Source organism: Ixodes scapularis, unplaced genomic scaffold, assembly GCF_016920785.2.
Source record: "Ixodes scapularis isolate PalLabHiFi unplaced genomic scaffold, ASM1692078v2 PGA_scaffold2__306_contigs__length_199485367, whole genome shotgun sequence".
In the NCBI taxonomy this organism is placed as follows: domain Eukaryota; kingdom Metazoa; phylum Arthropoda; class Arachnida; order Ixodida; family Ixodidae; genus Ixodes; species Ixodes scapularis.
The window spans coordinates 57,279,754-57,423,932 of NW_024609857.1; the positions used below are offsets into that span (position 1 = coordinate 57,279,754).

General features: G+C 45.6%; 1 pseudogene; it reads right to left on the reverse strand.

The window, feature by feature from the left end:
- Positions 1-32,416: 32,416 nt before the first annotated feature.
- LOC8034082 lies at positions 32,417-94,650 on the reverse strand (annotated as a pseudogene).
- Positions 94,651-144,179: the final 49,529 nt, after the last annotated feature.

A 144,179-nucleotide genomic window follows, 5' to 3' on the forward strand; every position in this document is an offset into this window, starting at 1 on the left:
GGACCAACTTAAATAAGGGGTTGGTCCTGGTCCAATGCATACCAGCTTGTTCAAGACGGACGAAGCATTACGCATCCGGCAAAGCGCATTAAATCGCTGCCCGCGACGTTTTTTTTTGTTTTTTTTATTTATTTATTTATTTTTTTTTTTTTTTTTGTGCAGCGAGATAATCTTTAGTCAAGCAGCACGCCCCCTCTACGGCGGGTTATGCCGGATTAACGGAGGCGTCTCCTAATCCATTCTCTGTGTTGGCCCCTCGGGGGAAGGCGGTGAAGGGAGGAAAGGAGGGCAGGAGAGGAGGAAACGCAAAAAAAAGTGGAAAGAGCGAACTTTATTTTCGGCTTCAACCTCAAAACCCACCCGCTCCGTGGGAGTACCGGAAAGAGAAATCTTGGTGGAAGGAGAGGAAGCGAAGGAAGTGTACGCGATCCCCCTGTCCTGCGGGACCAGGTACATCGGGCAAACGGGGCGATGCCTCAACGACCGACTCCGAGAACATCAAATGGACGCCGAAAGAGCTGCTTCGGAGTCCAAGCACCCGATCGTCATTCACGGGAGAAAATGTCCCGGTTGCGCTCCTAATTTATGTAATAACAAAAACGACTTGACATAACAAAAATAACAATTTAATTAAATGTTGCGCCTCCAATGCGGGAGGCATCTTCAGTAGAGCACAGAGCGCGTGAGAGTCGCACAAAAAAGTTCGGCTATTTAGGCATAAAGTTTGTGTACACGTCCGGCAGGGGGCCACGGTTCTTGTTTACCAGCGATGAATCACTTCCGCATTTGTCATTCTGGATGAACCAAGATTCCAGCAGCTTCCTCGGTCCCCACCTTATTAGCCCCGAGAGCGAACACAAGCGTCGCTGCGGTCGCCGCGCCCTGATTGGGTGAGGTCTACCGTGACGTCAGGGGGAGTACTCCGCTCCGCGATCTCGCATCGGCTCGCTTCCCAGCACCGGTTTCCTGGTTTGGCGTTGTGTGCCGCAAGCTCTCCGAGGAGCTGGACTTTGTTTACCCGGTGTACAAGGCGTTGAGTTAGGCCGATATTGACGTGTTTCCGTACATTTTATAAGCCTGCTTGTCCCTTTTACCTTTAAAATTGGGTTACAAATCTCGAAAGCTATCGGCGGAGGCAATTCCGCCGATGAACCTCCTCGTCCGTCCAGACACACGGCAATCTTGCGAGGGGTCGGTGAAGCGGTGGCGCAAGTGTTTCAGACGCTAGAATTCTGTTCCTTGCATGTTCATGATTTAGGACGATATTACATCCCGCTTTCAAGGCATTTGAAGTGGCATTTATATCATGGGCCTTTGGGTGGTCGGCCAATTAGCTCTCGACCCCGACTCTGCGCTGCCACTCTGTATGCGCTGGTTCACAGATGTTTTAAAGGCACTGCGTCTGATGATCTTTGAAGTGCTCGTGGAACAGCGTTGTTTTACATAAATGTAGCTTCTTCGTGAATTAATTATATAGTTTATACACTTATGCAGGCATATTTCTTAGAAGATGCACAATTACTGGAAATTAGTTTGTATGGTAGCAGCAAAAACGGCTGAATTGCCCCCAGTTGCCTGTATGATATGTACTGAACTGCCAAAAATATGCACAGCAATAGCGACGTAATTTGGAATGGTTATACTTTTTCCTGACATTCTTTATTCCAGCCTTTGGTATTCGGAAAATACAGCGTTGAGTCTGAATTGTCATTTCCAATTAAAAGAGACACTGCTGCAGGTCCCCAAAAGCTTCCTCAGCCTCCACACTCCTTACAGTTGGACTCTCTGACAGCAGAGGAAATCAGGAGTAAAAGCAAGCATTCGACCGGCTGTCCAGTGGTAGGTGCAGCGCTAGTAGCAGAAAATGTGGAACCTGTGAAGGGCGACAGTCTGCGTGAGAAAAGCTTCTGCTATTTTAGCTTCAGGACAATTCGATTTAAGTAAAATCTCAATTTTAGGGCTTAAGGGACTAATAACAAGCTAGACACCTTCGCTTACGTTTGTTATACATTACTCAAGGGTTGATATAAACAAGTTTACAGATACCACCCATGTAGTCCATTGAAATATTATCCGAATCCAACCAAGGTCAAATGCGAGCAATGTATATTATAAATGATTCTTGTTTATTTACTTTGCCCCGCAATTGGGCTGTCGTACTTGTGATTCTCTCCCCATGGCCCAGACTGTATTTAGCTTGTTGCTCGAACAGCATGCAGCTTTTCTGTTTCGGACATCTTGTTTAAAAACAGAGATACAAAAAAAAATAGTATACATAACCTGCTAATTTATTCAGACCATCATCAGCATGTATTGTGCGAAATGCAAATCTATAGTGATGCTCCTGCAATTGTGGCTATATTTCTTCATTTTCATATACCAGCTGCGATTCATGCGTTGCCTGCCCTGTCAACCATGCTTCAAATGTTGGTTGAAGTTTCGTCTGTAGCTACAGGCCATACCTCATTAAAGGCACATATAAAAATTTACACTTCCTACGAAAAACACGCCAAAAAAAGATTAAATAGAAACGAGCGCGCCGACAGCTAGCGTCGTCACAGCCTCCACAGGGTGACCGGGGCGAGTCGGGGAAAAATTTTCTCCTCGCCGTGACGTCACCCCGGTTCGCCGTAAGGGGGCGCCACGCGAACTTCTCGGGGCTAATATCTCTCGCCAAGGTTGATGCCTTGCCAAAGTCAAATTGGTGTCCTCACGTCCATGCGTGGTCGACGAGTTCGGACTTGAAGCGGGTGGCGTTCGTGGAATGGGCGATATCCCGTGCGTGTTCTTTTAGTCTTGTTATTCTTTTTCGTCCCGTCTCTCCAATGTAGGAAGCGTCACATTCCTTGAAGTGCACCTGGTAGATCACGCCCCTTTCTGCCTCTGGCGGGGTCGGGTCTTTTGGCATGGAGATAACATTGACAATTGTTCTTTCGTACCCCCAACGGCCTAAGGGCGCGTCCCAATGCCTCCGGGATGCACACGACGTCACGTGTTCGTTCGGCTCAATCCGGGCGCCGACGGGACATTTGTTTCTTAACGCGATTGACAAACCAGTCGGGGTAGTTACGTTTCTTCAAAGCCTCCCGCACATGGCTAAGTTCTTGAATGCTAAGTGTTGACTTAGATGGGACAGTTTCTGAACGATGAAGTAACGATCTTACAACTGAGCTTTTGTGTTGAGTAGGGTGATGAGAGTGGTAGTCAAGAAAGTTTTGTCTGTCACATGGTTTACGATATACGGATGTCTCCATCTTAAAAAAAAGGTTCACTAGTTCTATGGACACGTACATCTAAACACGGCAAAGTACTATCGGTTTCATGTTCGCAGGTGAACTGAATTGAGGGGTGGACACTATTCAAATTGCGGTGAAAATCAGTTACGTTCTCTCTGTTAACCATTACAAAAGTGTCATCGACATAACGACGGTAGAACTTCACGGGGAAATCAATGCCAGACATTACCTTTCCTCAACATATTCCATGACGAGATTCGAGACGGTTACGGAAACTGAACTCCCCATAGGGCATCCGCTGACCTGATGATATATGTCCCCATTAAAACTAAGATTACACTGGTTGAGACAAAAACGCAAAAGGAGTACAACGTCTTCAACAAGGAGGGTTGTGCGAGTGGACAACGACTGGTCTGCCAACAACCGGTCACGGGCGACATTAACCGCCAGGGCGTTGGGGACATTCGTAAATAATGAAATCACATCAAAGGATACCATACACACTAAAAATTTCAACACCCATGTTCGTGTTAAAAGGGTGTTTTTCCGAGCTCACACCCTTCCTACACCATTTTTACATGATTTTTGAATATTCAAGGGTGTACGGAAAGGCCTACACCCTTCGTACATCCTTTTTACACCCTACGGCTACCGAAATCGTGTTAAGAGGGTGTTGCGGTGGTACACCCATGATTTCCGAATCGTCGAACTCGGAAACCGCCGAATTGCAGACATACGCGCCGACAGCAGAAGTCAAGAAGCAGCCTGCTCAATTTAGAGGATTTCGTGAAGTTCAAGTAAGCACAATGGGCAGCTGACATCCAAGCCAAGCCAACGCTCAAGTTGTTTTCAAGCCAGATGAATGCCGGCGTTGTGTACAAGTTGTTTACGTGCAAGCGACCACGAAAATAGCATCGGTTACTCACGCACTTCTGCTCAGATTGGTGAGACCACATCGGTTCTATTATGATACATTCCTTCTTATCCTGAGATGTACTAAAGCGAAGGCTAGACGTGCGAGACGGTTCGGGCTCACAGCTTTACTGTGAGCCTGTACCGTAAAGGTCGGTTCCGACACTTGAGTTTGAGTGTGTTTGTCTGCGTTGCGTTTAGAACCGAAAACGAGTCACCGGCACATCTGTGCTTCGTATGAAGCGTGGATTCCAATTCAAAGAATCATCTTGGCACGCGATATAAGCAGCAGGGATGTCCTGGTTTCTCGCAGCCGCAACGCGGTCAAACGCAACTGTTTGAACCAGGCTTTACGCGGTTGTCCTGTGCTTGTCCCTCGCGCTTTATTCTTTCGATTTTAAGTATTCATTTTCAACTCGCTCGCTTTTAACAGTACTAGTAGATACTCAGGCTGCACGAGGGTTCGTGCAGTGCGACCATCTAGCGATGCTATGAGCTTGTGCTCGAACCTTGGCTTTAGTGGGCAATCATCGGGGACATATGACACACGATGATGCCAAGTCTGTCCACGGCGGACTCTCGTGCTGTTCTGATTGGAGGAGAAGGGGCGTGTAAAAAATTGGCAAATGGAACATGGTTAGCGACAGCGCAAATATATTGTCACGGGTGGTGACTAAAATAAAAGGAAATAAACGGGAAGAAATAAACGTTTAATGTGGCGAACTTGTGCCAAAAAAATAAGGGAGAACAAAGATAATAACAGAGCGTCGCGGGCGTCGAAGTCGGCGTAGCAGCACAGTCGAACGCTGGAGCGAAACTGACTCCGGCTTGCCTGCGGAGCCGCTTTTGTACACACGTTGGCTTCTGGAGCATTCGACGTAGAAGGTTCGACGCGTAGAAAATTCTGACCTCGAATCAGCTAGACGGTTCTCGATTTTACCAGAACATCACATTACAGTGTTAACAAAAATGCATAGCCGTGGCCAGGAATCGAACCCTGGCACTTCGCGTGGGAGGCAAGCGCGATAACCGTTAGGCTACGGCCGCGCTGCCTACTTGGCGCGCGGCATTACTCCCCCCTTAAAAAGTGCATCGCCCCGATGCATTTCAAAACAAAACAAAGCACATAAAAAGAACGGTAAACTAAAGAGTCACTTGAAACACATAAGATTCACAGTCCTATCGAGCGTAGTACGGCTTCAGGCGCACGACGTGGACGACTTCAGGTCGTGGTGGGCGGCGTGATGATGTTCTTGTTCCGTCGGGCATCACCTCGTAGTTCAGCTCGCCGAGGCGACGAAGTACCTTGTATGGTCCAAAGTACCGTTTCAGCAGTTTCTCACTGAGGCCGCGGCGACGGATGGGCGTCCACACCCACACCCTGTCTCCGGGCTGGAAGTGAACGTCCCTGCGACGAAGGTTGTAGCGGCCCGCGTCGACGCGTTGCTGGTCTTGAATCATGAGTCGGGCGAGCTGGCGGACTTCTTCGGCCCGTTGAGCAACCGCCTGGGCGTCGTCGCTCTCATTGTCAGATGGCTCATGGGGCAGCATTGCGTCCAGCATGGTCGTTACCTTCCGACCATGTACCAGCTGGAAAGGGGTGAATCCAGTGGTCTCCTGAACCGCCGTATTGTAGGCAAACGTGACGTAAGGCAACACCTCGTCCCACGTCTTGTGCTCTACGTCGACGTACATAGAGATCATATCGGCGATTGTCTTGTTGAGTCGCTCGGTCAGCCCGTTGGTCTGCGGGTGGTATGCAGTGGTTCGACGATGGCCGGTGCCACTGAGACGAAGGATCTCTTGCGTCAGCTGGGCCATGAACGAAGATCCGCGATCTGTAATCAGAACTTCGGGTGCGCCGTGCCGGAGGACGATGGACTCGATGAAAAACTTGGCGACTTCCACAGCAGTCCCTGAAGGAAGAGCTTTCGTTTCGGCGTACCGCGTGAGATAATCTGTAGCGACGATGATCCAGCGGTTCCCCGACGTCGAAGGCGGAAAAGGACCAAGTAGATCCATTCCGATCTGCTGGAAGGGTGTAGTTGGAGGAGAAATGGGCTTTAGAAGTCCGGCCGGCCTCGTCGGCGGTTTCTTGCGTCGCTGGCAGTCGTGGCATGATCGTGTGTATAGGTGGACGGTCTTGGGGAGCTTCGGCCAGTAATACTTTTCACGAATACGGGCCAGTGTCCGGCTGTAACCAAGGTGTCCGGATGTCGGGTCGTCGTGGCAGGCTTGGAAGATCTCCTCTCGAAGGTCACTCGGGATTACCAGCAACCACGGTGTGTTGTTGTCGCCGAAGTTCTCTTTGTAGAGTACACCTTGTCGGATGGCGAAGGTCGGCAGTACTCGTGAGAAGACACGTGGCACGGTACTCCTGCCCCCTTCCAGGTGCTCGATTAATGCGCGCAGCTCAGGATCGTCCCGTTGACGTCGTGCCATATCGTCGGTGTTCATTGCTCCTAGGAAGCACTCGTCGTCATTGTCGTCGCTGCAGCCGGAAGGGGTTTCGACGGGGGCTCTGGACAGGCAGTCGGCGTCGCTGTGCTTGCGGCCTGACTTATAGACCACTGTCATGTTGAACTCTTGTAGTCGAAGACTCCATCGAGCGAGGCGTCCTGACGGGTCCTTCAGGTTCGCAAGCCAGCAGAGCGAGTGGTGGTCCGTGACTACACGGAACGGGCTCCCGTACAAGTACGGACGAAACTTCGTTATTGCCCAGACGACCGCAAGGCATTCTTTCTCAGTCGTGGAGTAATTTTTTTCCGCCTTGGACAATGTCCGACTTGCGTAGGCGATGACTCGCTCGATGCCTTCTTGCACTTGGACTAGTACTGCGCCCAGTCCCGCGTTACTTGCGTCCGTGTGAATTTCTGTTTCCGCATCCTGGTCGAAATGTCCAAGCACAGGAGGAGTCTGGAGTCGTCGTTTCAGTTCGTCGAATGCCTGCTGTTGCTCCTCGGCCCATTCGAACTTCTCGGCGTCCTTCGTGAGATTCGTAAGTGGTGCGGAAATCTTTGCGAAATCCCGAACGAAGCGTCGATAATAGGCACAAAGTCCAAGGAATCTTCGCACGGCCTTCTTATCTGTCGGCGCTGGAAATGCCGCGACGGCGCGAGTCTTCTCGAGGTCTGGGCGGACGCCTTCGTTACTAACCACGTGGCCAAGGAACTTCAGTTCGTCATAGGCGAACCGGCACTTTGACGGCTTGAGTGTGAGTCCGGCGGTCTGAATGGCTTGAAGAAGAAGCTCGGAGTCGTCTCAAGTGCTCGTCGAAGTCAGCTGAAAATACTACGACGTCGTCAAGGTAGACGAGACAACTCTGCCACTTCAGTCCTGCCAGTACGGTGTCCATGACACGCTGGAAAGTTGCTGGCGCCGTGCATAGTCCGAAGGGCATCACCTTGAACTCGTACAGCCCATCCGGCGTGACGAAAGCTGTCTTCTCTCGGTCCCGTTCGTCCACTTCGATCTGCCAGTAGCCGCTCTTCAGGTCCATCGATGAGAAGTATCGAGAGTGGCGCAGCCGGTCTAACGTGTCGTCGATGCGGGGAAGTGGGTAGACGTCTTTCTTCGTCACCGCGTTCAGCTGCCGGTAGTCCACGCAGAACCTAAGCGTTCCGTCCTTCTTCTTAACCAGCACGACTGGAGAGGCCCATGGACTGCTTGAAGCTTGGATGATGTCGTCATTCAGCATCTCTTGAACTTGCTGATGGATCACCTCCCTTTCCTTAGCGGAGACTCTGTACGGCGATCGATGCACAGGGCGCGCGTCGTCCTCGGTAACGATGCGGTGCTTGGCAACCGCGGTCTGGCGCACCTTCGACGACGTCGCAAAGCAGTCGCGGTATTCGGCGAGGAGGTTAACCAGCTGACGCCGTTTAGGGTCCGGAAGCTTAGGGTCAATGTCGAGCTGCGCTGGCGACGTACTGTCTTGCTGGGGCGGCGAGGATTCGTCAGTAATCGCGGTGATTTCGGCGGGGTTTCGGAGTTTCTCGACGTGGCCCACGGCTGCACCTTTCGTGAGGTGTTGCGTTTCGTTTCGGAAGTTCGTCACGAGGGCCACAGTCCACCCATCCTGAAGTTCAGCTACTCCCCTTGCGACGCCTATGCCTCTTCCCAGGAGCAATTGGAGGCTTCCCTCGAGAAGAACTTCGCCAGAGGAAGCTTCATCGATCCCGACAAGTACGAAAACACTCGACCGCGGTGGTAGGTTTACGTGGTTTGCGAGGACTCGGACCGTGGGTGACGTCGCTTGGGGTTCCTCCGCTGGTGGAGCAGGTTTTCGTAGCGTCAGCCGGTTTGTTCCGAGGTCGATGACGGCGCCATACTCGCAGAGAAAGTCCATTCCGAGGATAACGTCCCTCGAACAGTCCTGCAGAACGACGAACTTGACAGGGCACGTTTCACCGTGGATCTCGACGCGAGCAGTGCATCTCCCGACTGGTGTGATGAGATGTCCTCCGGCGGTTCGTATTTGGGGTCCTTCCCACGGCGTCATGACTTTTCGAAGGCGGCGGGAGAGCCTCCCACTCAGGACTGAGTAGTCTGCTCCGGTGTCCACGAGTGCCGATGCGTCGTGGCCGTCGATGACGACGTTTAGGTTGTTGGACACCGTTGCAGGGGCGTCGTAGCGATGCGTGACGTCGGGAGAGTGGGAGCGCTCCGGCGTTCTTGGAGGCTCTTTACTCGGGTCGTCTTCGGCAACGGCACCTCCAGGCGTTGCCGCACTTAGTTTTCCCGACGGGATAGGGGGGACAGGCTGTCACGGCGCGACCGACGGAAAGGCGACGCGGAACGTCGGGGGGATGGAGAACGGGAACCTCGTGGTGCGGTGGGCGCTGGTGACGGAGGGCGACGGAGGTATTCTTCGATGTCCCTTGGTCGTTCTCCAAAACGAGGTCGACGGTCGTTTGGAGCGAATCCTCGCAGGCCGAGCTGGCGGTAGGGGCACCTCCGGTAAACGTGGTCAGCCTCCCCGCAGTGGAAGCACACCGGGCGTCCGTCATCCGTGCGCCACACGTCGGTCTTTCGAAGTCCACGCTGCTCTTGGCGCGGCGCGTACTGCGGCGAAGAGACTTCTCGTTGGGGTGCAGCTGGGTACTGCCGAGCAATAGGAGGCTGCGGACGACGAACAACGGCGGCATAGGTCACAGCTGGTGGTTTCGGTGCGGCGTCGGCGAGAACGTCTGGCTGGAGCGCTTGCTGGACCTCTTCTCGAACAATCTCGGCGATCGAGAGTGAAGCTGGGTGTTCGGCGGCAGGTATCAGCTTCTTCAGTTCTTCACGGACGATGTCCCGGACTATTTCTCGGATCCCCGGAATATTGGTGCTGAAGGCGCAGCTTGACGGCGTGGGTGCAGCGACGGCAGGAGCTCGGTGGAAGTGAGCGGCTCGTGCTTGCAGGGCCCGTTCAATGTTGGTCGCCTCTGCTACAAACGTTTCGACGGTGGTCGGCGGGTTGCGGACGAGGCCTCCGAAAATGTCATCTCGTACGCCTCGCATCAGGATCCGCAACTTCTTTTCGTCTGTGGCTTGAGGGTCGGCGCGAGTGACCAGGCGCAGGACATCCTCGACGAAACTGGTGATGGTCTCGTTTGCGCCCTGGGTTCTCATTCGAAGAAGGTCCTCGGCCCTCTCCCGTCGATACTGGTTTGTGAAAGTTCGCCTCAACTCATTCTTGCAGGCGGTCCACGAGATCAATGATGTCTCCCGATTCTCGAACCAGTGCCTGGCCGTTCCTTCGAGCGCGAAGTAAAGGTTCTGCAGGCGCTGGTCGTCCGTCCATCGGTTGTGCTGGGCCACCCGCTCGTACTGTTGAAGCCAGTCCTCGACGTCTTCGTGGGCGTCCCCGTGGAATGGCGTCGGAGTCCGGGGTGCGACTGGCAGGTAGATGAAGGCAGGAGCGGCCGGGGTCTGTGACTGCTGGCCGTCCATCGTCGGCTTCGTCGGCTGCTTGGTCCTGGGTGGCAGAAGTCCGTATTCCGGGTGCAGACCTTGGGTGCGGCGACTGGTCCGAGTTTCAGGTTCCGCGTCGAGTGGTGTTCTCACCGGGCTCGGAATCGGGCTTGCACTGCGGGCCCTGGGAGGGGAACGCTGCACGGGCATGCGCTACCCCGCACCTCCACCAAAATGTCACGGGTGGTGACCAAAATAAAAGGAAATAAACGGGAAGAAATAAACGTTTAATGTGGCGAACTTGTGCCAAAAAAATAAGGGAGAACAAAGATAATAACAGAGCGTCGCGGGCGTCGAAGTCGGCGTAGCAGCACAGTCGAACGCTGGAGCGAAACTGACTCCGGCTTGCCTGCGGAGCCGCTTTTGTACACACGTTGGCTTCTGGAGCATTCGACGTAGAAGGTTCGACGCGTAGAAAATTCTGACCTCGAATCAGCTAGACGGTTCTCGATTTTACCAGAACATCACATTACAGTGTTAACAAAAATGCATAGCCGTGGCCAGGAATCGAACCCTGGCCCTTCGCGTGGGAGGCAAGCGCGATAACCGTTAGGCTACGGCCGCGCTGCCTACTTGGCGCGCGGCAATATGTTGGAAAAAGTTCAGAACATTGAAGTGCAGCAGCCTGAAACTTTGGAGTTAAGCAATTAGAGAATCATTTGAAGACATCTTTAGAGGTTCAGCCTTCTCTCCCCCCCACACCAATATCGAAGGCTGCTAGGATATTGGTTCAGGCTAAGCCCTCTGTCTTTCAGTCAGCGAACTCGAGCCATTCCACCTGACCTTGTTATTTCATAACAGATATGTTAGAAAATGGAATGCAGATTTTCTTTACACGGCCAAAACATAAAGTGTTATCAAATAATACCTGCCATATTCATATTCTACATTTACAGACCGGGGCTGCCCCGCCTGTGGAGGGTGAAGATGCGAGCAGCCTCGAAGCCCACCAACAGTGGCTGTGTGCTGAGAGCGAAAGCTGGTGCCTGACGAAGGCCAGATTGATCTTCGAAAGGATGCGACTGCCTGCAAATGGCTACATGTGTTGACATTGATGGGCATATAGACAGCACAGAATGCTTATCCCTACCTGATGGATGCTAGGAGGGTATGCGTTCCATATTTTTTTACTGATCTCTACGACAATTGCTAAATTGCGCTTCCCCGTTCCGTGATTGCGGCTGCCGGACGACCATCTTGGGACACGGAAAATTAACCTTTTGGAGCGTTGCAGAGGCTGGCCGGCAGCGTGCTGAAGACATGTTTTTTGCTCGTTTGTCGTCATTGGGAGCGTTAAAGTGGCCCTGCAATAACTTTTTGACTGATTTTTAATTTGGACCGAACCTGAGCGCATTGAACGTAGTAATTTAAAGAAACTTTTCTTTTCTCAAATTTCGCTTTATTTTAAAAGTTATAGGCAAATTAGACTTACAGAAACAAGCAAAAAATAACATCCTTCATGACGTCGTAGGTCCTGGTTTGAGTGGCCGTGAAGTAGTGAGCTCATCGAGCGCTCACGGCTGCCGCACTCAGTGTCAACGGCTCGAGAGGGTGCCGCTAAAGCACGTGTTGACTAGGCTGTATGAAGCGGGCGGCCAGGGCAGCTCGCATTGCATTTGCCGCGCGATTAAAGACTAATTCGGCATAACACTTCATTGGCCACAAACGACGGCAAACACGGGGTAAAGATCAGTTCAGAACGGGAGCCACTTCGCGCTGCCATACCGCCAAAGGGTCAAATCGCCAGCCAAGCCCGCGCCGAAAGCCTTGGGAACGCTCGGAACCGGTCGGATTTTCGAGCCGGTATACGACCGCAGCGCCACCGCGTACATCCGGGACCTTTCTAAGCCCATTGTTCGTCGGAGCCTGATCCCACTACGCCTTTCTAGTATGCGCCGTTTTTTTCACCGCTTGGTGGCGGGTTTGTCGACGGGTCTTTTCTTGTTTCCGTACTTTATAAACTGCATTTGTTTTTTTTCTGATCTAAAATACTGAACAAAAACTACTTTCATACATAATTGAAACGGTTCGCGACACTTATATTTTGTATCGACTAAAAAAAATGCTTTTAGTGGCTCTGACCAGTAGTAAGCCCAGGACCAAAGACGTCACATATTCCGCGCTTTCGGCAACGCGGGTCGCCCTCGTAGGTGGAGGAGGTTTCCGCGTCGTCCGGTTAAAATATGACTCACTGATATTTAGTTATTCTCTCCGTGCCCGCTGGCTTACCCGAACCCAAAGAGACGTGGAAACCGCAAAAGAGGTAGACGCTTAAGTATGATTGCAGCTCCCCTTTAAGTCCACACTCCTTTACTCCTACTCTGACGCTCCGAGTTTCATACTCCAGGCACAGCAACTAAACGGCGCATGGCGTACACACCAAATCTATTGACGAGCCGCACAAGCTCCTTCCCACCGCACGGTTATGACGAACCTGGCATCCCGTGGATACGGGTGGGAGAAGCCAAAATTATTTCGGTGGTAAATTAATTAAAGCCAGTGTAGAGCGGCAGGGTACAAAGTAAAAGAGACGGCGACGTTATGAAGTTTCTACGAACGTTTAAGTATTTCTGAGAGGTTTGGAGACTCGCTTCGAGCACGTGCGGGGAAAGGCACCTTGGCTGATCTATTTATTGACCGTGCAAGCTGTTTATATTTGACCGTGCAAGCTGTTTTCAGGCGAGATGCACGAACAAACCTTTCCCGCAATGCTTACTGATGCTTCGGCTTTCCAATCTAAGTATCTTTATTCGCTGCAGCTGGACTAAGCAGTTTAAAAAGGGCAGCCGTCCCACTGTCTTCTCGGCAACTTTTCTGTCGCCGAGCTATCAGCACGCTCGTTCGATAGATCACTTTGTTCTCAGGCAAGGCACATGAACAAACCTTTTCCGGAATGCTAATTGCTGTCTTGGCTTTCAAATCAAATTGTTTTTGCCTGCTGGATTAACCACTAATGGACTGAAAAGGAGCAGCTGTCCGGCTACGCCTTTTGTTTCAACAATCTCAACAATGGCACAGCCATCTTGTTTGTGGACGTGACATCACGGAGCGCAAAGAAGTCACTTGTGCTCCAAGAAATGCTCGGAGCACGAAGAGCACGCTCGAGTGTCAGTCTCCGGCGGCGCTCCCCTCTGTTTAGTGAAAGGAGCGCCAAACGCTCGCAATGTGTAAACAATAAGAATTTCCTTTGAAAACGCATAAAATATTTTGCAACAGCGCGGCACCGCAGGAAAAAGGCACAACTTGTCGAACGTCGAGTCTTGCCGGTCTTGCGGCGTGATCAAAGCTTCCTTGGCCTGCCAAACTGCTGCGTCTCTGTGCCTTTTCACGCTTGGATACTTATCAAGAATCAATGCCATGGCAGAGCTTTGACGGTATGTCGTACATAGGCGTCTTCTCTATCACCCAGCTGTTCCAGCGAGTTGCTATCAATAGGAAACGAAATCGGTGGTTGCTATTATGTATTAACCATGGCTATGTTCCAAATCTACTCAAATGGATCACATGACAGCACAAATAGAGCAATGCTGTGGAAGAAGGTAGGTTTTCGGAGGCAAAAGTATGAAGCCCGTCCATATAGTTGTGTGCAATCTGTCGCCGTCGCCATAGCCTCCTACCCCTCCTTTTTCGCCACTGGATCATGCCCGCTTCTGGACTGCAAGTGCCGCAAGTTACAAATACAGTCGTAAGAGTAAAGTAAAATGCTGCTCCAGAGGCACATGCATCTTCATGCTCTTTGCACTCACGAAACAAATCCACACGGCGTTAATTCTTGATCGGTATTCAAGCGTGCGAAGGCAAAGATGCAGCACTTTGGCATGCCAAGGAAGCTTTGATCATGCCGCCAGAACGGTAAGATTTGCGTTAGACGAGTTGCCCCTTTTTCTTGCGGTGCTGAGCTTTCGTAAAAATTTCCACGTGTTCTCAAACGCAATTCTCACCGTTCGGGGTTTTAACAAACTTCTTCGGTAAATGACAACGAACGAGCAGAAAACATGTCTTCAGCTTACTGCCGCGCAGCCTCCACGACGCTCCAAAAGGTTGACTGATAATCTTTGTCCCAAGGTGGCCATCCGGTGGCCGCACCTGAGCTGCAACGACCAAGCGGAGACGCGCGATCCAGCAAATTGTCGTGGAGATCAATGGTATTGCTTGCACGGCGTACTATTAGTCTTCAGAGCAAACACAAGTGTCGCTGCGGTCGCCACGTCTTGATTGGGTGAGGTGTACCGTGACGTCTGGTGACGGACTCCGCTTCGCGTTCTGGCATCTAGCTGGCATCTAGCTGGCTTCCCTGCGCCCGTTTCCTCACGATCGGAGGTTTGTGATCATGCTGACCTACTGTTCAGCGCTGCAATGCAATTTCCAAAAAGAAGCTGGTATCATATTCTACCACCCGAAAACTTCGAGATTAAAAAGAGCGTGGACAGTCAGACTAAGGATGGGAAAGGCACCGTCAACATCGGCCGTTGTGAGCTGTAAGCACGTTGAGAAGCGGGGCTTCGTTTACCCAGTGTACAAGGCGCTGGGTGAGACTTATGCCGACAGAATTTTCATAGCGTTTCCAACCGTGTTTGTCACGTTTACCCTTATAATTGGGTTATAAGTATGGAAAGCTATCGGTGGAGGCAACTCCGTCGATGAACCGCCCCCGCCCCCTCCACACGATATAAGGCGGTTGTGCAAGGGGTTGTGGAAGCGGCGGTGTAAGTGTTTCAGACACTGAAATTCTGTTCTTTGCAGATTCATGAGTTAAGCACGAGACACATGCGCGAAAAATCCATCCGATCCGACGTCCGATCCGACAGTACGACTGCCTGATCCGAAAAATTTGGTCGCTTCAGGCGTCAGATCGGCGATCCGACATGCGTCAAACGCGCCAGATAGTTTCGCACGGCGGACGGATTGTCGGATGCGTCCAGCCAATGACAGCACAGCTAGCGCGAACGTCATGATGACATACTTGGTCTGTCGGGACGAATAAGAAGACGGGACGGGCGACGGGAAGCCGGACGCGTAGATCCCGCTGATCCATTCGAGAAAGATGGCCCCGGCAAAGAATGCACGCGCTAACAAGAACGAGCTCCTAGCTTCGCTCGTGCGAGCTAAACCATCAATCTGGGACCAGAGATCTATGAACGCGGACCTCCGCTGGAGTGCTTGGAAGTTGGATCTCCTGGGCGGAGCCGAACGGATTGTTGTGTCGCTTGCAAGGTCGGAAGCGTGTGCGTGTGTCTCAATTCGGAGCGGCGTTCGGACTGTCGGATCGGACGATTCTGCCGTCCATTTGCCTCGCGCTTTAGGAGAACATCAGACCCCGCTTTGCGGGCATAGAAATGGCATCTAAGTCAAAGGCCTTTGGGCCATGGGGAGGCCTTTGGGTCAAAGGCCTCCCCATGGCCCAGAATATATTTAACATGTTGCTCGAGCAGAGTGCAGCTTTTTCGCTGAGACGTTTTTGTTTAGAAACAAAGTTGAAAAAAACCTCTTAATTTATTCAAATCATCAGCAGCGTTGATTGTGCGAGATGTAAATATACTGCAATGCTCCTGCAAGTGTGGTGGCATTTCTTCCTTTTCATATACCATCTGTGATTCATGCACTGTCTGCCCTGGAAACCATGCTCGGAATGTTGGTTGAAGTTTCGCCTGCAGCTACAGGCCATACCTCAATAAGGCCGCATATAATAATTCGCATTTCCTACGTAAAAAAACGAAAGTAATATGCCGACTGCTACGCCGTCTCGGCCTTTGTAGGGCAAGTGAGGGGGTAAATTTTGTCCTCAGCAGGACGTCACCCCGGCTCGCTGTAAAAGGTCACCTCCCAAACTTCTCAGTGCTAATACTCTCACCATACAATGCACCTGTTATTTGTTTGGCCCCTGGTCATGAAATCATTCTCAGTTTGCCATTCCATCTCACCGAGAGCCCGATTTTGGTCATTGAGGTCTCAACCGGCTTGCACTGAAGAAGTATTAGCGAGTTTGTTTCACGGCACCCGCAGCGTGGAGCGGGTTCGTTTCAGCCGGCACTCCACAAGTGGTTGCACTCTCCGAGTTCGTTTCATTGCTGACACCCCACGCGTGCATGCACTCGCTGCACCGAGAAAATCGAGATTGCGCCAAAATGCAATCCCGTCGTGCCTCGCTCCGGCTAGGCCGGCAAGGTGCTGGAGCAGATGACGAAAGTTTGTCTGCTACGATGTGTCGCAGAACTGAAAGGAAAAAAAGTAGATTTCCTGATAGAAATTGCGTCCCGCGGGCAACGGAATCAAACGCGAGCTTGAACTGTGAGCGTCTCCTATTTCATGAAGGAAGCAGTTGACAAACCGTGCTTTATTTGGAGGTTGCCGTAAAAACGCTGAAATATACCAGTGTGTAAAGAAATGCTCAGAACAAATGCATCAGCGGCCCCCGAGATATTTATCACCAACTTGTGCGGGTGAAAAATTGAACATTTGTCGACAAAACTGCCCCAGCAGAAACTTTGACTGCCCAATAAGCATCAGAGAAAGCTAAATTTAGTGATCTTACCCGAGGCTTGGGCAACATCATCATGTTTAACATTTACCTACTTCAGCTAACTTGCCCCGTCATATTTTGTTCGAGAAAACTCTCGTTCTCGACGCCCTCACCAAAGCTAATATCTGATCCACCTGTAATGACGATCGAAATCGAAAAGTTTTGCTGGGTATTCCAGCAGACTAGTTTTAAGGCGTACCCTTTCAGTGGTCCACGCATAATGCCATGCTGAAATGGATCAAGCTTCTGCTCGGACAGCATCATCCATTTTCTTCAGTGTAAACGGTTATGAGAATTGAAGGATCGCAACCAGCTGCTTTGTAGACAGCTGGTTGCGGAAATTTACGCCATCTGTAACTATCCCTATGACAGCCGAGTTGCTTGAAGTCATTGCAACTATAAACTACAGGCTGCAGCGACCAACGTTTGTAGATAAACGTTGGTAGCGACTGTACTCTCGCATTCCCACCCATCACTCCGAACAGCAAGGCGCCAGTTTCGGTTTGAGGTCGGTATTCTTTCTACAACATAGATGGCGGCAGCATCAGTCTTCCGCACTTGGTGCATTTGGCGAATTCGTTTGAGTCCAGTTCTCAGTGCAACACTCTGCGAGTGCGATGCATTCTGGGAGAGAACTCGAACGGTGCCAGTGCGTGTGAAGCGAACTCGCTATAAAATACTGCTACCAGACGCATCGTCTGCTAACATGAGGGAATAATAATGAGTTTGTTTGCTACTAGGTAGGTATCATTCTCTGACAGAAACAAAACGACGAACAGACTGGCAAGTCTGTTCGTCGTTTGACGAACAGACTTGTTCGTCGATTGTCCCTTTTTGGCTCTGCGAACAGAGCCAAAAAGGGACAATCGTCTGCTATGAATTGTGTGCTGCGCAGAGTGAGATCAAAAACTAATTGAAATATGGAACATCGGCTATTTTACGGATGCAATTGTCCTGTGCTTCGTTTGGCTATGCTGATTTGTTTTCTGGCTGTGTGTAACTTGACACCCACTGGTGCTAAAACAAGAGCTTGGGACAAGCACCCACCTTACCACGATACCAATCTCACTATCCGAAAGAGTATTGGATTTAATTACTGAGTGCCTTTTCCATTGACAAGAAGGCCCCAACATTTTCTAAGAACTCCAGTAGGGTTTTGTTGTTGCATCTTTATACTCGCAACGCATTCACTTTGCCAATTTCGTTTTTCTAGCCTGGCTCAGCTGGCAAGCTGAGTGGCGAGTCTGAAACTGTACCAATATTGTTTCCGGTCAGACTGTCCATTATTATTTATTGTTCTTCCCTGCTATTGTGATATGTCTGCACTGTAGTCATGACAGGGGCTTGAATGGTGGCTCCTACTTTCTACACATGGGTCCTAGGAAACATTTTGTAAGTGATGAGGTGCCCACAATCATGGGCGTCAGCAAAGTGGCGGAAAAGGGGGGGGGGGATTATTCTGAAGGGGTGTAGCTTTCAAACCTATAACTTTGAAAGAAAACAAGGTTTGCCCCCCTCCCCCTCCTTTTCCTGCAAAACGTACTGCAGATGCCCATGCCCGCAATCTAGGCCAACGGATCTGGAAAGAGGGTTTGTGGAACCTCTCCGTAAAGGCATTTTAGGAGTCCGCAAAACTCTGCCGGCAATAATTTTTTTTTTTTTTTTATATATGATTTGGGGCATTGAGTTGAGCCCAGTCCGGCCATGGCACATTCACAGCTCCGGGAGAAAGAGGAATCTACAGAAGAATACCTCCTTTCACTCTTCCCCCTTTTTATTACTGGTAAACCCGTTTGCAGTCCACCCCCTTCCCCTTTTTTTACACTGCCTGGCGTCTCCCATCACTTCTGCCAGTCCAAAAAGGGTTTGCCTGCCACGATTGGCAGTTTCCTTCTTTTCTCTATAGCATCCTTTCTGCTAAAGTGGAAAGAGTGTAGACTGAGCTTCTTCCCCTCACCGTACCGTCTTAACCTGCAACATACTATACTCTCGGGAACAAGATAATAGCCTTGTATCTTTTCTGCCGCCACAAACGCTGTGCTTAGCATGTTTTTGGCAGAGCCTTTTGCTGCCACCACATGCCACGCTATGAAGTGGAGTGCCACGGTGTGTGCGTGCCACCTGTCGCATAAAGCAGTGCACTTTCAAACTGCGTGGATGCAATGACGGCAGAAAAAACACCAGCAGAGCGGACAATACAGAGCATGTTATTAACAGCACTGGTTAATTCCCAATAAATCACTATCTGGATCATTACTGTAAAACTATTTATTTTTGCCAATCGGTCACAGAGGACATAATCGCGGCCACTAAATTTTTCGAATTCCAGACGCCTGCATTCAAACTCTTAAAGAGATTATAAAAGCAATTTCGAAATTTTATTTGATGTCTGAAATGGGCGTCGGGCTCATCTCAGACACTGTTGACCAAGTTCCAGCCCGAACAGAAGTTTGTGTGCCGCACCAATCAATTAAACAGTTGTGGTAATATTTGCGCGGGGACAATGCCTGAGACCCCCCCCCAAGACGGCGGCAGAAAGGTGAACTAAAGTGCGCCGTCAAAGCGTGACGACAACGGGCTCCTCGTCAGGCGATTGCTTCAAACGGTTTAAACGAATGATGCGCTCTTGGTTTAGAATTCGGTAGTGAGATGTCATACAAAAAAGTAATTTGAATGTTGGATAATTTTTTTAAAGCTGTAGTTCGGAATTAATAGGTTTCATAGTGTGTATAGGAATAGGTTCCATAGCATGTGTAGCGTGTGGGATGACAAGGAAGATGACTTGTGGAAATAAATGACAGCTGTATGCTGTGCTGGTTTTGAGACGGTGGTGTGTATGTTCCTTTTTGTTTTCCTTGTCTCAAGGAAACAAAATTTTGACAGCAAATTTTGAACCCTGCTAGTGTACACGTTTCTGATCCAAAACTGACTTCGAGACCCAGTAGGTTTCAAAGCCGGTTTCAAATAAGAAAACCAACGCAAAAGTCAACTTCGAAACCTGGGATGTTTTGAAGTGATTTTTGGCATTAGTTCCCGAAAAGATATGTCATCAGTTTGGTGGCCGGGAGCTAGAAGCATTTCATGCTTAAAATCATACTCATCAGTGCGGCCTTTATTATTCTCTGACTGAATCAATTCTGCTTTAATATGCAGGAGGGAACCATTTGGCTTTTCGAAAGCTTTACTGTGGTCATGGCGGCCTACTGGCTTTTCGGCTTCGCCCATGGCCAGAAGACGTACAATAGGAGCTGCCTTCTTGAGAGGCTTTGTCTTATTCTAATCTACTCACAGCTACGGCCAGTTGCAATCAAGGTGATTAATACAATCACGAAAACACCTGTAGCCTGATTGCTGATCACATAGTGCAATCGCCAAAGTCTGCGAAACTCCTGCCAGGATTGTTCCGATTTTCGAAATCATTAAAGGCTTTGTTTGTTTTTCTTGAGATGGCAGCTGCAAGTTGTGTGGCTCACATACCTAAGTATGCTTCAATTCATGACCAGCTTTATTCATTTATATTCATCACATTTTTCTAGTCCTCCGTGTTGTTTCCTAGTCATCAAACTATTAGGCACCTGTATGGAGTAGTTACATTTTGTTTTTACGTTTTTATCAAAACGGTTTGTGTCACCCTGTCTGGAATTCATCACCCTTGCTACGAAATGTCAAATTAATCTCACGTTGAGATACTTTTTAAAAGTGGAGATGACCGGCATTAAATGTTGTGTTTCTTTATCACTCCTGTTCATATTTTGTATATTACTTCAGTCAAAAGACACCACCAGTGTTCAATACGCCCCGTCCGAGCACAAGCTTTTCAGCCTGGATAAGGTGAGCGTGAGTGAGCACGTACTAAGCAGTACCGAAGGTAATGAGCGTGCACTGCTGCATTTTCAAAGTTTCATAAATGCTCTTTTTTAGAAAAAAATAAAAGCCAGGCATTGTTGTGGTATATTCATAACATTGTGGCTTTCTTGAAGAATGCGGACATTCTGAAGGTGTTGCCGAAGGCTTGCCAGGGTGACAGCGCGGTCGAAGGCGACAAGTGCGAGCTAGTACACGCTCTATCGCAAGCTCTTGTTCTGCGAAAGCGCTTCTCAAAGTCGCTCTTGCATGCCTGTAGCCTTTGCTGCCCTACAGTGGTAATGGTAGGCAACTCCGGCTGACACAAGAAATCATCTAATCGCTGCCACACTCCGTTTCCCTTTAAAGGGCTGGTGAACCGAAATTTGGATTTCAGAAAACGATGCAGAAGCCGTAGGCGGGACGCTACAATCCCTAAAACACTACTCGTAGTCACAAGGCGATATCTCGAATGGACGGCCGTATTTTTGGAGAAAGAGGTTGAGATTGAACGAGGCCGATGAGGCGCGTGACGTCAAGATATCTCGTTTTCTCCTCTCTGCTTCGCCCCCTCAAGGCGGCGAGGCGGAGAAGACGCGAGGTCGTTCCCTTTCCTTCTCGGAGAAACAAGACAAACAAATCTGTCAAATGCGCCTCCTATTTTTAAAAGTAAGGTCATCCATTCGAAATATCGCTGTATGAGTGATGTTTTGGTGTTTGTAGCATCTTGTTACACGCTTTTGCCGCCGTGTTTTATGGAATCCAGATTTCGGTTCAACATCCCTTTAAGTGCAAGTGAAACTGAAATGCCAAGAATGAGCACGTTGTCCTGAACGACAGTTGCACTGCACAAGCGCGCATGCTTAGCAACATTCAAAGCATGGAGCTTGCTCTTAAAGCCTCTGCATCAGGCTTCCTGTTGCAGCTCGTGGTACCGAAGCAAGCTTTTGGGCAGACACTTTTTTATAAGCAGAAACTTCACCTGGCACCGCAGAGCTCCGACCGGTACTCGGAGTACTTAGTTGCGGTACTTTAGATAAAACAGAAGGGCAACAGGTGAAGTAGAAACTTCACCTGCACCGCAGTGCTCCGACCAGTACTCGGAGTACTTAGTTGTGGTATTTTAGATAAAACAGAAGGGCATTGAGCAGTGCAAACTACGATTATTGTCAGGTAAGAAGTATTCAGTTGCAGTAATTGTTTTGCTTTACATACAAAAAGGCTGGAGTATGCTTAAATGCTGGGCTAGCAACCGATTGCTACCAGGGGCCCTATGCTACACGACGGGACCAAGCGGAATCAAGGGACCGGGAGCCATCCAGCGACCTGGATGCAAAGATGGGTTCAGCTTTCACGGGATTGGTGCCACCTGGATCTTGTCCCAAAGGGCCAGCAGCAGCTGGATAGCCTCGCATTGCGATGCGGGGATGGGGATGCCGAGCGAGCTCGGGGCATGCCGCCCACTCAGTGTGAGGGCCAGGTGCTCCCACTGACTGGCTAGGTGCATGTTGATGAGTTCCTGGAAGGTGTTGTTTACACTTAGCAGCCGGAGCTTGGCGTTCGACGCGTACGGCGGCACCCCCAGTGCCAGCTAGTACCCCTTGCGAATAATCACATCCATCTTGCCCTTACCTCTCGACAGCAGGTCAGGTTGAGATACGGATTTGCGCAGGCGATGTGGCTCACGACGAGTGGTTGGGTCAGCCGGATCAGGTCCGACTCCTAGAGCCCGTGTCTGTGACTCGTTATCCTTCTCACCATGCGCATGACTTGCGTGGTTGTCTTGACGAGTCGGTCGACCGTGTACTTGGCTCCGCCGTCCCGCTGGAGGTGAAGGCCCCAGTATCCGAACCCGCTTCACCACCGGCACGGGGGTACCATCCTTTAACGTGAGGCGGATGTCCGCCTTCTTCTTCTTCGGGAATTGGCTTGCCCGCGCGGAGGAGCAACAGCTGAGACTTATCGGGGGCGCGCTGGAGGTTGCCGGCCTCGAGGTAGTTCTGCACCGTCTCAATGACTTCTTCGAGGAAGTCTTGCCTCCCGCTGTCCGATCCCGACGTAGCCCAAATCGTCAGGTCGTCCACATAGAGTGGCATAGAGTGTATGCTTCATCCGGGGAATCCGTTCCAGTAGAGGAGGCGGCTTGCACATCGCCAGGTAACAAGGTGGGTGACAGGACCGAGCCTTGCCGGTTGCCCTTGCTCGGTATCGGGATGGTGCTTGTGCGGATGGACTCGATTCCGATGGTGGCCATCCAGTTGCTCAGGAAGTCCCGCACATAATCATACATCCGGGGCCCGCACCCAGTTGAGGCCAAGTTCTCGAACACCAGCGTGTGACTGACGTTGTCAAAGGCGCCCTTTATATCCAGGGCCAGGACCGCCCGCGTTGTCGTACAGGAGATTCTGTCAAGGATATCCTTGATCTGAAGCAGGACATCCTGCGTGGAGGTGTGACCAGAACCCGAAAATGGTGTTCATGGTGGCATTGAGTTCAATACAGGATGGTCCCCTCAAATATCGCTGTAAACAGCTCATCAGGGCATGGGCATTTAAAAAACTGAAATGGAGTGTCCAGGTCTGTGACGCTCGGCGGTATACCTGATAACCTCTATTTCTTTTGGATCCTTTTCAAGGGAGTATATTTTCCACTTCGGGGCACTTTTCTTGTTTCTGGCACTTACTACTGCAGGAACTGTTTCACACTCACTTTCTTCTTTGCTTTCACAGCACTCATTTGATGTTAATGTGGAAGGGAATTGGCCGGATTCCACTCTTCGTTCCTACGTAAAATATGCTGGCGTCCAATACCTGCCACAAAAAGGGTACTTAAGATTCCAAAAACGACTAAGAGTGTGTAAACATATATGATGCCAGCATTTCTTTTTTTTATTTCCAATGAGCAACATTATATTATGCCAAAACTCTCCCTAAATGCACACTGCATTTCACAGCGCGCTAAACTCTGCCGGAAAAATCGGCGCCTGCACGCAAAGGGGCGTCGTTTCCTCAGCAGTGTATTTTACCTTGTGAAATTTTAAGGCGCTCCTTTCTTTTGCAGCTAGAACATTCTTAAAAATACTAAAAATGCGTTCGCCACGGACGACCGAGTCTTCCGCTGGCAAACGCTGTCGTTTGCGTACGATACGCCTTGAAATTTTCACCCCATGGTCGATCAGGCGCCGATTTTTCCGGTTGCTTTCCCATACCTTGAGCCACCCAGAAACACCGCGCGCCCCCGTAAATAAAAAAAATAAAAAAAAAAGAATGGAACGGCATTGAGTGTTTTGTTTACTTACCGACTATGTGCGTGGACCGCGCCACGTTGCGCTGCCTGATGCACCCGCGTTTTGGAACTAATTCAGTTGACAGTTCCCTCCGAAGATGAAGCCACTGAAGCCACGGCGGTAATCGTACTGGTAGGCTGTTCCCTTTCGAACGGGCGGAAGAAGACTACGAAGAATTCGGCAGCGAACGGGCGGAAACTCGATTACGTACAGCTTCATTAGTCGACGCTTTGTTTTCTCGATTGCGTTCGCGGCGTTCACCGTGGACTCGCGCACTCGGCCGTAGCCGAACCAGCCGAACGGCCGAACCAGCTGGACGGCTGCCGGCGCGCGTACCGACAGCGTCGCCATAGCAACCACGCCGCGAGTGTGGTTGCCAGACAGAATTCACACGATTTTTTTTTTCTCGTCACTCACGTTGAGTTACTAGAAGTTAGGCGCGTATCATTATAATACATTATGCTGTAAGAAGTTATTAAGGGATATGTGTACCTACCTAAGACAAGTGCAGAAAAAATATTATTGAAAAATAAAATTGGCGTAATCTTTTCATATCTTGATTAAGACTAGCGTGGTCACTGGGCTAACCGATGCGCGAAATAGGAGGGCATATATACCGCTCGGGGCAGTTGTCAGTTTGTATAAGTAAGTTGTATGTACTATTTGTTGTGTGTGTTATTGATCAGTGCTTGTATGCGCGTGTGTATGTACAGTGTTGTGTGTATGTCGATGTCGTGAGTGAATGTAACCGCGCGGTGGGCAGCAAAAAAACTGCTGTTTTCTTTTTTCAAATGTTTATCACTTTTTGTTTTCGTCGCTAGATGGGGGTTGTCGCCGCCCAATTTGAAAAGTGTGGCGGTTGGTGATCTATAACTATTAGAGGGCTGGATGCCATTAGTCCATCCGTCGTGTTGATCGCTCCGAGTTATTCGGTTCCGCTGGCAGCTGTGTCAGCTGTGTCGCCGTGTTATGCTGCCTGATTGCAACAAAAGGAGGTTAGGCGGCTTCCCCAGCGCGTGTTCTAGGTGCTGAATGCCGCTGTTCACGCACAAACGTTCATGAGTGGATAACGCACGTAACAGAGGTGAGCACAGGCAATAGTTAATCGAGAGCCGCACGGAGCGCGAGTGCGATACCTCCTAGCCGCTGTCGACAGAGGGTGTCGGAGCGATTCGTTGTCAACTTGTCCACGGCAAGTGGGCGTTTTGTTCAATAAAGCCAGCCTGTCAGTGTTTTGTAAAGCTATCCCTTCTTTATAAGCGCTTCTGATGCGATGAAAATGCGACCGGCATTGAGCAGGCCGAGCGAGACTTCGGCGACAGTCTCGGCTGTTCAGTCTCCAGCGGTTTCGGCCTTACTCGTATTATTTGCGGTGTTGGCGCTTGGACATAGAGATGTTTGGAAAGTTTTTTGCGCCTACAGATGACACCAAACGAGCGTGCGAGCCGTATGCTCTTGCTCCGGCGAGAAGCCGCGTACGGCTCGCCAGGCTCGTATCGCCTGTCGCATACTGGCCGCCATGTTGTTTTTAGGGTGTTAGCAGTTAACACGATTTTCACCACCTCCGGCGGCTAACACCCTTACACGAATAAAGGCGTTAGCCAGAGGACGAGCCATTTACACGAATAAGGGTGTAAAAATTTTAAGTGTGTAGCCTCGTGCGGTAGTAGGGTCTGATCGCGTATAAGTTCAACAAAGTCATAGGAATTCCGGACGCTACTCATTTTTTTTTGTAAGAGGGCTCAGAATCATAACCAGATATTTGGAAAGGCTGTAAGTGGATGAACTAATAAAAGATACAATCGGGCGTAGGGGGCAACCCGGTTTGTGAATTTTGGGGAGTCCATACATCTTGGGTGTCGCGGCGTCAAAGGAGAAGAGACGACGGTATAGGTCGTCACTGATGCGTTCTTTCTTTTTCAGCTCTCGAAGGTGGTCAACTAACTCTGTTTCGGACTTAGCAGCGGGATCTCTTGATAGCCTCACGAAATAGTGACTGTCGTTTATAACTTCATACATCTTCTTCATGTAGTCATCCCTATCAAGCACAACGGTTCTTTTTCCTTTGTCGGCCTTTAAAATCATGATGGAGCTGTCTGACTTCAACTCATAAAGAGCAATGCGTTCTTGTTGACCAACAAACAAATGGCCCATCGGCGCCTGGATCGAGCCGAACGAACACGTCACGTTAAGGGTTTCGGAGGCATTGGGACACAGCCTTAGGCCGTTGGGGGTACGAACTGTATACAAACCCTACAGAACAATCGCCAATGTTATCTCCAAGCCAAAAGATCCGACCCCGCCAGAGGCAGAAAGGGTCGTGATTTACCAGGTACAGTGCAAGGAATGTGACGCTTCCTACATTGGAGCGACGGGACGAAAAAGAAAAACAAGACTAAAAGAACACGCACGGGACCGCCACCCGCTTCATGTCCGAACTCGTCGACCACGCATGGACGTCAGGACACCAATTTGTCATTGACAAGGCATCGACCTTGGAGGGGGATAAAAGGTGGGAACCGAGGAAGCTGCTGGAATCTTGGTTCATCCAGAACGACAAACGCGGAAGTGATTCATCGCTGGTAAACAAGAACCGTGGCCCCCTGCCCCGAGGTACACAAACTTTATGCCTAAATAACCGAACTTTTTTGTGCGACTCTCACTCGCTCTGCGCTCTATTGAAGATGCCTCCCGCATGGGAGGCGAAACGTTTAATTAAATTGATTATTTTTGTTATGTCAAGCCGTTTTTGTTATTACATTTATCACGTCTTCGCCCGGCTTGTGGAGTATTTTTGCGCTCCTAATTTCACCGGCACGACAGCCATGGGAGGCCACTGCGAGCAAATGGGGAGAGAAATAATTGAGGCCTATCGGATGGCGACAAGCCCGGAAAACATAACCACCCCGTCCATTTCGCTCTCAAGAAAGGAGATTATCTTTCTGAGGCCCTTAAGGGGCCCATGAAACGATTTTTGGGTTGGGATAAATCATTTTAGATTGGGATTTTACTAATAGCACATCGTTCAGTGGACCAAAAGAAAAAGGTAGAAAGTCAAAAGCCTGACTTTCAGTACGAAAATTTGAAAACAGAGCGGACTATTTCGTACCTAGTCCCCTTCGCAACCTCTCTGCCTTTTCACTGTGATACAACCGCGGTCCCAAAAGCGCGTTATCGGGTCCAGACTGACGTCACACGCAACCGGACCTCACTTATTCCCTTCACCCCTAAGCTGACATTGTGGTGGAAGGTACGCGCTTGCCGGACCAATCAGCCGCCTCCCTTTCATCACCTCACTTCTTTCTCTGCAGCCACATTTGCCACGCTCACGTGGCAAGTGTAGGGTGCCTACATGTTTCCGCTCCGCTTTAGGGTGGCGCCAACTTCTTGTTACCCTTTCCCAGATCCTCTCCCACCGCCATTTTGTCCCACTTCTTATTTCGCTAAACGTACACAACGTTGAGTTTTTGTAGTCCCGACACACCGGCAACACTGTGAGGCCACTTCCGTTTCCGTTCATAAGAGGAGTCGGACGAGTCGGAGGCTCAGCGGGATGGCGGTCGTCGAGGCTGTCGCTCTCTTTATTCGGGTGTTTCATACTTTGAAGTTGCGAGCAGGAAGTATGCGTTGCGTTTATCGAAACGTGAGTCCCCTAGAGAAAATGGAACGCAACAGACCGGCATCGCACGCTGAAACCTCGCCGTCGGAACGAGAGCGGTGGGCGCTCCCTAGCCCTAACGAGGATAAGCGGAGTAGCGCGAGCACACGACTGGCGAGTGTGACAAAATGGTCGACGAAACAGCGGAGGTTGCCATGGTAACGAGGTAGGCAACACTGGTTTGTCGGCAACAGGTATCACAAACGTTGTCGCCACCCTAAACAGCGGAGCGGCGGAAACATGTAGGCACCCTAGGCAAGTGTGGCTGGTCCAACGAGCACGTAGCTTCAACAGCACTGTCAGCTTCGGAATGAACGGGGTGGGGAAAGCAACTTTTGTCTGAATTTTGAGCGACGGGCTAATCTTCTAGGGGGAGAATGGATGTGTCCGGGATTACACAAACGAGAGTGCGAGCAAGAGGGGACTCCCCCTTTTCGCCTTCTTTAACTGTTTGGTGGAATGCGCGATTTATGAGTTGAGGAGGAAAGCGAAACAGGAAAAAGTTGGAAAAGCGTTTCATGACCCCTTTAATGGAAGCCGAACGCTGACAGACTAGGCAAGGCGACAAGGTCACCGGCAGAAGCGGCCTTTCCTTTTATGCGCTGTTGATGACCCTTCGACCTCGCCTTTTGCAAATCCTCCCCACCTGTTTTTGCGTCTTCGTGTGGCTGTCAGCGAGCGCGACAGCCGCTTTAAGCAAATCAAAAGGATGAAGCGAAACGCGTGACTCAGCGTGACCTCTCTACATAGGACGCGTAGGACAAAAACGTTTGGACGAAAATTTGTCACGTGACTTTTTCTGTCACGCTGATGGGATCTCTGGGGCTGTCGTTTTCGCCGTTTGCCTAGTTATAGAAATAAGCAGGCCACGTAGGTCCGGTTTTCGAACTGGGCTCTTCAGTGTTCTGTTGCTTTCGTGCGTTGCAGATGCGGCCGTGTTTTTTCGTCGTAAACGGTCGGAATAAAGCGCGAGACACATGCGCGAAAAAGCCATGCGATCCGACGTGCGAACCGCCGGAACGACGTCCGAGGGTAAGGGTTTTCGTCGCACCGGAGCGCCGGGCGGGGGCTCCGTCCGGCGCCCGCATGCGTCCAACTTGCCAGATATCGCCGCACGCACGGTCCGATTTTCGGAAGGCCGCAGTGGCCGCAGCCAATGAGCACAGATGGCGAAGGTCATGTTGTCAAGTGACTTTCGGACCGATCGGGCGAGGAGGCGCGATGTGGTTCGGGGCAGAAAAGGCTCTGGTTCGGGGAAGCGGATGTGGCGGTGCGCGGTGCGTCACGCGCGGCGAGTCGTGGTTGTGAAGGAAACGGACGCCATCGAGTTTTCCCGCGCGCACAAAACGAGCTGCTGATTTCGAGCGCCAAAGCAAGCCTGCCTTCTGGGACTGATCGAGCCCGTCGAAACCCAAATATACTCCGTTTCACCTTACGATGGACAGCAGCGGACGCTACGAGCCATTCCAATGTCATGTGAGCTTCGGGAGAGACGCAGTTATGTGCGCGGTACGTAGTCACGTGATTTTTACGCAGTACTCGTTTCGCTGGGATGGCTCTAAGGTCCGCTGCGGTCCTTTGCGATTAAGTGATTTTGAGCAGAAAAATAGCCTCATGGAAAATCTTCACACACGCACACTTTAATAGAAGGTAATAAAAATATTATGTTTGTTTTAAAGCCAGAAAAACCAAGAAGGGCGAGGGAAGTACTTTAGTTTTCTAGGCTAGGTGGCGCGAGCTACCGCCCGTTATAACTTGTGGTATTCTCGCTCACCGCTTGTCCGGAGGAAGGGGCCAAGTCATGACGGAGACATGTTTATTCTTCGAGCCTGGTGTTCGGTGGCTTGCGCCGCCATGGCTAAACTGTCCTGTCTTCGTCACGCGCCTCGCGCTTTGGCCCGCGCTCTTCTCTCGCGCGCCGTCCGCATCGTCGCCGAAGTTCTCAGTGTCCAATATCCCCACATCTTCCCCCCCTTCTGGATTGCCCATGTATCGCAAAATCAGCAGGCAGTTCATAACTCCAAACGTTTGCACCAACCCTACTTCGCGGGGTAGAACACCTCACAAATATGATTAACGTCATGTAGCCAATAACCGGGTCCACATCTTAAAATTAAGAAAAAGTGAGAATAACAAAGCATCTGTCTGCTTTCCTGCCAGTCTCTCCCCAAACGAGCATCGTCAGTAGCGCCGCTTAACTTTAAAAAGTCTTCCAGCTCACACCCCGACTAGCTCGCGTGAAGAGAAAGAACGTGTGTCAAAGCAGTCACTTTCGCTTTTCCAATAAACACTGATATAAAATTAAGGGGAAAAGAGAGAATAACAAACGGTTTGCCTGTTTTCTGACCAGTCTCCCTTCCCCCAACCGAGCATCATCACTAGCGCCGCTTAACTTAAAAAGTCTTCCAGCTTGCACTACGACTAGATCGGGGGAAAAGGGAGAACTTACGCAAACGCCAGCACTGTCGCTTTAAAATAAATTAAAATCCAGCGATAAGCCCTGCATTCTATAGCCTTTCCAACCTCCTTGACTGATGTGCCAAAAGCAATACAGAAAGAGCAAAGCGGGAGAACCGGACAGCTTAATCTCAAAACGGATAATTGACGCCTCCCGTGATCGTCTCAATGTCGTCCTACTGGTTCTTGCCTCTCTCGAAGCCTCTCCTTGGCGTCTCTGATCTATTCAGTGTTGCTGCTAAGAGTGCTCCACCGAGATGGCGAAGCACAGCAGAAAGTGAACGTCCGCCGGGGCCATAATTTTGGAGATCGCGGCGCTTGCAGTCAGGGGTCCCTCGCGCAGCCGCCCGTGGACAGCTTGAAGATATTCGCTGCTCCTCTTGCGAAGTCTGGCAGGGCGTTCGACGGGCTCTACAACGGCTGCTGCTCGCAGCAGCCCGAGTACCTGGAGTAGGCCTTTCCAGCAGGATCCCCCAGGACTTGCCTTGGCCTGGCAGCGGCATCCAAGCAGGCGTCCATCGCGGATGATGTTAATCTCGTCCATCATGGCTTTGTTTTACCCGGCCCCAGACAAGCAGCGAGCCCCACGTTGGGCGCCATTTGTGGTATTCTCGCTCACCGCTTGTCCGGAGGAAGGGGCCAAGTCATGACGGAGACATGTTTATTCTTCGAGCCTGGTGTTCGGTGGCTTGCGCCGCCATGGCTAAACTGTCCTGTCTTCGTCACGCGCCTCGCGCTTTGGCCCGCGCTCTTCTCTCGCGCGCCGTCCGCATCGTCGCCGAAGTTCTCAGTGTCCAATATCCCCACAAACTATAGCCATTAGTATCCATCCATCCAATTGGTAGAGGGACACCCGAAAGTGGGCGGAGCTGAACGGAGTTACGCAACGACGCGTCGGAAACCATGTGTCGCGAACCGTCCTGTGCGGCGATTCGGAGCAGCCATCTTCCCGACAGTTCGCACGCCGGATCGGACAGTTTTGACGCGCATGTGTCTCGCGCTTACGTCCATGCCAATTTTTCGGTAACAGTCATTTTTTGCACCGGAGTTTGTGGAATACTTGTGATGTGTTTGTTGGACACGCTTCGACAAAAACTGCTCTTCGCCGACGACGAGACGTCAGTTGAATGTGCGCAACCTTCTTCCTCGAATGTGTTTGTGGGGTGCCTGAGTTGGATTATGCATCTATCAAGGATTACATGATATCGCTCTTTTATTAGTAAGTGCACTGCAAGCATGATTCTGATAGTAGTCCTGCTTTCCTTTCATTCTCCGCGGTTTTACGTGTGATGAGTTTTGCTTGGCATGAGGACAGTGTTCATTGTATTTTATAATTTGCTTTTCGTTTTACAGAGAAGTGTGACCTTTGTAAATATGTTGAGAATACACTGTGTGTAATGATAGTTTAATAAACTTCTGGGAGCGATCGAAAACATTTGTTTGTCCGTATAAGTGATTGGATATGCAACAAATGACATGCAACGTACGCATACTTGCTTGACGTTCGGCCAATACGAAGCAGACGCATCGTAGAGTTTTCGCACAATATTACGCGAACGCTAGGCCGGGGCGAAACAGCTGTACGGCAATACCTGCCGGGTATCGAACGGTGGTGCAAAACTGGACAGTTGAGCGATATTGGAACCGACTTTCGGCCGGCACTGGCGGACCAGAGAAACGCCAAACCTTGACATGCCCCGAATTCCCAGTTTAGGTTTTATTATGGCAGTTATGGCTCAAATCTGGCAGCAACTTTAGCGCTCCTCTGGCGGACCAGAGCAACGCCAAACTTTGGCATGTCCAAAATACCCAAATTGGGCATTGCTGTGGCAGTTATAGCTCTAGTATTGCACTACTTCGGCAATCCTGTGGCAGACCCGAGAAAAGCCAAACTTTGGCACGTCCCAAATACCGAAATTAGGCGTTGCTCTGGCAGCTATGGCTGAAGTATGGCACCAACTTTGGCGCTCCTCTGGCGGATCAGAGAAACGCCAAACCTTGGCACGTCCCAAATACCGAAATTAGGCGTTGCTCTGGCAGTTATGGCTGAAGTATGGCACCAACTTTGGCGCTCCTCTGGCAGACCAGAGAAATGCCAAACCTTGGCATGCCCCGAATTCCCAGATTAGGATTTACTATGGCAGTTATGGCTCAAGTATGGCACCAACTTTGGCACTCCTCTGGCGTACCGGAGAAGAGCCAAACTTTGGCATGCCATAGGATCGCCCAACTAAGGCTATAGTTAGGCACCGTACTTTGGCACTGATGAATGCCATGGTGCAAAAACCTAACTGCGCCAAAGTTGGGCCCTTATGTTTGCCAGAGCTTTGCCCAAGTTGGGCATTCCTCTGGCGTGCTACCTCTGTATGTATACGTAATTCGCTCAATATGAAAGGTGTAATTTGGTCTTTTAATATTTCAACAGAATTTCAACTCTTTGCGGCGATATCTCTAGTCTTGTTTGCCACCATAATTACTTATTTTTCTCTGAGTTTTGTCATAGGTCCAATGTTTGCATTTCCTATGTTGCTTAGCAATATGATAAATTACAGGCTTCTTTTAAGAGTTTCCTCGTGTTTGTCACACCTGTGCCTGAAGCAGATCTATGGGCAAAAGGATAGTAAATCAGAGTGAAATATCTTACAGAGAACACTTATTCTTGACTGATAACGGAAGTGACTGAACCTTGACCGCACGACAGGCGCTCTGTTGAAAGGAGCCGGATGAGGCTGAGAACGGTCACATTCGCGAGCCAAAAATAAAATGTGTTTAAAGACCGACGACCTGTTAGCGCTTTCCACTTTTCCACCGATTCCTCCTCTCCCCCTTCCACACTGTCCACCGCTGCCTGTTTCCTCCTCCCCCAGGGTGAGAAGGATCTTCTGCCTTGCAGAATCTCGTGTCTGATCGTCGGCCTTTAACCAACACCACCTAAATCAACCAAATGCCAGTACACTAGTACCTTGACGTAATCACAAGAAGGTTGAGCGCGGACACAGACAGAAGTGTTGCGTCATCGTTAGTCTGGGCCTCGTGTCCAATCAACGCCTCGGCGGACGTTCGGTGTCGGTCTCGTAACAAACTGAGGAGTTTGCGACATCGGAGGGTCGTGATATTATGCGGAGGTAGAGGAGGCTGTTCACAGGATTTGATTTTTCCAGGTGGCATTCGTTTGACGCAAAGGGTCGGGTAAGATCTGTCCGCAATTGTCATCTAGATTATTGTTCTTTGCAAACAATGATTAAGACCTCAATCTGAGCATCCGCAGTAGAAGAAGATTAGTACGATTAATATCACTTGTAGTGAAAAATGGTCAGCGTGCGGGCCAGCTGGTGCATATTAATCATGATGTTTAAGCCCTGAGACGAAGAAGGAAACTCTAAGATGGTCTGAGAAGATAGCTTTCTTTTGTTTCTTTTAAGATATCCAAGTGTCGTTCCCAGTCTCAAGGCTTAAATATCTGAATTAATGTGACTTGTTGCTTAATGTCTGCTTGAGTGATCTAGAGGGAATGCAGGCTGTATTTACGTTTGCTTTAAGTCCGTGTCGCAAACAAAACATAGAAAAGTAGTGAGGTGCGCGAGTTGGTCTCTTTGTGCGCGATTTTTAACCCTGTTCAACAAAACATAACTCATGTTTATTCTTTTTTGGATTGTTACGTTCTGAATCATGCCATGCATATTTCATTTGGTATAGAGAAGTTGGCATGCGGCGCCGAATTTTAATTACGATGGGATTCTTACGATATTACGTCTTGTCTCTAGAACTGATCTGCTCATAAATTTGATGATATTCAAACGTGGCGAAAAACAAGACATGACATAATGATACAGACATACCTTGGACAGTTGGTTTCTTTATATAACGTTTTGCTACTTAGCAGTTCAACCTTACTCGTGAAGGGGGTATATTTACTTTGAATTACCATTAATCAAACACAAATTATAATGAACACATCGCTTACCTTCTCATGCTCATGACCGCAGGGCATTCCATCCACAGCAGGTTCTTCAAAACACGGATATATGCCGTCAGCACAGCATAGAACTTTGCACAGTGGCTTATAATAATCCTCCTGTTAAAAGAAAAAAACACAAACACAGAGAGGCAAGCGGGCATGTCACGAAACCAAATATAACACCCGCAATTTGCTCAGTGTTACAATTTTCGCGATGCATGAAAATAAAAAAAATCTATCACTGTCGTCACAGCGAATTATAATGTAAAAATAATTATTCGACCATTGCTTTTAATACAAAGGGACGTATTGCCGACGTGTTAGGGCTTTGATTGAACAAACTCATTTTGAAAGATATTTTTTTTATCAGTGTCTCTGACACTAGGCAGTCAATCATTATTCCATTTAATACTAAACTTATTTCCGAAAAGAAAAATAAAGAAGTTAACATTTGATACTCTTGAGGGGCAGGTTTGTAACTGCTAATTTTGAGCCAAGAAAAGCTCACGTTTAGCTAGACTTTTTCGTGTTGCTGATAACTATATGCTCAGTATCAGATTGTATCACACTGGCTAGTAAAGTGGCTTTTTTTGATCATAAGAAATGACGGTATGCTATAAAATGTGGTGATCGTTTTGAAGAGTCGGCGGCCTTTAAAAGTAACTTGTGCAAAATAAGAACGAAGTAAGACAGTTTTTGTGCATTAATGCGTTCCCTTTCTGAAAATGCAAAGCGGTGAAAGGTAAGTTTTTGTTGGTACTATACTTTGGCAAATATGAAATATTGACAATATAAGCATTGTAGCTTTGTTTGAAACGTTTTCTATCCCACTTTTATGGCGGTAGCTATACATGGCGGGTAATACCAGCTGTTTATGCTGTGCGTTATAGTTAAAGTTTCGTACCTTCGGAGTAAAATATTTTTCTTTCAATTCGGTGTTTTTTTTTGGGGGGGGGGGTTTATTCTACCCCACAGATTTGGTGTGTTTTGTATAAATTGGCTGTATGTAAACCAATTTGCACATAAAACACCGAATTTGCAAAAAAGAAAAAAAAATCCTCTTCCCCCCTTTTTCAAAAAAAGAAAAAAGAAACAACAACACACACACAAAAAAACTCGAATTTGAAAACAAAAAAAAACTCAGAAAACACGGAACGTTAGCTATAGTTACTGGTAGGAAACGTGGGGTTTAATTTAGGACCTTACTGAGTGTTATCTAAAACCACTAAATCGGTAAATTGTATATATACTTCGAGCTCGCGAGAAGCACGACTGTGGTCTTTAGTAACCACTCATGCAATAGTCACCAACCTAATGGTGCGAAAAAGTGGATGATGAGACATGGAAAAACTGCGTGGCCGCGCTTTCGCCCCGGTAGCCTTGCGCCGCTCACAATTGGAAACTTTAGCGCACAACCACTTTTGCCAGTTGCTCCGAGTCTTTCTAAAATACTGCTACACTGGTTTTTAATGACGCTCAGCAAGTTTGTAACTGAAACCATATGCTTTTTACTTAATTAAATATTTAATTTACACGTTTTGGTTAATTAGCCATTTATGGTGATAATTAGTCCCCCTTACTATGTCCTCTTGTCATATAATGCACCTGAACAGTCCGCATTCGTGTACCTTTCTACGGTTTAAACAGACTGTAGTGAAGGGTAGAAGCATTTATGGAGACATGCTTCGGAAAGTGTCGGAGAAGCAACTGAGTCACAAATTATTTCTATAAGTCCTGTTTGATACGGAGCATTGCCAAGTCACATTGGTGAGAGTTTGACCTTTAGTCGCATGAATTAAATAAAACTTTTATTAGATAAACTTTCTTTCACAATTAAGCTACCTTTAGTTACTTCTTAGCAATGGATGGAAGTAAACCAGCTGTGGCAGTCGAGGTGGTTCTGTTTTAAGAACCGCCATAGATTAACAATCGTGCGATCAAAATAATCAATTAGTGACAGGCAGATGAACCGGTGAATGTTGTCCTCACGTGAAGCCTCATGTCACGTGCTTAAATCGGTGGAGTGTTTCTACCGGTGAGAAAAGAATTAGCCGTTCTTGCTATGATTATTTTATTAATTTCGAACATATTACGTCTCTGCTTAATTGTATTATACCTAATGCACGTGTCCGCCAAACAGAACTAAACAGCTGACGGTAAAAATAAAAGGATGCGACAAAGCACAATGGCCACTCGTGAACAATGAACCAAAATAAACCCCCGTCTACCCGTGATTTCAATCGTAGACAATGCCTGCATTCTAAGTCAACAAAAATGCCACCCACACACAAAAAAAATATATTTATATCTATTTTTAATCTAAATTACACATCAGCGAACGCTCATCCTCCACCCAAATGTAGCACTAGAGCTCCGAACCAAACGCCAAAGTTTGAGTACTTTTCATTATCTTACCCGAAAGTTATAAGTGGTTTCCTGAAAAATTCACTGGGAAATTGGCGGCCGACTGAACACTTGAATACATGGAGCTCTATGGCACCAGAAACCAAAAACGGCCGAAAATGAACCGCATTTCCCATTAGAATTTTCAAAACATTCCTTATAACTTTTGAAAAGAATATTGGTTCGGGCTGTAACTTTGGCACCTGGTTCAGACCTCTAGTGCATATACCTTTGGGCGGAGAGGGAGTGTTCTGCGATTTATATTTCATTACCGCGGTCAAAAAACAGTAATATTTTTGGAGGGTATATGCCGCACCCCGAGAGGTTCTTGCTATCACGTTTCGTGTATGTATTGTCGCATATACATGTTGCCATATCCCCAGTTTCGATACAGCCTAAGCATATACCTTGATCGAACTGGGAACTATCAGTTGCACGAGGTGTTTCTTGATGCGCATGCATAAGGAATGATCGAACAAAATGACATTATTTTTTTATTTCACTATTTTACTTGTTTGAAGCCATAAGTAAACCCAAGTCGGATGTGTCGGTGGCCAAACTGTCAACTCTGCCGGCAAGCAACGCAATCTATATCAACCACGCTCGTTACAATAAATAGAAAGCTGAACTCCCCGCGCTTCTGGCTATTTCAAAATGTTATGCATGTTCATTATTAGGCCATCCATTAGCGACATTGGTTCCTATCTCTCCAAAAGATTAAGGTTTGCGCTAAACACTGCAAACACGACTTAGATTTGAAGAATGCGCACATACTCCCGTTATGACTCGTGACGTCGCATCGAAACCAGCCGAAACACCGAAAGGGCCAAAATGTCGTCGTGAATTACTTGAAACTTTCGGAAAACTATCCGAAACAGAGTCATCGGTGCTTAAACCTATCAGGATTTATATTAAAAAAAATGAACGAAAAAAAGAAAACGAAAGAAATAACGCAGAAGAAAATCAGAATGAGATTTTTATTGTGCCTGCTTTTCTGTGAGTAAAACATAATAAAAATAATTTAGTGTTTATACTTCTATGATGAAGATGCAATTAATGACAAGGTGCAAGCGAGCTGGACAGAAATGGCAATAATAATCCCTGGAGAAGGGGAACAAAAGAGACAAAGTGCAAACACAAATGGAGAGGTCCCCGGTTCGATAACCGGACCAGGCGGATTTTTTGGGTCGCACACCAGACACCTATTTGTGTTTGTGTTTTTGTATTTGTGTTTGTATTTGTGTTTGGAGGTTTGTGTTTTTATTTTGTCCCCTTTGTTCCCCTTATTCAGGGATTATTATTGCCGTTAAACTTCTATGTCTTAAATTTACCATATTGATTGCTTCGTTTTGTACGCAACGTGAGTGTGGTGTTGTAGCTTAATGCTTATTGCGGGACGTCGGGCACAATGAGGCTAACTGATATATTATGCACTCGCTTAGTTACATGAAGAAACATAGGCAGATACATTAATTTCAAAAGTAAATGTGATACAATACATATACGAAAGCAATTAGTTTTAGAGCGCAGCTCTTAGGCGCCCGTTTCAGGGTTAAGCGGCATCGCCGTCGCCGTCGCCGTCGAACCTAAGCGTAATCGCGCGTTGCGTTATCGGACGTTTCCCATAATGACGTCACACACAACGTCACCTGTGACGTCACACGGGCACGCCCTTCCCTCCTCTCCTTTTCTCAAGAGCTGCGCTCTAATTCGGCATTACAGGGAATTGTCAAGGTCTTTCATTTCTTTTAAGGAAGCCTTACTTGTTCTGAACTGATGCGAGGATAGTTTGGGTGTTTTTTCTGGCAGTAATACGTTCGGTTTCAATTTCTCCCCGGGAGTTTCTGTGCTGCCACCTTGTGATAAGTTTTCAATTTAACTTCAAGGCAACTTTCGTTCAGTGTACTGAAAGAAGAAAGGAAGACACTGAGAAATAGTCTCACGACAATTTTTAAAGCCCTCTCTAAGTAGAGGCTGGCATTTTGGGCCTAAAGGGTTAGTTTAAGACACTTAAAGTGCACTCACAACCTTTGAAATATGCATCTGTAAGCGCAATAATTCTGTCTGACCGGGGACCGTTAAGAACACTTCGAGCCTCTGTAGTGTATAGAAGGACTGAATGAGGCCGTAGATACTGTTTCATATCTTAGCGAAACAAATTAATATTTTGAGTACTTTTGTATGCGTGTCAAGCAGTCCCACACTATAAGACTTTAAACTAAGCCGATAAAATTACGAAGATACAGCACGTCTTCACTACTTTAATAAGTATGAATATAAAATTGCTCCTTTTTTGATAAAATGCCAGCTTTGTGCACCAAAAAGAAACGTTCGATGTCGAAAGACGTGAGCGGAGCGTGTACTTCTACTTCAAAGCGTTCGTGTTTTTGTTGGGTACAGTTCAAAATGACGCTTTCAGCACTGGCTTTTGCTGGGACGGAGCCTGACTGTTCTAACTTATTCAAAATATTTGCGACGTTTTATATGAAAAAGGTGTGCTCAAACTTTCATGTGATAGTATATTTGTTCGCGAGAGAGTACAAGTAAAGCAGGTCTCCTCGTAAGGTTGCATCGCAGGGACCCGCGTGATTTCTTCTGTCTGAAAGAGTTCAGTCTCCCGCAGGACCCTTAATGCAGTCGCCCATTGAGGCTGACTAATTTCTGCCTCACTGAACGTAAATGCAACACTATTCACACCAGAAAAGTTAAAGTCGTAATACTCAGCGGATTTTAACCATCTGTCCCAACTTGTCAAGATGGGCTTCTCCAAGAGGGGTGCCCGTGCCTCTCAGAACTGCTCCTCGAACTCACAGGCGTAAAAGCTAAACCAGATGGAGCAAAACATAAAAGCGACAAAGTTAACCCGGGGTATTCTCTCCCGATGTGACGTCAAAAAAGTTGCTCAACAATATATGCCCCGTGCGAAGTGAACGTGCAGCCGGGCGAAGTTCGCATGTTGCTGGCCACCTATTCGCCCCATGGAACCCAGCCTGTAAGAACATGCAGAAATAAGTTCGTTCCCACGCTCAAATTGTTTCTTGAGCTCTGAGCTGAGAAACAGTGTTAACTGGTGTGCCACATAGCTCGGTTCTTGGGTCAATTTTTTTTCTATATATGTTATTGACTTTTTGTTGTTATTACAATACTCATACGGATTAATGTACATGGATGACATGGCCCTGGTTTTTGTAGACGATTTGGTAGTGAACTGGAATGTAAAATAAACGAGGAGCGCTCCAGGGTCCTGATTTGGTTCAAAATTATTCAACTTGCCCTCAAAAAAAAAAGAAAAACTAGGTGCACAATGTTTTATTTAAAGAAAACGAATATAAAATACGACGAGTTTTTTTTATCAGCTTTGACAATACAGAGCGGAATCATGTTTCTTTATGCAAATATTTAGGAGTGCTATCTGAGTCGAATGTGAATTGGAAAACGCAAATTAAAAACTAATGTTCGAAGTTAGCAAACGGATCTTACATACTATTGAAGGCACGTGAATATTTTAACTCGTTGATTTTGCGAATACTATGTTTTTCGCTTGTGCTCAGTCATCTACGTATCCTACCTACCTAAATCCTGCTATTCGTCTGCAGAAACGGGTGCTCAGAATAATCACATTCTCAAAACCCATTGACTCAAGTAGACCTTTATATCAGTCAATGCAAATCTTGCCTTCACCGCTAGCTCAAACTGTTCATAAAATTAGTTTAAAATGATCTATTCTCATGAACCTTGTTTAACTCTTCGAGAGGGCAAACGAGAGCTGCTGTCGATTTTATCTTCAATTTGCCTTCATGTGGAAATGCGTATGGTCAAAAACTAATAGAATATAGAGGCGCATTTTTTTGGAATTCAGTGCCCTCCGGTGTGAAACAAAAATCCAACTTTTTGCCTTTTTAAAAGAAATATGTTTGATTTAGAATATGATTTGTGCGATCTACTTCAACAATTTAGTAGGCTTGTAATATTTTGTTTTGTTCGTTGTTTTATCTGCTTGCCTGTTATAATGTTAAATTCATTTTTATTTGAACTCCACACTAGCCTGAAGGATGTGGGGTCAATACATTTTTGTGTATTAATAAAAAAAAACGTTGAAAACAAAACAAAAATGAATTAAATTGATGGAATATACAATAGAGTTCCTCCCACCAAGACAAGGGAGCTAAGGTTGTTCGTTTATATTCACATGTCTCTGGGGGGTTGTTCTATATTTCTTTTTTGCCCAGGGAGTGCAAGACGCATCAGTTTGTCTTAACCACTGATCCAGGCACGCCGGATTCCAAGTTATTTTAATGTGGACATTCAGCAAACGAGGTATCTTCTCCCACACACAATCAGGAAGCACGCGGGCTCAGTAACTGCGCGGGCTCAGTAACTGCGGGTACTCTAATAAACCGTAGGCTCGTCTATAGAACTCCTGTTTGAATCAGAGTAGCGATGTGGGCGAGTTGGTTCATGCTTAGAAATAATGGAAACAGCGCGCAAACGACAAGGACGGGAGGAAAAGGAGTACACAGGACGAGCGCTGATTTGTTTCCTGTTTGAAACAGGTGGAAAAAAAATAGTTGTAACTGGATTTGTCAAATCTTCCCTTGTGCCGAAGCAACCTAAAATCTTACAACCTGCTTTGGTGACCCCTTAAGAAAAGTATTGTAATTAAAATATTTGTACAACCGTATTCACCAGTCGTGACTAACTAGCTCTGTTTTCAAGTTAGTGTCGCGTCTAAGTAGTCGCCAAAAACCGTAAAATAACGAGCAAGCGCCCACTTAAAATTTAGAGATAATCGCGAGAAAATGGGGGATGGGCGCTTGTCCAGTCATTAATTTTACATATAAATGTACTGTGGATATTTCCTCAGATCTTACAAGTTTGGGGATGGGCACTTAATGGGGAATGGGCAGATGCGCGGTATTCTTAGAGAAAAAATCAGCGACTAAGAGTCGACTAGTTATGCGGTACTCACGAGCGCGAAGCGAGCGAGTGACTACCTAGTCAGAACTAACAAGAGGAAGTGACATAAAAATATAGGTCACACATACGCGTACTTTAACACCACTGCGTGAATGGGTACGTTATTGTATAAAATTGAATATTTAAATACTTATCAGAAAAAAAGCTACAATGTAGGACTAATTTTCCAATACAGATTTTTGCAAAAAAAAAAGAAAAAAACGCAAGGGAGAAACAAGGAGGCCGCATTGCCAGCGACATAAACACATATATGGAAACGCCCGTAAACGCGTTTTTTTTCTCGTTGACCAGCGCCCTGCTGAGACCTTTTTAGCGGTATCTCTGACCGTTGAACATGGCTATTTATACAATATTTCTCCTCCAATTCTTTCTAGATGTGTCCCCCAGAGTTCCGAGACAGTAATAGTGCTTCGTTAGCGCTGACGGCCAGGGGTGATACGAGTCAGCCATGGCGCTCAGCCGCTACTCACCCGCTAAACACCGGCTAAACTAGCCCTACCCCATGTCTAAGATTTGATAGCCGACTTCTCTGTCGCGTGGGGCGACTAGGCCCTAAACACGACCGGTGAATACCATGCGCTCACTTAGCGGCGACTATCGCTCGTCACGTGATCATTTTAGTCGATGACGCCGCTAGTCTGTCAACAGCCGCTACTCGCACCTGGTGAATACTGGTGATAGGGTTGCCACATGTCAGAACCATACTCCAACTAAAATGCCAAGTTCTTTTATGTTTTTTTTTTTCGTTTTACCTGGGCTATAACATATTTTTTCACGTCCAAAACACATAAGCCGAAACAGAAAAAACACCAAAAATATAGTTTTAGACTGGAAAATACAATGAAGGCAGAACTGCTCATATAAGTATTTGTTAGGATTAGGAAAGCACTCCTTTACACAGGCTACCCACTCATATGCAAGGTGTTTCTTTTTACATCTACTAAATTAAAGAAAAGGGTTGACCCTTACATGGATGCGGTTTTCACTGTGAATTTAACGGGCTTGGTGGACGTTAGACGGGGCAGTATTAGTTAGTTTTACTATTGCGTTTACGAGCAAACCCAAGCGCTGTGCGTTTGCGTTAGCTTTCCATTCTGCACGCTGCGCATGCGTCAAGTCACCGTGCGCCAATCCAAGGCCGCAGTGTGGAACACGCAACGCTAACGCAAACGCACAGGGCTTGCGTTCGCTCGTACAATCAATACTAAAACTCACTAATTATCACGATCCGTCCTCTAATTAACTAAAATTTCCTAATAAACTTTTTAAGAATTGTTTTATGAGTCATGTTCTAATTGCAATTTTAAAATCAATCACTAATAATCGTTAGACCAATGTGCAAGAGGCTGTGGTTTTGAGATATTTAGCAATACGTTTTCGAAAGTTTCTCATCGACTCAAAAAATTAAAAACATTTACAGTTTTATGTAACGCCCAATTAGAGCGCAGATCTTGAGGAGGAGGAGGGGATGGTACAAAGGGAAGGGTATGCCCCTCTTCCTTCCCCGCTAAATGTAGCGGGGAATCTTTTCTGCGAAATTTAGCGGAAAACTTTTACTTTCGTGACTTCATATGTGAAGTCATTAGAGTAAATTTAGTGGGAATTTTTTTTTCCGCCAAATATAGCGGAGTTTAGTGGGACTTAGGACAATGCGTGTGACGTCACGCTACGTCACACGTAACGTCATACGTCACATGCTTCCTGTAATGATGTCACACGTGACATCACGTGTGACGTCGTGAGGGTAACCCTCCTGACCTCGGGAGGGTAACCCTCGTGTGAGTAACTTTCGTGGCCCTCGTGTGGGTAACCCTCGTAACCCTCATGAGAGCAACTCTCGTGACGTCACGTGTGACGTCATTATATGAAACGTCCCATAATGCAACGCGAGGTTACGCCGACGCCGCTCAAGCCGGAAACGGGCGCTTAAGAGCTGCGCTCTGAAAGTGCGCGCACGAAGCGTGCCTCATCATAAAGGTACCAGAGTGGCGTACACGTGACTTTCACCTCCTGTTTATTTCGGCGGCGCGTGGTTGGTGAAAGCGTCGACCAAACGCTGCCCAGACATTGACAGAGCGCCATTAACTCTTTTTCGCATTATTTAGGACGCCACACTAAATAATCAAAAGCGCTCCTATACCTGCATTTTTGGAACTGGCGATAAATATTCAAAAACGTATGTATTAATACCTCAAATACAAATGCCTTTTCGCAAATTGAAACATTATTTAAATAAGTACATAAAAGACTCTTAGGCAATTTCAGTTAATTAGCTGTTGAATTATGATGAATATTGCTTTGGCTAACGTTCGCCGAGCCCGTTAAATACACGGTTATAACAGCACCCATGTAAGGCTCTCCCACTCTTCTTTTATTACCCTATAAGTAAAAGAAGCACCCTGTATAAATAAGCACAAGTTTCCATATAGCAACAAGGTGTAACGTTGGGCGAGTTGGTTGATGGTCAAATTGAATGGGTTAAAAAAACAGCGCAAAAAAGACGAAGGACCAGTAAAGACGCAGCGCTGACTGATGTCAGCGCTGTGTCTGTGTGTTTCCTTTTACTGGTCCTTCATCTTTTTGCGCTGTTTTAAGCCATTCAATATTTACGAGTAGCATGATTTGATTTTCCTAAATAAAAATTTTTACAAATGTATATTTAGTTTAATCTCCATGTTTGCCATGTTTATTTGAAATATGTATCTCCATGAGCGGAAAACATCTTCGGAAACATTTGTAATTTATCATATGCCATACATGCTCACTCTAGTCTCTCGGAGCAAAAATTAATTTCGTTACCCCTCAGATCAGAAGCTGCAGCTTTTCGCGAAGTAATGTAGTGTTGGGTCGAAATCAGGGAGGGGGGGCTCAAACACGAAGTGTAGTTCTCATTTTCTGACCTGCTTGACACTAAAGTCGGATCGGATGTTGCAGCCCATATAAACCGGGAGAAGGGGGGGGGGGGGGGGGGGGGGCTTTTGGTACCATTGTGCTGCTAATGCCACTAATAAGCACGTTAAATGTATGCTCACATGTGCTCCTTACCTGACAAATGCCCTCATTTGTTCAATAGAGCAATTAGAAAAGTGCCCGTTGTTTTTTCCGTGAGCTGAGGGCGCCATCAGGTGCCCGCTGAAACCATTGCAGCTGCTATTTAACTTATCAGCAATACTCTTAAGAGGTTCATCGCCATCATGCGAAACTCCAAGTCTACGAGTTTCAAAAATACGCAGTTAGTACAGGAAATATTTTTAGAGCGCAGCTCTTAGGGGCCCGTTTCCAGCCTGAGCGGCGTCGGCGTCGGCGTCGGCGTAATCGGGGGGGGGGGGGGGGTCACGTGACCCCCGAGGTCACGTGACCCCCCCCCCCCCCCCCGAGGTCACGTGACCCCCTCCCCCGAGATCACGTGACCCCCCGGGGTCACGTGACTACCCGCAGGTGACGTGACCCTTTTCAGTGCCCTTCCCTACTCCTCCTCAAGAGCTGCGCTCCAATTCGGCATTACAGGGATTTGTAAACGGCTTTCATTTTTTCATTAATATTTCATTAGTGAAAGTAGAAAACCTAAAAAATGTACAAACAAAGGCGAGTTTCAACGAACCGTCACGTTAACCACGTAATGAATTGCGAATTTAATGTGTTAAGTTGACATACTTGCAAACCCTCTTTATAAGTCTGTCGTTTGCGAACCAGCTCGCCTTCAAGTTTCCACTTCTTACAACTTGACATATTCGTTTAAAGCTACACTTGATCAAATATTTATTTATTAGGTAGTTATAATATTATATTGTGCTTACGTATGGGCAAGTTCATGTGCTATAATTTGAATCAAAGAGTAGGTGGGTGGTACGTCCTCCACGATTGCAACTCGCCTTCCCTTACTGCAGAGACCTCCAAGTTTTGCCTGTCCTGTAAAAAAATAAGTAGTACTATTAGGGCTATACTGAATTGGGCGAATGTGCGCCGATCAGTCAACTAATTTAGACCAGCGGTACGTCGTTCACTTTGCCCGCGCGGTGCAATAACCACTGTTCTGCTACTTAACACAAAGCGAACACGGCCTGCCAAATTAGTCACTTGTTCGCAGCTTATCCGCCGTATTCATCAAATTTAGTCGCACAGTTTAATTTTAGAAGTTGGATACACTTCCAAGTCTTTCTTTCCAATTTGAGTGTAACGTGCTTCTTTACTCTGCAAGGGCACTTGAGGAAGGTTCGAGATCATAAAAAGACGGAAATTTACACCTGTTGTGCTATCAGGCTAATCAGCACGGAGGAATAGTTACAACTCCGAACCCTGTCAGACTGTAAAAAAAGTTTACTTTTGTCAATAATCCGAACACTCTTCGGTAAGCCCGACAAAGAGTGTTGCCCATGAGCTTTAAGTTTTTTTGCATGTTATTTAAATTGAAACTCCCTTTTTAATGTGGACATCACGACACACGAAGTGTTGTACATCGCTAAACTTAATTTGCTTTCAAGAACAATGTGCAGTACTGTTAGCCTTATATTTAGGGAACCTAACGACGGACATCGTGCTTCGATGTTACTTCCCAGGTGTGGTTAACGTGCTAGACTAGCGAAGGGCACCTGGCGTGCCCCAGAGATGGATTGATGATTAATTCCAACCACCTGGGAATCGCTTGACGTGCAACCAAAATCTAGGTCACAGGGCTCCTCCACAATAGGCTTCAGTCATAACGCAGATACCGCGGCTAGTATTCCAACTCTCTACCGGGGAGTCCGGAGGCCGGCGCTTTGCATCGGAGCCACCGATGTGACTGAGGCTACGGTCAGATGTATCTTAGATATCCTATGACTATTTCGTTCGAAATGGTGAATAAGTTCACGGGACCTAGAACTCTCTACTAGACAGCCAAAACTCAATAAACATTGGTTCATATTACATTCTTTTTGTTTGATTAGTTTCCTGCCTCCTTGTACATATACGTACATGTGTTGGTGTGGCGCCGTTACAAACAGGCAATGAAATAAAGCTTTCTAAATTTTTCTAATTTTATACTACTATAGAAAAATTGCATTAGTATTTTAAATTCATCAGGAATACTTAATTTGACCGAAAATGTGCCGTTCCCTAATTAGAACATAAGAAGTGTTTATAAAAACTGCAGAGGGTGCACTGGTCGCCTCATGAGTTACTGTGAAAGGATGGCCCATTTAAAACGAATAACGAGTAAATTGTTCCCTGCGTCCAGTGCCTGCTGACACATCATCCCGATTTTAAAACACCAGCTGAGGCTCTCAATTTGTTGAGGTAACGATATATTATACTAAGCATAATACTCTCGTTCATGTGTTGGCTGACGGGTTTAACTATGACAGTTGCTGGCGTGAGGTAGCACACACTATGATATTTCGCTGCAATAAAAGAAAACTTGGTGCACAACGCTGTTACCTAGACTACTGCCGACCTCCAGTCATATGTTAAGCTTGTAAATGATTGAAAAGCGTTTTCTGTGCAAGGTTGAGCGTGGTACACAGTACACAGCGCCGTGAGTGGCATGCCTGCATAGGTTATTGAGTAGGACTGCTGACTTGGGAATTTAAAGTGATCAGAGATCACGAGGAAGTTAGCTTCAAAAGGGTCAGTCGTGTTCGCGACGTTTGGGAAAATATTGCTGAGCTGCTACTTGACCCAGAAAAAATATCCTGAAGCTTTATTTTGAAATTTAACTCTAGATTGAAAATTAGTCAAAGTTATCTGTAATTTGAGGTACATCGTATCAAATGTGATTCAGATGATATGTTTGTTTTATCGTCATTTGTTATCTGTGTCACCTACGGTTGCTGCATTAAAATAGTCTGATGGGCTAGTTTGGTATCACTAAAAATAGCGCAAGGACGACGAAAAATAAAACGAGAAGACAGGAAAGAGCGCTAACTGACAACTGGCGTTTTATTTAAGCCATAGACGAAGACGAAGAGAAGTGAGGTATTTCAAAGACAAAAAAAAAGAACAAAGAAGAAGAAGGAGGAAGATAAAAAAAAAACAGCCAGCCGTTCCACTCTTGTGAAGAAGGAAGACTAGCGAAGCTGTGCTATGGTGGCAATGAAGTATTTATAAATGTAAGGATTGAGGTGTGATTGGATAATTCGTTATTTGAACGATTAAAGAATCAGACATATATATATATATATATATATATATATATATATAACAATCAGGGGTAATTTATTTTGTAACCATAGTGACCCTGGACTTGTGATCGCGGTGGTACACCGCCATAGGGTGTACGCTGACGGCAGGCATGCACGTTGTTCGTGAAGACGAGGTCTGTACACGTCCGATGCCTACTCGTGGGCACAATAGGTTTGTTCACACAGGCAAGCCTGAAGCGCTCGAGCATAAACGAAGTGACCCACTTTCCCTCATGGAGCGCAATGTCAACTATTAAGTCACCCGTCACTACGGCAGACGAGTCGTCGCCGAGCATGACCCAGACGAAGACGTCCATCATAAATGCTTCAATGTCTCTCTCGGCCGTCACCGGGGGGGGGGAGAAGGAAGGGGGGGGGGGGGCGTACATGACGGCGACCACCCGACCATCGCGTAACTTGACGGAAAGGCTGGAAAGGTTGCCGCCAACTATGAGCAACGGCGGCAACCAGATTGCTTGCCTGGTTGCCGCCGTCGCTCATAGGTGGCGGTAGCTGTCTAGAGTTTTGTGTAGTTTTGTGTCGATATTTGTTTGGTACCGGAGACGAAACTGGGGAAACTAGCCCAAGCATGAAACTTAACTCATCTAGCCGTACTAGTAATTGCCAGCAAAAAAAAAAAAAAGTTTCCGATTTTGTTTTAAGCGATGTTGAAACAAATAAATTGAGCCTTGTGAAAGAAAGAAATAATGCCTTCTGAACAGGCGTGTGACAGCCATTGAGCTCTCTGCCTAAAATTAACCAATTAAAATTTAAAAAAAATATTCGTCTAATTGGAACATTTTTACCAGATATTTTAGATTGTCGCCAAAACAGGTCACGGAAATGGCCAGCTAAGCAGAAATAAGCCCCCACACTACTAAAAAGAGGCTCATTCTGATCATTCGATGCGATGGTGCTGGCGAAGAATGACGTGTCTTGCAGTGCTCCGCTGAAAGATGTGTGTGGTTCGTGTGCCGCGCGTTTCTACTAGAAGAACAATATCTTGTTTGTTCAGCCGGCTGCGGACGTAAATTCCACTGTAAGTGCCTCAACGTCGGTCTCGATGAGTACGACATGTACATGGAAACGAGAACAAACACGTTTAAGTGTTCTGGCTGCACTCGGCGACATAGCCTATTTCCGAAAGTCACTGGTGCTAAAGCCTCAACCGCCAATGACGATTTCATCGACCCGGAGGATGAGTTAGCCGCAGCGCAAGAAAGCCCGTTCATTCACGCGGGCGTTGTGCAATTCTCATCGAAAACTTGAAGAACAAGCTGGAAATTCTGACGGCGGAATTCAAGTACCTCAGAGTGGAAAACCGAGGCCTTCGCTCCGATGTACTGCAGCTCCGCAAGACCGTCCTGGACAGAATCCCACACATACCGCCGTCGCAGCCGCGTTATGCAAGTATCGCCGCAGGGACCCCGGCTACCCACACACCTGGGCTTCACGCCTCTCCTGCGTCAACGCGGCTCCCGCTGATTGTGCAGCCTCGACCATCGTCAACGGTTGCTCATGAGAACCAGCCCGGCCGTTCGTCAGCAAGTTCGGACACAGTGAGTGCTGACGAAAATGATTTTCCGCCGCGGAGTTCTCTATTACGCGGTGACAACGGCCCGAATTCGGCGAGCATGGGGGACGACAGTTTCATTCCAGTCAAGCGCCGGCAACGAGCCAAGCCATCGTCTGGCACTGCTAAACCGAACAAGCTGAATGCTGTTTTTCCGACCGTACGCCGCTTCGCTTTGTTTGTGTCTAGGCTCGACCCAAACACACCTCCGTCAGACATTGCGGACCTCGTTGAACCTTTCCTGGAAGCAAGGACGGTTGTCTGTTCGAAGATGATAACTAGATTTCCTTTGTACTCGTCGTTCCACCTGGTTTGTAACGAAGCAGCGTTTGCAGTGCTAAACGTACCTGGGGATTGGCCGGAGGGCAGTATTTTAACCAGTCTTTCGGTCGCCTTGATAGTACACGTGTTAAAAACGAGGAAACAATAACACCCGAAAATGGCGGCAACGCTTAGTGTCTTCTACCAAAACGTGAGGGGCCTACGTACGAAGGACGACGAGTTTATGCCGAACCTAGCTACAACCAAGTATGATGTTGTTTGCCTCACGGAAACTTGGCTCTGTGTTGGGATACCGGACTTGCACTACTTTACACCTAGCTACAGAGTGTATCGCCGGGACAGAGATTACCAGACCACTGGACAAAAGTATGACGGTGGCGTTTTAATTGCCTGTGAGTCATCTCTTTCGTCGCACCGTCGCCCCGACCTGGAATCATATTCCGAGTGTGTTTGGCTAGAGATAAAGGTAGGCGATGACTTTAACTACCTAGTCGGTAACTATTGTTTTCCGCCACTTTATGACCAAGTCCTTTTTATAGAACATTTTGATAAGATTAGTGAACCAATATATTTTGCGAAGTACGAAGTACAGGCTTATGGATTTTAGTGAAAAACCCGAGACTGGGGTAATGACAGAGGACGACAAGGAAGAGAAGGCGAACGTCTCATTTGAGACGTTCTCCTTCTGTTCCTTGTCGTCCTGTGTCATTACCGCACTCGCGGGTTTTTCACTAAAGTGTTTAATATACACCAGCTCACTTGCGCCCTTACGTTCTGCTCATTAAGGCTTATGGAGATTTTAAACTTCCTGGAGTAAATTGGTCGCTGAGATTTGTTAGTGGCAAGAACCTTATAACGACAAATAAGGCATCCTGTTTGTTTTCGTTCATGGACTACTGGCCTCGATCAACTGAACACAATCGAGATTAACGCTGGAAATGTCCTTGACCTCGTTCTACACAACATCTCAGTTCAATATGTGACCCCTGTTATAAACCCCTTGGTGCAAATAGATGTGTTTCACCCACCGTTCGTAGTTGTATTCCGCCTTCCACATAAGAAGCCAGTATCTTGTGGTCACTCAACCTACCGTTACGCCAAGGGTGATTATTTGAGCATGTATAGATACTTCCAAAACTTTGACTGGAGCGCGGTTCTTGCCATCACTGATACTGAGTTGGCGTCCGAGAATTTTTCTTCCATTGTTAAAATCGCTAGTGATATGTTTGTGTTACAGCGCATTTCCAAGCCTTCAGTTTATCCTGATTGGTTTTCTAAGTATTTCAAGACCTATCTGCGTAGAAAAGAAAATTTTCATAGACTTCTTAAATGAACTGGATCAGATTTATTGTACGCCCAGTTTAACATATATCGGGCTCTAACTAAGAAGTTGTACACTAGAGATAAGCACATGTACCTTGACCGAGTAGAGCGCAGCTTGAGGCGGTGCCCAAAAGATTTTTGGCGGATCGAAAAACAGCACACACGTGATACCAACCAGGAGATTTGCCTACGCAACCACTCAGATAACGACAGCTATGTTTCCTCCCCTAATGATGTTGCAAATGTTTTTGCCGATTACTTTAGCAACTGCTGATGTGTACCGGGCAACAAGTTGTCCGGTCCATGGATACTAAGATTGACTGCCATGACTTTTTGTCTTGTATTGGAGGAGACCTGGAAGAAATCGCTGAAGCCGTAAACCATCAAAACCAAAGTTATCTTCAGGGGCCGACTTTATCCCATCATTTATCATCAAGGGGTGTGGTGAACTGTTCATACCCATCTTAGAGCACATTTTTAACCTTTCTCTTAGTTCTAGAGTTTTTCCATCGTTATGGAAATCTGCGGGTGTTGTCCCAATTTTTAAAAGTGGTGATCCATCTATTTCTAGTAACTATCGACCCATATCTTTATTTTCGGGGTTTTCCGAAGTGTTCTAACGCGTTATACACACAAGAATTTTTTTTTACTTCCACCGGAAATTAGATGTTTGTAAGCATGGTTTTCTCACTGGACGGTCGGTTGAAACTTACCTGTCCTCATTTTTGAACTATTCTGTCCCTGTTGTTACGAACAAAGGTCAAATTGATTGTACTTATTTTGACATGTCAAAACCATTTGATAAAGTGAAATACGAGTTGGCATTACGTAAGTTGTCTTTATATGGTTGTTGCGCACATGTGTGAAAATGGTTCGAAAGTTGCCTATCATGTCGTCCCAACAGCGTTCGCATAGATAAAAGTCGCCCAAAAACTCTCCTTTCCAATTCGGGTGTTTCCCAAACGTCTATTCTTGGTGCCCTTTTGTTTCTCATTTTTGTAAGCGATCTATCGTCCAATGTGAAAAATGCTGAGGTGTAGTTGTTTGCAGATGACATTAAGATTTTGTGGGGTCGTGATCCCTCAACATTCTGTCGCGTCAGCGTTTTGGCACGCTGTGGCGGCCGCGCCGACGTAGCGAGAGGTGGCGCTGCTTACCACTGTGAGTGGCTTCCTCCTCTCCCCCTTTGGGGCGATTTCCGTAACGAACCGCCGCACAAAGGAGATCGACGTGTCGCTCCTTGATTGCCCACTTCGCCCCCGCCGTTATCTTAAAACCAGCGGACAGCAGTATCGCTGCTCTCTTCTTCCTTGGATTCGGCGGCGGCGACAACAGGGCACCGTCCGGTGCACCGGTGAGCGTTTACCCCGTCCTTGGTACCTTTGTGAACGACCGTTCGGCCGTGGGCGATCTCCACACCGACGGCGTTCACCAGCTCATAGCCGCTGTGTTCTTGTTATTTGTTTCATTGTAAATAAACAGAGTTTATCACCGTTACCAACGTGACTGGTGTCTGTTTGCGCTCAACGAGCAGCATGGCACGCGAGTACGAACCCGCTTCGCGGTAGAGCGTCTCGCCGCGAACGTGGTACTCCCAAAGGCAGTGGCCCCCGGTTAACCACAATTTTTATGAATGTTCGTACTCTCGCTGACTGTGCTACTTTACAGCATGACGTGTCGCGAATAGTTCAGTGGTGAAAATTGAATGGCTTGTCACTGAACCCTCTAAAAAAAAAGATATTAACTTTGTGCAAACGTTATAATGTAATATATAATAGTTATTCATCAGAAGGGATTCCTATCGACCGTGCTTGTTCTGCAACAGACCTTGGCGTGTGTATAGATAGTGGATTGATGTTTATTCCACATGTGTCATATATTGTTGGCAGAACAACTAAGATGCTGGGACTGATATCTCGCATCACACAGCAGTTTAAAAACCCAGCCTCTATTATTCGTTTATTTTACTCCCTAGTAAGATCACGGCTTGCATTCGCATCTGTAGCATGGAACTCAATATCTGGAACGCAGTCAGCGAAAATTGAACTGTGCAAAAGCGTTTCGTACGTACTGTTTATGACCGCTTTTTCAACGTCGCTTTTATGATGATTATTACTTTCCCGTTGATAAGATTTCTCTGAGCCCATTGTCCGAAAGAAGGGCCGAACGTGACTTAATTTTTCTACATAATGTAGTAAATGAAATGATAGACAGCGATATGCTTTTATCCAAAATTAACATTGATGTCCCTTCCCGGTTAGCTAGGAACCATACTGCTTTTTACGTCAATACCACGTGTAGAACCTCGCGCCTGTCACGTATACAATCGTTTTATAATCGCCTTAATGATACAAATATTGATATATTCAGTGATCTATCTGTTTTTCGCAAAAAATTGGAAGCGCTTCCAACACACGTTTGACCTGTGCTTTACTTTGCTTTTATTGTGTTATTTTGTTACTGTTCGATTTTATCATTGACTTGTGCGCCAAAGTGAAGACCTCCGGGTTGTTTTTGGGCACATAAAAATAGAGATTATTATTTATTTATTCAGGCAAACACACGAGGAAACAAGATAGATATACGCCGCTGGACAACCAACTCTTTTTTTTTTTATCCTCCTCTGTTACTATGAGCCCACAGTTTGTGTAGGGGTTTCTCTTTTTTTCTTCTCATATCGCGCAGAAGTTTACCCCCGGAGAGAAGATTTGTTGCATTTCTCTTCAATGGCAAGCGACTCAAGGATTTTACGTGTACATTGTGCCTTGTCTTTGCTAGGACTTATGTTCACGTCGTAGAACCTTGCAGAGCATTTGAAAGCAGGACAATGGGTAGGTAAATGTCTACCTGCTGACAGTTTTTTTTTACTGAGGCAGGTGCTCTTTTGCCCGATCAATTATGCATCGCCCAGTTTGCCTAATATACCCTCGGCCGCAAGTTAACTGAATAGGGAGTTTTAGAATAGCGTGCGCTAAAGCTTTGCGTACGCTAAGAATAGCGTCGTCGCCACTGCGCATCCACCAAACGCAAACCACGTTTTGCGCTTTGCGTCCGCAATTCTAGCGTACGTATTTTTCAGAAATTGCGTGCGTACGCAAAGAATCGTTGCGCTCCTCCAAGGCGGATTCGTGGTGAGAATTTGGCTAAAGCCAAGACGAGCACAGTTACAAAATGGTGGCTGCGGCAGGAGTCGTGAGCGCGACGTCGGTGGCATCCTTTCCACTGCGATCTTCAACACAGGACGACATTGCACTCCTGCGGGAGGTGCACGTTAGAAGCGTTTTGGAAGACCCAGCAAGGTGGGGAACGCACGCCGGCAACTTGCTGCCTGCGACGCCCGAGCGTTTCTCGGCGAAGGTAGTGCGGTGTACAAAGGTCAGGACACAAGACCTTTCTTGCCGAGGCGGCGCAAGCGGACCCGACCGGTCGATCGCTCTCATCGGATTCTCATAGTTTAACGAATCTTACTGGTGAAGCAATAAAATTGTTTTTTTTTTTCTCAAGTTACAGCATTTCGCGCGTGAAATAAAAAGTGCTACTTTATGTTTGTGGCGTTACAAGCGGGAGATGCTTGAGCTTTACCGTCGCGGCAGGGAAACGCAATTCTAAAACACCCTTGCGCAGCATGTGCTAACGCAAGCGCTAAATGTTGCGCTAGCGTGCGCTAAAATTGCGTACATTATTCCAAAACTCCCTAATGTGGTACTCCATGTCTTTTTTGCAAGGGCCGTAGTTTGACTTGTGAGCTGTGCCACAATCGTTTGTGTTGTTGCTTATTCGCTCCTGGTTCCCCTTACGGCGCCATGGAATAAGCTTTCTTCGGTATGAAAACACCACTTACACGCCTTGCCAACCCACTACCTTTTTCAATTTATGGGTCATCCCGTGAACCCAGGGCACAACCACCATAGGCTTTCTAGTCTTCAGCTTCGTGCCTTCATCATTGGTCTCAGAACCAGGCTTGACGGTTGTGCAGAGCTTTTCACATATCGTTACCAGGAGCGCGTTGGATATCCAGTTCTCTGTAGTCTCGAGATTTGAGTTTTAAACCTTTTCTCGACTTGGAGTTTCGGATTCTTTGGGGATTTTACGAAAGCATTTGATTGCCTTGTTCACAAAGTTTTAGTAAAAAAGCTTGACATTTCTGGCGATCGGGGACACGCGTTACAAATTTTTAATTCTTACTTGGAGCATCGAGTTCAGAATGTTTGTCTACATGGGAATTCTTCCTTAGTAAAACCAATATTTTGTGGTGTTCCCGAGGGCAGTATATTAGGTCCCCTCCCCTTTTTTCTTTAACTTACATGTAAATGACGTCGTAAACATTAACCCAAATGTCAAATTTGTAAACTATGCCGACGATACAACAATACTTATTTCGGGAGAGGACTGCGATGTGCTAGTGGACACGGTAAATCCGACGTTGTCCAAACTTGAAATTTGGAGTCGGGAGAACTCATTTCAAATAAACATAATCCAAACGAAAGCTGTACTTTTTCACGCCAAAAATAAATCGGTCAAACGAACCCAAGATATTACTATAAAGTCTACTCCAATTGAAATTCTGGGACATTTCAAGGCACTGGGGGTAATTGTTTCTGAAAATATGTCCCCCGGGACAATCACATTAATTTTATAATCCCTAAACTGTCACGAATAGCTGGATTGATACACCGTAATCGATCAATCTTGCCAAAGAATGTGAAGTTTCTAATCTATAGTTCACTCTTTTATTCCCACTTAAATTACTGCCAACTTGTCTGGGGCTCAGCTACATTATTCAATCTTGAGAAAATATTTTTATTACAAAAAAGGGTGCTGAGGTCTATCGGTGGTGTTTTGTTTGACTCTCATACAGCTGGTCTATTTACGACTCTCCGCATTATTAATATACACAATTTACACAACTATAAACTTAGCAATACATTAAAATTGGAAAGCAACAGAAACATGCGTTTTCTTAAAAATTTGGCGCATTCATCTGTGGAGAAACCGGTTTACCCCACTCCTTACGAAGAACATTGGGAGATGGTAACGCGGAGGAGAAATTACGGCTCTCAGGTGATTAGATATAGGCTGCCTAAATTGCACAAGCAGTTTAATGCTAGTGAGTTGAATTTGATTAGGATGTCATTTGAGCAAATTAGAGAATATTTTTTAGACCTAGATAGGTAAAACACCAGTAATCTGGCACTTTGTTTAATATTTCCAGGATTATTCAATCTTCCTTAATTTGTGTGTTGGGCTCGTATATTATCCACCCGTTTTGTACTCTTACGTTAAGTAGCATTTCTTCCTGTACTTCTGCTGTTGTGCCTATGTAGGGGGTCGAGGGCCTTGTACTGCTGTATTTTACAGCTTTTTCTCTCGACCTCCACCATCAATGGAATGGAAGCAAACGAATTATTATGTCTGCTTTAGGGCGGATGTAAGTCCTCTGGTGGCAGCCCCTCTTTTTGCATTTTTGGAAAGTCTGGAGTCGGAAGGAAGAATGCGTTCGCATGACCTGGGTTGCTATCGCCAGCATACGTAGCTCTAGCTTTAAATTCCAGTGCAAGGTCCAGGAACTTAATGGAATTGTCTACCGGAAGTTCATGAGTGAATGTAATTCCTAAGAAGCCTTGTTCGAAGCATCGCATAACTGTTCCTCGGTTCGAGTATTTTCTGTCCCCCACTTTGGAGTTGCACAGAATAAGGAAATCGTCAGCGTACCTGAAGATGGTTACAATTCTTGGATGTTTCAAGGTTTCCTGAATAGCTGTTCGCAGTCCTTGAAGAAAATATCGTTGGGGTATGAGTAGGTAACCCAACACACACACCTCTTACTTTCCCAAATGACTGGTCCTGCTGGGAGACTAGAGTCGTCGTGAAGTAGATACGTAGTAATTCTAAAAAAAAACTGTCTAGGGTGATGCTGGCTGCGTTTTGAAATGCAAGAAGGTCTTGCTCTTCAATGGTCGTTCGGAGAATTGATAGAAGAGTAGTAAGTTGGGCGAGTTGGTAAACGTTGAACATGGTTAAAATCGCGCACAAAGAGACGAGGACAAACGAGGAAGGAACACAGAACACAGACAGGCGCGCACTCACAACTCTAGTATATTAAGTGAAGAAGAGAAAGATGAAGCACTATTTTTTACAGGGGACAACATCACCAGGGGGAAACAGATCATCCGCAGTCAAATGATCGCAAGAAGGCAACTTCTTTTTCGCTCAAAGCAACCGACGGTTGGCTAACGCAGCGATCGCTCAGGCTCAAGATGGTGAACGCCTCGAGCACCTCGCGCGTTTGTTTTTCTTTGAAGCGGCCAATGATTGATGTTTTTTTCTAAAGATGGTGAGCACATACAGGTTTTACAGTGCACCGAAAGGTGACCTCCTACATTAGATGTTAAAGAAAGTTTATGCTCTCGTAGCCGCTCATTCAGACACCGCCCCGTCTGACCAACATAGCATCTTCCACATGAAAGAGGGATACTATAAACAACGCCCGATGAACAGGGAACAAATGGCCGCAGATGTTTCTTGTGGCACGTGTTTTTGGATAATTTTTCCGCCTTTTCACGAACCTTAGAACACCTCACCTCAGCCCTAAAAAAGTCATGTTTCCATGCCATTCATCGGAGTTTCTTGGGCCAGATCGATAGACTAAAATCTTCAGGGTTCCCGAATCAGGTCTTAATCGAAGTGATAGGAACGCTGGTAAAGAATGTAAAAGGGGGTGAAAAAACTAGGCGCCCCGTAGAAAAAAACCGGGTGGTGGTTATGCCATACCTGCACAAAATTTCGCATAACCTAAAACAAGTGGCCAGCACGTATGGTGTGCCCGTTGTACTATCAGCCCCTAAGAAACTGCGACAAATTTGTTCTAAGGTTCGTGAAAAGGCGGAAAAATTATCCAAAAACACGTGCCACAAGAAACATGTGCGGCCATTTGTTCCCTGTTCATCGGGCGTTGTTTATAGCATCCCTCTTTCATGTGGAAGATGCTATGTTGGTCAGACGGGGCGGTGTCTGAATGACCGGCTACGAGAGCATAAACTTTCTTTAACATCTAATGTAGGTGGTCACCTTTCGGTGCACTGTAAAACCTGTATGTGCACACCATCTTTAGAAAAAACATCAATCATTGGCCGCTTCAAAGAAAAACAAACGCGCGAGGTGCTCGAGGCGTTCACCATCTTGAGCCTGAGCGATCGCTGCGTTAGCCAGCCGTCGGTTGCTTTGAGCGAAAAAGAAGTTGCCTTTTTGCGATCATTTGACTGCGGATGATCTGCTTCCCCCTGGTGACGTTGTCTCCTGTAAAAATAGTGCTTCATCTTTCTCTTCTTCACTTAATATACTAGAGTTGTGAGTGTGCGCCTGTCTGTGTTCTGTGTTCCTTCCTCGTTTGTCCTCGTCTCTTTGTGCGCGATTTTAACCATGTTCAGTGAATTGATAGGTTTGCTTGTTGTATGATGTAGTTGAGGTCTTGAATGTCGACGGAAAATCGAGACACGATGTCATGCCCCATGTCCCTAAGAAAGGTGATTACACTTTCGAAGAGCCGTATCTTAAAAAAATCGTTTACCTTAATTTGGGACAAATGCTTGGCTAGATATGTCGACACTTGTGCTTGCCATGTGTCTTTTTCCGAAACTATAGCACGAAACGGAACCCCCTTTTTTGGGTCTCAGCCGAAAAAGACACGGACAAATAGATGGCTCTCCTTTGTTCCTCTGATTTGCGATACCAGATTTCCATTGTAGGTGTCCTGCGATATCTTCAGGACGGCTTTCTAGCTTATGTAGTTGTTTTTGCGATCACTGGAATGAAAGGTTTGGCCTCGGCTTGGCAAGATTTTTCTCCATGCTCCATTGAATCAAGTACCACGAACCCTTCTTTCTTTATCAGGTATACGAAGCCTGAGGCCTTTGGTCTGCAATGCATAAATCGCAGAACAGAAACTCGTACATTGATGCACCTGGTTCCTGATGCTAGGAAGGCAATCAAGTCCTTGATTAATGATCTGTGCTGATTTCTGTTCCGCAGCCTTGGACGTAATGCACCGTACTAGCGCTGCCCTGCCAACGACTTCAAACCTTGGGGGTATTGCAAACTTCGGTCCTTTTTCAAGTATATGTTCTGCGTGCGCTGACAGATTGTCATCCCCGATGACCTGGAGGATGGACATTTCATGTCAAGGCTTGTCTTTTCGTGTCATGTGGTCTTTTCGTATTGGAAGTAAACATTCTTTCAAAATATCACCCGTCATGCTCCTTGTGAGGAATCTGCTGTAGCTGGGAGAGTTGACTCTCAGGATGTCAGTGAGTAGGCGCACTTGGCGCCATGAATTTGACTTGAAAATCTTGAGGAACCGCTGGGCATGCCTTTGTGATGATTTAAATATCACAAAGCAATGCCGTATATCATCCACGATTTTGTTTTTTTGATGCATCCTAAGAGAAACGTTTCTCAGCGGATGAGGATGGCAATTAAGAGGTTTAGAGTCTGCGGGTAACGGAGGTTAAAATATACGAACGGCATACAGGCATACAGCAAATCTTGAAATATGCAAGGATTGTAACCATATTCAGGTACGTTGAAGATTTCCTTATTCTATGCAATATCAAGGTGGATGACGGAAAAGACGGCTGCCGAGGAACAATTATGCGATTCTTTGGACAGGGATGCTTGGGACTAATGTTCACCATGAACTTCCGGTAGACAATTCCATTAAGTTCCTGGGCTTTGTAATGGAATTTAAAGCTATTCATTCATGCCGGAGATACCAACCCAAACCATGCAAAGGCTTCCTTCCTTTCGTCTCTGGACATTCCAAGATGTGAAAAAGGGGTTGCCACCACAGCACTTACCTTCGCCCCGAAGAAGAGATGCGAACACCAAGTCGAGCGAAGGTTTAAAACTCAAAGCTCGAAAATATCAGGATCTGGAGATCCGAATATGCTCCTGGTAGCTATATGTGAAAACATATGCACAACCATCAAGCAGGGTTCTGAGACCAATGATGGAGGCACAAAGAAAAAAGTGAAAGCCGTTTACAACTCCCCGTAACGCCGAATTAGAGCGCAGCTCTTGAGGAGGAGGAGGGAAGGGTACTGGGGGGGGGGGGGGGAGTCAAGTGACCTTGGGTGGGGGTCACGTGACCTAGGGGGGTCACGTGACGATGACGATGCCGATGACGTCATCAGTAACGATGACAATGCGGATACCGATGACGTCATCAGTGATGATGACGATGCGAATGCCGGTGACGTCATCAGTGATGATGACGATGACGATGCGGATGCCGGTGACGTCATCAGTGACGTGACTGATGATGTCATCAGCGATGATGACGATGACGATGCGGATGCCGGTGACGTCATCAGTGACGTCACTGATGACGTCATCAGCGATGATGACGATGACGATGCGGATGCCGGTGACATCATCAGTGACGTCACTGATGACGTCATCAGCTATGATGACGATGACGATGCGGATACCGGTGACGTCATCAGTGATGATGACGATGACGATGCGGATGCCGGTGACGTCATCAGTGACGTCACTGATGACGTCATCAGTGATGATGACAATGACGATGTGGATGCCGGTGACGTCATCAGTGATGATGACGATGTGGATGCCGGTGACGTTATCAGTGACGTCACTGATGACGTCATCGGGGGTCACGTGACCCCGGGGGTCACGTGACTTGGGGAGCCACGTGACTTTGGGTGTCACGTGACCTTGGGGGTCACGTGACCCTGGGGAAGGGGTCACGTGACCTTGGGGGGACCTTGGGGAGTCACGTGACCCACGATGACCCTTGGGAAGGGGTCACATGACCTTGGGGTGACCTTGGGGTCACGTGAGCTGGGGATGACCTTGGGGGTCAAGTGACCTTGGGATGACCTTGGTTACGCCGACGCCGACGCCGCTCAAGCCGGGAACGGGCCCCTAAGAGCTGCGCTCTAAAAATAAGAAGGCCTATGGTGGTTGTGTCCTATGTTCAAGGGAGGAATCAAAGATTGAAAAAAGTTGCCGGGCGGCAAGGCGTAAAAGTGGTATGCTCTGTACCGAACAAACCTTGTTCCATGCACCATAATTTAAACCAGGAGCGAATAAGCAACAACGCAAACTGTTGTGGCACAGGTCACAAGTAAAACTACGCCCCGTGCGAGAAATACATGGCGTACCACATTCAGGTAACTTGTGGCCGAGGGTATAGTGGGCGAACCGCGGCGACGTATTAATTATCACACAAGAGAGCACCTACCTCGGTAAAAAACCTGTCATCAGGTTGACATTTACCTACGCATTGTTGTGCTTGTTAATGTTCTGCAAGTTTCAACGACGTGAGCATCCTAGCAAAAACAAGGCACAATTTACATGTGAAATCTTAGAGGTGTAAGCATCATGAACCAACAAGCTCAGCTTCAGGCCGGGCCAAAACAGGCCACGACACTTTCTAGATATCAGAAAGCCATGTCTTGGTTCGTGCTATCATTGGCGAATTTAGAATCCCAAAAACTAACTTTGCCAAGAAACAGAAGAGGAAAGCGCGCAGAAAACCCGATCCCCAAATCGCGTCAGAGCCAGTCATGCGGAAATATATGTTGGTCCCGTGTTCGCAGACAAGCGTCTCAGACGTGCGTCATATGTCCTAAGGGCTTTTCGCTCATTTTGGGATGGAAGGGAAAGAAAAAAGAGAAGCCGTTTTATAGAGTGTGGGTTCATAGCTGCAGACGAGGAAAAAATAGGTAATTCCAGCGGCTAATATGTTTTTTTTTTATTTATCATGTGTATGCTTAGTTCATCACGTGCATGCTTAGCCACGACACTCTGAATTCCACGCTAACTGACGCAAAACGTAAAAATTTATTTGTGAAATCTAAAAACTACGGGCAGTTTTGACGACTGGTTATCAATTTTAGAGCGCAGCTCTTAGGCGCCCGTTTCCGGCTTGAGCGGTGTCGGCGTCGACGTCGGCCTAACCGCGCGGTGCATTATGGGACGCGTGACGTCACTGGTGGCGTCACGGATAACGTCATCAGTGACGCCATCGTGATTACGTCATCATCATCGTCATTGTCATTATCACGATGGCGTCACTGATGACGTCATTGCGATGATGTCATCTTCATCGTCACCGTCATCCTCACGATCACGTCACCGGTGACGTTATCCTCGTCGTCATCGTCATCATCACAATCACTTAACTGATGACGTAAGCAGTGACGTCATCGTGATGACCTCATCACGATGATGCCATCCTAATCGTCATCGTCATCATCACGATGATGTCACAGATAACGTCATTGTCACGTGTGCCCTCATCACTGACGATGCCGATGACGTTATCACGATGACGTCACGTGAGCTCACGGTTACGCCGACGCCGCTCGGAGGGAGGAGTAGCACGCAGGATGAGGAGGTGAGGAGGAGGGGTAGACCCTCCCCTCAGTGCCCTTCCTTCCTCCTCAAGAGCTGCACTCTAATTCGGTCTTACTGGGTGCTGTTGTAAGCAACTCCCATTTTTAGAGTGCAGCTCTTCGGCGCCCGTTTCCGGCTTGAGCAGGGTCGGCGTCGCCGTCGCCATCGCCGTCGGCGTCGGCGTAACCGCGCGGTGCATGATGGGTAAATTTCTCCGCTGAATTTAGCAAAAAAGTTTCACCGTTAAATTGAGCGGAAAACTTTCCCTGCTATATCTAGCGGAAAAATTTCCCCGCTAAATCTAGCGGAAAATTTTCCCCTCTAAATATATCGAAAAATTTTCCCCGCTAAATTTAGCGGAAAGTTTTTCATCGCTAACCTTAGCGGAAAGATTTTCCCGCTAAATTTCGCGGAAAATATTCCCCGTTAAATCTAGCGGACAAATGTCCCCGCCAAATTTAGTGGCAAATTTTCCCGCTAAATCTAGAGGGAAGATTTCCCCACTAAATTTAGCGGAAAATTGTTTCCGCTAAATTTAACAGAAAATTTTCTCTAAATGGGAAATCAGCAGGAGAGGAGGAGGGGTACACCCTCCCCTCAGTACCCTTCCCCCCTCCTCCCCAAGAGCTGTGCTCTAATTTGGCGTTACAGGGAGTTATAAACGGCGTTCATTTTTAAATACATTCTAAGATGTTTCGGTTGATGTAGGCGGTTGGAAAGTGAATTAGTAATTTTTAGGCAATTAAATTGTTCATTACTGTATTGCAAATGTGACCTGGAGGCATCACAGAATAGTTCACTTCCTCAGTGCCCCTTTAAGCAAACAATCTGGATAATTTGTAACTAAATACATTTTACGTATCTATCCCTTCCTCCACTCAATCTTTCTCAATATTAAACAATATTTCTTCAACCCCTTCACTATATGCAATTAAAGCTTCTGTTGATTGCAAGTACGGACACGGTACAAGAATATGCAATTATACGGGTCAACCCGGGCTCCTAAACATGTAACAGTATAAAATGCGACACGTCAAAATACCAGATACAGCGCACTCACCCATAACATGATTGTAAGCAGTGCCATCAAAATTGTCTGCAAGGTCCACCCTGAAGGTAAAGGTGCGCGCTTCAAAAATAAAAAGTGCACAAAGCTTTTGGCACAAAACACTTGCAAAAATAAAGCAATCTTCTAGGTATACAAATCAATTGTAGTTATAATGGTGTTTGAGTGCTATTTGAGCACGCAATTCTCAACATGACCAAACATTTTGTCGATGATCGAGGTAGAGCTTCAATACCTACTAAGACATACTTAAAAAAATGCCGCGTCTTGTTTGACATTACGCTTGATAATGCACCAAAAAACTATCTTTTTGTTTCTCCCACAATACGAACGGCGTGCATTTAAATTAACTAACTTTTAAGAAACGTGTTTACAATTTTCGGAATTATTTTTCTATACTACGTCGCGTGGAGTTTGAGTGATGCATAATCTCAAGCGTTTTTATATAATAATATTCTGTAAATAGCCTGTGCACTTGTGTAGACCATATTTGTAAACAAGTGAAAGATTTGAATGAAAGAGATTAGGTATCTCGAAAAGTGAATAATTATTTTTTTTAAACTGGGATATAACATGTGACATCGGATGCCCGCACAGCGACTGCGGGAAGACAAAAAAAAAAATTTGTATTTGTTCAGGGAAAGGCTGCACTCAAGCCATTTGGCGGTTTTACGTCCAAATGTTTATAAATATCGTAGTTTACTTATGAGGTATTGGAGAGTTTTGGTATTCTAAGTTTGATTATCATTAACTTTGATCATCACAAGTTTGATTACTATTAAAACAAGGATGTTTGAAATTTGAGAACGATCAAAACTAAGTGAGTAGACTGGGCTACGTTGGTCGAATACCGCGGAAGGCCTGCGAGACATTTGATACGATTACTTACAGTTAACAGACACCAGGAATACTTTAGATAACGGAAATGCGGGCCAAAACATTTCAAGGCTTAGCAAAAGATCCATAAATAATGTTAAATTCAAACAATCGTGGAGATAAGTACGGTTTGCTCTTGTAATAGCTTTAAACAATTTGCAGAAGGGGAAGGAAATTTTATTATTCACATCAAAAGCGGCTGGCTTGTGCGTTTTGCATGGAACATGAAGCAAAGGTGTATATGCACTAATGCGACTCTCAAGCACACAAATGCTGTTTAATTGTCTTTTTCTTGTTCAGACAGGCAAAGAACATCCCTGGACAGTTCCATGAGTTATGCCAAAGCAGAAAGTGTTGAGCCCATCAGCTAGCTGGGCCAAGGACTCCACTAACCCTATTGAAAATAGCACTTCAGCCCTGATGATATGTGACCCTCTTAGCCCTTCAAACCCCTTCAGCCCATCAAACCCCTCAACCATTCAAAACCCTTCAGACTGTTCAGCCTTTCAGACTGCCTCAGTCCTTCAACGCTCTGGACGCACAAATGGCTGTTTACTATAAACCAAAGATGCAAAACGCTGTTGGAAGTTTGTTTCAGACACTGAATTTTACGTGAATGTTGTAACTCAAAAAGAAAATAGAGACCAACGTGCGTGCACCCAAACCAGGGCTCAAGAAGGTATAGACAAAACGAATCAAACAGAATAGGGATGACCGAGTTTTTTGTCGCTACAATATTTTTCGCAGTATTTACGATGCCGCTGGTCAAATTCCTTAGATTCACGGTTATTAAACTAATAAAACCGAGCAGGTGCACAACAAGCACACAGACGAACTCTCAGTAGCACTTTTATCGAAGCCTCCTAACGCGAAACCAACATCCGCCGCCGCTAAGAAATCGTTAGCAGGATCACGGTGTTGTCACTGGTGCCGTCGCGGTGGCGTCTCTGGCGTCTTTTTTGATCAGTGAAGGCAATTCTGAAGCCAGACGGACGAGGAGGCGCAAGCAACAGGGCAGTGAGAGACCTTGATCTCTACACTGAACTGCTATAAAACATAAATCACAGGCATGGAACGGGAAGCCGACACGGAACGTCTGCTCGTTGCGGCCGTCCGACACAAAAAGTTCAAGCGGCTCCCTAGACGCAGACATCTCGAAGTGTCACGTGATCTCTCCCATAGACTAGTTAAAACGATTTGGGTGAGTGCCATGCTTTCACGGAAAAAACTGGGGCAGACCGCACAAAGCTTTAAAAAACTACGACCGGTCTCTTACGCCTTTTAGAAGTTCTTGAAGGGTACATCAGGCCCCTCAGACAACATCGACGGACATCACAAACCTCTCAAAAATGTTTGAAGGGTCATTTCAGCAAATAGATACGTTTCGTCATTGTAAGTTGGGATGGTCTTGAGCATCCGCACGACGATCGGATCCTTGTATTTAACTCACATAAAACTCGATATATATTTTTGAACTCGGTTGATTATGGGTAAATTATTTAAAAACACATCCAGTTGCAATGTTTACGAGGTAAATTTTAATTTTTTGTTGATCTGCGATACCTTAGACAATGACAACCAGTCCTGCGTTAATATGCAGTGATGGTTATCTACAAAGTTCATTTGAATAGCATCGTGATTTGCTGGAATCGACTGTGCCGCTTCTTGGGTTTGTAATGGAAGTACAAAGAACAAATGCAACGTTGCTAATTATACAAATCATTAATATCTATCCCGTTAATATGAATACCCCCTATATACGCAACATTGTTGAAGATGTAATGGGTATATACATGCATTTTATGTCTCCTTATTGTTCACGACTCACATTAAAACGGTCTTTTAAGGAAACAAAGATCTGCACATTAACGTTATACCACAGTAGACATCGCACGATGTAATGATTCCACTCGCCGACGATTGTTTCCTTGTACCAAACCGTGATGTTAAGCAATGTCTATTTTACGGCAATCATATGACTATGTATTGAAAGAAAAGTAAAATCAAGGCGATATACTTCTTTTTATGATTCCATATCAAACGTTAGCACAGCCTGCTTATTACACATGCAGGTAAAAATGTTGTAACACGTAAATATAAAGTAAATACAAAGACAAGGAGCGGAGGGACACAGGACGGGCGCTAACTTACAACTGGCGTTTTAGTGCGACTTAAAGGAAGAAAAAAATGGAATTTGTTAGAGGTAAAAGAGAAAGGAGAAGAAAGGGAAATCGAAATGTGTTTACACTGAGGTGGTTTTCGTTTTGGGAGGTAGCTACTAGGAAAAAAGGAAACATTAAAGATAGAAATAATAATAAACACAAATAAGAATAAGCAATCCAAAAGTTGGGAAATTAATCATAAAACGACTGGGGCTATTTAAAACTCATAAAGAAAGGAATTGTCACTAGCTGCATGAGTGCGGGTGTTAAAAATCCTCTGACTATTCAGTCGGCGAGAAATTGAATTCTCATCTATTGAGACTCAAAGCCTCTGGATGTTCCAATAGGGTGCTTCTAGAAATTTCTGTATGCAACACTGCGCGCTATTCATTAGGGGACCTGTTTGGCCGCAGAGAGGTGGCATGTTTTCAGTTTCAATTGCCCCGTTGACAAAGTAGTGCATCTCAACACTGCATGAAAATAAAGTGAGCGCTCGCTTGCAGTGCAGCCGTTCGTTTTTGTGAAAGCCCCCGTTGAAACACGGACCACCAACAGCCGTAGGGGTCTGCCTAGACTTCGCGAGGAGTATATGTACGGCCTGCCGCCTTAGTACCTTTATGGTGGCCTGGCTACCACTCCAGCGTGCAGCTTCATGATGCACTCCAGAGTACGGCATGAAGCTCCCAAGTCACAAATTATTTAAGAAACCTAGGACATTGAGACGATGGAACAAGATGATCGGCCCAGTACAATTCTTTTTTCTTTGTATACCTGCACACCAACTCCGGTATGTCGGGAGCCCCGCAATAACGTGCCCCAGCATTACATCCGTAATGGTCGGCAGTACCATATATTTAAGAAAAATCACATATTCGAAAACGCGTGCACTGTACTTGGTCGTGGCGAGATATCGTGAATTGAGGTTGGCAAATCGAAACCGAAACTGTGGCCAAAAGGTACCCACGATGATTTGCGCGGCATTACGTCGTTAGGATCGCTTCTGTTTTGCAAAAGTCTATTCGATCATATTCGATGTCGCAGTTTGTCTAATAATATCCCGCAAATGAGGAGAAAGAAAAATGCAAGAGACGCTGGCCTGCCGTAATCCCTCGTATTCACGGTGTTTCCCACAGAATAAAGAGGATAGCATCCAAATATGACCTTGATGTAGCACTATCAGCTCATTATAAACTGAAGAGGTCATGTCCCCAAATTAACAGCCAGAAGGACAAAGCATTGGAATGTGGAGTAAAACACAAAATCAAGTATGTCGACTGCCACAGCTGGGCGGTATACGAAATACCATTTTGTTGTGAAAAAGTGCACTCGAGAAAAACCGGTCGATGCGTCAATGACAGAATAAGGGTGCACTCATGCCCTTGCGGTCAAGTCATCACCAACGGGATATCTTTCGGTACATGTAAGGGACTCCCCGTGCAAGTCATTTTTAAATCACACCAACGTCCTGAAGCGGTACAGTGACAAGACAAGTAAAGAACTTTTCGAGACGCAAGTTATTCTGACCAAGGGTGACACTTGCTTCAGAGCCAACTCAGTGTCTTTGTCGAAAAAAAAACTCCACTATCTTTATAATTATCCCTGAAGCTCGTGATACAACTATTGGCGATTCCAGCGAAATCGACGACACCTAGCCACTAAAATTGAAAGCCTTAGCGGAAGATTCGCTCACCCGCTTTTTCGAGCGAATCAGATTGTAACAAATCCCGGTGTTTTAAAGACGAATCCAAGAAGTAGGTTCAGAAGCAGGTGGTTAAATTCGCGAATACTATCATGTTGTTACCCTTTTTCGACATTTTCTTCTGTTATGATTAATTTCGAAACTTTTGGGTTCCTTATATATATGTGTATTTATTTTTAATTTAGTTTTTAGTTTTATTTCTAGTCTAATAGCTACCTCCGAGAAACCCACCTCAGGGGGTGTGATATTTTAGTATTTCTTTCTTTTTATCTTTTTTTTACCTCAAATTCGCTTCCCAGTTCATTTTTGTCTTCCTTCATAGTAGCATTAAAAAGCCAGTTAAAACTTAGCACCTGTCCTGTGTACCCCTCCTAATCGTCCTGGTCTCTCCGCTCTATTTATATGCTACGATGTTCCACCAACTAGCCCACGAGATTATTTTAAAATGTGTTTAACCTGCATAATTTAGATTTGAGAAATTAGTCTAGATGAGAAGTTTTGTTTGTCTCGTGAAGCACAGGATGCTAGGGATAGAAGGTACTTACGATGTCACAAAAACGGTAATATCCTCATCACTATTTCCATAAATCTTTGCAGTTTTATTAATCATCAAAACTGGATCCATGTATATTTTCACAGACCGACCTGGGCAGTCCACGTCAGGGGCATAAAATACTTCTGTAAAATTATTCTCCTAGGAAATAAATTTTCAGTACACCTTAGTCAGTCGAGTTCTAAAATTGCAGACAAAATTTACAGCAAACAAAACGTACCGCTACTTCAACTGTAGTCAGTAGGAACTGAACTCTTGGATTTGAAGTGTCTTCATAACGAATATTTACCTACAAAAATAATTTCGAAGCGATCTTTAGAAGAGTGGCTATTAATATTCTGTCCGAACAAAATTGTGCTTTGGGTTTATCGGGAAAACAAGGTCAGCTGAAACTGAATGCTGTCAATGGATCACAATGTCCGATTTCACGAGTACTCCAGCACTAATGTTTTCCCCAAACGTGCTTAAAAAAAGAGAGACACAACACCAACATTTCAGCTTTTTCTTTTTTTTTTTCACGGTTCAAAAACTATGAATCAGTAACTGAAACCTTGTTATTTATCCCCTCCTCCCCACCCGCCTTTCCGAGCGGAACGAAAGTTACTCAAAATAACATCTGAAAAAAAAAAAAATCTGTCGATATTTTTCTACTTGTAATTCCAACACATGGAAGGCATCTACGCAATAATGCATGCAATGCACAAATCTCTGTTTTTCAACCTGCATAAATGAACTACGCATCACAGGAAGCTTACCGCCACACCTTGAACAAAAGATAAAAGAGAAAGACACTTCTCCAACAAGCTGACGTCCACCTATGCCTAATACCATCGAAAGCAAGAAATGACGTTTTCGACGTGTGAAATCGTTGTCATTCAGAAACACTTTGCAGCAAGAATGAGAATATTGTTTTCTTTCCTGGTGGCAATTTTGTTCTTTTTTTTACAGAAATAAGCCCTAAAAGCCCTTACAACCTAAGTCCTTTTATTTACAATATCACGCTTAACTGGACTTCGAATCACAGCAAAATTATGTCTGTTTGATCCCGGTAACGTTATACCTTCGCATTATATCCCAACATCTACCATCACATTCTCAAGGAGTTTCAGCTTCCTGCGATGTGTCGTTCATTTGCACGGACCAAAGACAACGGTTCCTTTTTTATATAAAACAGTTGGTAGTATATTTTTGTGAAAAAAACTGTTCTGTGACAAATTGAAGACCGGATATACAATTGTAAATTACAAAAAAAAGTTTAATTTAAATGCATTAAATTTCCAATTTAAAGGCTTTATTATTTGACGTGGACGGTCTATTTTTTAGAGCTTGCGATGAAATGATTGGAAATTCGTGCCCATTACGATAAATGAATAAAATATTAATGCGAAACAGCGAAACAAGATTCCAAACAAATATTTGCTGATTTGAATTTTGTAAGTACTATTAAAGGCGATTATCATTATATTATTAAAAAAATGATGAGAATTTAATAAACCTAATGACATGTTATTGAATATTTATAATTACATTGAGAAATAATGCATAATAACTCATATATCAATTAAAAATAATTAGAGTGATTAAACATTTTATATAGTTCAAATAACTTATTATAATGATTAGGAAGTTTACTAATATTAAAAAATTAGAAACCCCCTAGTCCAAATTTATCGAGTGAGTAGGTCCCGTTCGGGAAGACTTTTTATTACCAATTTAATAGAAAGTGCTAAATACTGCACTAATTCGTGATCGCTTTTGAAGGCATCTCGGTGACTTCCATCAGCCACAATTCTCAGTTCTGCATAAAATGTATTTCCATTGTTTTTTTCCTCTTGACCGACTGTGAAGAGAGACATCGCATACCATTAGTGTAAAGTGCCCGGTGCTAGTTTCAAATGGAAAAATAAAAAAATAGTATTTTAAAAATTACTTATTGTAATGTAGTAACGCAAATAGCATGAGAATAACGTCCCATTTGTTTTATGTGATATGGTTTGCGAAAGTTCACCACGAAGATAAACAAAGCGGAAAGCCAACTTTAAATTATGAACGGCAGCGTTATCTTTTTGGCATAAGATAGAAATTTTGTGTGCGAGTTATATAAACATAAAAATACTTTTTTCACTTTTTCTATGCGCTTGTTTATTTATTTATTTATTCAAGTACCTTAAAGGCCCATTGCTGGTCATTACATAAGGAGAGACTGTTCAAGTAAAACCACAAAGGATACATAGAAGATAATGCTGTGATAGATGGATGGATGAAAGAATCATTATATGGACAACAGGGAAACTTCCGTTAATAACAGAAATCACAGTAAACACAAGAACACAAAACGTGACAGGGTCACGTCAGTGAAAATCTTGAATGAAGTACGACACAGGAACGACAAATAGACATGCCTGAATGTTCACAAACCTATATTAATACGGGACAACAAACGAGGACGCCAAAACTGCAAACTCTCTTCAAAATTACCAGGATCACTGCCTGGATACGGCAAAAGCAAAACTTTATTCCACAAGATTTGACAAACAATCCTGGAACACCCCAGGATCTACGATGGCAACAATGTCCTCGGGCAGGGAATTCCAGGCTCTAATGGCTCTAGGTATGGCTGAATTATTAAAGGAAAGTGCGGACCCCGATATTCGGCGAACTGACCGGCTGTTGTTTGTGCGAGAGGACGCCCTGTGAGGCGGTTGGATAAAAGGGAGTTCGTGTACTCCCTGGCTGTAGAATTTTTTGTGAAACAAGTACAAGAGGGAGATCTGACTTCGAGAAGCTAATGGAGGCAGACCAATATTGTTTTGTTATTAAGGATGCGCTATCGTACCACGAATAAGATGACTCAATAAACCTGGACGCTCGATTTTGTACCCTTTCTATCTGGTCCGTCAAGTATCTCTGATAGGGGCTCCACACTGACGACGCGTAATCTAATTTATGTCTGACGTAAGTCTCGTATGCCAGCTTCCGCCTCCTGGGAGGTGCAAGTTTTAAATTTTGTTTTATGAATTCTAGCGTAGTGATGCATTCGCCGTAATTGCGCTGATATGAGTAGACCAGGAAAGGTCCGCAGCAAGACAAACTCCGAGGTATTTGTAGTGGGGTGATTGTGTCAAGAGTTCATTGTTCAATGAGTATGGGAATGAGGATACAATCCTTTTACGAGTAAAGGTGACTCTTTTACATTTGGAGACGTTGAGGAGCATGAGCCACTCTCCACACCAGGCGTCAATACTCTGCAGGTCCTGTTGCAGAACAAGGTGGTCGTCGTTTGACTTGATTTGTCTGTATATTACACAATCGTCTGCAAATAAACGAATCTGTGATCTGACACAGTTAAGAAGATCATTAATATATATCAAGAACACAAGTGGTCCAAGTACGCTACCCTGTGAAACACCCGACCCAATATCAATCACAGATGAACTAGAATTACCGTTAACAGTATACTGCTGCCGATGGAATAAAAACACGCGAATCCAGGAGAGGACCTGAGAATCAAGATTTAAGGACGAAAGTTCTGTCAAAAGTCGACCGTGCGGGACCCGATCAAAAGCTTTCGAAAAGTCCAAGATGACAGCATCAGTTTTGGTGTGGTTGTCCATATGGGTGTGAATGTCGTGGGTGAATTCGAGTAGTTGCATATCACAGGAGTGTCCCTTACGAGAACCGTCTTGGTGTTTAAAAAAGAAGTTGTTGACCAACAAATGTGACATGACGTGGGAATATATTACATGTTCCAGAAGCTTACATAAGACACTGGTAAGTGAAATGGGTTTGTAGTTAGAGACAGATATACGATCACCATCTTTGTGTACTGGAATTATCTTTCCAATCGTCCAGTCGTCCGGAATTTGACATGTGGATAATCATTGGTGAAATATTAAGCTCTGTATCGGACTGCAAGTCGACTCAGGGTTTTTTTGTTTTTTTTAGAATCTTCATCTTAATATCGTAGTGACCGGCTGATGTTGACACCTTAGTGGTTTCAATCAGATTTGAAATGCCATTTGGCGAGATTTCGATTGGATCCATACGGGAGTAGCCGGTTTCACCGACCACCGGGATGTCTGACAGGACCTCACTCGTAAAGACTATGCAAAATAGTCGTTAAGAAAAGTAGCAGTGAGGTCGTCAGGCACTGCATCGTCGTTTTTATCCGAAAGAATGACGTTGCCCGAGGACTCGTTTGGGGACATTAATCGCCAGAAGTCCTTGGAGTTATTTCACAGCATAGCCGTTAAGTCGTGCGTAAAGAATTTGGTTTTAGCTTGTTTTATGTTGTTGGCGTATAGAGTGGCACAGGCCTCATACTTCTCCCGAGCAGAAGCACTACCTGATCGCTTGGCACTCACATACAATTGTTTCTTTGTTTATTTTGTAGACGCTTTAGGGCTTTGTCGAACCACGGGCGGTCACTCTCCGTCCGAATTCGCACAGTTGCCACAAATATTTTTGTCAAGTCCTTTAGTTTATTTTTGAATACGTTCCAGTTAAGCTCAGTCGAGTTGCTGAGGAAGTCTCTCTTGAAGGAGGGAAGAAAATCATCAAGACTTTCGGTTATGACGAAATAATTCGCTCTATTATAGTCACGGATGGTTTTGAAAGAAAATTTGTTAGTCGATACAGGCAAATTGATTTCCGTTTGATTAAGCCTGTGATCACTGAGGCCATTCTTGTAAGAGATCTAATTTAGTGTAGTGGGGTCTGAGCATAGTATTAAGTCAAGAATGTGGTCATTCCGTATGGACAGGTCAACGACCTGGGTAAGGTCTAAACACGTTTCCACAAATTCTGAGGCTTCTCCGGAGGCCGTCGCCAGTGTGGGCCAGTCAATGGTCGGAAAGTTAAAATCTACCAACTAGAAAACATTTGGAAAAAGTCTAATATTTTGGGACAGAGCGTCGCTAATTCATTGTTAAATGATGCAGAACAATCCGGAGGTTTATAGCAAACGCCCAGCAGCGTCTTGCGGTAATCGGTGTCCACACACACCCAAACCATTTCCAAGGTAGTTACGATTGAGACGTTATGACTATGTATATATTTATCAATGGCTATGATAACACCACCTCCCCTCCGACTCACCCTGTCACGCCAGCAAATTTTAAGCCTTGCAGATGCAAGGAATATTTCAGAGTTTAGTATATCAGGGCGAGGCAAAGTCTCAGTCAGAACTATTATTTGGGATTTACTTTATCGATTAATGATAGGAGGGCGTCCCGTTTTGGCAGGATGCTGCGTATATTAGTAACCAAGAGAGAGAGGGACAGTAGCCTGCATGACCTGACACTCGTGGGAGTGGTGTTTCCAGCTCCCCTATTGCTACATTTTAGCTAGCTGAAGACCTTTTTCACAACTCCCGAAACCTGGTAAAAGATGCACACGTCATTTATTTGCAAACCAAGTTTCGGCACTGACTCAGTACTTTAACGCGATTACTCATAAAGGTGTTCCAGAAAGTGAAAGGACATGCGGCAAGCATTAGAAGTTTCAAATGGTGCCTTCGAAAATTTTGACTCATCTAAAAATGCTTTTATTCGATACAATTCATTGTAAAAGTACTACCTGAGTGGTTGCCGGGAATGACAGCACGCTGCTCCACCTCAAATATCTCGTGCGGAATAGGACCGTCTCCAGTTCGAGCACTGATATCCAAAGGTGCAATTCTAAGCCTATGACCTAGAATTCCTTTCTGCACCAAAATGTGGGCAGCAGACCAAGTTTTAGTGCATCGTAATGCAAAAATTAGGTGTCACTTACAATACAGTACTCAATACATGGTTTGCAATCAGAGCAGCCGTACACCATTGGATGTCGAGAATTTAAACGGACGAAGTGGAAAGGCGATAGATGAAACTAGAGAAAATAGGCCGGCGATATTGGCCGGAATACTGTGACGGGTGAGAACAAATTGTTTTAATTGACCCTGTCTGAGGATTCTTACCCTGCAGCTTCAATTGTTATACTTCGACTAGAACACGAAGCCGTCCCCGTCACACTCGGGTCAAGAAAACATTTCTAAACACAGTTGAAGATAATTTTTGTTTCGTAAAATAGAAGATAATTACATAATAATAAGGTTCCAGGTTTATTTTCAAAATTATTTCAATAAAAATACAAGTCGTACTCTCAAGTTAAAGCAAAAAATGGGTAATTAATGGTTTATTCAGATCACTATCTTTGACTGACTTATGAGTAGGAAGGGATTACAAATATTCAATATGGGTATTTCAGGTGTTCAATACATGCACCCTGATTTTTGTATTCTCAAAGTTTTCGAACAAAATAATAAAAAAAAATATTGGTATTTAGGGGAAAAAACATGGTGTTTTTTATGGCCTTAAAGTTTGTTTTAAAAAAACCAGTAGGACGTACCATGCGGTCTATGCAGGTGAGTTATACAGCTTGGGGGCAGACTACAACTAGGGTCCTTCGTTTTCGGTTTCTATCTCTTCAAAAAATCAGGCCGGGGGGGTTCAGGGGCTTTGTTTGAAGCTGGTAATCGGAGAGAAGTCTGGTTCTTGAATAAAATATCTTGAAATTCGGGGTTTCCAGGGTATGTTGCAAATTTATAAGTAGAACTAGGGATACATGGTCTTGATTTATTTCAATACACGCACTTTTTTTTACTATCCAGTAATTAAAGTATTTGCTGTAAAAAAACAAGTATTTTTACAGTAGTCAAGGTATATAAGAGGACGTTAGACCATGGTACTAATTTGGGCTGTTTTATTTTTATTTTTTAATCCTTTTTGCTGACATAATTGTCTGCATGTTTTATTTTTCTGTCTCTGTCTTGCTCCTAGATTAACGCGGTCTTTAGAGATATCTGAATTAAGAAAACGTTCTCTCGCCATCACAGCTTACTTATACATTTGCGATGCACAACAGTATCACTTCACTTCGAAGGCAACAAAATATATGCTTTGAAAGAAGAGTCTCGTCCTTCTCTTTTATTTCTTTAAATTTTATTTGTGCTGGTTCAAACTGAGAAAGAAGAAAAGGCAAACGATACTTCACAATGGGCGTAAAAGCGACATTCTGAGGTTCGAATTATGTCACTGAAGTTTCGCTGAAGCCAAGGGAATAGGTTCATTTCCGAAGTCTCGGGCTGGCGCGCTTGTTTCGACCGTCCTTTCGTTTCTTAGAAAATGTATTCGTAGTAGCAGAATTTGAAAAATCGCGAAATTCGATTTCTGAGCCCGGGAAAAAAACGGGGTGACCAGATTATTCAAAAATATGTTCGGGGAGTAAATACGGGATATATCGGGTCTTACCCGAAAACAAAAGGCCCTGATTATAAGCGGATAATCGTCTTAATAAACCGGCTAATTAACTATAATATGTAAATCTACCTTTTACATTAAAAAAAACCTATAATTCCAATTAAAGCTTGCTGGGCGTCATTGAAAACCACTAAACCAGTTCATTTTGTAGACTTGGAGCACGTGGAAAGCACGATGGCCCGCTAAATTTACGACTCGTCAGCAGGCGCAAGGCTACCGGCGCCATAACGCGCCGGAGCAGTTTTTGCGTCTCTTATCATCGGCGTTTTCTCACTGCTAGCCTTGTGCCTGTTGCACCAGTGGGAACTTTAGCACACTACTGATTTTACCACGCGCTCAAAGTCTTTCTAAATATTATTGATATAGTGGTTTTCGATGCTCCTGAGCAAATTTCTAAGTGGAACCTGATATTTTTTCATGAATTAAGGAAAAGTTACTTTACAAGTTGTAGCTAATTATTTGACTTATCGTGACGATTTTTTTCTATAGTATGTTCCCCTCGCCTTATAACTCCATTGCACAGACCGCGTTAGTGTGACTTTCATGATTTTTTAAGTCAAATCTGCAAACCTATACTTAACAGTGTATACTATGTCCAAGAAGAGCATGGCATGCCAATGATTCTATGCGTGAACGTCGAAATAAAGATTAAATAAAACTGAGCAGAGAGATTATGTTAGATAAGGGGAGGAAAGTTGATTTTATGTATGTGAAGGCTTTCTAAATTATTAGCAAAAGTTCTTCAGTATAATGTGAAGGAAGTGTTTTGTCAGTTGATGATATTGATTTTATATATTTTATTGTTTCTCGACATCCATTCCCGTGTTATCTTCGAGATATATCTTGAGCACACATGCTTAGTATTATGCTGCAACAGTGTCGCCAGATCGGTGCATAATATTAATATAGATATTTAAGAAATGACATAACATACAAATGAGTTCGACAGGTGTGTGTTTTGTTTATTTATACCAAACTGTTACACCGTTTAGGAAAAATTAATTTTTCGGAATTATTTTACTCATTATCAGTGATTTGTTTTAGCCTGGAAATAACTTGAATTAAGCAGTGTCCACTCCCCCTCAGACTTTATATATCCATCCAACCTCTTGATTATGTACGATGTTTACATTACTATAAAGTAATGTATATTACCATATTAAATTATTAATAAGGTGCGCCTATGCCGGTTTATACTTCGCTGGAGCAGTATCACACAGTGGCAAAACATATCTTTAGTAACTACAACTTTCAAACGGAAAGACTGAAACATATGCTATCGGAAGTGTGTTTTATTCATAATTATCTGCGTGATGACCAACTTTTGTTTTGTTTAAAAAGGGACCACACTTACTTCGGTTATCGTCTTTTCATATTGCAATTCGCTTGCATTTAAAATGGTGTTTTTTGAGGACGTGACTTTATATTAAATGCATCAGCTGGCGTCTTGTGTCATTTGAAGGCCATACGGATTTAACCTGGCCAGTCTTTGAGATGACGTGCATAGAAGGAACAGTGCTTTACATACCACTTCTACTCCGCCATTCTTATCTTCTATGTTCACCGACGCCATTCGATTTCTGTCGTAATACATGTCTGCTTCGAGCTCCTTTCCGTTCATCTGATGAACAAAAATATGTAATATAACGCACTGAATTTTATAAAGCAATGTACCATATAATAGTCATGCCGATATTGTATTCTCAAAATTTAAAGTAACACGTGTTTTTGCCTTATATACACAGACATTAATCCAGAAATATAAAGATAGTATTTATTGTAATAACAAATCATTCCTTCACTTAGCTTCGCTGAAAAAAAGCTTTTCCTTTTATCATACGCGTAGTCCAGAGCACTGGAGAGTGCCGCATCCCAGAACCAATTACGGATTTCAAATGCTCCAATATACTGTACCATCTACCATTAATGAACTCATTAAAAACAACATTCACACAGAAAATATGTCAAATAAGCAAATTAGACAATTGTATTTTAACAACAAATAATATTTTACAAGTTCTGTACTGTTCATCATATCAAAAGCTGTATAATGTTTTGTATGTATTTTTTTTTTTGCAAGTTCCGACTAATTTGCTTAAGTCTGTATGGGAGGCAGGGACCTGTCAAGCTACGCAATGTATATTTTTTTTTTCTGTCTCCTTCTTCAAATTGGAGTCAATAAACTTGAATTGAATTGAATATATTTCCTTTTAAAATGTTTGGCTTTCTGATGTTAGAGAGATTGGTGAAAAATGGGCAATGAGACAATAGTGTGTAAGCTGCATGTATCACCTGTCACTCTCTCTGCAATCGCCGTTCTGCAATGGGCAGATTTCTAAAAATATGTTATATAATCTACGTGCCGAACAGTAAGCCTACCTTGGCGTTAACAGGGCAGGAAGTTGAGCTATATGTAGTTTGGGCATGATTGCAGTGGAAAAAACACGCATTTTAAGAATATGCCTGCGCGTCTACCTACCAGCAAAACACTCGACGTGCCAATCTCTGTGATCTAGGAAATCAGCTCAGCGAAGATGGGGCGGAACATTCGTTTGGACCTAAAAATGAAGTTTGCGCTGTAGCATTACGCAATGCAAAGCGTCATGCTTGCATTGCGTAATGCCACAGCACAGACCTCATTTTGAGGTGTAAACTAATGCTCCGCCTAATCATTCGCTGAGCTGATTTCCTGGATCGCAGAGATTGGCCCGTCGAGTGTTTTGCGGGTAAGTAGACGCGCAGGCATTTCTTAGAGTGCGGGATCAGGACTAAGGCACATACACAGCACTTAGTGACAACTAGAATTTTATTCATTTCCTTACAAACTGAGAACTGAAAGATGGTAAATTACAAATAGATTATCAAACCCGGATGACCCACCACGTCACAAGCACAGGACGTCATACAAACAAGCCACACTTTCTAATGAAATCAACATCGTCACCCGTTATGGCCGCCAACTCACGCACATATTAGTGGTGAAGGTAAATAAATAAAGCATCCGCATGAACTTGCATTTCTGTACTGACGTCGTGACAACATTTGAATAACGTTAAGTATTGGCGACCACCGGGCATTCCGCGTTTCTAAACTCACTTTTATCCTCTTGGCGGCGAGTCCTGCTCTCGAGTTGCGAATAGGTTACAGCGTCAAGACTGTCACGAAGATGATGCTGCTACAAAGTCGCGTATTTGTTGCGAAAAATAAAACTACAAAGAAACTTAAGACTGCTAACGTGTCGGAATCCGAAAGCATTCGTATACGTGGCATATTCCTCCAAGCTGCGCGCCGCGCTGAACAAGTCCGGGCGACCTATGCGGATGCTGTCCGGGCGGACTCTATGGCCAGCCACTCTGCAGATTCAACACCACCTGGGCAGAAGGCCTCCGTACCGCCTCGGCACCGTCATCACAGTCAGATCACTCGAGGCCTGAGATTGGGCACGAGTCCTGCGTCAGTGTTCGGCCGGGGCTCGTGTCCAATCAGCGTGTCGAAGGTCGGGCTCGGGCCCAATAGCCGAGTTAGCGCGATGCGACTCTGGTGACGTTTTATGAAGGGAGAGGAGGCCGTGCGGAGGCTTTCATTATTGTACGTGGTGTTGGCAGAGCCCGGCCACCCTCTCCCTCTTACCGGAGGCCGGGCTGCTGCGCCATGGCAGTGGGGTAAAATTCCTTAGGACTATGCCGCGCACCAGGCAATGATAGTCTATCCATCAATTCGCTGCTACAGACTACAGGCTGTGCTCCATCGGACAGGAAAGTTTAGGTGCCGTTTGACGCGGCTTCAAAAGCTGATAATGGCGATTCTCTTCAGGGATAGTTAATGCTTTCGCATTAATAATTAAATATTTCCTTGATCAACCTGCTCAACTTGGGGAGCACGAACTATGTCATGCCTGCATTATGCGAGCGTAATGGTTCGTTTTGCTTGATCGAGCGGAGCTTCGGCTGTTTTTGCATACGTTGCACAGATCTCATATTTATATGGTCCTCGAGTTTGTGGGGTTTATCAAGACAAGTTTAAATTCATTTGAAAAAAGAGAATGTGAGCAGTAGCTAGGCTTCATTGACCCCTACAGAAAAACTGCCATCTGTTGGCAGCTGTAGAATCCTTGTACAATGGTGAAATAAAACTGCAACGTCACGGCACACTTCATGCGTTTGGATGGATTAGAAGGCAATAACACGGCCACAGAAAAAAGTATTGAGTGGAGTGATGCTGCTCTTCCGACGCCATTTGAATGGCTCGTCGGATCCTCTTGTTGGCCGCGCTCCGACGTTCGCTATCTTATGAAATGACTTGCAGTTTCAACAATGTTAGCAGTACCGACATTGCGCAGTGGTTCCGACCTTCTAATAATCGGCACGTGAGCTTCAAAAGAGGTCTATGGAGAAATTCTCATCTGTTTTCCTTCTTCTAAGGGACCGTGAAGCCCTTTAAGTCTTAGTGCTATTGGCTTGCGAAAAGCGCCTTGTGGCGACTAAAGCCATCGCAATGGAAATAAGGTTTGTCGTGCCCGCAACGCTATCTCATGGCTGTTTTGCGAAGTCGTAAGGACATAGGTCTGCCGCACTATTCATTGGCGCGTTATGATCTGCTCCGTAACGTCGCATATCGCTTCGATACGGCGTCGGAGAAAGGCGTGTGTGGCAGCGACTCAATCGTTTGTTCGGGCAGGTGCGTTCGCAGCTTTTACTGCGAATGCGTCAAGGTAGGTAACGCTGACGTCGATTTACTCGTCAAGAAAAGTGTTAGTACTTTTAAGTGCGCCCCATGTACAAAACGCAACAGTTCGGAGACTTCGCACGTGACAATCGAGAAGCCATCTTTGGCTGCGAACTCCGACAGTATACCGGAAGAAGCACCGCCGGAAAATTCCGACCTTCGTGAAGTGGTGCTCGCGCTCTGCGGCAAAATTGACGGTCTGGCTGATGAAGTACGATCTTTAGAGCTTGACAACGAGTCATTGCATATGCACCTCGCACAGAACAGCGAGCTTCTTCGCCAATGCCTTGCTGCTGAGGCTCCTGGCGCCGTTCACCGGAGCGGTCAACCGCTTCCTTTCCGTGAAGTACAACTACAGCCTGGCGCCACCGTCCAACAGGTGACCACAGGCTGGTCAACCATCTCGGAGGCCTCTGGTTTCCCCGCCCGACATGAGGTTTGTACAGCTTAAAGCAACCGCTCGAGTGGTGAGAGTTCCTCCGTTCGCCGCGGGACGTAAGAGACAGCAATGGGGGCGCCGCCAACCGCCTAGAAAGGATGGAGTCTACCATCGGAACCTCCACCCGGTCATAACCGCGGCTCCGAGGTGAGGGTGCAGAGCGCGACCCCAGGCCAGACAGCTCGGGTCATAAACCCCGATGCACACCCTGTGACTCACCTCGGCGCAAGTTCCAGCCTTCTGTGGGAACGGGCTCGACACAGTAAGCTATCCGCCGCCCCTATGCCTCCTAGGCTTAGAGCGCTCTTTGTATGTCGTTTGACTCCGTCGACTGCACGTGAAGATGTTTCTGACACTGTTAGCTGCGTGATAGGCCTGCAGTCATGTTTCTGTAAGAAGTTGGCCACGAAGCATGACAGCTATTCTTCATTTGATGTGTCAGTGAACGAAAATGACTTCGAAAAGCTTGTAGACGCAGAACTGTGGCCCGCAGGCGTATTGTTCAGACAGTTTTTTGGCAGTATGTATAAAGCGCAGACCGCATGGCGCGTTTTTCTGTACGCGAAAACGCGACGCGCTATGAACGCTCGCGCGGAAGCTGACGCGGGGGCACCCGCATGCAGACGAAGCCAAGCACCGCCGGCCGCGCGTTATCAGCGTTGCCAGATAACAGCATTCTCAACAGGCGATGTAAATGTTGACGCAAATACTAAAAAATGATAATTAAATGAACAAATATGTAACTAAAACGGGTCTGTGTGTCAAAAGAAACACCTTTTCATATTTTATATGAATAAAAAAAGCTTTTGAACACTTTTAAATGTGTTGAATACGAAACAGAATACTGGTGCAGGATCACGTGATAGTTGACCGACCCTCATTGGGCGAGAGCCGCTTCGACGCCTCGGCGCGCGCGTCTTGTTCTGGGTCGGCCAGAAACCAACGCTCCCGCGAAAACGCGCGCCCGCGCGCAGGAAATGACGTCAGTTTGACGCCGACGCGTCTGAATCGCGAGCAAAAACGCGCCATGCAGTCTGCGCTTAAAGCCAAACAGTCATGCGTCTCAATCGGAGAGTACAGTGTCTGAGCCGATCTGCTCGAGCCTCTCCTCTAGACTCTTAAATTTGCATGCTCGTATTTTGCTAAATAAGGTGACGGCAGTGGAAGCGGCTTTTCTGACGTACGACCAGACGTGGCAGTTCTCACTGAAATTTGGCTCAACAAGCACTTGTCGAGTGACGATGTTTTTCCTGTCGGCTAGAAAAGCTTTCGTAAGGATCGATCTTCGAGAGGCGACGTTGTTGCAATTGCAGTAAAAGGCAACACAACAAGCTCTCGTGTAAGCTGCATTAATGACGCTAAAATGATCTAGGCAAAGCTTAGTTTTTCACAGCTGTCAATTATAGTAGGTGCGTTTTACCATCCACCTAACTGCAATGTTTCCCCTTTGTGGGGCCTACATGAACCTCTTTGCGCACTTTCGAAGCGCTACAGGCACGTGGTACTAGTGGGTGAGTTTAATTTCCCACACAATGACTGGGATCATATGCAGGCGGTGCGGGAGTGTCAGCAATCGCATTTGTTGATTGACATCGCTTTTTTATGTAATCTGTCTCAAGCTTCATACGCGTTACTAACGCAACTGAAGCCTTCTTGACATTGTGTTGTTTTACCTAAGATCGTGCGACAAGGTTCCAGCTGCGATATTGTCGATCGTGTTTCCGACAACTCTCTTGTTGTTTTCACTCTCTCGCTTGCTTGTCAGCCATTGGATACCGTTGACTTAAACAAGTTCCATGACTTTAATTGTGCTAATAAGGTTGATATCCTCCATACTTTGGGCGAGAGCTTTCTCGAATTTTACGATACGTTTGAAACCGCTAGCAGTACCACACATGACTTTTGGTCGTGACTTTTAGCTGGCATTGTTTGAGACTGCATCCAGAGCTTCATACCGATGCAAGTGAAGAAAGTGAAAACTACAACATAATCTATGGATTACCCGTGACATCCATCACCTGAAACGCAAACTACGTCGAGCTCAAAAATGTTGTAAGGCGAACACTTCTTTCATACGAATTCTGCGCAGGCAGTTCAATACTTCAGTGACACGCGCAAAATGCACTTTTTTAATGTTACTTGCATGGCAATTTGCGTAGCAACCCCCTAAAGTTGTGGAGGTTTCTGAAACAAAATAAAGTAACTTTTGCTGACATAGAACTGTGCAACGGGGCCCTCTTTAATCTAGACATTAGGAAGAGCTTCAATCCCGACAATATTCCGAAAGTTTATTTATTTAAGAACGCGGAAAGGTGGGTTATATTTTGCACTTGATTTACTGTCATAGGCGTGATGTGCCAAACGACTGGAAAGCCGCAGTAGTATTACTAATATTTAAATCATGCGACAACCACCGTGCCGAAAAATGCGAACCCATTTCCCTTTTGTGTACGGCGAGTAAATTGGTAGAGCACTTCATTTTCAAGCATTTGATTTGTTCTTGGAGAATAGTAATTTTATTTTTCAGAATGAACAGCATGGGTGTAGACGTGGTATGACATCTGTGACACAACTAGTACACATGGTAGATGCATTTACGGCCATTATTGATGCGGGAGGTCCGACGAACGTGACATTTCTATATTTCGCGAAAGGTTTTTATCGCATATTTTATGAAACATTGTTACATAAGTTGAGTTGTGTTGTCAGTAATGTGAATATATTACTTTGGCTAGCCTCCTATCGATGGCAGTATGTGACTGTCGATGGTGTTTTCCCCGTGAGTCATCTTTATTCTCGGGCGCTTCTCAAAGATCCGTCCTGGTACCGTTCTTGTTTTTTATCTTCATAAATGATTTGAAGAAAGAAAATCCGTCTGTGCAAAGTCGCTTTTTTGTTGAAGATTGTGTCTTATACTCTAGTGTAAACACATGGTCAGACCAGGTAGAGCTAAATGGCTGTCTTGCTTCAATTCATTCATGGTGGTTAAAATGAAATACGGTATTGAATTGCAAGAAATGTGTTCAAATGTCTGTGGGGGGAAGATGCTCACCATTGTCTTTTACGTACTCCAGTAATGCCGAAGCACTTTTGTCTCTTATTCAATTTCAGTATCTTGGTGTTCTAATTACTTCTGACCTAACCTGGAACCCTCATATAAATTTTATCGCACAGAAAGCTTCGCAGAATCTGTGGTTTTTAAAACGCAACCTTTGTCACTGTACGAGAAAGACAAAGTGGTTGGCTCATTGATATTTAATTAGAACTATGCTAGAATGTGCTGATGTTATATGGAGTCCTCGCACAAATTTGTCTTCTGATATGCTCGAGACTGTACAAAAAAGGTATTATGGTTTGCGTAAAATCGGTACCGTTTTATGTTTTCGATATCCGAATTGTATGTCTTGTCAGGAGTGCGTGATTTAGTGACACGACGAAGAATAGATCGGCTTAAGTTTCTTTATAATATTGTTCATGGTAATTTTGCGACTATGTTTGAACAATTATTCAGCAATTAACGAAGCTATAGGTCTTCAATAAATAATCACAAACAAACAATCATCAAACCATAGCGTGAAACCACATTGTTTAAATCGTCCTTCTTTTCTAATACAATATGCCAATTGAATAATCTTAAAAGTGTTCTCAATTGAAAATCACTGAGTATTTTTAGCGATGCGCTTCTCAAACATGTCTATGTTAATTAGTTGGCCTGTATTGCGATGGTATGTCTTGTTTTTGACCATTTTGTTCTATCCACTCTCTGCCTTAGCGTTTATATAAAAATGCCGGCAATAACGACAAATAAATAAAAAAATGAATAATTACGTGACGAGCTTCGCTTCATCGTTGGGGAGTCAGCTGCACTCGCCGACGGTCACCTAGGATATCGCAGGCGCTCACTTTTACCAACTCCTCTTAGCGACGGGCAAAAGTGTTGGGCTGCGGATTATAGCGTCGGAGCTTGGATTCCTTCCTACTCGCCCACTTGATACGTCTCCCGGTTTACGATGAATGCTTTCTATGTATAATTACGAATTACGCACTATTTCTTTTCTATGAATGCTACGAGCGGTGTGTATTTTATGTTGCCTCGGCCTACATGCAACGCTTTTAGGTTACACTGGAGCGCGAAGCTTTTTGCACAAAATGCAGCTAATAAACACGTTCTGGGTTAAAATAGAAAACCAAATCCAGTGAACGAGGGCGGAGAACCGATGAGACTCCGCGGGCTGCGGGGAGTCCAAATATTTGAAAGTTTCTTTGAATCAAAACTTTGTCGGTGTTTCACCGATACCAAAAAATGCGTTTTATGGATGCTAGCATTACTATTACCGAAGACGTGCGGGCGGCTTACTACTTCTAAAATATTCGCAGTTGTTTTCCGGGAAAGCACGTAACCAAGTTAAAAGGGAGCGAGGGAAGCCAGGAGTGACTGTTCCTTAACCAGCTGTTTCTCAGGTTTCTCGTTTTCTTAAGTCTAGGTGTTTATAAATATATTTAAAAATATCCAGTTGAATGAACCGTGCATGATCGAGGGGAAGAATAATTACGAAGCCGCCCAAATACACAATCTTTGGCGACGGCTTAGTAACCTTGTTTCATTCGATTAAGTGCGGTTCATTCAATCGCATATTTTCGAATATTTCCTCTTTGGACACCACGTAATATGATAAACGCGCCCCATAATATGTTGATGGATTTAGCAACACCCTTTCAGGTGAACTTCGAGAAATCTCCTGGGAATACTGAGAAATGCGGTAATCATAGAACAAATACCTCGTTGTGTTATGAGTTGTATTTTTAAGGTTATTTAGGGGGCTACTCTAGCGTCACCAAGAATGATGCAATTATATTCACTGACAGTATGAGAACGCCAGGGAGGAGCTTCTGTTGTTCGTTGTCCACCGCGAGGTTCGTACCTACGACAACGTTTCGGCGTCTCGTGCGCCTCGAGCGCCCGCGCGAAAATAAAGCACGGCGGAAGGCATGGCATGCATGCTGGATGGCGCGCGTTCTCATCTTGTCAGCAACTATAAAACGCACATCATTTGATATCATTGAACTTTTAAAACATAATATTTTTAAAGAAATATTTATGTTTACTGTGTGCATTCGTCGTATTGAAAACTTACAAGTTTGTTAACTCTTCTTCCATTAATATTCTCGCTAAACACGAGACTTTCTGAGAGCACTGAGCTCTTTTGCAGCCTGAGTACGACGTCATCTTGAATGTACAGAATCTTGTCAGCGTCCAGTCCTCTTGCTTCGAGAAGCCTTGGATAGACGACGTTGCCTGTCGAACGAGCTGCGTCTGGAATAGAGTTGCATTTCCTTATCGTCAGGTATTCTGCCAGTAGTTTTGTAATAATCTGATTTCTTTTGTTTTAAAATCAAGGTTGCTGAAATTCCCAGGTAATGCAGAAAACGGACCTTGCTATTTATTAACTGTTACTGTTATATGCAGTTGAATATCTATTTTATATTGTTTGGGCCTTTCAAACTTCAAATGACAAAATGACCGATCTATGGGAACATAAACGTAAGACTAATATAATTCTTTCAAATATTTTCACCTATTTCCTATATATTTGATTCGCGAATGATGTACAAAACTTATTCTTTTGTGTGCCAAATTGGACTGTATATGTTCTTTCTGAGGAAATAAATTGGAGTTAAATAAAACTATATGTGGGTTTATTACGGCTCATTAACAAGTACAAAAAGTTCACTACACCTTCAGAATAAATAAATTATATTATAATGCACGAAAACTTTGTTTAGTATTAGGTTAAATAGAAGTGTCGTGGGATCAACTTGTAATAAAAAGGTGGCTTAAAAGTATAGAAGCATGTATCTTTTAAATACACACATATTCGATTAGATTCTGTTACACGTATGACCGATTTTTGATCTGACCACTTTCCAGCAAAAATGATGTTAAATAACTATCGCAAATTGAAAAAAAAAAAATCTTGCTTCATCATTTTAATTGTTTAGTGTGGAATAATCACCTATTATGTAACACTGTGCTTCGGCAAATCTTTCTTTTTTTTTCTTTTTTTTTTTTTCATGCACCAAATCCCCAAACAGGAAAATCACAGAACGAATTCTCTGTAACCCTAATATGTGTAAGCTTCCTTCGGCAGAACACCAAGCCGTTTTGAACTAGAACATTTGGGGAATGATATGGCGCGAGCGCACCTTGTGAATTGAATTCAATCGGTTCGTCGAAGGGGCTTAAATTTCAAAGGGCTACGCACGGGTGCCATCGGTGCAACACCAGTTCTTACTATACGCTGTGTTTCTCGGCACTTCTCTTCATACAAGTCATATTGTGCCATCTTAGAAGGTCTAACACTCAGCAATTTGTTGCACATGTTTTCGGTTAAACATCTAACCTTAAAGTACGAAAATAAATCCCTCTTTTCTCTTTGCCACCCCGAATAATACAGTGGAATATGCTCTTGTTTAGATATAAGTTGTATAGCAATCGGAGTTGGATATACGTAGTAACCTTGACCGAGAATGGTATATTACTACAGGACGACACAAAGATATTGAAGTCTCAAGTGGTGTACATGTGCATAATGATACCCTCATCACTTTACCGTTACATCTTTATAGAAGTAGCGATAGAGTATTTTAAATGTATATTTGCACTATCGGGTTCGAATGAAATGCGAGCGGCAGACCGCGTGGCCGTCGACACATGCTGCGCGTCATGGAGGACTTCGGAAAAACTGAAAAACTGCAGAGTGGAGAGTAGGGCGCTGCGAGGGTGTGCGTCCTACTCCGACGTGTTCGACCCTCGCCCAGCACAACCCAAGCTTCGACGCCGTGGCGGTGATGCGCTGGAAGTTCCGTCGGCGTTACAACCAGTTTCGTTGGATCGAGACAAGCCACGCGAGAAAACTCGCCGAGCGCATGCAGGACCATGCTGCCTGCGCGCGCGTCCATGAGGCATGAGTGCAGCGCCATAGTCTCTCTTAGCTTGCGCCGTTTCTTTTTCTTTTTTTTTTTTTCATACGCGTTATGATTTGCTTTTTGCGAACAGTATAACAGAAACTGTGCGATATTCGAGACAGAAGAAAAAGCGGGACCCAAGACGGCTGCTGACGCCTAATGAACTCAATTACTCGACAGACTTTTATATATCAGTTTATAGTGCTCGTCCTGTTTCCCCTCCAGTACTTGTGTCTCGTGTGTGTCGCTGGGATCGCAAAAATGCTGCTTCTCCCAGCTCCAGCGTTCACCAAACGTTTTAACTAAATACAGTATATTTGGAGACCTTTAGTAAACCGTTACCGTGTTCCGCGTACCGCACTTGCGGAGCCTTTGATGCATACTTTTTAAGCGCGTACCCCGCGGTCACGGTGCCACCCGGGCTCGCACATAAAATCATGCTTCGAAGGCTCCGGTAGTGCAGTACGCGAAACACGGTACCGGTTTGCTAAAAGTCCCTCTCGACAAGCCACATTTTGCAGGCAGTCAGGATCTTGTTCAGACAGCACATTAAATAATCATCACGTGTGTCAGACGCGTGAAATATAAGTTAACGGCCGTTTGCTCGTACAGGGAAATTATGTAAAGCTTAACTGACGTCAGCTATCACAACCACGCAGATGTCCTCTCGAAGGACCGAGAGAGCGTGGCTCCTGCAAAATATTGCGTATTGAAAGATGCGTGATAAAAAAAAATGTGCAAGCTAGGAAGAAGCGTGATGCTACAAGTATTCTAGTACACTGTATAGTGACGCTGCGATCATGCTCCACGGACGCGCGCGCGAGGCGCGCGTGCAGCAGTTTCCTTCAGCTGCTATCGGTGAGCTTCCTCGTATAGTGTTTAGCAATCGAAAGTGATTTTAACGGAACTCCCAGTACACTACCGGCGCACCGTCGAAGCTTGGGTTGCGCTGGGCCAGGGTCAAACACATTGGAGTAGGATGCAACTCTCGCAGTGCCCTACTCTCCATCCCGTAGTTTTACCAGTTTCCAGAGGCCCCCAGAGGGCGCAGCAAATATCAACAGTCAAGCGCTCAGCTGTTTTCACATTATTTGAAGCTGATAGTATCTTTATTACTTCCCTGAAATAATGAATTTTCGGCGCCGCTAGTTAGGCCAATCAAATATGTTACTTAAGGTCAGACCTAAATCTAGTGCAGTTTGTCACTGCAGGCCCATGAATACAATCGTAGCCGAGTAGGAGGCAGAGCATCACTTTGAGAATATGAGGAACGTTTAGTAATTATAATAAAAATAGCAATATTATACTACGGTGTTAGTGCATCACAGTTCGGCGCATGTAGAGAAAAAGCACTAGGAAATGTGCAAGATGATTGTGAACGTCGCAGACTTTCTGCGGATGAGGGTGCTGCCGACACAGCGTCACAGGAAAGAAAAAGTGACCCTGGCGGCTGGTAGTTTCTCCGCCCTTGTCGAGATGAGCGTACCGCCGGATCTATTCAAGCCCTTGGAACTTGGCCCCAAGTTCTGCGTGGAGGACGCCTTGTGATTCTCGCAGTTGGTGATGGCAAGGATGCGGGCATGTAGGGCCACTGTGACGGATAGCCCGCCCTGTGTCTCGGAATCTGTGGATTCCCTTGAACTCCTGAGGCGATATGGGAAAGGGGTGAATCTACTGAAGCCACTGGTCAATTATTTGGGGCACAATGGTGTTCGAGTGTTGTCGGACAAAGAATGTTCGTTTGTCTTGTTACCTGAAGGCCTGTTTGGTGAAAGAGCTGAAGCCGCCATAAGCAAGAACTTTAGCGAATGAATGTCGTGGTGAAGGAGGTTAGAGGTCGGGCTTTAGAGCTGTGTCAGGGCTTAGCCTGAATCAGTTGAGAAATAAGGTCAAGAAGTCGGCGGGTATGCATCTGGAAGTGTTTTTAATGCAAAGACGCAAATGCAGTTTGTCCTTCTAGGGCTATTGCTTCTGAGAGAGGCGCTGGGCACAGTCAGGTGGCCACGTACCTTCAGAATCAGTTGTGCATCGCAGACCCGTATCGAATTTTTAACTGTGACTCGGTGGTGCACTTTCTGAAGAGTGAAGTGTCTAGAACTTGGTCGGAATTTAGCGTAGATGTCGGAGATATATTTTATTCCCTGCCTCGACGATGAGATACTCTCTTTGGTGAGGTCGTGCATTGAGTCTGATGGGAACTGGTGTTTGAAAATTCTAGAGGCGTCAACCTTGACGGCTTTCTCGGGATGCGGTAAATGCTTTGTGCAAAGAACGGGTGTGTCTATTGGGTCCTGCGTGGTCGTAACCCTTAGTGATATTTTCCTGGTAAAAGTAGGCAGTACTATTGAGAGCCCTTTGGGAGTTTCCATTGTGAAAAAAAGGTGTTTCGGTACGTGGTGGATTTTTTAGTAGTTCATAAAATAGCGGAAGGAGATACAGCGTGGTGCTTTGATCTTGGATGTTTTTAATAAGTGTTGAGGTGACCTTAGTTTTACATTTGAGGAACAATAAGAAGTGATTCTGCAGTTCTTGGATCTGTCTTTGTGCCTGGGAGATGAACACGTATGTTGGTCTTTTAGTCCCCGGCCGAAGGAAGCAATCCTGGATTTTATGTCAGCCCTTTCGAAAGTGATTAGGAGGAGCATCGGGGGCGGTTTCGTGTCTTGGCTCGTCCCTGGGGAAGTCATGCCCACACATGATGAGCAACAGTTTCTTGCCTCCTGTTAAGAAACTCAGGGCATCTTGTTTTCCTCAAGCATTGTTGACGGGCGTGGGGAGCTCTACTCAAAAAGGCTAAGCGTATTTAGAGGAGTCTCGATTTTGACAAAGAAAATCGTGGTGGTCCCGTACATCCACCTAATTTCCCACAGCCTGAAAAATATATATGTTCTTTTGCAATATTAGCACAAAGAGAATGGAGGAAGAACGTAGAGACAGGATAGAGCGCTGTATCCTGTCTCTACGCTTCTCCTCCCTTGTCTTTGCGCTAATTTTACCAAGATATATAGCCAACTAGCCCAACAGATGGTTTTAAAACCTGAAAAAAAATCAGTCGGTTTGGAGTGCCTGTGTGTTTGTCACCTACTCAAAAAATGAGCCAAATTTGTGCTGGAGTAGGTGCAAGAGCTGAAAAGCGTGCGAATGTCAGGTGTTCCAAAAAACATGCAAACCCGTTTGTGTCATGCGTTTTGTGTGTTGTGTATCGAATCGCCTATCGTGTGGAAAGTTCTATGTTAGGCAGACAGGGAGGTGTCTGGACGACAGGCTGCGAGAGCATGCGCATTTGCTCACAGCAGCGGTAGGTGGCCTTCTTTAAATTGTAGGAACTTTGTGCCAGCTCGCCTTCTCTGACGCGAGATTCCTGGGAGGGCACATGGAGATGGCCACGAGAAAGATTCTCGAGGCTTTTTACATTTTATGTCTGGGGGCCAGGTTTGTGAGCTAACTATATTTTGCATTGTCCCACAAAAAGCGGACGTTCCTGGCGTCCTCAATGAAGTGTCCGGATAACATTGGCGTAACGTGAAGTCATGTTTGCCTGATAATGAGCAGCCAGGATGATGAGTGTGTGGTTGTGTATGTGTAAGAATATTATATGATGAAGATGTGAATTGTATATATTTTTTTCTTGTGTGTCGTTTTATGTAACAAATTTTGTTGCGAGTTCAGCCTCGTCCTGTCATGTTTGTTCTTTTGTTGGTCACCGTTTTCTGAAGCCGATTTTCATCAACCGTGTTTAATTATTACGAACTCTCCACATTTACTGATTTTTTACGCCAGTCCGAACATAAAATAATTCCTTGGTTAGATTCTAGACCCTACCCGGCCTAGTCAAAATGAGAATCTTATTGTGTGATTGTGCAATCATCATTTTATGATGAGCGTTAAAGATGGTAAGCGAACATAAAGCCGATACTCTAGTGGACATAAGGCCAATTTTCAGGTGGGTTTGCCTTTTGGCAAGTGTACTCTCAACCTGCGCGTCTTTAAAGCACACACTCTCACCCTCACTTGAAGAGCACGTGGGGGTGATGTTTTTGACATATGAAGATATAAAGCACCAGAAGCTGAATAGCGGGATCGCTCTGGCCCGGGTGACCGTTACACATCTCGCTTCTAAACGACCATAACCCAAATATTCACGTAGTAATGTGGAAGCGCACAAGATAAGATGGTAGGGGGGAGAATCAATGCGTATGCCAATCTTCGTTTTACTTACACACAAAGAGTGCCTTTCACGCACGTGCTGGCGTGATTTTAATGTCGCTGCTTTCTTTGCTGGGCGCAGTTTCAATAACTTTTTGTTGAAGTTCAGTCTTCTTCAGGTCTACTATGTACCTCCGTCCTTGTCTATTCTATGCTTTTTACTTAATTTGTTAGAATGAACAAACACGCCTCCATTGCCTCTTCGCTTTATCGCGGAAAATCTGCTTGTATTGTATTTATCATATGAAATGTTTCTAGCGGAGCCCTTTTTTTGCCGGCTTTCTACGCATAATGCCAGTGCAGCAATTGGTTCTTCGTGACACTGCAGGATAAATATAGACGACCCGGAGCACCCAAAATTAAGGGGCAACAGAATAAACATTAGCTACATTCCAACGGCGATAGAACTGTGGCCTTTGAACACCAGCTGAAATTAAGATTCGCGTCTCGGAAATTGTTTTTTTTATTTGTTTTTAAATGTGCAAGACGGCGGCGCAAAGCAGACGTTCGTTCAAACCGTCGTTACTCCAGAAAGGTGCTCGCTTTGACTTGCCGCCCACACAAATCACGAAGAGCATGTGCGTGACGTCAGCATGACGTGCGCGCCATCTGGGTTTCCACTGACTTAGGTTTCCATTCACGCGCCTAATATCTTGCAGTTCGGCCTCACACGGCAGGAGACCCAGTCCAAGGTTCTGAGACGACCAAACCTACCGGATCCGGCTATCCTTCCGACGGTGCATACGTCGGATCGGACGGTTTTGACGCACACGCGTCTCGAACTTGCAGGACAACACGGACACGCGCTGGCGTATGCAAAGACAATATCAGACGTATAACTCGGCCTGCTTCTCACCAGTCGACAATCTGTCCCGTTTAAAAATAGTAAGAGCGGTACGAAGGTCCCGGATGACTAAGCTAAGAACCAATTCAGCTTATTCAAACTTATCGCTATTTTATGATTTAAAAAAAATGTATTCGAATGTAAGTTGATATCTAGGTGTTTAATGTCTGACACTCTCTAAATCAAGTCCTGCTCAGTAACATATGCCGAATCAATGTGATACTTCTTTTTTACGAAATAAATGAAAAATCCAAGCCTATAACAGACTAGACAAATGATCTTTGATCTGCAGTGTATGTATATATATATATATATATATATATAATACAGGCAAAAAACAAAAGAAAATCAAGAGTTCGCTGTTTTTTTTTTAGTATTCATCCACAGATAATATCCCGTCATCAAAACCTATAATGTAGTGAAATGTATTTACGTGGGGAACACACCTAAAGGCTGAAACTCGCTCTTCGAAACTCTAGAGTATGCAAAATTATAAAAATAAAGTGACGTCTGATTCTTGCTTACTTTGTTGCTCATAAAGCGTGAAGAGACAGTTAAAGTGCGCTTTTATGTTACTTTTCCTTGAAATTTGTTCATGTCTTCCTAATTCAAATCAAACAATTTATTAATACTTCGGATGCGGTTCTTTGTGTGTGCATGTTATTCTAGCGTAGTGTCATGCGCGTAATTGTGTGTTTATATAACATGTATTAGCTTCTATTAACTTCAGTTAAAGATCAGGTCCTATTTAATTGTCAACGTTGTATCGGCGTCGTTGTACGTGTCGCGTGTGTTGTAATTGACTTACCTTCGCTTGAAAATACATTCGTTTTACATAAAAAAATAAGTATGTCTAAAGAATAATATTGCCTGATTTCCATGTGGTGACGCAGGGGAAATACCGATATCTCTAAAGAGATATATATTATTTATCTTACCACATAACGTAAAACGCGACGCATATAACACCACATGTAGGCGCATTTTGTCATTCCTTTCACGTTGACAAAAACAGGACCGCCGACCGGCAAATTCCTCGATAGACACGACTCTGTTCCGAGATTTAATTTTAAAAAAAACTACGAAGTGACAATGCGGAAGGCCTAAAAGTTTAACATTTACAAACTCCGTCGAAAGGAAAACACAGATATAGCGGTATCGTAAATATTGTCCAGCAGAACACCCTTCTGCGATGGGTATAAATATTGTCTTCTTCGAAGCATAATTTAACGCAAAAAGAAGGGAAGTAAGATTACAAGTATCAACTTAAGGAGCGCGGGGCGTGTCAATTCCCGAGCATCTCATTAGCGCTCCGCAGCAAATGAGATTGCTGCATGAGCCGATAACCACGCCGAAGAACGAACGACGAATCAGATGGCGCAATTCATGAGAGGCCCCGTCCTGCGATCCTTGAGCCGTCAGGGACTATTTCGTAACATTGATATAGCAAGGTGTAATTAAGAAACACCAGGACAAACAGGAGGACGACATGGTAATTGCCCAGAATCAGCCTTTTCATGAGGTGCCAGTTTGGGCTACCGGAATAATATGGCGAATTCTAACTTACAACGTGGGACAAGGAGGGCATCTTGCGAACAAGGCGCTTAAAACAAATTCGCTATAAGGTTCTCACTATTCGTGGCATTTCCTATTAAAATTCACGAGAGTATGTGCTGTGTACTGCGACGAAAACAACAATAGACAAAGCACTGAGGGAACTTAAGTTACTTATTAGTCGTTGCGTGAACGCAAGGGGTGAGAGCTGCATCACGATTATTCCAACAAACTCTTACCACAATCTGCAAAGTGCAAAAGCAGCCACGCGAAGAACGTGCACTGAAATATCGCAAACATATTTTTAAAATATCTTCTGTCTGAACATCGTCGATTCACTAATTGTTTATATATACCAGAGAATGAAACGCATTTATTGCACCGCCTTTCCGTAATTAAACAGCAGGTGCGTGCGTAGGACGTTCCGGAAAAAAATAAAATTTAAAGCGTTTGTGTTTAATTTTCGCGCCTCTAAGTCTGTTTGTATGGTTACGACGTCAACAGGAAGAGTGTGGATGCAGTCTGCAATGTGTAGGAACATGCCATCTGGAAACGGCACATGGGGCAACGAACCTTTACCATAAACAACATACTAAAAGTGCGTAAATGTTGAGTTTTTCCAGATGGAGAAGTAATTTTAAAGTATATGGCGATATTGGTATCTTGTATATGATAACGATACGTTATATTGTGCGCTTGTGCGACGATGTGTGCTTTTACGTCTGACTTCAATAGACTGCGTCGCCTGCGTCAGTTTTATTATATTCGTATACCGGGTGTTTAGCGACGACTGAAAAATACCTAAAGCAGTGTGGTTAAAAAAGGAATAAAACTTCGCTAAAATATACTACCGGCAGAAACGCACGTCTGGGATTAAAAAAAAAAGAAGTAGGAATTACAGACAAATTTCAACATTACGGATTATATCGCCAATTATCAAGAAATGTGGGGTGAATACAAGAACCTTCTACTGCGAAAAATTTAATTCTCTACGAAGCGTTCAATTTGCTTTTCTTAAAGCCAGGATTACTGAAGTACTGCTGGAATATTTTTCAGACTACTTAAAATACAGTCTCGATAGCAATAAATTTGCTTGAGCACTGTTTTTAGATTTAGCATTTACCTTTCAAGAAAAGGCGCAGTACCTCACGAGAGGTGCCGCTGTAGCCCCGTCAAGGAACTCCGGAACGCCGCGCAAATCACCGCGATCTCCGATGAGCCTTCACCACCTCAGCCGTACAGTGCACCGCCGTCGCAGATTGGCGTTAACCCCAAGCTCAGTGCCAGGGAACGACGACAGCTCAGAGACCTCTTCGCCAAATTCAGTGACTGCTTTACGACGACGTCGAAAGTGCGCCAAACAACAGTTGCGAAATATCGTATCGTTACAAACAACGATGTGCTCCCTGTGCATTGGCCGCCGTACCAGGTCACCCCAAAGGGACGAGAGGCCATTCGCGAACAGGTCCAAGAAATGTTCAAAGACGACATCATCCAGCCGTCAAGCAGCCCGTGGACCTCTCCAGTCGTGCTGGTGAAAAAGAAAGACGGAACGCTTCGATTCTGACTACCGGCGGCTCAACGCGGTGACAAAAAAAGACGTGTATTCGCTCCCCCGCATCGACTGCACACTGAATCGGCTGCGCCACCGCCGATATTTTTCGTCGATGGATCTGAAGAGTGACTACTGGCAGATCGAAGTCGACGAACGGGACCGAACGAAGACTGGCTTTGTCACGCCCGACGGACTGTACGAGTTTAAGGTGCTGGCCTTCGGACTGTGCACGGCGCCGGAAACTTTCCAGCGTGTCATGGACATCGTACTGGCAGGCCCCAAACCGCAGAGCTGTCTTGTTAACCTTGATGACGTCGTGGTACTCTCCGTTGACTTCGAGGAGTCCTTGCCACGCCTTCAGGCCCTTCTTCAAGCAGTCAAGACCGCCGGACTGACACTCAAGCCGACGGAGTGCCGGTTCGCCTATGGCGAACTGAAGTTCCCATGTCACGCTGTGTGCAAAGGAAATGTTCGTCCACACCCCGAGAAGACTCGCATCGTAGCGGCGTTTCCACCGCCCACCGACAAGAAGGCCGTCCGAAGATTTGCAAGGCTTTGCTCGTACTACATGCGGTTCGTTCGGGATTTCGCCAAGCTTTCTGCGCCGCTCACGTACACACCTCACGAAAGACGCCGTGAACTTCAAATGGGGCGGAGAAGAATAACAGGCGTTCAACGAGCGAAAGCGACCACTCCAGTCGCCATCAATTCTCGGCCACTTCGACCAATCAGCCAAAACGTTCCGAGGACACCTAAGCACTTATGAGTTGTGAATGCAAAAGCATTCTTGGCGCCGAGAGGGGCAGAAGCGGCCGCAGCGCCGGCAGGAAGTGCGGCGGTGCGCCGCGCAGACCGCCCTGGCTCGTTGGTGATTGCTGCGCCGCTGGGTAAGAAAGCGGCGGGAGTGCGAAGCTCGGCACGGTGCCAGGAGTGCGTACGTCGGCGCGGCGCCTGCTAAAATCACGTGTCCTCTCACCATCATCATCGCCCTAGTCGCGGGTGCCGGTTGACGGCGTTGGGCTTCAAAGAGTAACGATAGGCTAACGCCAGGCCTATCATCAGACCAGCGCATACCCGCGTCCCCCCCCCCCCCCCCCCCCCTTTTCCGCTGCACCACCAGCAGTTCAGTTGGCCCCTTGGGAATGATGAGGCCGTTGCTATCGAGCTACATGACGCGTCGCAGCCAGTGGGAATTTAGATGCCGTTTTTCTGCTTCAGACCGCTGCAGACAACGCCGGCTTCGCTGCATGCGACAGTTAATGCTTTCGCACTAGTAAAATAGAAGTTAACGCGGAGGCCAGCAATACAGGACTTTGCGCAGTACTGGTTGAACGACAAGAGGGTATAGAGTGCGTTATCGCCTACGCTAGTCGTACGTTGTCAAACGAGGGACAAAATTACTCGACGACCGAGAAGGAATTTCGTGCAGTCGTCTGGGCCATCACGAAATTCCGCCCGTACCTGTGGGAAAGCCCGTTTCAATTGGTCACAAACAATCACTCGCTTTGTTGGCTCAGAAACCTGAAGGATCCCTCAGGACGCCTAGCACGGTGGAGTCTTCGACTTGAATAATTCGACGTGAGTGTGCTCTACATGTATACGGCCGCAGGCACAGCGACGCCGATTGCTTGTCGAGGGCACCAGTCGAGTTGGCGGCTGAGCGCACCGACAACAGCGATGACAACGACGTTTTTGTCGGCGCATTGACCGTGAACAACATGGCAGCATTTCAACGAGACGATCCTGATCTGCGTGCACTCATCGAGCATCTGGAGAGACGAGGGTGTGCAGTTCCACGTGTATTCGCAAGATCCCTGACAACCTTCGCTGTTCGAGAAAGTGTACTATACGAAGAAAACATCGGCGGCACCAACTCGCCGTGGCTGTTGGTTTTCCCTGCGAGTCTTCCAAGCGTGCCATTATGATCCGACGGTGGGGCACCTGGGCTAGAGCAGAACACTTGCGCGGATTCGAGAAAAATACTACTTGCCCAAGCTCCCAAAGACTGTCCACCTCTACATTTGATCGTGCCGCGAATGCCAACAACGCAAGAAACCTCCGACGCAGCCGGCAGGCCTTCTACAGCCCTTCACTTTCCCGACAACACCGTTTCAGCAGATCGGAATGGACTTGCTTGGACCGTTCGCCGTCGCGACCGATTATCTCACAAGGTACTTCGAGACAAAAGCACTCTCGTCGGGAACCGCTGTGGAAGAAGGCAACATCCTCAAGCACGGTGCCACCGAAGTACTCATACAGTCCGAGGCAAAGGTGCAAGCGAACTTTTGCATTAGTTGCATTATGATCATAACCTTAAATTGCAAGCTTCACCCTTGTTGGTGTTAGACTGGTGGCAGCTGATTAAACCCGTTTGCTCTACTGACGTCTAACCCCTGGTTAGCTCAGTTGGTAGAGCGCTCCACCTGTAATGGAGAGGTCCCGGGTTCGATACCCGGACCAGGCGGATTTTTTCGGTCGCGCAACAGTCACCTAGCTGTGTTTGGAGATTTGTGTTTGTTTTTTGTCCCTCTTGTTCCCCTTTTCCAGGGATCATTTCTGTCATGATAGACGATGTACGTCGACATGAAGCACATGACTTGGGACGAGGCCTCGGTGAAGAACTTACCTCACGTTTGCCTGAAACATGGCAGTTTAAAAGACCACTGGATTTAAGTTTTTACAGCTGGTACATGGTCGGAAAATAACCACCATGTGGACACCAATTCGTCGCCACGGCCTCATCGCAAAACTGTTGAAACGGTACTTCCAACCGTACAAGGTACTTCGACGCTTCGGGGAGCTCAACGTCGAGGACGTGCCCGACGGAATGCGAACAGCATCACTACGCCGACAACGACCCGAGGTGGTTCACTATGACGAGCATAGTAGATACAGAGCCGAGCGCCGTATTTCCGATTCATTCACTGATTCTCTCTCGCGATAGCCAGCTGTTACGTCGACGTACCGTGACCTGCTGCTGCGACCGTCGACGCTCACTTCTACTTTCTTGACGTGTGATCTTTTACAGCGAAGCTGTGTATGGCTAGCACTGATCTCTATTGTAGTAGGCTGGATCGCGGATCGGGAGCCTGTCGGTGTCGCCACCGGCGGCCATTGCTTGACACCAGGCCATACATGCAAGTCTATGGGAGAAACGCACATAAGTAAGAATATTGAAGCAAGTACGCTGTGCTTGGAGGCGAGTATTTTATTGTGTGCTGCGATCTTTATGTCGAGTGTTTGGAAATCAAATCGATAATTTTCAAACGTTTTAACGCCGATTAAAAAAATTAAACGTACCGGAGCACCTACGGCTGACCTGACAAGCTTGCTCTCGTAGTGAAGCGAACAAAGGAACTTGCCGTCAATGAGAGCGTCCTCGGGGAAGCCCAGAAGTTGGTGAATGACAAAAGTTTCATCTCGACAGCGGCTTTCCGGGAGTGAGCGAATTCCGCGCAGCAAAACCCTCGAGCTTGTCGTCTGCTAAACCCGACTCAACGAAACCGCCACCGACTCCGCGGTAACTCTAAGTAACTCTCGCCTCATTGAGCTCCACTATAGCGGAGTCACTTTCGACCACAAAATATTTATTTAAAAAAACTGCGAGGGCTGTCAGTTTTAATGTTTGTACGCAAGCTATTCGATGGGCTTATCGAAAAGCAGCCAAAAAGTGTCAGTGCCGACAACAGCTTAGAAACGGGGGAAACGGCACTTTTTCTCGTACTTCCCATAGAGTCCCATGCATTGTCTGGTGTCAATCAATGGCCGCCGGTGGCGACACTCGGCACCAGCTGCCAAGGCCGCACTCCGCGATCCAGCCTACTACAATGGCGAACAGTGATGGCTAGGGTTCCTTGGATTTTTCGTGTGCGTGACCAAAAACTCTAGGCTCTCACCGCACCAACGCGTCGCACGTGCCGGCGTCTGCAGCAGTAAGTGTTCTATAGCAAAAGGCTAAAACAAATGGCATCTTGCACGCGTGTTCGTCAACGCTTTATTTTGGTTATTTACTTCGAATCGTTTATACGGGGAAGGCGTGCGCGTGCGGCGCGTGGATCACCATTCCCTGCATTCTCCTTGAAGCTTCGGTTGTCGTTCTCCATTTTCAATTTCACTTCTTTCGTCGTAGTGGGGAGGCCGCGTATATTCCGGGCTCCCGAAGAGCAACGCGCCTACGAAGAGCAAAGGCGGGAACGGAAACGAGAATGTCAGGGGCGGCGGCTGGTAGCACGCGTGTGTGCGAACCTTTCGTCACGATGACTACCGATCAAGACAATAGATGTGTTCTTACCTTCGTTAAAAATTCGATGTAACGTCTGTGTCGTGTGCTAAACAACTCCGCTTGTCATCCACCTGCACAGAGTGGAATGGCTCCCTGAATTTTGGTTTCTAGCACAAGTTCACCCCCATGAAATATTTAGTTCATTCCGTGTTCTTCCGTCTCCGTCTGTCATTTAGGACAATATGCTCTCGCCTAAAATAATATTATTGCGCCAGCCTCTTTTTTATGTTATTTACTACGATAACCATGATGAACTTCATTGTTATTCCCACCCACTCGCATATTTGCTCGCATTGATAGCGTCTGTAAAGTCCATCCGACTTTCGCTTCATCGGTCTTGTATCTTTACTCCACCTTTCCATTAAGAATAAAATACTGGAATAACGTGCGTAACAGTTGCATGACCCAGAAAAATCCTAACACAACTATATCCCAACTAACCAGACATTTGCGGTTTCACTAATAGTAAATTCGATTCTTGTTTGCAGAAATGTTGTATTTGTGTATTTTTGCAGCTTAGCTAGTTTTTCCTAAAAGTATTTTAGTGTTTACTTTCTCTATTCCTTTGTCCTCCAGCATGAATCCCCAACTTGTGTAACGTCCGTAAGGGCCTTCAAGGTTTAGTAAATGAGGATGTTGATGATTACTACTTTACGTTGTAGTTGTATGTAGCCACACGCGTACACGATCTTCATTCCTGGTGTCCGCCCAGTCATGGTGGGCTAAAAAGGAAAGATGTAGAGATCGCTCGCTTGTCCCAGGGAACGAGAGCGGTCTTAGGCTTCGTGCTTGTGTTTGAATGTCACCTATGTATCATCTGAAAGCTGATAACAGAGGCACAACAACGCAGCATGCTACATTCGCAAGTAAATGTGTTCCACTGCATACTTATGTTTCTTTGATTGATTTATGTTTCGTTGATTATTCAAGTGAAACACTTGCAAATTTGTTTAATGCCCATTTTTTTACATTCAGGCGATCCAACGTCATCGTCATTCCACGAAAAAATCTTTGAATTTTATTTGTCGACCGCCACCAGAATCTATATTTTTATCACCAACCACGGAGACCGAAGTTTTTAACGTTATAAATTCATTAAAAAACAGCGGCGCATGTGGCGATGATGAATTAAAAGTTAAACCTATAAAAGCAATTGCTAATATAATTAGTCTTCCTTGCTCTGCAATCTGTGATAAAATATTAGGCACAGGGGTATTTCGTCCGAAACTAAAGATCGCCCGAGTATCAATGATACACAAAGGTGGACCAATTAACACTTTAAACAACTACAGCCCCATATCCGAATTATCAATATTCTCAAAAGTAATAGAGACGATAATATATTCCAGACTGACGGATCATTTTAGCAGACTTAATCTCCTTGTAAAACAGCAATATGGTCTTCAGAAAGGGAAATCTACTGAAGAAGGTTTACTGAATATTAAGAATAAATTTTTAACTAATTTTGAAATCAAGCTTTATACATTAGGGGTATTTTTAAATTTCAAAAAAGCCTTTGATTTGATCAAGCATGAAATATTTCTAAAAAAGCTTTATAATTATGGTATAAGAGGTCTTGCCCTACAACTCATTCAAAGTTATTTATCAGAACGTGTCCAATACACCACTCGACTGCGAAAAATCAGAAACCAGTAATGTACATGTTCCCCAAGGATCAATCCTCGAACTACTTCTATTTCTAATGTACATTAATGATATTGTTAACATATCACATACTCCTGATATTGTACTTTATGCAGATGACACAAATGTATTTTCTTCGGGTACGAACATAGATCGGCTGGAAACATTAGCGAACAACTGGATGATAGAGTTAAGTACGTGGTTGGCGTGCAATGAATTAGAATTAAACGTTGAAAAAACGAAATATATGATATTTAGAGCAAGAAATAGAAATATTAGTCGAAATCTAAGCCTTCGATTTAAGAACACTGAAATCGGTTACGTAAAACCCACAAGTTTTTAGGAGTATTTTTTCAAGGAAATTTAAATTGGTCTCACCATATTGATTGGATTCGACCCGACATATCACGAGCAGTGGGAATTGTAAGTAGGCTAAAATATATTCTTCCGGTTTGTTTAAAGCGCCAGCTCTATTATACTCTTGTTAATTCTCGTTTAAGTTATTGCATTTTAGCATGGGGTACATGCTCAAAGACCTGTGTATCTCAGTTACTTGTTTGCATAAAAGAGCAGTGCGCTCAATCGCCGATGTCTTATATCGTGAACACCCCCGCCATATTTCATCAAACACTCCCTTCTTACAGTAGGACAATCACTCACTCAGAAATTGGCAATATACATGTTCCACAAAATTCAACTCTACCCTGAGTTTGTGCCAGAGGATTACACCAACAGGGCATCCACATACACCTTCCGTCATACCCACTACCTACAGTCGAGAATACGCACCAGTTATGGTAGTAAAAAATACTTAATCAGGTGGCACAATTATTAAATAACCACCCTGAAATACTGTCCACGATTAATAGCTCTAATACAATACACACATTTGGAAACACCATAAAAAGTTTTCTTCTAGGTCCAACATAATCTGTGTTGGTATTTTATGTGTTTCTGTTTTGTTATACCACAATTTGTATATATCATTGTGTCCTTGTGCAATTATATAATTGTTTTGATTCGTTTTCTTCTGTACATTTTGCTGCTGGACTGTACAAGGGGACGGGCCCTGGTCAGGGTTGTCTGAATAAAGTATATTCAATTCAATTCCATTAATTCCGTGACTTTAACATTAACACGTTACATTCGATACATGCGTTTCATTCTACTAGACTCGGCACGTAGACGTCACAAGCTATAGAGACACGAATTACTTTCCTCGCTATTCTCCAGCACCTGCCATAAGATTCAAGCAGATTTTTGCAGCGCATTACGCGCACACACTCTGATAGAAGCCTAACGTTGACTACGTGGGATGCCGAGGCACCTGGAGGCGCCTTTGTAGACGTAGGGTGAACCTAGAACGTCAACGACTGATTCGGCGTAGTTGTAGCCGCTGCAGACGGACAGCAGCAGCTGTGGACGCAGCTGTTGCTTAGGTGCATGCGGCATGGCGAGACGATACGTGAAGGCGTCACACAGAACGGCCACCTTCTGGGGTGGCTCAGCCTGCATGCCGGGACCATCTGAGCTCCCGTCGCTATTATTTGTTTTGGATATGAGTTTGGGAGGCATTGCGAAACTCAAGCAGGACGTACCGAGCAGGGGAGGAAACACTTGTGGCTAAAGCGATAATCACTTCACCGTAGCTTTGCAAATGGCGACGGCGGTAGTCACATCAGAAAATCAGCGAGTCGGAAGGAGACAAAAGCCGGTTTTGTACGAATTTTGAGTAAAGGGCTAATCTTTTAGGGGGAGAAGCGCGACGTCTGGGCCACGCAACCAAGGATCCGGGTAAGCGCTTATTACTTGAATGCCCAACGAGATTGAACGTCCAACGAGCCTGAATATATAACTGGTCACGTGACAGGCGTGACGGATTGTACAACGAGACAAAAGATTCAATCGAGACGGAATGTCTATGAAGCCTCAACGTCTAACGAAACAAAAGATCCAATCGATACAAAATGTCCAACGAGCCTAAATGCCTAACCAGATGGAATGTCCAACGAGTCTGAATATCCAGCGAGACGAAAGATCCAATGGATATGAAATGAACCTTGAATAGAATTTAGAAATTATTTATTTTCTTGAATGGTTGATTAGTGATAGTTATGGCGGTCGCTTCGGCCGCTGGTCTTTTCCGTACTTGGTCGTTTCGGTAACAGCCCTTTTGATGCACCGCTATTTTCGTGCGCCGCTGAGCTTGTCCCGTTGCCTTTGCCAAGTCCCCAGAATAAAATTTGCATTATGCTCGTGGATTGCGGAAGTTGAACATATAGTACCGGTCAATATAATTACGGTTTCTTGTTTATGAGCTGACTAATTTTAAGGGAAAACCGCGCAGGTGTCGTTGTTTCCGCTCTTAAGGTGACCCCCTTGAAGTCAACCACTGATTTCGCTTTCCACTTATGTTTTTACAAACTACCAAAGAAAGGTGAAAACTCAAGATATTTTTGATCGGACTTTTCGATCCACAGAAACAAAACATTTATCCTAATATTAAAATCGGTAATAAGCTACAACGTTTCTTCCATTGAACCTTTGTTCAGGTGAATTTCTAAAGTAGTGACATTTTGTCCGGATGCAAGAAGTGGTGAAAAGGAATACTGCTTTTTAGATGCACTAGAGGAATGCGTGACAGTGGTTGAAAGAGCACGTGGCGTCCTCTTTTAGCTTTTTCTTTTGCTTGTTTTTTCTCCGTTTTGCGTTGCAGTAGTTTTATTTTTTAATGTTTATAACTTTTTATATAGTCTCAGTACGCAGTTTCATTGCTGACCTCATATTGATGTTCAATTATTAATTTGTTTGTCCTTTTGACACTGCTCGAATTGTAAAGGGGCGGGGGGGGGGGGGGGGGGGGGGGCAGGACTCGTTAAGGCGGTAACCGGACAAAAGCTCACCGGACAAAAGCTCACCGGACAAAAGCTCACCGGACAAAAGCTCACCCGTTTTTTGACAGACCCGGGCAAAAGCTCACCTCGATTTCTCTTTTTTTTTTTCCTACCCGGGCGAAACACGGGCTGAAATAAAGTGCGGACGCAATCGACATTGGACCATTTTTAGGAGAACTTGTACCTCATCCACCATTGAGTTGCGAATTTTTTTTAAAAAATACTTTGAAAGAACGGGAGTTCGGCCTTTTGGAAAAGTACAAGACGGATGAGGAATTTTTAAAAAATTGCGCGGGATTTTAGATAGGCTCGGGTTCCTTCCACCACAGCTTGTTCCACAAGAACTAACCACCAGGGAAAAGTCTACCGTTGACATCGCTACCTGCTGGACTATTTTGATCGCACGTATTTCAACGGCCGCTTCCGTTATGCTTCTGTTCCATCTGCGGCGGCCCCCAGAGCGAATTCTTCTCTTCGCCTGACTCTGCGCCGACGGCGACCGGAGTTTCCCCCGGTACGGTGGAATATGTACGACACCACTCTTCAAGATAAAGACCGGATGAGCGACACCTGCGAAAGATAGAGTACCGGGTTCCAGAAGCTCGTCGGCCACGCTCATCCAAGCGTCTTGAGGCTGATTGAATGCCTACAGCAAAATCAGGCGCTCTTTGCCACGGCATTGACAAAAGCCCGGAGAGGTGAGCCCGCCGTAAAGCGGGTGCGAAAAATTACTCTGCACCTGCAGGATCGTCTTAGAAATATTTGCGAGGGCTTGCATGTACATCGAGATCTACCAAGACTGCTGGAGCTAGTGGGGGACTGCGTTCGCTTCTAACCAATCGATAAATAAACTTGTTTCTACTAAAATCAACAAACCATGCGTCTGTCAGATTAAATTTATCGTTGCCTTTTTGTGTCGCACGCATGCACCTAAGTTGTCCGCACTCGTGTGAAGACCAACATGAAATTTTCTCGTGGTGAGCTTTTGTCCGGGTCTGTGAAAATATGGGTGAGCTTTTGTCCGGGTCGGTGAAAAAATGGGTGAGCTTTTGTCCGGTGAGCTTTTGTCCGGTGAGCTTCTGTCCGGTGAGCTTTTGTCCGGTGAGCTTTTGTCCGGGATTCCGTTAAGACACATGTCGCAGCATTTTTCCTCGGTCTCTTTTCGTCACACGTTTTGACGGATAATATACACCATTATTATTATTATTTTTCCTCGATGAAAGCACGAATAAACTTCAGTTGTAAGTCAGTACTGTTGTTCGTCTACAATCTCGTTGTATTCCATGTCTTTGCACCGTTTTTAATTGTTGAACCATGAAATACCAACTTCCACAAACGTTAACGTGAGTCTAGAAACAAGGTGTTTTCAAACTGAAAGTACAGCATAGGTGGTGCAAGCCGCCACCCGATTCAATTTATCCAGCTGTATCCATTCGTCCATCAGTCCGTCGTTCCCCCGTCTGTGCAGAGTACGTGGTGTAGAGGCTCTTGCAAGTGGTGCAAAATAACTTTCAGAATTGCATAAGCATTACTTTTTCTGTTTTTGCCCAAATGCCACTAATCCAGAAAAAAAAAAACGTTCTGAGCAGAATGATAGAGAGAAGCCAAAACTCAAAAACAATTAAATGCTTTATTTTTATACAAAATTATAAACGGGGGCTAAATGTGGTGACGAAAAGGAGGCGGCTGATGGTCTGGCGTGAGCGTATACTGTCACCTTAGTGGTGAATGGAGTGCAGCCTCCTGCTGCAGTGGTATAAGGATACATGCTCCACCCTAATTATTGTCTTATATGCTGTTGTCATGGGTTCGGTATTTGTGTTTCTGCTGCTGCAAGCGATTTGGACGGTGGACTTTTCTTGAATGGGTTACAATGCCTTATACACTTGTTTCGGAAGCACATCTGCAAAACGAAAATGACATTAATTGTTAGCACAGGTCCACGACATTGCAAGCACTTCTCACAAGCTCACCCGGGTGCGCTTTACCGCGTGCTCTCGCCGAATTGCAGCGTGTCTTTCGCTTTGGCGGTTTGGAGATTCAATAACGATAACGTAATGTGCAGGCCTTTTCTTATAGGTCTCATTGGCAAGTGCTACTGAATGAAGGCTACGTAAAGGTGGCTTTGTGCCGCATGAGTTCAACACAGCGGCGCATTGTCGCATCTGTGTTCGTGCGGTCTCTCCTCACCCGCATCCTCACCGGTAACTCTGGTGTTATTTTTTTAAAAAACACATCTGGCTACCTGGTTTTGTCCCCGAGGTTCATGGATCACTCAAGCAAGCCTAGGGCCTATTTATAGCGTCCAGACCAACGTTACAAAATCAAAGTTAGTTGATAAACTTTCTAGGACGCCTGGAGCCTTTTCGTGGCGCGTCTGCTCGGTGGCGCTCGCTACGCTGCCTGCCAGCCCTGTAGACCGACACAAACTAACAACGATGGAACGCTGGACGCACATTGCCTGCGGTCGAAAGTGATTCTATTGTGGCCTTTATGGTAAACATAATGCTTATGCAATGCGCATAAACAGCGTGGTACGATAACAATTTTTCTTCGTCGTCCGAATGGACATTACCACTGGTGGCGCTGGGAACGCTAACCCCCCCCGCCCCCCGCCCCCTCCCCCCCCCTTCCCCCAAACCTGCTGCAGACAAAAGAGAAGGGCCGTGTTCGAACATAAATCTTACATGAAGCTTGTCAACTGATAGTCCTGATAACATTGTTCCATAAAACCTCCAGCACAACAGGGTCGCGCAAACGCACCGGAAGTTTCGTTTCGCGGGCTACGTTACGTTAGGGTTCTCTGTTTTCGGACTTAATCTTTATTCGGATCCGGGGGTGTTTTCTCGGGGTTTATTTTTGGCCCTCAATTCGGTGTTTCTCGTTTTTCCTTTTCGGTGTTGGACAAAACTCCGATTCTTGGCAGGTTTATGTTGAATAAAACGGGATATGGGCGTGCGATTCTCAAGACTCGGGAGAACACGTGTGTGACCTAAATAACAGAAAAACGTTCCGGTACTATTGAAATAAGAAGACGAAACAATGGGTGGTGTCCCGAAGACGCAGAATCGCGGGCAGTTCAATGGAAATCGTATTCTGGGCCGACAAAAAATAAACTTGTAGATAAAGATTTCTAACCGTGCAGTTTGGGTTTTTCTTATTGAAGGACAGCTCCAATCCGTTCATTTTATTTTATTTTCCCAGATTTTGCGAAAACGGATTCGCGGGTTTATTTGCGGGGTTTGTCTGTATTTACCTAAATCACGGAACCTATGTGCTATTTGATATTGGAAGTCAAAATGTCCATTATGCCCTGAACGATTTGTATAGTGTTGTGGTTAGGCGCAATGACACTGATCAAAAATTAAAGTTCTGCTGCTACACGCGGCGGTGTCTTTGCGAAATGCTTGTGTTGGGAACCGCATGGTGACGCCACTGTTTTATCGTGTGCTTCTAATATTGATATGTCGTAACAGGTAAAGGAAATGTCTATAGTTGAATAAAAACAATGCTGGGTCCAAAAAGCGCTACAGCAGCCTTCAAAACTACAAGAGACAGCGTCAATAAATCGAGTGTTCGCAGAATGCAGCATTTCACAGAACCCGCTATAGGCGGTAAGTGTCGAACCAATCGAACTTCCTGGCTCACGTAGTTGATCATATTGGCGCCATGATGTCAGCAAGAAAAACCAAAAATCACATTTAAAACCAACACTCCTGGGGGTGTTCCCATCGAGCGCGACCTCAACTTCCGGCTTCAGTTGGAATGTTCTCGTTTGGTTGGTTGGAGCCGGTATGGCGCCTCCTCTTATTCCCACCTCCTTGACGTCTGCTCACTGCCTCTTTAAATGAAACCCCCAGAAGTGCCTAAATTCGTCCAATAGCGTCTTTCTGTTTTGAATGGTTTTTTGTCATCGTTGTGGGTGTGTCCCTCCAAGCCGGAAGTCTACCTCGATTTTACCTGCGGTGGCGTCATGTCGTCTCCAGATGCTTCCTAACTCCATGGCGGGAGTGGCGCAACTAGCTTTGATTAAACATTAAGCCCCGAAAAAGTAAAAACAAAATGGGCATGAATAACAGTTTCATAAACCGCAAAAAAACACTTTGATAATTTTTTATACATTGTATCCTTTCGGACGATTTTCAGGTTGGATGTCTCGCTCTTCGCAGGGATGAAGCCCTTCATCCATTGATTTGCTACCAGCGCTTCTCTTTCATTATAAATTTATAAACATACCATAAGAGCGCTTTCGTCAAAGCCAGAACCGTGGTAGCTATTTTTTGGATCCTGCAGCCGTTTTTGAACTCGATCTATGCGAATAAATACCTTGTCCAAAAAGTCGACAAAAATCGGAAACATCAGCACCCGGCTCAACAAGTCCCGCGTCACTTGTGGCTTCGCAGGTTATATTTTAATTAATTATCATTCTCTGAAAAACATGAGGTAGCACTGGTACCTTTTCAGGTGCTGGCTTACAGGTTACACGGCTTCCGTGCCTACACTGAGTCGCGAAAGCGGTTGTCGGTCCCTTTCACTCCCCCTCCAACTGCGACGTCTAATTTTTTTTTTAACACAAAAGAGATAAATTTGTTTTTTTATTCAATGATACCTTGTTCGTGGTAAAATAGCAATAAAATCGTCGGTGACGTCGCATCCGACTGTTGCGTTAAATTTGCTCATAACGTAAAATCTTGTTTCACCCCCCCCCCCCTTTTCTCTCCATACTTGACCCATCAATCCGCCCCTACCAGCACTCCACCTTTTTCTGACTGCGTCTTTTAGATATTTTTCCCCGCCATTGCGTGTACGGAAACGAAAAAACAAAAAATTAATACGTAAAGTGCTTAAGTGATTCGAAAAAAACGTAACTACCATTATGTTTTCATTTGCAGCCTTCACTCCCACAATGGTGAGCGAGTGATTTTCACGATTTACAAACACTGACAAACTTTCTCATTTTTAGCTACCCTTTTTTTTTTCTTTCTTGTCACTATTTTGCTGTCCAGCGATCACAGAAGCATAGTCGTAGAAAAGGGATTCACAACCTTGTAAATCCATCTTGCCTTCCTTTAGCTGTTTTAGGATGACCTCTCCGAAGCGTTCTTCTTGGATAGAGCCGAGAAATGACTTTTAATATCGAAATCAACCTCTACTTATCGAACTACCTACTTCTCTTGCTCACGAGTTGCTTAATTGGGAGATGGGCAAAACATGTCATATTACTTTGAATTCTTAGCAAGTACTCACGAGCGGTGGCTAGTTCGTCGTCTGCCTCGTGTGGATGCGCTTGGGAGACGGACGAACCGCGGACATGTCGTCACGTGATCAATCCGTCCGCGGATCAGTCCGTCGTGTGAATCGGCCATTACCGGCGACTGGGCCGCGGCGTGCGCTGCAGCGCACGCCGAGGCCCAGCCGCCGGTAATGGCAAAAAAAAAGTCACAAGAGAAGCCCTCTCCATGGCGGCGCATGCACCGCCATGGAGAGGGCTTCTCTTGTGACGTTCTTGTGGAACTACGCCGCACGAAAGCCAATGGGAGCCTCATTCTTTGGTTCCGGGCGCCAGCCAATGGGGAGCCTATCCATCAAATTTCTGCTACAGACGACAGTTGGACAGGGGAAGGGGCCGTTTGGCGCGTCTTCAAAACCTGATGACGTCGGTTCGCTCCATAAAAAAAGCTAATGCTTTCGAAAAAAAGAACAAAAAGGAAATTAAAATTTTTTGGGGGTACACGCGTGACAGAAGAAATACGACTGGAATGTTTGTTTCATTGTGCGATCGGTTTTGAAGGCGACGCCCGGTCAGCCGTGCCAATCGACAAAGCGCTTCGTGGTCGAAAATAATATACAACAGAAGATGGCCAAAACGGTGTGCATATTTCACGAGCACAAATAGCGTGTCTACTTATATATGCGACAGGACTCGGACATCAAATTTAGCCGGTGTTAATGTTCTGACAATATGTTGCATGGCCCCTTTCCCCCAGGAACTTAGACTACGCGAACAACTGCGCAGAAGGGCCATCCTTGTTAAAATGCTACCTCTGCTGCGTTTTCTCTTTTTTTTTTTTGCCGTCATATATTACGCAATTACAGATTAAGAAAAAACTAAGGATGTGTGCCCAATAGCCCTCGATTTGCTGCCGAATAAGTAAAAGCTTCCTGAAAATCTGCATTCACCAGTGTTGGGAAGTACTTCATGTACATTGCACTAAAAGTACTACTTCAAGTAGGTTCAGGAAACTTGTACTTACTTGAAGTACATTATCTGAATATGTACTTGTACTTTACTTGAAGTACATTATCTAAGTATGTACTTGTACTTTACTTAAAGTATTTTCTCTGGCACTTTCCGAGGAAAGTACAATTTTCTGCCTCAAAATACATTTTCCAAATTTGGTTTTGTTAAATTTGTATCACGAAATGATGCTTTGTGAACTCTGAAGAAATACTGGGAGAGATATTCCACTCTCACCAGAGACGTGAGCAGACAATGCATCGCTCCGCTTGTTCTGGGGGCGGCTTCCCCTTAGCTTTTTGAACTCTAGCTACTTCTCCGTCGGTCAGCGCAAGCGAGGAGGTTTACAATATTAGGAGACCAAAATTAATCATAATCTAGCACCTGAAACTGTCGTGCGGAACTATTAAACTTTCAAGTCGAAGAACAAGACAAAAGGGGAGAACGTCACAATGTTTTGAGACACTCTTTTTTTTCTTTTCCTTCGACTTGAAAGTTCCTTAATTTTTTTGCTCCGCAATCTCAGGTGTCACATTATGATTTATTATCACCAGCTCACTTTCACACTCACTGCTGTTGTTGTTGTTGTTGTTGTTGTTGTTGCTTTTTTGTTTTTTCATTAAACACAGGACACTTCTCTCTGAGAGGATTGCTTCCGGAAGCTGCGGGGCTGACGTCATGCTTGCTTCTAGTACAAGCTGCGCCAAATTCAGAAGAGGGACTTCTGAATTTGGCTCCATTCCTGAAAATAACTACTCTGTAGCCCAGTTGACTTTATCAAATATTCGCTGCTGTTTTTGAAAATAGGTCATGCACCCTGATTACCCCTGGGAAATGCATACCAGTTAAAAATCACTGCATAGGGGAATTAAAGGACATCATCAAAGATTGTGTTAAAATACTTGTACTTTGCTTTGAAAGGACATAGTATTTATAGTGCTTTACTTCAAGTACATTGCGCCCAGTGTACTTGCTACTTTACTTAAAGTAGATCATCTCTCATTTAGTTTGTACCTTACTTGAAGTACCTTTTAGACGTACTTTACCCAAAACTGGCATTCACACACTTATCTTGAGATTTGTTGGTTGCATTAGACCACCACCGTGCATTATCGTCCGTCCGATAGCATTTCTATGGCACAAATAACTATTATATGATAAACTAGCACTTTCGCAGGAAATTCCGCGAACTGGAAAATTTTAAAGTTATCAAACAAAACTTGTACGACTCTGGGTAAACGGAATACGAAAAACACTGCGGAAAGTGTAAAAAAAGAAACTTAATTTACAACAGAATGTCACATGCTCTGTATTTTTAAAAAGCGCTCCTGAGCAAAATGTGTGCCTATGGACGGAAGATATTGTCACGAACGACAAATGATGAGGCGGCGAATTAACTAGAGAAACTAAACGTTTAATAGGGCAAACTTGCGCCCAAAACAAAATAGAAGGTTAGCGTCACAGGCGTCGATGTCGGCGAAACAGCAGGATTGAGCGCTGGGCCGAGACTGACCGCGGCTCGCCACGCGGAGCCCGTTTTGTACACGCGCGGGCCTCAGGAACAGTCGGCGTAGAAGGTTCTGCGAGTGAAACATTCAAACCTTGTATGAACAACAATCTGCTCGAATTGACCGGAGCGTGACATTTACAAAAATAACAAAAAGGCGCTTCAGCTCCCAGGCATGGAACCTCAAGCCCTTTGCGTAGGAGCCAAAAACGATAACCATTAGGCCATGGGCGCGCTTGGTCGTAGACGCGCGTGGCAATATAACGAAATATATGTTTACCTTTAAGGCTGCGGTCCCACGGCAGCCATCTTGAACAAGGCGTTAGTTCAACCAACAGATGGCGACACGCACCCGTGGGGTGGCCGAAACATTGGTTCACAGTGGGATGGCTCGAGCACCATCACGTTCCCCTCGTGGCCTTGCTCGCGCCGCTACCAGCTGTGCTCAGCTAGCTCAAGTAGCGTGGCCCAGCAAACGGATGTATGCGAGAATGTCAGGCTGGATATAAATTGTTCTCTGATATAGGGAGATGCGGTTCGGCGGTTGTAACGGGCTTTCTCAATAAATCTTACCAAGAAGGAATCAAATGTTGATTGACGTGTCAATATTCTATCAATAAAAATTTCTTCTGCACGAATGCACGCTCAGTAGACTCAATCTTCCAAGGCACCAGTGGAAGCGGACGTCAAGTAAACTGCTTCGCGATTTACGGTACTTACCTCACCATTTTAGTGACGACTAAAATAACGTCACGAAATATTGCGTTTCACGCGGTCCGGAAGATGTTGTAAAGGTTGTTACATTACAGAGGGGGGCTCCCAGAAAACAAACGCCGTTGCAATATTTTCGGAAGTACCGACACACATAATGTTGTAAGTACAGCTTAGGAGGAATATGACGAAAACCATCAGAAGAAATAGGAAGACGTTTACTTGCAATGATGACGCTATGAATGAACGGCGTTTAGCGACGGCAAGTTATGAGCGTTCGGGAATTTATAAGTTCACGTGATTGCTAAATATGGACATGCGTTTTTGTCGGGAGATGGTGTTGAGGTGATAACCTGATATCGGACGACTCGTGGCAGACGAACAAGCAAGTTTCTTCTCAGCGAATGGTAAGTATCCAGTGTCAAGCACAACACGTGGCTACCGACGTTGTCGACGTTTCGAACACTTACCGCTTTCGACAAAAGTCCTGGCACCTGGGCTAACTTTTTGGAAAGACTCGAAGTCTTCCTTGAGTCCAACGCCATCATGAACAGTAACTGAAAACGATCCACTATTCAATCGGTGGGTGGCGAAACGTATCCGCATCTGCGGAGTCATGGGCGATGCGTACTCTAAGCGGCTGGAAGTTTACACGGTGCCTGCCACGACGTCCAAACACGTCATTGACGTTCTACGGTCTCTTTTTCCTACTTTTTCCCTACCGAAAACAGTTTTCTCTGATAACGCGCCAAATCTTGCTTCAAACAAAATAAACAAGTTTTTGAAGAAAAAAAACCGGCATCAGACATCACATTAGTGCACCATATTGTCCTGCAACTAACGGGCATGCAAAACAGATGGTGTGCGAAACAAAAAAAAAAGTTCTTTTGAAGCTTACGGAAGAAGCAGTTCAGTGAAGAATCGCCAGGTTGTTGTTCCAGCAGCACGCGACGGTCTCATCTTACACGGTAAAAACACCCGCCGAAGCAATACTCGGCGGACGAGGAGCCACACCCCTCGATCCCATGATACTATGGCTTACGAATGAAGATCGAGAGATTCCCAGATCGGGAGTAATTGCAGTTTATTCGGTCGGACAACTCGTCTACGTAAGGAATTTCAGCGGAAGTCGGGCCTTCCATGTAAAACTTGAGTAGAAAAGGCTCTATGTTGGTTGACCAGAAGGTGTCATCTCTCTGAATACGTTGGATATCAATGCCCTTGAGTGTAAATGTAACTAAATCACAAAACTCTTTGTGTATTGTGTAACTGCCCTTGTGTTTGATAGTAGAAGCTATAGTGGTGATTTGGACCTTTCACACCAGGCTCCTTTTTCTTATTTTTCGCCTCATACTCCTTTGCGGTTTAAGTATGCTACAAGAATCTTTTGGAACGGGGACACTTTAGGTCAACGAGGCCATTTGTTCCAAGCAGTCAATCAGGGCTTGGGGCCAACACATCCATCGTGCCATTACATCCACCTTGCAATTACGTCCAATTTAGAGTCATTACATCCATCGTCCCCGTACATCCATAGCGCCAGTACATCCATCGTGCCATTACATTCATTTTGGGCCAGTTCATCCACCGTGTCATCACATCCATCGAGCAACTTCGTCCAAAAGCCTGTGATTACATCCATCTTGCCGCTACATCCATCGTCCCATCACATCCGTGTCATTACATTCATCAATCAGCTTCGTCCAAAAAGTTGCCATTACATCCATCAATCACGCTGGTTTATTTCTTCGTTTTACTATGCTGTATAATAGTTCACATTATTTTGAAGTCATACGCTAAATTGAATGTACTAGAGCGAGTAAAAGGACACTCTGTGCGTCATGCACTTTCTGCGGCCCTCGGCGTCTGCAAAGTCGAACACGCATCGTCGGCTTGTTGTTTGTGGTTTCCAGATTTATCACACTTTGGTTACTGCTTTTTTCACCCCGAAAATTATTTAAATATTACCATGATTATAGAATTGGGACGGTACACAGAACCACACCTTTTATAAGGCTTGCGAAAAAAAATCTGAATGTCTTAGAGAATTTAATTGTTACACACTAACGTTTTGGGGTTTACCGTTTTTTTTTCCTTTGGGTCCCAAAGCAGTGCGGAGATCAAGTCGCCTGCTTCTTACGCAGGGGTTGCGGTGACGTCAGAAAGACGCCGAGCTTTGATTGGCTCTTACTGAAAGATAGTGGGTAGACCTCAAGGTAAGCTGGCTTGAGGTCTGCACACTACCCTTCATTCAGGAACAGTCAGAGCTCGGTGTCTTGACGTCACCACAATCCTTGCAAAAGAAGCAGACGAACTTGCTCTCCGCATAAGAATGTTAATAACGCAAAAAGCCTAATGGCGGCCATCATGGCTTCTATGGACGTACTAGCACGGTGGATGTAATGGCACGCTCGGCGTCGTAACAGGAAAGATGAGCTATTACATCCATCGAGAAACTACGTCCATCGAGCAACTATATCCAACGAGTAACTACATCCATTGAGCAGCTACATCCATACACATGTCAACACATCCAACGAGCTAGTATATCCACCGTGCCATTACATCCATCGACGGATGTAATGGCTCGGTGGATGTACTGGCTCGATGGATGTGTTAACACGTAATCGTCAATCAGGGAATGCTGCTAGAAATCCGTCCCTCCTATTAACGAATAAGCCGCACTTCTGCACAGTGCAGTTTTCTTGTTCCACGTACAGTAGTAAAGCAGCATCCGCATTGATTCTACCATATTCTGCTGCGGGTAAAGAAAGTCTTTGGGTACACGATACTTGAAACAAGTCTGGCACTGTACGTTGTGGTTTGACACCCACTAATGTCGTCGTCCTTATAGAGCCTCATCATTTAATCATTACCTGGTCCCCTCATATTGCTCTTCATCAACAGTAAGTACAATAGGCTACCGCCATATTACAATCCAAGAATTGAAAAATTAAGTCGTTCAGTCCTTCAACAAGTTTATTCTTTATATAATGTTATTACGTTACATTACCTCGAGACGATCGACGTCCATCGTCGATCTTCAAATAGTTACACCTGTATATAAATTAGACGCACAAGGAAAGGGGGGGGGGGGGGGGGGTCGGTGGCTGGGTGCATGGTCTAGCGCACACCAGCTCGGAGCACTTGGAGCGAAAGCTCGCGCTGCAGAACCCACCCCGCCCCTGCCCGTTTCGATCTGGAAGAGCATCGTACCGGCTTGCGGTCGTGTATCACTACTGCGTGGTGCACGTTAAAGACCCCAGGTTTGCGGTTGTACCGCACTCCATGGCTAAATTGCTCATCTACAGCTGAGAGTCAGGCGCCCACTAAGGCGGACTAACTTCCGGCTGTATAAACATACACACAACAATTTGCAATTAGACGCATAATAACAAAGAGCACAGCGTGCCGCCTCTTTTCTTTGGATGCCTTTTTTTCTTTTAAACCAGCGACAGCTCGCGCGTTCTCTCTTTTGAGACGGTTAGAACGGTCGCATATAAAACCCGCGTTTCTCCTACAAGCCGCTTCGTCCTCTCATTATGTGCAGTTGGTTATAACTAAATAAGCTAAAATAATGGTGTATTATTCATATTTACTTTCAGTTTCAGTCAGGGAAATGGAGTTTCGCGGGCACTAGAGCAAATAAATTAGCTGCGCCTGGAGTATCGGCACTCTCTTCCCCGACAGTGTTGTGAACGCCGCCATCCTGGTGCTTGTGCAGAGCAGGCGCAACTGCCGATCGTCATGATTCAAAAGTGCGACATCCTCAGCATTAGATTCGGTGTTAGGAAGCTCATGTAATGTTGCTTTGCTTTGTCGCACACTGTTTAAAATGGAGGACGGTAAAGCGTTTCTTGTGATTTCAGATAAAGCTTCAAATAACTGGCAACCATTATTTTAAGCCACAATATGGCCAATTGTCGCTACTCTGACGCGTAGGTTATTTAATGACACTATTCATGCTCTTGTTCAATAGGCTTGTAATACTTTGAGGGGCCATGACGTAAGCCCCGTAGATTCCACAAGCCACTACTTTTGACACCTGCCACTTCCTCATTGTTCCCGCTTGTGCCAGTAAATTAGCTACGGTTCAAAGTAACGGCACTTGGCCATATTGTGGCTTAAAATCATGGTTGCCAGTTACCTGAAGCTTTATCTAAAATCACGAGAAACGCTTTTCCGTCCCCCACAAATGTTTATACAACCCGCGACAGAGCATTGCAATATTGCATCAGCTTCCTAGCACCGCATCTATTGCTGAGGAAGTCGTACTTTTGGATCATGACGATCGGCAGTTGCGTTTGCTCTGAACAAGACCCAAAATGGCGGCGCCCAAAACAATTTTGGGAAACGGAGTGCCGATACAATTATAAGCTCATTTAGTGACTCTAGGCATCAAGTGAACTTTTTTTTTTTTTTTTATTGATGTAGATAATGAAGCCAGAGAGATTAGCCGGGAGGTATCTCCTGACTGGCTACTCTGGTGAGGATGGGGAATGAGGTTAAATAGAGAAAAGAAGAGCTGAAGGCACACAAAAATAAAAGGAGACTAAATAAAAAAATAAATTTGCATTAAAAAGAACATGTATCAGTATTAGAGTTTCTTGTAGAGACCTGTAGTTGACAGGTATCGCAGGAGAGCGGTTGTAGCCGCTGTGGCGGACGCTTCATTTTCCCATGGACCCAGCAGTTTGCGCAGGCCAAGTTCTTCTCCGAGAGGCAGCTGGATCTCCTCTTTCAGTTGTTTCCGTTCATCTTCATACTGAGGACAGACCAGCAAGACGTGTCCTAAATCTTCCGTAATTCTGCAGTTAGAGCATTCTGGTGAATTAATTCTTCTTATGCGGTATAAGTATTGGTTAGTGTATGCCACCTTTAGACGTATTCGATGGAGCACAGCTTGGCGTCGTCGAGTGAGACCGCGAGGTACACAAAACATTAGGTGAGGGTCGATAGCTCGTAAGTGTGTGCATTGATCAGAGGCGTCATCCCAGAGGCGTGTGGCTGTAGCCTTCCCCAGCATGTTTACTATTCTTTTTCTGTCTGATCTAGTAAATGGGGCTTGTATCTCGTGAATGGAGTTTTGAGTATTTGTTGCCACAGCGTCGGCCATTTCGTTGCCTGGAACGCCGCAATGACTGGGGACCCACTGGATGCATAATGAGTGACCTGCACAAACTGCGTCCCAATGTAGCTTAAGGATGTCTAATAATAGTTGACCATTTGGACTTTTCTTATATGGGCGCTGGAACGATTGTAGGGATGTTTTTGAGTCAGTGATTATTGTCCAAGAACGAGCAGGTATTGTGAGGATGTATCTTAGGGCTTCACGTATAGCTACAAGCTCGGCTGCTGTCGACGACATCCTGTGAGAGAGGTTGTGACCAACTTTTATGGAGTGCGCGGGAACTACTATACCAATGGATGACTGGTTGTGTGTTGTGGAGGCATCAGTGTATATGTGACATGAAGAGCAGTGTTCAAAATGGATGTAAGACAAAGATAGCTGTCGAAGGGCAACATTGGGTAGCATCGATTTCTTGGTAATTCCCGGGATAGTATTATATATTTTGATAGGTGGTAATGACCATGGAGGTGTAGAAAGAAGATTGTGACGTTGATAAGATGTCGGTATAATGTGCGTGTGATCAAGGATCTCTTGCGCAATACGGCTGTAGAAGCACCGCTCCGGGATACCTGCAAGGTGATGGACATGATGTCGTGTAAGATGTCGCAAATGATTCCGAAGGGTCTCCTGGGTACGAAGAGCTGCTATGGAAAGCTGGTGGGACTCTGCTATAGTATCTAGTGTGGATGTGCACTTGGGGACGCCTAGACAAACTCTTAGGGCTTGTGCTTGTAGTGATTGAAGCTTTTTCATGTTGGTTGGACTAAGCCCATGCATTACAGGGAGGCAGTATCGAAGAATGCCAACGAATAAGCTACTGTACACGCGAAGAAGGGCGCCTGTCGAAGTTCCCCACGTTGTTCCGCTTATAAACCTGCCAAGGCTAGTAAATGAGGATAACTTGACCCTCAGATGGGCTAACTGGGGGTTCCAAGTTAGACCGCGGTCAATAAATATTCCAAGAAATTTGTGAGACGAAACATAAGGAATCCTAGTACCATTTACTTTTAGCGGGTATCGATCCATTTTCATCCGTGTGAAAGAAATAGCGGCGGACTTTTCAGGTGATATTTCAAGCCCACGTGTCCTCAAAAAACGAGATACGCTAGTGAGTGCGCTAAGTAATCGAGTCTGTATGCTTTTAAGTGAAATAGCAGATGCCCAAAGACATATATCATCTGCGTAAAGCGTGATGTGAATAGACTTACAGATAACCTCGGAAATACCAATAAGAGCCACGTTGAAAAGCACAGGACTCAAAACCCCACCCTGTGGTACTCCTTTCGTCAAAAAATGTCGTGTAGTCTCCCCTTCTCTCGTCCGCATAAATATTGTTCTATTATGAAGGTAATGAGCTATCCAGCGATAAAGACGACCCCTGATACCAATCGTTCTAAGTCCTTCCAAAACTGCTGTATGAGTTATGTTGTCGAATGCACCACGGACATCGAGAAACACGGCTATTGTTATTTTACCACGAAGTTTTTGATCCTCGACGCTAGTAACTAGATCCATTACATTGTCGATGGAACTCCGTCCTTGTCTGAAGCCGGTCATTGTATTTGGGTATAATGACTTTGACTCTAGAAACCATTCTAGGCGTGAAAGAATCATGCGCTCCATGCATTTTCCGATGCAACTCGTCAGTGCAATGGGTCTATAGGATTTCATATCAATGGGAGACTTGCCAATCTTGAGTGTAGGCACTATGCAGGCAGTTTTCCACTCTTCTGGAACTTTGCCCGTGGACCAGGAAGCATTGAATATTTCTAAAAGGTACTGACAGCCTTTATGTCCAAAGTGTGCAAGCGTGCCATTGGTCATTCCATCTGGTCCAGGTGAAGAAGAGCTGTTTAGTGACGCCAGAACTTGCTCCAGTTCCTGGGCGGTAAAGGTATAATCCATCTCGCTTGGATATCGGTCAGGTGAATTTGCAAGGTTTGCGTTTGCCGGACTGACGCTGGTCACTGCAGGCAAACTTATTAAAGAAGCGCAGAAGTCTTCTGCAATTTCTAGAATTGACCTGCGCAAAAAGATTGCGAGGGCATTGAATGGTGTTCTTTGTTGCGGTGGAAATCGCAGGCCACGCGCGATGTGCCATAATCGCGTCAGAGGAGCACGAGGATCGAAAGAAGCACAAAGGCCTCTCCACTTTTTTCGACTTAGCTTGTCCAAGTGACGGCGGATATGTTTTTGAGTTCGTCTATCAACCCGATTATCTTCAGGTAGCTTAGTGCGCCTTGCTCGCCGTTCTGCACGCCGCCGGATTGCACGGAGGCGTTCATACTCCGGATCTATGAATGTACGCGAAGAAGGAAGATGGACGGACCGCTTGGACTCAGTTACTGACTGCTGAATGGTGGAAATGAACGCATCATATGTCCCATTGGTTTGTAACTTAGACTCCACGTTATCCTTAAAGCACGTCCAGTCAACGTACGAAACACAGTTGCGGTTGATTACGGGCTGTATACCGGGTACTGTGATGTAGGTAGGTGTGTGGTCGCTACCGTGGGTCTCAACGTCCGTAAACCAGGACGTCCGGGACACGAGGTCACAAGACATAAATGAGACGTCTAGACAGCTACTGGAACGTGTGCCACGAACAAATGTCGGTGTCCCGTCATTTAGTACGCAAAGTTCGTAATCATCCACTAATTCTAGTAATTCCCTTCCACGGCGAGTTGTTCTCGCACTATTCCAAGCTGCATGATGAGCATTAAAGTCACCCGTCACTAAAATTGGGGGAGGACACTGTCTGATGATAGAACTCAATCTGTCAACATCAAAAGAACATGACGGAGCAACGTATGCGGCGATTACAGTGAGTGAATGTTTCCCATTACTAACAGTGACGCTGACATACTCATTGCTCGGATGTGATGAAATGTTATGCGACACGTATGTTAGACCTTTTCGTACAGCAATAAATACCCGACTAGTGCCAGAGTCTCGATTTGATTGAAAAACTTGATATTCAGAAAGTCTAAAATCTGGCGGAACACGTGACTCGCTAACTGCTAAAATTGGGAACTTATATTTGAAAATAAACTGCCTGAAGTCAGAAAGACGAGAACGTAGCCCTCTAGCATTCCACTGGAAGACTGTAGCTTGTTTTACATAATTCTCGAAAGAGAGAACATCAGCCATTAGACTGACGCGAGCTCCCAATCAGTGCTACGATTGCAGGCTCAAAAACCAAAACTCCCTCAACTATGCTCTTAAAAGTGCACGATGGCAGTTGTGAAATGAAGTTTCGCACGACAGAAAAAACTAGACTTATTATGTCACTGACCGTCATTGTGCCGAAGGCAGGCAATGACGACTCCTGAACGGGGGAAGCACGAGTGGCTGCGTCGCTATATGTGCGCTTGCCAGATTTGGATCGAGGTGTCTCAGAACTACTTTGCGTCTGTGAGGCAGGCGGTGGCTCACTAGGAGGCGTATTTTGTGACGCCACGTGCTTGGTCGAAGAAGTGTGCTTTGTCTTGTTCTTTCTCATCCGCAGCTGTTGCTGGAGAGGCGTCGGGTTTGCTTGATCTCGTTGTGGAAGAGGTGGATAGGATTCCTGGGAGGGAGGGTCATCCCTGATCGGAGGGGGCGGCGGTGGTCCTCGTACAAAGGTCTTGGTCTTTTTCAGAGCCGCCAGGCGGACTTTGCAGTTTGAGTAGTCCGCTGGGTGCTCTCCACTGCAATTTGCGCACTTTACTGGTGCCTCGCCCTTGCAGTCCTTTGTTGAATGGGGTTCACCGCATTTTTTGCATTTCGTGCTTCCCTTGCAAAATTTCGCGAAGCACCTGGGTGGAGCCTCAATGTACTCGGCGACGTCATGCCGGGTGAACCCGAGGTTGACTTGCGACGGGCGTTCCGTGTTTAGACGAAACGTCAGAATCACTCGGTCTGACGCTTTTGCGGCGTCACCAGGTTTTCCACGTCGGCGGTAGAGGCGGCGGGCCGCGATAACACCTTCCGGCTGCAGGAATTCTGCTAATTCAGTGTCCGTATGCCACAGGGGGACTCCCTTAATCATTCCAAAATTCTGGAGGTACGCACTTGGTATGGTGACTTGTATTGGAATATTTCCAAGGGTACGAACTTGCAAGAGTTTATTCACCGAAGCGACTTCTGCAACCTCAAGCAGGAGACCGCCCCTAGCTGTAAAGCGATGGCGTATAATGGGGCCACCCGCTGCGGCATTGACCTCGGCGCTTAACATCAACGGGTTTTGCTGCTGGAGGCGCTGTGTCTCGCTAGTCCGGGTCAAAAGCACCGGGACTCCCGTTGTTCGATGTCGACGGTGTTCTACAAGAATGAAACCTTCCAGGTCTCCCTCTGTGAACCCCTCCTCCATTTTGTCATTTTCTGCTGCCAGTATCTTGGCAGGTGTCGAGGACGATTCAGCGGAATCGCCGCCCACGTCGTTCGGTCGTTTTCCCAGACCGGAGCGGCCAGACTGGGTATCTTGAGTGACATGATAGTTGTGGTCTTTGTCAGCAGGTCTCTGCTGCGAGCATGAAGGCTCTGTCGCTGATGCCAGTACGGGCGTACTGGGTTGAGATGTCATGTCGTGTCTTGGGTTACCACCACCGGAAGTAACCCGTACAGCGATTAGCTGCGGCCGATTCCTGGTAACGGGTGATTCCTCAGATGCCAGTCGCTTATGTATGTATACAGGACTAAAAAAACAAAAGAATCGGGAGAGCAAAAACTAGCCGTGGCTTATTCTCTCGTCGTCGTCGTCCTTTTCTTCAAGTGAACTGGGGTGTATTATTTTCCTCTTCGTCTTTATTGTTTATTGATTTCAATCATATCGAATAATGAACACATTATATCACGCTACGCGTGTGTAATTATTTGTCTTAGATTTATTAACCTGACCCAGTACTTAAACCATTCAGTTATCGATAGTAAATCTTCCAATAGATTTTTTAAATGTGGAGGTAAAAAGACACGGAGATTGATGATGATACAGACGCCAACGCCGCCCTCGGAAATTTTTTGAACACTAGAAATCAGCAGTTTGTCTGCCATCCGCCAGGTAGCGCAACAAAACACCCAAACAGTTTTTAATTGTTTTTAAAATTAGCTAAGCTCTACACCTATTAAGAAACCAAAGCAAGATCATTGTGAAAATTTAATACATCGCAATTTATATCTATTCCAAACAATGAATGTTATTAGATGCCAATAAATCTGTTTGATGTCCGAAAAAGGTATGCGTCAAAAACAGGTAAGTTTGAAGGGATCCTGGAGCGTTATGACTTTGAAAATGAAAAAAAGCCATCGTCCACCTCTTGGGCAACCATTGTAGCTCTAAATGTTATAAAATATTTTATCATAGTTTAATTATTTCCTCAGCGGCATTTGAAGTACCATGACTTGAAGCACAAAAAAGTGCTAAGTTTGATATAAAATATCTACACAAAAAATGTTTACACAACATTGAAGTTTTTTTTGTATATTACCAATTATAAGCACTACATCTGTAGCTAATTTCATTGCCTTAGCGCTTGTCGTTAAAAACATATTTGTGCTGAAAATGCCAATTTTAGGGCAATATTTGGAGGGATGAAAAAAACAAACTAGTGCAAACACCAAAAAAGTGTATCGTTACATTCTGCTCCGACATCATCTTAACAAAACTGCTATATTGGAACCGTGCTATCTTTAATAGATCGTTCATGAAACATGAACTAGCGGAGCAAGTGAGGGTCCGCGCCATCATATTCGCAACGCTACAAACGCGCATGAATAGTAAAAACCAACACATCCATAATATAAAATGAAAGAGGGTTGCATTGCCTTTCGAGTGACATCAATGCTACAAAAGAGTATTTAAAAGGAGATGAGTAATGACCTGCCAAAAAGTACCTAAACTGCCACATTCAGTGGGACCGTGGCCTTAATGAAAAACCTTTGCCCTTAATTAGTGTCACCAACTATAGAAAAGAAAAATGTTGATGCTAAAACAAGGTGCAACGTGAAAGTCGCATTATGAATCGCATGCCAAGTTATTACAAAACAGGCCCTCCACTCGCCAAATAACTGGGTAGCTGACTATTAAAAACGAAAACCGTCTGGGGCAGGGGAGTCGGTCAGGGTAATATGGTCACTTCAAAGATATAAAAAGAAACCAAAAGGAAAACACTGGTATAAGACGGTCAAAACTATAGAGCCGGTGGAAGCTCGCTATTTGGCTTCGTGATCTCTGCTTTTCCAGTACATTGCACGCAACTAATAACGTGATGTTATTCTAGGACAATCGACCTGTAATTCCGACTGGTTTCGTCTCGTCCTTGCGTGTACCTTTGAACGCCGTTCAATTGACTTCTTACCTCAAACATGGCCGGCGGAGCGTCGGGTTCAGGCTCGACTTCTTCACACTCAAACCCATACGTACGTGGTATTCCTATTCGCCTCCGGAATACGTTCTGAACAAAAGGCAGTGTACTTGTTGGGCTCGAACTCGTCCGTTTGCATAGCAGGAACCCACCCTCTTCACACCTTGGTATCGGCGTGAAAAAGACGGAAAGCGGGAAGAGCAATTGCGATGAACGCTGTTCGTACAAGTCGACAGCCACACGGGAGTACGGCGTCGTGCAACGGCGCAAGTTTGCTGCTTCGGTGCCTCAAAAATTCCAAAACACGTGAACAAAAAAAAACAAAAAAAAAAATCAACATGTCGGGCGATTGAGGTCCACGGATAAAAACAAGCGCTATGCAGCTGCAGAACGACGACGGCTCGCTAGGAGCAGCAGGGTGGAAGCTCGGCCAGCCGCCGCGGGTTCCCCCAGCCGGTCCTTCGTGACGTCGGCTGACGGGCTTCCTCCTCTCTCCCCTTCCCCTCTGCCTCTGTGGGGCATCGCTTCAGCACTACTTTGAAGGCGCTTTTCCGGTTAAATTCGCGCAGAAAATAACCAAACGAATATAATATTCGTGATGGCTGAGGCCTTGCTCACAATACTCGGGTGTTTTTTTCCTATATTTAAAACCGCTTCAGATTAGAACTGAGTACCTTAAAATCTCTTGGCATCTCGTACGACGAGCGAACAAAATGACGTTATCTAACGGGTAGCCATGAAACACTTGCAATGGCGTTTTTTTTTTTTTCTTTCAACTTATAACGATGTTATCAACGACAACTTTTCATAGATAGTACGTATACCTTTGATCTCTCAAATGCTGCAAATACTTCGCTCTAGTGAAATGCGGTTCCGAGGTCAGCTCATAGATGGCGCCAGTGTCTCAATGTGTTCTCGCAAGGAATCGGTCATAAGCAAGCGTAAGTGTATGAACAGGCTTTTACAATTTCTAGTGCCAAAGATGAAAGGGCCTCTGACAGCATGAAAACGGTGGGAAGGGGTTTCAGTTGTCCCGCCTCGGGGGCGAGCTTCGTACCTTCAGCAATGCTTCGGTGTTTCGTGAGCGTGCACGCGCATCCAAAGCACGTCGTAAGACTCCGGGAGCGTGCAGAAACTCCGGCCTCCGAAAAAGATGCCCTGCCGTTCTCATCCTTTCGGTGACTAGAGTGTGAATTATAGACACATTCCCAGCTCCTGAGATAGGAGAATACTATGCACTATTTAAGTTTATGCCATTTGTGTTCTTAAAAGTGTTATTGAGACCACATTAAAATGAATGATTATTGGGTAGATATGGTGATAAACAAAACGTGTTCATTGCAGTGTGGTTTGTTTAGCGCACATTATATTTAGGCGCAACATCACGCATCCCAAACTTCTTTTTTTTTTTAGAGCGCAGCTCTTAGGCGCTTGCTTCCGGCTGAAGCGACGTCGCCGTCCTTCGCCGTCGGCGTAACCGCGCGTTGCGTTACGGGACGTTCCAATAATGACGCTAAATTTAGCGGGAATATTTCCCCGCTAAATTTGCCAGAGAAATTTTCCCGCTGAATTTAGCGGTGAAATTTCTCTGCTAAATTTAGCGGGGAAAATTTTCCGCTAAATATAGCGGAAAAGTTTCCCAGCTAAATTTAGCAGAAAATTTTTCCCGCTCAGTTTAGCGAAAACTTTTTCCCGCTCAGTTTAGCGAAAAAATTTACCCGCTAAATTGAGCGAAGAAATTTCCCGCTAAATTTAGCGGACAAAATAAAAAGATTTTGTAGACCGCGTTTCCCCCTCCGCTAAGCCCTCCGCAACGAAGAAGTCGCTGCGGTGCCTGCGCGCCGATGGCCTTGACTGTAGAGTTCCGGGTATCGTAGCGGGTTGCGGGGAGCGTTGCGCGACGGCGATAACGATCTACGAAAACTCCCTAATTATCCGCTAAATTTAGCGGAAAAAATTTCCGGCTAAGCTTACAGGAAATATTTACCCGCAAAATTTAGCCAAAACATTAGGGAGTTTTCGTAGACCGCGTTTCTCCCTCCGGTAAGCCCTCCGCAACGCAGAAGCCGCTACTGCGCCTGCGCGCCGGCGGCATTGACTGAAGAAACCCGGACCTCGTAGCGGGTTACGGAGAGCCGTTGCGGGACGGCGGGAACGATCTACAAAAACTCCCTATTTCCCCACTAAATTAAGCGAAACAATTTTTATGCTAGATTTAGTGGAAAAACTGTTCCGCTAAACCTAGCAGAAAACATTCCCCGACAAATTTAGCGGAAAAATCTTTTAGCTGAAAAAATTCCGCTAAGTTTAGCGCGACATTTAGCAAAAATTTCCCGCTAAATCGCAGGGGAGCAGAAAAGGGGGAGGACGCGCATATACCCTTCTCTCCGTACCCTCCCCTCCTCCCCCTCAAGAGCTGCGCTCTAATTCGGCATTACAGAGAATTGTAAACGTTTTTTTTTTTTTCATTTCTTTCTTTCTCTTTTTTACAGATCAGTTATTTCAAGATACCGAGATATGTGCTCTTTGCGGAATTTTTCCCGAAGACGGTGTCCGGAAAGATACAGAAACACAAGTTGCGGGAGGAAAGCAAGAAGATTTTGAATTTGTGAAGAACGAATATACTTCCCTTCACTTCAGGCATTATTAAAAAATATATATAAAAATAAAACATTGTACCCGCCCTATTGAGGCGCCAGCTGATTAACGGCACATGATTAAATGGTGGTTCTTTTTTTCAATTTGAACCTGTGTTAAGTTCGTACGAAGATTCTACCTTACAGGACTTTTGCACTTTGTTACGGCGGTCCAGAAACTACATGCAGAGGAAAATATCAAGCTATACAGATTATTAACTCTACAAATTGGAGTGTGCTGGTAAGTTACAGGGAAAAAAAGTAATATAGTACAACAAACAAGAAAATACGATGTTTTCCCTTGTCTTCGTCCCTTTGTATCTCTTTTAGTTTATCCCTCACAGATTATTACATTTGCTGTATTTATGTGATACGGTGGAAGTGGGGCACGCGTCAGACGTTGCATAATCTACCGGGCGTTGAACCGAGTGCAATAGACAATACACAGAGCGCCTTCATACACACGCGCTGTCGCTTGAGTGATGACATCTCAGCCATTTTTCCACCAAAGCGTTTTCTTGACTTGAAGTGCACGCAATTTGGTCTGACTCAGCTCCAGCGCGTAGCCTTGGATAATGCTTCGACGCCATTTTACCGCATAAATCACGCATTGAGTGCGCCAGAAGAGGGATCAGTGGCCGAGTAGGCACCACACACCAGCTCGGAGCGCGTGGAGTGAAAGCTCGCGCTGCAGAACCCAGAAATCCTGAGTTCAATCTCCACCCCTGCCCTTTTCAATCTAAATGAGCATCGTACCGGCTTGCGGTGGTGTATCACCACTGCGTGGTGCACGCCAAAGACGCCAAAGACGCCTCGTGTACCGCACTGGCTAAATTGCTCATCAACAGCTGAGAGACAAGTCGCCCGTTGATGCATACTATCTGCAGGCTGTATAAACATGCACCGTAACCTCCTCTATATTGACAAAGCCTGGCAGATCGCCCCGAGACGCGGCCACCGAAAGTGAAAAGGTAGAGCGGCAGACCTGGGATGAGGGGAGAGTCATATAGCGGGCGCCCCGCTGCGGCGAGACGCCGAAATATACTTCTTCCGAGCGATGGAATGTCCGCTCGTGCTCCTCGCGTTCCTCGGCGCAAAAGCAAAAGCGAAGTGTTGTATGTTTAATACAGCCGGAAGAGTATATTAGTGCTTCTATGACTTTCCTTAGTTCATGCTCTTTCATACCTCTCTTCCGACTAGTGATCCTGGGGATCATGCCAACAATTTCTTCTATTTGTGCTATGAGTTTACATAAGTTTACATATGTTTACCGTCTTCTGGTAGGTAGTATCCTAGCATTTTTATGCTTTTTTCTTGGCAATGGTTCGTTTTTCAGAGTTAAGCTTATCATTTCTCTATATTCTGAGGTTCTATTTGCGGGGGATCGAATTATAACTATATATTCAGATTTCTCTGCAGAGCATGTAAGTCCGATGGAGGCCGCGTACCTTTGCCCTATGTCTATACCCCTTTGCATTGCTGCTTCTTGTTCTCCTGCAGATCCTTTAGTCGGCCAAAGGGTGATGTCGTCTGCGTATATGCTAAGTTCGAGGTCATCTATAACGTTAAGCTGTTTCGGTAGGTTTTTCATTGTTATGTTGAAGAGGGATGGTGATAGAATGGATCCCTGGGGTGTCCCTCTTTCTATCGGGTGGCTGTCACAGGCGTAGTCGTCCAGTCTTATTTTAATTGTTGGGTCAGAGAGCAAATTTTTCCTGTGGTTGTACATCTTGTGTCCGGGGTTCATTTCTTTCAGGTTCTTCAATATAGTCGCGTGTGATATTTTTTCGAACGCCTTGCTCATGTTGATTCCCGCGACTATGCGAAGTTTAACCGTACTCGGGTGATCGAATATTTGTTGTTTGATCCTGATTATCATGTCTTGCGTGCTTACATGTTTTCTGAACCCTATCATTGTCTCCGGTAGTGATTCTTGACTTTCCATGAGCCATTATAGCCTCGTTAAAACCATTTTTCCATTACCTTTCCCACACAGGATGTTAAGGAAATTGGTCGATAGTTTTCGATGGAGTCTCGTTGTTTCCCTGGTTTTGGGGTTGGTATAATGATTGCCTCCTTCCACTGGGTTGGTAAATTACCTACGTCCCATACTCCGTTAATTTATTTAAGTAGAAGTGTTATATATTCGTCTGGGAGATTTCGTAGCATTTCGTATGTTATGCCGTCCTCTCCGGGGGCAGTATTTCGTTTGAATTCACTAAGTGTGCTTCTTAACTCCCCTTCACAGAATGGGCTGTTGATTCCTTCCGCGTACTCAATATTCTATTCTGTTCCTGCGCCAGGGAAAGTTATTCTGTCCTTGTTAGGGTAGAATTCATACAGTAATTTTTCTGCTATTTCTTTATGTCCTGTTTGGTAATAAAGGCATAGTCTATTTGCAGTGTGTTTTGTGTTAGGTTGTCCTAATAAAGTTCAAAGAATTCGCCATACTCTCGGGGTGTGTAGTAGGCCGTTTAGTTGATCGCAAGTTTAGAGCCAATTTTCTTGCGCTAACTCATTTGCGTAATTGTATGCTTCCTCTGTGATTCTTTGGATGGCTTTCTTGAGATCTTTTTTGGATTTATTCTTTTTCCAAATTTTAACAGTCCTGTTGCGCTTTTCCCATAAGCTAAGAAGATGTGAGTCTACGTGCGGCGCTTGTTCACTGTTTGCTATCCATTTAGTGTTATTTTTGAAGCTGCCCTGTATTTTATCTAGTCCCTGCGCCCACGTCAGGTCAGGTTTATTTTCCAGGGTTTCTTTAAGTTCTCTTCTTATTTCGTCCCACTTCGTGATTATGCTTTCTGTTACCGCTGGTGTTTTCTTACTTTTCCTGCGTGTTCTTATAGTAATGTTGATAATATAGTGATCACTACCTAAGTTTTCTAGCTGGTTTTCCCAATCTCACGTTGTTTTGCCTTTGTACCAGGTTAGGTCCGGGTTGGTGTCCCTTTGCACGTAGACTCATATCTGCCTGTCCTGGTGGGTACTGTGGTGTCATTCATGAGAGTTAACTGTATGTTAGTCATGATGCTTTCGAGTTTTCTACCGTTCGGTGAAGAATAGCTGTAATTCCATCCTAGATGTCCGCTGTTAAAGTCACCTGCAATTAGTATTGGATATACATTGTTTTGTTGTATAAATCGATATAGTTCTTTACAATGTTTCAACTCTTTTTTCGGTGTCCAATGTGCGTTTAGGATTATTATATTTGTTTCTATGGTTTGAATTTTAATTGCTACGTGCTCTTGTTCTTGAGAATCGAGGTGATTAGTGTCTATTTGTAAAGCCATAATGGATTTATGGGTGTATGTTATTGTCGTTCCTCGGGGGGAGTGGGGTTATCACGGTTCTTTTTTGGGAGGTTCATTGTGATACTCGGTTGGGCGTGAAGGTCATAGCCCGGTATGTTGAAGACTCCGTTACTTTCTTGTACCAGTATAATGTCTGGCCGTTCTTTTCATTGCTGTATGCATTGTTTAACAAATTGACCTTTTTACGCAAGCCGCGGCTATTCCATTGCCAAATTATTATTTCGCCATTTGGGGAGTTTGGGTACGGTTGTTTGATCTTATTCATGGTTCTTAGTTGTCTCAGTGCCCTGGTTGGTATTCTCTGTGATAACTACCTTGTATAAGCTACTTTCGACGTCAAGGCTCGGCGTTTGGGGTCTTTTTCTCAAGGAATGAAGTACGGATTCTAATTTAATGAGCGAGCTTTCAAGCTGCCTTTGTCCGATTTCAAGGCTGACAAATTGTTCAGCAAAAAGGGTATCTCTTTTCTGGAGTTCTTGTTGCATATTCTATACGATTGTGTCTCTTTTTTTTGGAATTCCTTTTGAAAGAGTTCGTTTCTCTGTTGTAGTTTCCTTCGAAGGGGGTCTAGCATTCTAAATATTTCCATTACGGTTTCATTTTGTGTTTTATTTGTTTCAGTCACGGGTGTGACCAGGTTGAGGCCTGTTTTCATTGCTTTAACGATGTTGATTTGTGACGGCGTTTCTTCAACTGCGGATAGCACGACCGCGTATAACTGTTTCTTAGGGTCTTCTGCGGGGATTGACGAAAGCTGGATGATGGATTCATTTCCGGATGGGGAAGGAGATGATTCACTCACCCTCCAGCTCCGTCTGTCCAAGGGGGTGATGCCGTCGTCTTTTGTAGGGCCGGTGGAGTTTCCCTGAGGGGTTGCAGTGGCCTTTCGTTCTGGTCTTTCGCTTGTTTGTCTCGGTGGTTGTTGTTTTGTTCTTGTGGGTTTTTGCTCCTCCTTCTTGATCTTTCGGTGTCCACTAGCATTGCGAAGCTGTTGCGTGTCGGAAGCCTGGGCCATTCGGTGCTTGAGGTGCTCCTGTCGTGGCTGTGCTGTGGTTTGCTCCGAGTGTTCTGCCTACTTCCTGGGTGTGTTACATCTACTCGTTGAGGTATATTTGGTTGGCGCCAGCTTCGGATTTCCATTCCTTCTCTCCGGTTTCTGTCTGCCTCTTGGCGTACTGGACATTGTGGGCAGTGTTCATAAGTGGAAGATGAAAGAAATCCTCCATTATGGCGTCTTCGAAAGACATGTTGATAATAGCTGTCAGGAATATTTTTGTTTATGTAAATTACGTTGTTTGTGTTTTTAGCGTTTAGTATTATTTTTTTCTTGTACCTAACGAGTGGTTATATATAAAAAAATAAATATATTACCTTTTCCTTCACTCTCTTCAATAATTGAGCTAGAAAAAAAAAACTCGTGTCATCAGCGAACAGGACTAAAATGATTATTTTCTCATCAAGGTTATCTATCTTTATGACATTGCGAACATCTCATGAGATGTTCGCAATGTCATCAAGATAGGTAATGAAAAAAGCAATGGTCGTAGGATAAAGGCCATGCCGAACTTTATATTTGACGAAGTCCCAAAAACCAAAACGAATCCTATTTTATAATTGTAACGGTAACCGAACCGTTATTATTTTCGGAACGAGTCTCTGCCCAACAACTGCCGGCGTTTTTGTGCAGAGACACATACTGAAACATCCTGAACTAAGTATGTTTTGAGTGTCAATAACGTTTCTTCACTCACTCACTCACTCACTCACTGAGCGGTATATTGTCGAAAATGGGCCACTGACACAGCAGCCCTTTGTTGTTTTTTCTTTTTTTTTAGGGGCGGGGCTTCTCCTGTGCATAGAGACGTAAACCCTTCTTCCCTGCCGAACTAGAACCGCTGTAACTGACCATTTTTCTGCCTCGCCGAGATGTCCAGCCACTATTGTGAATAACAAAAGAAAATGTAAGAAGAAATGCGTTGGAGACAATATCACTGTGGTGTCTAAAAGGTCAATAACAGGTTGTGAGACCACACGACGGGTTCTTGCACCGACCAGATATTCCACCGACGGGTTATTGCCCCGTCGGTAGCCGTTACACAAAAGTGTAGGGTGGTGTACTTCCGTTCGTTTCTCAATACATCCCCGATATAACCTACCCTCACTTTTCTGCACCGGTGCAGGAGGTGCAGGCAAATCGAACGAGCCTAACGTGTGCCCAAACAATGGCGGACTCGGTTAACGTGAGAAGCAGCCAGTAGATGGCGCGAACGTTTGTAAATGACCAATTACGACCAGTCGGTACTAAGCCCCAAGATGGCGGCGTCAAGAAGTAAATCGGGGAACGGAGTGCCGAGGTTCAAAAGGTAACTGATTTAGTGGCTTTAGTTCAATAAATCAATCAATCAGTTAATTTTTTTCTCTCCGATTGAGAGGGGAAGTTAGGAGGGGAAGGCACCAGTTCCTGAGAAAGAATTCTCGCCTAAGCTGCAGTAACACCAGAGGAGTGCATTTTTTTATACCGCCCATAGGTTGCGAAATGGGCGTCTGCAGCGCCAATTGAATCCCCCACCGTTTGGTGGCATACTGAAACCAAGAAGGCGGCCCACGGGCGGAGCAACCTTGTTTGGGCCTGCGACGGGTTCGGTAGGTGAGGCGCCGCCACATTGAATTATACACGAACTCAACTCTCCTACGTCACGCCGCGGTGGTGGCGCGCCGGACGCACTTCCGGTCTGGGGCGGTGGGCAGAAGTCGCCGTGCCAGACATGCATTCCTGTGTTCCCTTGAAAGAAACGAGACAAAACACCTGCCTTCTCGTCAAAATGCTGCGATGTGGGCTGTACCAAGAGAGTCTGGAAAGGTTTGAAGATCAGTTTTCATGTGTTTTTGCCCCCTCCGTTCGTCCGAGATCGTGGATAGTAGCCGTGAAAAGGGCAAACCAGACGCTGTCGAACTATGATTGCGTGCGCGGGCACCACTTTGTGGTCGCCAGATGTATTTGCTTTGTTCAAACATAAACAAGAGAAAACCGCCAAGTTGTCCGAACCACCCACGGGTTCAGTGCGTCTTCAAATTCACACGGCCGCCTGATCGTTCTGATCGTTCGAACTTTCGTCTGCTCTTTCAAACGTCTGCTTTTTGTCGTCTGCTTGTTCAAACAAAAGCGGCCCGTAGACCAAACTTTGACCCGGTGATTGCGATAAGAAGTAATTGCAGGCCTCAAAAGACTTAAGTAGGTTCGGTATAAACAGTAGACACAAGATGTTGATCATTGGTACCGGTGGCCATCACCGACTTGTTACGCTTGGTCTGTTCCCGCTTCCGATTTTCAGTATCGACGTCGATCATCGCCGCTACCTTCTACATTTTTGCAACACGAGTGACGTCGCTACCGAAAATAGCTGGAAGAATCTCATCATGGTTTTGGCGTCCATTCTGCGGCGTTCATGGGAATGAATCGCCGCACGTCAAATTATTTACGGAAAGTTTAGCGGCGTAACGAGCCTTGATAATTTCTCTTAGGCGATTAAAGTGGTAAGACATTGCGATGAGGACGTAGAATCGACAATTCCAACGCGAAAAAGAGTATGCAGACTCACACAGACGCCGACAACGTGACATTCCAATGGTTTGTTGACGCGGGACTCGGTGCTTCTTGCTCGTACCCCATTGCGCATGCGTTCGAACTGTCGTCTGCTCTTTCAAACTTGGCTGCTTTTTGTCGTCAGCTCGTTCAAACGACAGCGGCCCGTAAACCAAACGTTGACTCGGTAATTGCGATAAGAACTAAGTGCAGGCCTCAAAACACTTTTGAAGGTTGGTTGGGGTAAGTAGGCTAAGTGTAAAAAGATACAAGAAGATGTTTATCATTATTGTTACCGGTGGCCATCCCCGACTTGTAATGCCCGATTCTACTTGCGGTTTTCAGTATCGACGTCCACCATCTGAGCTACGGTCCACGCTTTTGCAGTTCGAGCAACGTCGCGTCTGAAAACAGCGAGCACAATCTCATCGTGGGAGTCAGGCTTTAGCGCCCATTCTGCGGCGTCCACGTGAAATGAATCGCCGCAAGTCACATTATTCACGCAAAGTTTTGCCTCGTTCGTTTTGCTGAAGCCGCTCAAGTAGTCAGACATTGTTAAGAGGACGTAGCATCAACAATTCCAACGCCAAAAAGAGCACGGGGACTACCACCGACGCCGACAACAACGCAATTCAATGGTTTGTTTATGGGCGACGGCGGGCTTCTTGCCCACCACCCACCGCGCATGCGCGGCGCCGGTGGCTTCCGCTAGGGGCGCTCCGGTTTGTTTGTAAACATGAGTTGGTGTATATCTTTTAAACCCCCCTCCCCCCCCCCCTTCCCCCCTTCCCCCCCCCCCCCCTTCCCCCCTCCCCTCCCCCCCCACCCGCCTTTCCCCGTTCCGTTCGTTGTTTCGCTCTTCGTTTCATGCCATAGTTCTTCTTTTTCGCTTATTTTATTATATAGGTTGTTGGTACAGTGACTCACACAAATCTTCTATGATGATCAGCGTGGTACCGTCTTGTGCAACCAGGTGAGCTTGGCTGAGTGGAGTCGCTGTTTTCGCAGGCTTGGTTGGGAAGTCGCTGTCTTCACAGACTTGCCCAGGAGGGAAATCACCGACGTTCATCTGATTGCACTTTTACAGTTTAGGCAGAATCTGTAAATTGAGTCGGTATAAGCTGTCAATCTGAACTGCCTCATTAATGTTTTGCAGATACGACCGACATTACATTCTAACGCTATGTGTTTGGTTAGCTTGGATGCGTACGGGAAACTTAGGATCGGTAGGCGGGTGGTCACCTCCAGAATTCTTTGCAGCGCGGTTCGCATTGAAGTGGGGTGTCGGCGCCAGTGTTGAGGGGGAGTTTCGCGCTGCAAGAAGCGTAGGTCACGCTAATATTCTTTCGGTGGTATACCTCGCCTTTGTGGCCGATGTGGCCGATTGAGAAGCAGTGACGGCACAAAAGTCTTCTAGACCGATAAGGTTGAACTTGGATCGCCACCTGTCCGTAGAAGACATATCCTGGTAGCTGGGTTCCCTCGAAGGGGGCGAGTACTGAATTTGTCTTGCCCAAACGGTGAGCGCGCGTGATCTTCGGGTCTTCCGATTGGAGGCTGTGAAGGATGATCTCTTCAGATATACCTTCGACAGGCCATGCCATGAACGACTCTTCGAAAGCTGCTGTTGCTTGTAGCTAGGTAGGTTTGGGTCGGATGATGAGAGCCCCTGAAGAAGAGCTTGGAGGTTCCGGAGCTTGGGTTGCGCTGTGGCTTTGTACGTGTCTACTACAAATAAGTTTTGAGTTGGGCGAATCTTGATATAAAGGTCACTATATTCCAAGGTGGTGAGCCTTGCTGCGGTGGTAATGGCGGCGTCGACTTCGCTGGAGCTGAGCTTGCAGATATCGGAGCCGTTGATCAATTTAACAATGATCGTGCCATATACTTACTGGAGAATCTTGCGGTGGTTGACTTGGGTTCATTCGTTGCTTATGTTAAACATCAGGGGGAAAAAGGCAGATCATCAGTACGAGAGAAAATAACAGTGGGCTTGCCCACTGGCCCGTAGTCGTCGTAGTTCAGGGAAAGGAGAAACTGAAAAAACAACAACGTACTTTTCATCGGCAATTGTTTAGTTCATTCATAGCTTCAATATAGCTCTATTTTTATTATAAATGATAACATATATAAAACATACTTGTTTAAAATAAAATAAAGTTAGTCACCCTACACTACGGGAACGACGATGATGATAGCTGCTCTCCCAGTTCGTGGATTCCAAAAATTGAGTGCTTCATCCGTCTGGCAAAACCCTTGGGGACTGCGTGCTCACGAGAATTAAAGCTATGCAAACACCATGAAGCACAAAGTACAAAAATAACCGAAACTATTTGCTGCACGCAGACTTGGGAAGTAATTCGTTACAAGTAACGGATTACTAGTAAACCGTTACTTTTCAAGTAATTTTGTAATTGCCACGTTATTTTTTTCGGAAGTAATTTGTAATGTAATTTCGTTACAAAATGTTTGTAACGGATTACTTTAATTACTTATTACTTTCTTAAAAATATGAACATAATACAGTAACTGGCGCAATACTAGCACAACATTCAGCAGCATAAAGAGATCACGTTCATCAAAGTAGAAAACACAATTTTTTCCTGATGTGATAGCCGAAAAGAAAACACAATTTTTTTGTATGACCGGTTAAGAATTACTAGAAAAACGGTCAAGGCTTGTACAAATATACAAAAGAAAAAAGATCAATTAATGCAACGCCGAGTAGGCTCTCCGTCGCCTTCCATCGTGTTTTTCTTCTTCTCCCGCGCAAGAGAAAGCTCTTCGTGTTTATTTGTTTTTTGTCTTTTACACCGTTTCACCCTCTCCAACTTCTCAGACGTCTCCCGCCACCTGCACAAACATCTAACGCGGGTCTGTACCCCCTCGATTCGCTGGTTCACAACTCGCGTAGCAGACAATGTAGCCTCGCGCGAGGCAGTCGAATTCTTTTAGTCTTTGATGTGCGCTACTTACTGTATTCTAGCGCGCTCTTGAGGCACGGCTGAAAAGCCCCCGGCTCGATGCTGCTAAGAGCAAATACCATTGAGACTAATACAGGAAACTACGGGGTAAATGGGAGACGGAAGTAGAAAGCGATCCTGGCGGTAAGGAGTGGACAACTCGCCACCTTCCCCGGAAATGAATTCAGTGGGTCTGACTCAATAGAAATTTTGATAGTCTATAAAATATTCTTTTATGGAGCATAGTGAGCATAAGCTCGTGACATTGGTCCTCTTGGTATTTTGATGTCAAAATGCAGTGTGCTGTATAGACCAGTGTCCGGAAGTGCTCTTTTTAGCCTCGACCGCAAGGAGCAAAAGCGAACAATAATCTCGAACCCAGACGCTCACGGGGAGGGGGGGCTGCGTCGGCCTGCGCCGCCGCTTCCCGTTGAGGGCTTCTTCGCTGGTGAGCCGACTGCCGTTTCGCCGGCATCGGTCCTGTTTACCGCGGTATGTGAGTATAGTGCCCGTAATGTGAGAGCCGTGTGTCCATACGCCACTTTGCCGCTGTTGGTTTCCATCTAGCCGAGCCAGAAAACATCTCGCAACGAGCTGACCGCGCCGCGAGTGACGAAGGAGAAGCAAACATGGCGACGGTTTGTGCGATTGCTTTGGTGGCTCCGGTGTTAAGTGTCTTCAACGTCCTCGTGAGAAGATTCCCCTGCCTTTCGAAGTTATTGCAAGCATCAGGAGTGGCACGAAAGATGTGGAGTGATCGTCTCAACTACAAATAAGCAGGCCTTCACGAGCAACAACGATGCCGAGCAAGCACTCCGCTCAGGTGTGTCGTCAGGTGTTCTACAACGCCGAGGTATTTTCATTTATCATTTGGGATGGCTTCAAGAGTGGGAAATTAACCTATTTCGCGGATTGTTAACGCCGAGACGAGTGCCCTCCGTTGCAGTGCCGTTGTCGCGCAAAGTGCAGAGAAAACCGGGTGGCGATGGCGGCGGTGCTCTTTGATCGCTTTGATCTTGCGCCGTCGGGTTCGTGGAGTCCGCAGTAAACGTACGTACACTGGTAGCAAAAATAACACGCCCAGACGTGTAAACCGTTGTCCCATAGCGGACACGTCGAAACGTGTTCGTTTTACACGAGGTCATCTGTGTTTTTCGTCTACACATGAGGTGCTGTGTAAACTTAACACGCTACACCGTGTCTGCCTTCCGCAAAACCGTTTCGAGCGTGTTCCTTATGAAACATGGCGGCCAGCGGCCGAGAACAGGCGAGAGACGAGCCCAGCGAGCCGCGCGCCTTTCAGCCGAATTGAAAGCACACAGGGCGCGTTAGTAAAAAATTGGCTTGCTCTTTATGTTTATACAGCCTTGATGGAGATGCGCCTCAACGGGTAATCGGTCTCTTAGCTGTTGATGATAAATTTAGCCAGTGCGGTACAACCGCTAACCTGGGATTTTTAACGTGCATCACACAGTAGTGATCACTCGAACGCGTGCCGGTACGAAACTCATCCAGATCGAAACGGGCGGGGGCGGCGGGGATCGAACCCAGGAGGTTCCCAGCGCAAGCTTTCGGGCGCGTTAGTTCTCGTTCGATGTCTTTTATACACAGTAAAGTGTCCAAGCGGCGGACGTAGCTACTTGCAAAGGTACGTACGTGCGTTGTCGGCGGTCGGCGGCGTCGGTAGCTTCAACAAGCCGCTAGACAAAAAAAAAAAAAAACGAATGCCGAACTCACATAGATAAATAACTTGAGCAAACTATTTAGAATCGGACGGTAACTTGCGCCACCTATCGATATTTCTAGCAGCCTGTTTTAAAAAAAAAAAGACGAGTCTGTTATTACGCGAACGACCACGACAACACAGCAACCCTACATACAACGCAGGCAACACAGCACACAGCTACACAGCACCGACATGTACACAAACACAACAACCGACACTACGCCCGACACTTCCTACTCGATATCCATCTCTCCCCGCGGCGCATATAAGCTTGACATGTGCGGGTGAGCCCTTTGGTCGCTGACTATTACAGATTTATAGAAGAATACACAAAACACGGCGCAATGGACAGACGTGTGTTAGAACTGTTTGCATTTAAAAAGTATAGAGGCAAAATCTATAATGTTAGTCCGTTGCAATAAATAACGATATGTTAACAATAAATCTTAAACCGATCATGAAAAAGTTCAATTTTGTGTTATTTTCTTGCTTGACCAGTGTTATGACCAGTCCGACTAGCTTGAATCAGATAGGAAAACAAATTATTGGGATTTTGTCATTACGTATACAATATTAAATGAAAATGATCCTTGCGCAAAGCATTTTTTATATATTTTTGTGAAGGACATCCGGACATCCGCCCAACACTTCACTTCCGCTAGTTGCAGCAGTTGCAGTACGGGAGCAGACGCCTTCACTTTTGGGGCGTTTTGATGCAGTTTGTTGTCGTATGTCGTGTCGGTGTCGAGAAGAGCGGTGGGGCTTGGGAGTTTGTGCCCGGTGTTATTCGTGAACACTGGTGTGGGGCGCTGATGCGTCTTTTTTTTATACTGCCACCACCCCGAACTTTGAAGATACACGGGCCCGTAGCAGTGCATTATGCTGAATCGCGAGCTCCTTCTCTGTTGACGTCGCTTTCCTGGTACCACTCGTGGGTACTGCAAGCGTTTAAACAGTGTGCACCGTCTCGCCTACATCCCCGGTGACGTACTCGACCTGTTGAAACTTATTGCTTCCGTCATTTTAGAGTACGCAAGGCAGTTATCACGTTGGTCTGGTTTCGGTTATAAAAGCAAGGCAAAACGCTCGTAGTTCCCGCCCTCAGTACACGTTGGACATCTTCCACACTTTGACACCGGATAACTGAATGAACGAGGATTTACATTCACTTCCGAGGTTACTCTCGCCGCTTCCTCACCGTTGAGCAGCAGGATGAGCTGGCGACAAGCCGCGGATGAAAGGCTTGAGCATCAACAGCCCAAGCGCACTCGGTGCCGATGCGGGCGACGCGGGTTTCTGTTAACCGGGAGGCCAGCACAAACCGTGACCGTTCCATCTCTTCGTTATGACACGGTGTTGCAGAGAGCAGGGTAAAATACAGCTACACGGATCACCGAAGCAAGCGACTGCGATCTTAAATCTTGGCTTGTGATTGCGCCTTTGTAGTAGATCATCTTATTCGTTTTGCTGGAGAGACGCAAACGACGGGCATAACAAAATCGCTTGCATATTCCGCATATCTCACAAAAGCATTTACCCTGTCACCTTGCGAAAAGCGCGAAACACGGAGGCCGCACCGTCCTAAGCTTCCCGTTTTTTACCTGCTTTAGAGCAGTTTGTACCTGCTAGTAGATATACCTACTAAAACTGAAACAGGGCAGTGCCAGAGAGAAAGAGACAAAGTTGGGAAAGCTTGCTCGCTCTCCAATTTCTCAACTCTCAAGTGATTGTACCATAATAAATGCACCAACGCGTCTTCCAAAATAAAGAAAGAGCACTACGTTCACAACATAAAAAATGGTCTCAGTACATGCATCTGTGGGCAGGTAGGAAACCTTGCCCTAATTTATTCACGCCGCATGATTGGCGCAACAAACTCGTTGCAGGACCGAATCATCTACTCGAGCGGTGTGCGTCGCTATGCAAACGCAGTCCAACACGAAGCATAAAAAACGGCAGATTTAAGACAACAATCCGGAGTCCATTATTCGATTAAAACAACGTAATTTTGTTGAAAACGCCCGCTGCTTCTTACTCACGGTATATGTCGGGATACTTCCACAGTTTGAAACGGAACGAAGGAAGATTTACTTTTAAAAACGCTCGCTGCGTCCTCCCGGACCAGCTGGACCGGATCAGCTGACGACGACGGGACTGTACCCGTTGAACCTCCACCACGCAACAAACAATTTGCGCTCCGTGTTAAAAGCGTGGTTCAAACAGACCCGGAATACAAAGCACCGCACCATACACGACGAATGTTTCAGCTTTTTTTCGCATCGCCGGGTTGCACCAAACAGAACGAGATCGCCGAAGTCAACGCCGCGCTGTCGTGAACCTTAGCTTGTGGTTGCGAACTCGTGGACCCTGTGACTCCCTTCGCTTTCAAAGCACACACGACGATTACGAATGCTACTTTCCGTCCTCCAGGAACATCACAGGGGCACTTCTCCGGTCACGTCTTCACTATATGCTCGCAAACCCCGAAGCTCTATGCGAAGCTTCTCGCGTCCCGTCAAACCAAAACAGTAGCGGCGCCATGCGTACTTGCCAGATTTTCTCCGGTCAAACAAAAACAACGAAAGCCAACCGGCGCTTGCTTCCAGCGTACATCGGCGTTGCGCTTGCGCCGTGGCCAGATCGCTTGCAGTTGAAGGTTGAAGCAAAAACGAAACCAACTGCAATGTCACGTTTTCACATCGAGGACACGCTTTTTATATCCATTATAACTGTTTGGAACGAATAATTAGACCCATGACTTTATTTATGGTGTCTAAAAAGAAACTGTTATCAGGACCCCTAAACTAAATACAAACATGGGCGACATGAGGGAAGCCGCATTGCCATCGACCAGAAGATGGCGGCGAGCACGGTAAGCGCGGGTTTCGCCAACGTCCTGCGACATGGCGCAATTGCTTTTGGTGCATATCTGTCTCCGAGACATGTTTCTTTCCGCGGCATTTGTCTCGACGGTCCTTTCTAAGTGTGTCCCCAAGCATTCCGGTGCTTCGATAGCCGGCAATGCCGCGGTCGTCGGCGGGGGCGATGCGTGTTATCGAGGTCGGCTACACGGTTATGCGTGTATGACCGAACCAAAACACGTTTTTTACAACCTCGCATGATTTCTGAACGAATTATCCGTTACCCATCGTGTAAATTTATGGTAATTTGTGTAAATAGCGTGTTTTTCACCCCAAATATTCGCCAAATACACGGGACTTGCTAACAGTGTATGTGCGTTTGCTGGATCGGTGTTTTGGACTGCCTCGAAACTTTTTCTCACGCGCATTTTCCTTGTGAAGCTTAGTAGCTCATTACACCTCGTCGTCGACTGCGCTCATTTGACTACGACGGACGAACCTGCGTGATGTGAATTTCACTACCTAAGATCCTTGGTGTGCTGTAACGAGGGCTAATAAAATATCACCGCCAACTTCTGAACAAACGAGTCGAAGTTTCGTCTGCTATCATAACTGATCGCCTGTCACAATATTAATCAGTAGCGTTCCTAGACTCCGCCCCCACAGGCACCCTGCTTCGTTGCCCGATAGTAAGTGTCTCCTGGCACCTCGTAGAATTCCAGCTTCCACTTCAAGTAAGTACCATCCTTTAGAACTGGCAATTAATAGTTTCGAACCCAGACGCTCGCAGAGTGTGTGTGTGTGTGGGGGGGGGGGGGGGGGGGGGGACGCGTGCTAACATACTCGGAGCCCTCGCTTACGCTTCGCGGCGGCAGACAAGGCGGCACATTAAAAAAGAAAGCTAATCCGAGCTGTCTATGTAACTAGACCCATTCGCTAGTCATTCGATGAAACGTCGTGGTCTCGTATTCATTCGCTAAAACGGCGTTCGATCAAGTGAACGCCTCCCACTTATTTCGGCTCGGCAGAGCCGCGGAGCCGCAGAAAGGCAAGCAGATCGCGAAAATCGGTCTCAAACGTGCCACGAATGTAATGTCGTATACAAGAAGCCAACAATCAAGCATTTGAAAGCTACAAGGAAGCGGTAGCGAAATATTTACTGCGCAATAAACCCGGACTGAAACGCGGATGTCAAGGGTCAGCAGACACCGAGAACATTTAAGACAAGAAAGGTTTCCTCTTGTTTTCTTGATCGAGATGGGTTCTCGAATGTTCACGACATCTTATCTGTTGAAGAACGGGCCGCGGAGGCTTCTGGTGAAGATGTCTTTCACGATGTGCCGGTGCATTCGGACAGCCTGCCGCATCCAGCTCCCCAAAGCAACGCCGCCAACGCAGCCCCCCCCCCCCCCCCCCCTCCTGCCTGCCAGTTCTCTCCGCGTGGTGGCGCGAGCGTAGATAAACATGGCGGCGCCCTGGAATGGGCGCGGACACTGGTCTATAGACCAGTCAGGATTTGTATAGACGCTTTGCAGCAGCTGTGCATGGGCGCCGCCATAACTGACCTTCAGTTTTTGTTTCCTCTTATTGAATTTTCTTCACTTCATCATTACCATAGCAGGCCAGGTTATGGCCATCTTAAATTTTATTGCGTCCTTCTACCCAGCATTGGCCTTTCTGGAGGCTCGTCAACACCAGTTTCAGTGGCTCGGTCTCTCCATAAGACAAAAGAAGGTCAGCAATGGCGGCTGTAATCTGGCGCGTGTGTAAAGCGTCTATAGCGATTTTGTAAAATCTAAATAAATTAATAACCTTTTCTGAGCTTGTTGATTTATTTGTTTTATTCCTAACGAAATATGTCGTATTAGATGTCAGTGGGTCCACCAAGTGACCATAATTGACAATAATTATAAATTTTTACGAGATCGACTTCAAATGGCTGTAAATGACTTGACTATTATTGATAATTATCTGATTTTTTTGTTTATTTACAGGTATGAACGCCCTCAAGTAGCTTTTGTTGGCTACTATAGTCGGATGCAACCTGAGAACAATCTTTTAGCTCCACCCACAAGCGCATTGCGCCCATCTGAAGTGCCTCCGCCGTCGAGAAAGTAGTTCACTAGCAACGTTGCTTTTTCTTCCTCCAGGAAACGTGTCTTAAACTACTACAATATTTATTTAATTCATTCAGGACATTTAAATAAGTTAGAATACGTTTTTGTCAACGAAATAGCTGTTTAGTAAAGAAAGAAAGTCATGTCCAATGTACCGTCTTCCCAATTCATTTTCTGTCCAAGATACTGTCTAACATACCGTCTAACATACCTCTCAGCAGTGCTAAGCCTCGCGCCCGCTTCGAAATTTTCGTTGGCGATAGCGTCGCTGGATTCTCACGTTGTCGCGCAAAAACTGCTGCAAACGCAAGCCGATACCATTAAGA